Below are 143,099 nucleotides of genomic sequence, written 5' to 3' on the forward strand. Positions count from 1 at the left end.
CCACCACCAGGCACCTTACTGAGACGTGGAGGGCTCTGCGGCCGGAACAAAGCCTCCCTTCTGCGTCGGCCAAGAGGGGAAAACGCGCTTTCCGATCGCTCAAGGTTGCGCGGACATAGTATAATTCTAGCGTCTAGGAAAAGGTTAACCAGGTGCGAGGGCGGCACGCATAGCGTGGGAAGCTAGCCGCCAGAATAACTATCTTAATGACTGCTGCTGACGAGGGCGAAATACCTTCGTGTAATTATAATAACCCTAATAGGACTACTTTCGAAAGAAAAAAAACGAAAAAAAGGAAAAGGCCCAGAAGGCTATACTACGAGAGCTATGACTGATAATTTTCTATATATATATATATATATATATATATATATATATATATTCATCTCATCTATGGGATCGCATGCGCGCGCTGTTGCTTTGTCTCTGCGTGTAATGTTTAAGAGAGCCAGTTTAAGGGCGGAGAAGAAGGAAGGAAAGGAAAGCAAGATTGCAGCGCCGTGGTGTTAAAGCGCACCCGTGGTAGAGAAACGGAATGCGATATAAGCGTGCGTGGCCATGATACGCACACGACAAACTGCCTTAAAATATTTATACTTGAGGGAAAGCTTTGTTAACAAACGATAGCACAGCAAGCAGCACTCGAATATAATTATAACCCAAATAATAATTGTAAATATTCATCTCATCTATGGGATCTAATGCGCGCGCTGTTGCTTTGTCTCTGTGTGTAGTAGTTAAGAGAGCCAGCTTAAGGGCGCAGAAGAAGGAAGGAAAGGAAAGTCTCTGAAGCAAAATTGCAGCGCCGTGGTTTTAAAGCGCAACCGTGGTAGAGAAACGGAAGGCGATATAAGCGTGCGTGGCCATGATACGCGCACGACAAACTCCCTTAAAATATTTAGACTTGAGGGAAAGCTTCGTTAACAAACTATAACACGGCAGTCAGCACTCGAATACGACGAGAGACATTATTGAGACGTGAAAAATTCCCTTGAAATTAATATGGTTTGCGAGACAAATGCTTGTAAGTATTGAACCTCTTAAAAGATGAGGGGGAATATGCGCTCGCCGAGAGGGCATCGTCTGCACGAGACCACCACCAGGCACCACCAGAGTTTAAACAGGAATATAAAAGAACAGCCATTGAAAGAGCCTCTGTGTTACGCTACAATGAAAAAAGAAAAGAAAATGAATTACGAGATAAGCTTAACGTATTGTTGTCGTTAAAATGCACACAGCCAGAAGATTTGTCAACAGAGATAAGGAATATAAAAAATGAGCTTGAAATCATTGATGTCAAGAGATATAGGGGGTCAGTGATACTTGCGCGCTCAGAGCATTTGTGGCTCGGGGAAACGCCCACAAGACGCGCTTTGAGCGAAGAGAAAAGATACGCATGGCAAAATGAAATAAAAGAAATTCAATACGGCAACGTGCGTAGTAGCGACAGTAATACAATACAGCGTGCCTTCTTCGAACACTACAGAGAGTTGTTAAGCTGCAAAGGAGCGGTAGAAGCTGGCTTTGATAGCGAATACTTGCATTTAATGCCGAGGCTAGATGATGACGTCAAGACAGTCCTCGAGGAACCGATAACGTTGAATATCGCAATTGATGAACTCAAACCTGGAAAGGCGCCCGGACCTGATGGCCTAGGCGCAGCTTTCTACAAGGCATTTAAGCATGAACTAGCAGACATTTTACACCGTGTTCTAGCCGAGGCTTATAAAGTAAAATACATGCCGCCTTCTTTCCGAAAAAACCATGCAGTGCTGATCCCGAAATGCGATGACCCTGTAAAGCTGCTCTCAGTACGGTCGTATCACCCCATAACTTTATCCAATGTAGATTATAAGATATTCATGAAGGTGTTAGCAAGAAGGTTGCAATCAGTGATGACATCAATAGTAGGCCCACACCAAACTTGTGGCATAAGAGGCCGGTCGTTGCTTAATAACATACATGTGGCAAGAAGTATTCTGGAGTGTTGCGATGCCTGGGAAGGAAGGGTTGCTATGATGCAACTAGACATGGAGAAGGCCTTCGACCGTGCTATGCACAGTGTGCTCTTTTCTATTCTAGAGCACGTGAATGTTGGGAATATTATATTCGGCTTAAATATTATTATAGGCTTAAAACTGTCTTACGAAGGGTGTAGCACGAACTTATTAGTGAATAAACAACTCTATGGTAATATTAACTTATGTGGAAGGATAAAACAAGGATGCCCGGCTTCGTCACTTCTCTTCGCAATTTACTTGGAGCCTTTTTGCTTAAAATTTATACACAATGAGAAAATACGCGGTTTCCGTTTAATGGGCAGTGAAGTCAAAATTCTCTCGTATGCGGATGATGTAGCCGTCTTTTGTGGGGATAAAGAAAGTGTCCGTGAAACTGTTAAACAAGCTCGAACGTATTTCAATATGTCTGGAAGCGCTGTTAACCGGGAGAAGTGCGCCGGGTTTTAGCATGGCAGCTGGAATGAGAAGCCCAATGTCCTTGAAAATTTACAGTGGACAGTCTCTCCCACAAAATATCTAGGAGCACCTTTAAACTGGTATGATGAGCCTTCAGAATACTGGAGAGAAGAAGCTGAGAAAATGCGCCAGAAAACTACGAAATGGGGCGGAAAAAATTTATCCATATTCACCAGGTAAACTATTTGCAATACTTTCCTTGTTGCGCGAATTTGGTATGTATTGCAGGTGCTCGCTATGTCACGAACTAGTGCGCAGAAATTGCATAGAATTCTTGCATCGTTTGTATGGAATTCAACATGGGCACGCACAAGTCGTCTCAACTTATTTCACTCACTGAAAGCAGGAGGGCTTGGCTTAGCTCATCTTTTTCTGAGGCAGATTGTCTCAAGGTTTGTTTTCTTGCGGGACCAGCATGACCCATTTTTGCGAGCAGTGCTTCAAGTGACACTGCAGAATGTTCTCCCTGAGTTTATTGTGTCATCGTGTGGCGTTACTGGAAGCGGCTTGTGTGGGTATCTACGCGAAGTTGTATGTGCTTTCAAGATTCTTCAAGTACGTTTCTCGTTTGACTATCTCATTATAGTATCAAAGAAACAATTGTACAAGGATCTCCGTGATGTGATGCTTCCAGTATCTTTATATCGAGCCATTTTCCTGCCGGTCCGGGTAAGGATGTTTTAAAGAGAGTTAAAGAAATGCCGGTTCGGTCGTCTGTGAAAACTTTCTTTTTTGAACTCCACAGTGGCACCCTCGCAGTCAAACCCTGGCTGCAGGAAAAGGACTTTTTTCTTCCCTGGTAAGTTGACTGCATTTTATGCCGCAAGCCAGAAACAGTAATACATATATTCCTAGACTGTTTAGATTCAATTTTTCATTGGGACGTCCTCCAGAGAACGCTGAAAAAAGATTTGCCCCTCGCACCATATGGAATTAATTTTCTTGCGGTTAACAATGACGGGGGTGTGCCCTATGACATGTTCATGGTATTAAGCATACATAGCATGTGGAAAACAAGAATGGCTGTCAGACATGCAGATCCTATTGTAAGATCGGTAAGAGAAAACTTCATTGAAAGTATTGCCTATATCCGAGATGTGTACCAATCTCAGGCCGAACAGCCAACATGGTACCCTGTACTTAATGACCTAGTGTCATTAAAACGTTTTTAGCAGTGTCGCGTCAACAAGCTAATGGTTGGCGCTTTTAATTTTTGTGTTGGTTTCTCTGTTTTGTTTTGTCACATTGGAAATAAAAAAAAAAGCAGCAGAGTGGCGCCGCGGAAGCGTGCTGGGCCAATAATCCAGAGGTCCGTGGATCGAAACCACGCTCTGCTACATGTTTCCTTTATTTTATTTTGCTCCCATTTAAGAGGAAGAGCTTATCAGCGCAGTAATTTGGCGTCTTATAGACATAATTGCCGTCCGAGAAGTGCTCTCTTGTGCTGCGCGCTCGTGTTTCTCGCTCTAAAAAAAAAAAAAAAGACTACTCTCGTTAATTACAAATATAAACAAATATACATAACATGCAGGAGCAGCAGAGTGGCGCCGATTCCAGTTCCGGACGCGCTAGCGACAGGTTGTGTCCCCATGAGCTCCGATGGAGCGGATACAGCGGCCCATATGGGTCGTGGAAACAGGTTTTTTGCCGAAGAAAACCAAGGGTATGAAGTCGTTCTGCCACAGTTATCTAAAGGTGCGTGTATTACAAATACTGTTTTTCTACATGGAGATATCAGGGCAAGACCTTATCGTGTGGAGGATGTCCGCGACACGATGGTTCGTCTGGGAATGCTGCCCGAGGTGCTTGCTTTGGGTGCTTTCCAGATGAACCACGTATGGGCGGTGACCTTTAGCACAGCAGAAGGAATGAAGAAGATGCTCGCGGTTGGTGACGTCAAGATAAAGGAGAGGCGATGCGTCGTTATCGACCCAAATAAGCAAGATGTTCGGCTAAAGCTGCATTGGCTTTTGCATTATGTACCGGATGAAGATGTGCGCACCGCGTTTGCGGCCTACGGCAAGGTGACGCAAGTATCGAAGGAGCGATGGCGCGTCCATGGTATCACGGACAAAGGAACTTCGACTCGCACCGTAGCACTGGAACTGAAACCCGGAGTTACTATCGAGGACCTACCACATCAGCTTCGAGTGGGTGGCATGACAACACTTCTGGTTGGGCCAGGCCGAGCGCCACTGTGCCTACGGTGTCGCCGGACGGGGCATATTAGACGTGACTGTCGAATACCGCGGTGCGGTCAGTGCAGACGCTATGGTCATGAAGACAACGAATGCACTCAGACATATGCTAAGGTGGCAGGTACGGTTACAGGCGACCGTGTCTCGGAGAACATCATGGACCAAGTTGACGCAGAGGAAGCAGCCAGCAGCAGAATGGGGGAGCCCGTGTACACGCCCCTTTCTAAATTGTCGACGGAGAAAGAAAAGAATGTGGAACGCGCAGAAGAGGTCGGGCATTCTATTGAGCCAACCAAAGCGCTCAACGATGCTCCAGTGGACGAAAACAACAAAGACGAAGGAAAGAATACCACCGCGTCCAACAGCCAGCCAGAAGACATGGACGTCGTGAGTGCAGACGTAAGTGGCGCATCTCCAAAGCGACCGATTGAAGAGGTCGCTCCTGACGGCGTCCGACTAGGCAAGGGGGCAGGGAGTGAGCCGGCGACGAAGGTGGCCACGGGCAGGCGAATCAGCAGTAAGCCCACACCCAACATCGGAGCGGGCACCCGACCGCCGCGGAAGCCACCCTCGTAGCAACGAGGGTTGTGCTTCAACCAAGGGCCTTAAAACCATAGACGGAAAAGGACACGGCTAGAATGGCTTCAACATCATGTGACGTGTGTGGCGGGTGCACGCCGTGTGCGTGTATACCCGCAAGTCCTTCAACGTTTTGCACCGGCGACGCCAGGCCTATGTGTGAGGTAGGAACCATGCGATCCGTTCCTACTGGCACGCGGACTTCGCAATCTAGAACCGCGTTACGGGTTGCCACATTAAACGTTCGGGGACTACGGTCCAGACGAAGGCAATATCAGGTCAGTCGTCTCTTCCGCGAGTATGACCTTGACTTGATAGCTGTTAAGGAGAGCAAGGTTGAAAGTCAGGAGCAAACGGATCGCATGGTCGAACCTTTCAGGTATTTGTACAACGTTTGCGTATGTCACTCCCTTGGCACCTCTGGAGGCTGTGCCATTTTTTTGCGTAGTTCTTTAGGCCTGGTGGAAGAATATGTTTATTCTAGTGAAGACGGCCGAATTGTATTTTGTGATTTTCTGTTCTTGTTTCAGAAATGGCGCGTCATTTGTGTATATGCACGAAATAGCGTTAAAGGTCGTCTCAGGTTTTTTGCAACTGTTGAACCATATTTAAAATGTGAAAGAAAAGTGATTCTGTTCGGTGATTTTAACTGTGTATGGCTGAAGGAAGATAGGAGTAAGGGATTGCCAGTTCGGGATCAAAGTGCTTTGTTTTTATCTACGATTATGCAGGAGTGTGGACTAGATGATGTTGGAAATGTACTGCAAAATGAAAGTGGCACTGTCCATACACATTTCCAACGTGATTTCCACTCTCGTTTAAACCGAGCGTACGTGGCAGACGTGCTTGTACCACTTTGCAACAGTTATGAGGTTAAGCCGATAGCGTTTACTGACCACAGTGTCGTGAAGTTTTCAATAGGCGTAAAAAAAGTAGGTGAGGTTTTTCGTGGAAGTTGTGGAAACTCAATAACAAATTACTTAACGATAAAGTCTTTGTAGACAATGTGAAAGTACTTATAGAAAAATTGCACTTGTTTGAGTCGGGGAGATTTATTAACGCATGGGAGCGGTTTAAGGAAGCAGTAAAAATTAGCGCTATCGAGAGATCTTCCATTTTACACCAGAATGAAAAAAGAAAAGAAAGGGAACTACAGTGTCAGCTGGAATTCTTGTTGACAGTCGAGAGCGCGCATCCAGGCACTATCAATGAAGAAATAAGAAAAATAAAGAATCAGCTTGAAATAATGGATATAGAAAAATACAGAGGCGCAGTTATACGCGCACGCGCAGAACACCTCTGGCTCGGTGAAACACCGACGAAACGATCCTTGAGCGAGGAGAAGCGGTACGCTTCACGGAAGGAAATAACGCAGATAACGTACGGTGAAGAGATTACAAGAGACAAATTGATGATCCAACAAGCGTTCGTCGAATATTACAAAGGATTGCTGGGATGCAGCGTTAAAAGTGAGGCCTCTTTACACGGTGAATTTTCGACACCAATGCCTACATTAGATTACGAAACCAAAGTATGCCTTCAAATGCCGATTGGCTTAACCGAAATAGAAAGAGCAATAGACGATCTAAGTGAAGGGAAAACGCCGGGTCCAGATGGACATGGTGCTGCTTTTTATAAGGCGTTTAAGCATGACCTCTCGAAGGCTTTTTCGCGGCTCTTCGCTGAGGCGTACGAAATAAAAGATGCACCACCATCCTTTAGAAGGTCGCATATTGTACTGATAACCAAAAGTGATGATCCAGTGAAGGTTTTATCGGTGAGTGCTTATCGTCCTACAAACCTCCCCAATGTAGATTATAAGGAGTTCATGAAGGTGCTAGCCAAAAGACTGCAGACTGTAATACAACTAATCGTAGGACCTCACCAAACGTGCGGCATAAAGGGCAGAACAACAGGAACGAACATTCACACAGCGAGGAGCATCCTAGAATGCTGTGATGCGTGGGACAGGAAAATCGCGATGTTACAATTAGACCTCGAAAAGGCTTTCGATCGTGTAGTGCATGACGTACTTTTTACAGTATTGGAACATGCAAATGTCGGGAATGTTATCTTAGAAGGTGTGAAAATGTCATACAAAAATTGTGAGGCTAACATTGTCATTAACAAAGAAGTCACTGAAAGTATTCATGTTGCCAGGAGCATTCGCCAGGGGTGTCCAATTTCTCCTTTATTGTTTGCTATTTACTTAGAGCCCTTTTGTTTGAGCATAATTCACAATAACAAAGTACGTGTTTTTAAGCTTATGATGGCGGAGGTCAAATTATTTTCTTATGCTGATGACATTGCCGTTTTCTGTGAAAACAGAGAAAGTATTAGCGAAGCTGTGAGAGTAGTCGACAAGTACTGCAAGTGGTCCGGTAGTGCAATAAACTGGGATAAATGTGTAGGTCTGTGGCATGGCACCTGCGAGGCAATGCCAGATTTTTTCGAAAATGTTAAATGGAGGGATGTACCCGCAAAGTATCTCGGGGTGCCACTAGAGGGATATAAAGATCCAGATGAATATTGGAAGGACGAAACAGAAATGCTGAGAGAGAAAGTAAATAAGTGGAGAGGGAAAAACCTCTCGATATTCGCCCGGTCAACAGTCTGCAATATCTTTTTAGCAGCGAAAGTTTGGTACGTGCTTCAGGTGCTGTGCATGAATAGGCTAAACATTCAGAAGATACACAGAATCTTTGCCACTTTTGTTTGGGGATCCCAACGGGAACGCACGAGTCGTACAAATCTTTTTCGATCAGTGAGAGCTGGTGGGCTGCGATTGGCCCATTTGTTTTTAAGACAGATGGTGTCGAGGTTTACTTTTCTACGAGATCAGAGTCATCCATTCCTGCGCACCATGTTACAAGTTAGACTATGCTGTTATTTACCTGAATTCATTGTATCGACTTCTTTTGCAGGGCGAATGGGTATACGTGGTTATCTGCGCGAAGTAGTATCGGCGTTCAGTATATTAAAGGTTCGTTTTTTTCTGCAGTACTTGTGCGAAGTTAAGAAAAAACGGCTGTATAAAGATCTTATCGACGTAATGATGCCAGAACCCTTGTATCGCACCATGTATGCAATCGGGCCCGGAAAAGATGTCTTTAAAAGAATCATACGAATGGTAGTTCGGCCATCAGCCAAGACCTTTTTTTTTCAGCTACATACTGGTACGTTGCCCGTGAAACCATGGCTAGAGGAAAAGGACCTATTTGTTCCGTGCAGTACTAATTGCCTCTTGTGCCGTAAGCCGGAAAGTATTGATAAGATCTTTTTGGAGTGTTGGGATGCCGTATTTCACTGGGACATCCTTCAGCGAACTTTAAAGAAAGACCTCCCTATAACACCATACGGTATTCGTTTTCTGCCGGTTCAGTGTGAAAGTGGCATACCGTAGGATATGTTTATGTTGTTGAGTCTGCACGCAATTTGGAAGACGCGTATGGCGGTGAGGCATGCGGATGTAAACGCACGCCCAGCCAGAGAATACTTTATAGAAAGTATAGCTCACACCAGGGATGTGTATTGCGCCGGCGAAGAACAGCCGGAATGGCTACCCGTTCTGAATGAACTCATGTCATTATAATCATCCCCACGTCAAACAAAGTGCGTTTGACGTTTTTAAACATTTTTCAATGTCATTTTTTTCTGTAAATGCGTTTTGTTCTGTTGTTCTTTGCACGTGATGTACCAATCAGCGAAAAAAAAAAAAAAGCAGCAGAGTGGCGCAGCGGAAGCGTGCTGGGCCCATAACCCAGAGGTCCGTGGGTCGAAACCACACTCTGCTACACGTTTCCTTTATTTTATTTTGCTCCCATTTAACAGGAAGAGCTTATCAGCGCAGTAATTTGTTGTCTTATAGACATAATTGCAGTCCTAGAAGTGCTCTCTTGTGCTGCGCGCTTGTGTTTCTCGCCCTAAAAAATTAGAAAAGACTACTATCGTTAATTACAAATATAAACAAATATACATAGCATGCAGGAGCAGCAGAGTGGCGCAGCGGAAGCGTGCTGGGCCCATAACCCAGAGGTCCGTGGATCGAAACCACGTTCTGCTACATGTTTCCTTTATATTATTTTGCTCTCATTTAACAGGAGGAGCTTATCAGCGCAGTAATTTGGTGTCTTATAGACATAATTGGTCCGAGAAGTGCTCTCTTGTGCAGCGCGCTTGTGTTTCTCGCCCTTAAAAAAAAAAAAAAGACTACTATTGTTAATTACAAATACAAAGAAATTTACATAGCATGCAGGAGCAGCAGAGTGGCGCAGCGGAGGATTTTGCTTCCGGCCACCGAGCGTGACGGACGCATGATGACGGGCTCCGTTGGAGCGGCTTGAGCGGCCTTGTCTGGCCGCGGAAACAGGGCGATGGAACAGGAGGGCACCTACCAGGTTGTTCTGCCAGGTCTGCCAACAGGTCGTTATGTTTTAAATACTGTTTTTTTTTTTTGCACGCTGATATTACGGCGCGACCGTACCGGATTGAAGATTTCCGTGACCCATTGGCAGCGCATTCACTTCTTCCGGATGTTATCGCCCTGGGGGCGTATCGCATGAGCCATGTCTGGGCTATCACTTTCAAGGACGCGGACGCGGTAAAGAAGATCTCGAGCATCGGGTAGCTGCGTGTGAAAATCCGGCGCTGCCTGGTGATTGACCCGGCGAACCAGGACGTTCGACTGAAGCTCCACTGGCTTCTACACAATGTGTCTGATGAGGACGTACGTGTCGCCTTTGCGCCCTATGGAAAAGTTACCGAAGTAGGCCGGGAGTGCTGGCGTGTGCGAGGTATGACAAAGAAGGGCTCAACTACCCGGCTTGTCACCCTCAAGTTGAAAGCGGGCGTGAAGTTGGATGACTTGCCACACCAACTGAGCGTTGGCGGTGAGTTGGCGCTTGTCGTGGTACCAGGCAGACCCCCGCTCTGCCTTCGGTGTCGTGGTACGGGTCACATCCGCAAGGAATATTGAGTCCTGCGTTGCGGGATCTGCCGACGATACGGGCACGAAGAAGACCAGTGTACTCGCACTTACACGAGCACTGCAGGCCCAGGAACCAGCGAGGACTCGTCTGAGTCCTGAGACTTGACAGGACGTATGTATCTCTCGATCTTATGCCGCTGTGCTCTAGTTATGATATTAAACCTGTGCCTTTCAGTGATCATTGCCTCGAGAGTATGACTTTAGGAATGAAGGGCAGGAAATCGCGCTTTAACTGGCACTTATGGAAACTGAACACAAAGCTTTTGGAGGATGAAGGGTTCATTATGCAAGGGAAGACCAAGCTAGACAAACTGCTAGACGCGCAGCCAGCTAGTTTCGCAACTGAATGGGAGGGGTTCAAAGAGTGGGTAAAAATCAAAGCAATGGAAAAGAGCAGCTTGGTTCGTTATAAAGGGAAAGAAAAAGAAAAAGAAATGAATGGGCAACTTGAATGGATGCTGAGCATGGAAAGTAGCGCGCCGTGAAATTTCACGATAGAAATACGGGAAGTGAAATGCCAGCTCGAAAGAATTCACGCCGACAGGTATAGAGCCACCGTCATACGCACAAGGTCTGAAAAATTGTGGGCTGGCGAAACGCCGACAAAAAGAGCGCTATCAGACGAGAAAAGATACGCTTGCCAGAAAGAAATTAGGAGCATCCGATATGGCGGCCGGACTTCGGAAGATGCGAGAGACATTCAGACCACTATAGCCGAACATTTCACGGAACTCCTTAGCAATAAGCTCGAGACCATAGAAGGCTTCCATGTGGTATTTTTGAGGCTGGTACCAACACTAGATGATGAAATTAATGAACGTCTTGAACTGCCTATAACTTTACAGGAGATAGAAAAAGCAATAGACGACCTACCATCTGGGAAAGCTCCTGGGCCAGATGGGCTAACTGCGGCCTTTTATAAAACCTTTAAGCTTTCTGTTGCACAGTGCATGCTCCATGTGATAACTGAGGCTTATGAACGCAAACAGGTTCCATTGTCTTTCAACACGTCTCACATCGTTCTAATTCCGAAGTCTGATGATCCGGAAGAACGACTGTTCGTGGGTTCATATCGACCGATTAGTCTCACCAACGTCGACTACAAAGTATTCATGAAGGTGCTAGCAAAAAGATTGCAGTCTGTGATCACGAAATTGGTAGGGTCTCACCAGACGTGTGGAATTAAAGGTCGTAGCATTGCCACAAATATACATGTCACGCGCAGCGTATTAGAGTGTGTTGATGCAGTTTGCGGTCGGATAGCAATGATACAGCTCGACTTGGCGAAAGCGCTTGACCGCGTCTCCCACGAAATTCTTTTTTCCATCCTGGAACATTCCAAACTAGGCGACGTAATAGTAGAGGGCGTTAAAATGGCATACAAGAACTGTACGACCCGCATTATAGTTAATGGCGACCTCACTGACAAATTTGCTGTACGTTCTTCAGTAAGACAGGGATGCCCGCTATCCCCATTGCTTTTCGCAGTGTATGTAGAGCCACTATGCCTGGCAATTATCAACTCTGACCGAATTTCAGGTTACAGACTGCAGTCATCCCACGTGAAAGTACTCGCGTATGCTGACGATATAGCGGTGTTTTGCGCTGATAGACAGAGCGTCTGTGAAGCCACGAGTGCGGTTGAAAAACTCTGCGCTCAGACTGGAAGTCAGATCAATTGGGAAAAAAGTTCCGCGTTTTGGCATGGCATATGGGACGTAACACCGGGTTGTTTTTCTCGGCTTCGATGGTCCACCTTGCCAACGCGGTATCTAGGAGTGCCCCTGGATTGTTATCGGGATCCCTGCTCGTACTGGAAAGAAGAAACTTTGAGAATGAAAGAGAAAGCGGTGGCGTGGCAAGGACGACAGCTATCAATGCTTTCCCGTGCCTCTATCTGTAATATCGTTTTGGTTTCGAAGCTATGGTATGTCATGAATGTGCTGTGTGCGACACGAACAGCATTCAAAAAATGCATCGTGTTTTTGCTGTTTTTATTTGGTCGTCCACCTGGGAAAGAACCATCCGAACTAACCTGTTTCTTTCAGTTAAAAGAGGAGGGCTTGACCTGGCGCATCTTTTTTTGCGACAAGTGGTCTCGCGATTTATGTTCTTACGTGATCAAAGTGATCCCTTTCTAAGAACTGTTATACAAGTGCGCCTACAGAGACTGCTCCCTAGAAGGCTGGTCTCCTGTGATAACATGCGTGGTGCTGTGACAGGATACTTGCGCGAGGTTGTTCTGTCGTACAAGATGTTGGAAGTATGTTTCAGCCCTGAGTACCTATACAATGTTAATAAGAAAAAGCTGTACAAAGCGCTGGTTGACGTGATGTTGCCGGTACCCATTTATCGGACACCACACTTTGGAGGCCCAGGGCAAGATATTTTTAAAAGAATTAAGAACATGCCCGTTAGACCAGTGGTCAAAACCTTTTTTTTTAAACTGCATTCGGGTACGCTGCCGGTTAAAACCTGGCTGCATGATAAAGGGCTATTCGTGCCATGGACAACAGACTGTTTGTTATGCAGGAAGTCCGAGACAGTGGAACATGTCTTCCTGGAATGCTGGGATCCAATTTTTTACTAGGATGTCCTTCCGAGGACGATTAAAAAGGAACTCCCTTTAAATCCTTACGGCATCCGGTACTTACCAGTTGATAGTGAAGTGCCCTACGATTTAATCATGCTTCTTGGCCTCCACAGTTTGTGGAAAACGCGAATGCAGGTGCAACATGCAGATATAAATACTAGTACCACACGTGAAAACTTCACCGAAAGTGTTCTTTATCTTCGAGAATGTTTCAGGGCACAGATTGATCCACCAGAGTGCATACCACTACTTGATGAATTAGTCCAATTGAAAAGATTTTAGCACCACTCGCGTCAGCCCAAGTGAGGCTGAAGTGTTTTATCATGTTACTTTGTATTATGCGTCCAAAACGGCAATAAAGAGAAAAAAAGAGTGGCGCAGCGGAAGCGTGCTGGGCCCATAACCCAGAGGTCCGTGGATCGAAACCACGCTCTGCTACATGTTTCCTTTTATTATTTTGCTCCCATTTAACGGAAGAGCTTATCAGCGCAGTAATTTGGTGTCTTATAGACATAATTTCAGTCCGAGAAGTGCTCTCTTGTGCTGCGCGCTTGTGTTCCTCGCCCTAAAAAAAAAAAAAAAAAGACTACTATCGTTAATTACAAATATAAAGAAATTTACATAGCATGCAGGAGCAGCAGAGTGGCGCAGCGGAAGCGTGCTGGGCCCATAACCCAGAGGTCCGTGGATCGAAACCATGCTCTGCTACATGTTTCCTTTATTTTATTTTGCCCCATTTAACAGGAAGAGCTTATCAGCGCAGTAATTTGGTGTGTTATAGACATAACTGCAGTCCGAGAAGTGCTCTCTTGTGCTGCGCGCTTGTGTTTCGCGCCCTAAAAAAAAAAGACTACTATCGTTAATTACAAATATAAATAAATTTACATAGCATGCAGGAGCAGCAGAGTGGCGCAGCATTCCACTTCCGGCCACCGAGGGTGACGGACGTGCGCATCATGTGCTCCAACAGAGCGGTATCAGCGGCCCAGCTTGGCCGTGGAAACAGGTTTTCTGGCTCGAGTGACGAGGATTATGAAGTTATTTTGCCGCGGCTACCAACAGGTCGAATTGTTGCAAATACGCTGTTTTTGCACGCCGACGTCAGAGCAAGGCTCTACAAGGTCGAGGATTTTCGCGACGCACTGGTTCGTTTGGCACTGCTCCCCGAGGTAGTCGCCTTGGGGGCGTACCAAATGAATCACATCTGGGCTATCACGTTCAAGAGTCTTGACGGAATGAAGAAGCTTCTTTCAGTCCGCGAAGTGACTGTTAAAGAACGATGGTGCATTGTCATTGATCCCGACGACCAGGACGTGAGGATGAAGATCCACTGGATTTTGAACAACGTGCAAGACGAAGATGTGCGAACAGCCTTTGCACCTTACGGAACGGTGACGGAAGTCGCCAAGGAACGGTGGCGCGTTCAGGGAGTCATGGACAAAGGTTCGTCAACGCGTTGTGTATCCTTGAAGATGAAGCCTGGAGTCACAATTGATGACCTGCCTCGCCAGCTGCGCATTGCTGGAGAGCAGGCCCTCGTTGTGGTTCCTGGAAGAGCCCCGCTTTGCCTAAGGTGCCATACCTCAGGACACGTCCGACGGGAATGCAAAGTTCCCCGTTGCAGTCAGTGCCGTCGCTTCGGCCATGACCAATCGCAGTGCGTCAAAACGTACGCAAATGTTACAGGGCACATGAGAGGAGAAGACGACTCCGAACTTCTCATGGATGCGGACGAATCCGAGGAGGCAGCGAGAACTGCAGAAAAGAATACGCCGCAGGCAGCGCCTAACGCCGTCAAGGGGGGCGTGGCAGTGACACAGACTGAAGACCAGACCACTGCGTCGAAGCAGGCTGTTGTAGCCCCGAAGATTGACGCAGCGGAGCAGTAGATGGAAAACCTCAAGAGGAGGGAGAAGGCACGCACGTCGTCCAAACAAGCATGAGTAGTGCTTCAGCAAAGAGGACACACGGCAAGGCCTGTGTCGAAGAGGTTCAGCATCCGTCTGCGAGTATCGACGAACCACCCCCCAAATCGGGAGGGCAGCGCCGGCCGACGTTTCGCCCGAAGCCCAACATCCCGCCGGACAAAAAGCCAGCGAAAACTACACCGACGTAGTAACCATCGCTCCCTTCTGGCTTGACAAGGGACAGGAGGCGACCCACAACGGGACTACGACGGCCAGCGCACTGAGGCTGCACCAGCCTGCTGCAGAAAGCGAGCACACCTCTTGGGTGGGCTCGAGAACTCTTGAGAAGGGAAAATTGCTGAGCTTCCCTTCTCGGTGTATTAAGGCTGAAGGTGAGCACGAAGCCGTTCGGCCTATTTAATTTGTCGCGCACATCGCAGGCAGAACAGAAGCAGCGCTTAAATTTGTCACCTTTAATGTAAGGGGACGGGAGAGCAGGCAGAATGCAGCGTGCAGAACGGTTGTGGTTTGGCGAGACGCCGACAAAGCGGTCCCTGTGCGACGAAAAACGATATGCAATAAAGAACGATATAAAAGCGATAGAGTACAAGGGCGAAATGGCTCGTGACTCTAATACTATTCAACGTGCGTTTGTTGATTATTACGAAGGACTACTGGGTCACGAGTCACGTGTTGAAGAAGGCCTCGCGCTGGAGTTTTTGGCACTGATGCCTATCTTAGAGGATGACGCCAAGCTTGGGCTCGAGGCATCGATTAGTGCAGCGGAAGTAGAGCGCGCAATCGACGAGTTAAGCTCCGGCAAATCACCTGGTCGCGACGGGCTGGGCGCAGCTTTTTACAAAGCGTTTAAGTCTGACATGGCGCATATTCTACACAGCGTAATTCAAGAAACATACGAGAAGCAGATGATGCCTCCGTCCTTCCGAAGAAGTCACATCGTCCTAGTTCCGAAGAGTGAAGACCCGGTTAAGAGATTGTCAGTCAGAGGGTATCGGACCATAAGTCTCACGAATGTGGACTATGAAATATTCATGATTCTGGGTAGAAGGTTGCAGAATGTAATAAAAGCTATCGTAGGCCAGCACCAAACGTGCGGGATTGAAGAACGTACGATAACGACAAATATTCACGTAGCACGGAGCATATTAGAATGCGGCAATGCTTTTGATAAACGTGTAGCCATGTTGGAACTGGACATGGAAAAGGCCTTCGACCGCGTCAACCACCATGTTCTGTTTTGTATCCTCGAACACGCGAATGTCGGTCGAGTGCTCTTGGAAGGTGTCGAAATAGCATATGCTGGTTGTACGGCAAACGTTATTGTTAATAAGCAGCTGAGTGAAAGTATCACAATTCGTTCTTCCGTGAGGCAAGGGTGCCCATTGTCACCATTGTTGTTTGCACTGTATCTCGAACCTTCTTGCTTGAAAATTATATCAAACGAAAAAGTGCGTGGCTTCACGATGTTGTCCACTGAAGTTAAAGTAATTGCGTATGCGGATGATATCGCCATATTTTGCGAAGATAGAGAAAGTCTAACTGAAGTGTGAAGGACGCGGCTAGGTTTTGCAAAGCCTCCGGAAGTGTGATAAACTGGGAAAAGTGTTTTTGTTTCTGGCACGGAAAATTGGCTTATGCGCCTGAACTGTTTGAGAGCGTTCAGTGGGCAACGTCACCTGTCAAATACTTGGGAGTACCGCTAGACCACTATCAAGAACCTGCAAAATATTGGGAAGCGGAAAATGAGCATACACGCGAATGTACGCACAAATGTGGTGGCTGCGATCTTTCAATTTTTGCTCGGGCCACAGTATGTAACCTCTTTTTGGTGGCCAAGGTATGGTATGTGCTGCAGGCACAGTGTATGTCACGGACCAGCGTCCAGAGATTGCACCGAGTTTTCGCAGTGTTCATTTGGGGGTCGAGTTGGGAGAGGACAAGTCGCACAAATCTATTTCTGTCCGTTGGAAAGGGTGGCCTAGGTATGGCTCATTTGTTTCTTAGCCAACTTGTGTCAAGATTTATGTTCCTCCGAGGCCAAAAAGATGCTTTCCTACGTACGGTAATGCAAATTTGATTGAAAGAGGCGCTGCCTGAATATGTTGTGTCATCCAGCCCTGTGAAACGCGTACGGGTGCGGGGCTTTTTTTGGGAGGTTGTGCGCCCTTTTCAGTGTTTGAAAGTTCGCTTTTCTGCACAGTATCTTGCTGATGTTAGAAGGAAACAACTTTATAAAGACCTTATTGATACTATGTTGCCTATAAATTTGTACCGTTCCATATACTGTGTTGGCTCTGAAGGGAATGTGCTGAAGAGAGTGAAAAAGATGTCGGTGCGGCCCTCAATGAAATCATTCTTCTTTCAGTTGCACACTGGCACACTGCCCGTGAAACCATGGCTACAAGAGAAAGGAATATTTGTCCCATGGTCCACAAACTGTCTAATCTGTAGAAAACCGGAGACTATAGATCGCATGTTCCTTCACTGCACAGACGCTGTATTTCACTGGAAAGTCTTGCAACGAACTTAAAAAAAAAGCAGTTTCCAATATCAAATTACGGCATAAGATTTCTATCGGTAGATAACGGAAGTGCCGTGGGACATGTTTATGCTTATCAGCTTACACAGTATATGGAAAAAATCGAATGGCGTTTAGGCATGCAGATGATAGTATGCTCCCTGTACGAGAGTATTTCATTGAAAATGTGTCTTATGTAAGAGATGTGTTTAAGGCTCAAAAAGAACAGCCGGAATGGCTCCCATTAATGGATGACCTCACCAAACTGAAACTCTTTTAATCCTTTGGTGTGAGCTGGCCAGTGCACCGCTCGCATCTTTTAGTTGTAAAGCGATATTAGTGTTTTGTATGTCTTTCATTGTCATGTACGAAGAAGGTAATAAAGAAAAAGAAAGCAGAGTGGCGCAGCGGAAGCGTGCTCGGCCCATAACCCTGAGGTCCGTGGATCGAAACCACGCTCTGCTACATGTTTCCTTTATTTTATTTTGCCCCATTTAAGTACCTCGCATGGGCTCCTGCTTTTCTCGCTATTTTGTGTGGAACATTGCTTGGAAACAGCGAATTTGGTAACCTCGGATTCCTGAAGTTGCAAGGCATCGTTTGACACCAGCCACGACGCAGTGAGTAGACCTTTACTCGAATAATCGAACCCTGAACATTCTGTGACCGTGCGCTCCAAGATAACCCTAACGCCGGGGCACCCGTGGCACGAGCGGCAGACCAGTGGCTCGCGCCTGCAGGCCCGCGGTGCACGAGCACGGCGCTCTCGCAGTAAAAGTGAATCACGCAGAACCAGCATCTGAGGCGAAGCGCGCCCGCTTTTCTGGAAACAGATGGCGAACGCTTTACAAGAGCCGACAACGGCGCGAATGGAGGTGACCGCGGCTAACTCCGACACCACACCACAGTGGACATATGACGCGAACAGCGGCAAAACGACGGGTAAAGCCCACATCGAGTGGCTACAAGTTTGTCGCAAAGGCAGATCAGCAAAAGAAGACAATAAATCTGCCGAGGAAAGAGCCATAGAAGTCCTGAAACCAGACCCCAAACCTCAAGCACAAGCTCTGCCGCAGCGTCAACGCATGCTGAGGATGCGACCCTTCCCTACTGATGACTTCAAAATCGTCTTCCGCCCTCAAGCAGGACTGGACCTCTCGAAGCACACACTCATCGCAGTGACACATGCCATCGGAAGATCCAGCGGTTTGGTCCAGCAAGACCTTCACGATAACGTCCGTGTACAAGTGCAGAAACTGGAGAACGTGATCATCGCGAGCACGGCAAGTACGGAACGAGCTTCTAAATTGCAGCGCATCAACACCATACAACTCGGCGGAACAGTCTATCAAGTAAATCCCCACATTCGACACCCAGACGATGTGTGCCGCGGAGTTATATACGGCCTCGAACCGGGTACAAGTCCCGCGGAGATTGCTGCCGGCCTTCGAGTGGACTCAAGATACACGGTTCTCGGCGCGCGAATGCTAGGATCTTCAACAGCCGCGGTTATCACCTTCGACGGACAACACGTCCCTTATTACGTAACGTACCAGAGCGGTGACTACAGATGCAAGCCCTACCGAAAATCCGTCCAATACTGCAGAACCTGCGGCGCCATCGGACACCGACAGGATATCTGTCCTCAGCCGAGAGCCAACTTCTGCTACACATGCGGGCGCGATGGAGTCACGGAAGAACATGATTGTCACCCGAAGTGCAAGATTTGCGGCGGAGACCACGAAACGGCAGGCAAGGAATGTAAGAAGAAGCTCCGTAATAACCCGCCTCCCTACCAAGTAAGAAGACAGCAGCTTGACAACGCTCGCGCCCGAGAGAATCACTGGAGCTCGAGCACCGAAGACTTCCCCGCGCTGGTTACCGCCTCGGACAGCTCACGGGGGCCCTCGCCTCGACAAAAACCTGGCCGGAGACGCTCTCGCTCTATCCTAAGATCGGGCTCTACATCCCGCTCTCGGTCACGGTCTCGGTCACGGTCTCGCTCCGTTAGGCGAATCACTTACGTCGCCGCGGCGAACGGAAGCAGCGCCTCGAATTCCTCGCGCAACCCGAGCACTTCGGGCGAGACAGCGACGATACGGACTCTTGAACATAAAGTACAGGATCTACGGAGGACGATACAACAACCGGTAGCCGAGTGCAACACGCCAGAACTCGAGGAAAAAGTAGCGAAGAGAGTAGAAGAAAGCATACTAAAACAGGTAGAAGCTAGAATAATGAAGCGGGTAGACGAACGGCTGCAAGCACATGAAGCGAAGATTCTTGACCTTGTTGAACGACGCCTTCAAGTCTTCGAGGAAACCCTCACTACAAAACTTCTCGCATCAGGAGACAGAACCATACAGACAGTGGTAGCTAAAATCATGGAAAAGGTAGAGCCACTAACCCGTACGGTCACCACACTCGACGCCAAACTGGATGGCTTCATGGCACAACAACACAACTTCATGACATATGCTTACAAGAATTTCGTGACTCATGAACATCTGGCGGAGCAGTTAGGAACCAAGCGCAAAGGACGAAAGACAGCACGAGTGGAATCCGCGGAGGATTCTAGCTCGACAACACCAAACCACCTACTCCAGGTGCAGGACAACCACCAACATGGCGGCTCCCAAACGTAGACATACCGAGCCACTTCCCACCCTCCGCATTTGGCACTGGAATTGCAGATCCTATAGACCCCGCTCGGCCAACCTGCAAGAATATCTCAAAGCAAACAGTCCGGACATAATTGCGCTACAGGAAACCAACACCAAGAAAATAAAGCTTCCCGGCTACAACACTATGGCACACACTGCCCGCACCGCAATTCTTGTCAAGACGACACTAACCGCACAGCCTCACGAAATTGAAGACACTGAAATCGAACACACCATAGTGGAGGTGTTGCCGACTCGCAAGAATCAACAGAGCCTATACCTGGTCAACCTTTACAGCCCGCCGCGGGAGCAGCTACTCCACTACGACCACTTCGTCCGGGACCTTCGCAAGAACTTTAATGGCAACCGGCTTGTTGTGGTAGGGGACTTTAACGCCCCACACGCCGCCTGGGGCTACCCCAATACCACCAAGAAAGGGGCACGGGTTCACGATGCCGCACAGCAGCACGGTCTTACGTTATGGAATGACCTGCTCCAACCCACCCAAGTGGGCAACAGCGTGTCGAGGGACACCAATCCTGATCTCACGTTCACTCGAGACGTGCGAAAGGCCACGTGGACCCGACTTCCGGACACGCTAGGGAGCGATCACCACATAATTCAAATCGAGGTTGAACAATCCCACCGCGCGCCCAAGACAGGAAAGGCACGACTCACCGACTGGAACGCGTATAGGAATGAGCTTGACAACGATTCGGACATCAAAAACATTGAAGCCTGGCTGAACGGTATCGTAGGGGCGGCTGACGGCCACACCAGGACGATTCAACTAGACGAGGACAATCCGGCGGTCGATAATCACCTGCTGCACTTATGGGAGGCTCGGCGATCGCTCCTCAAACGTTGGCGACGCCAAAAGCTCAACCGCAAGCTCCAGCGCCGAATTGCCCTGTTAAGCATGCAGGCACTGGAGTACGCTGAACAGCTAGCGAGTCAGAACTGGCGATCCTTCTGCGACCAACTTCAAGGGACCCTCAGCACAAAGAAGACTTGGCATATTCTTCGAGCCCTGGTCGACGACACCCACACCAAAACCCAACAAAGACATACGATTCACCGACTAATCCACAACTATGGCGGCACAGAGGATCAGCTCCTCCAAGAACTTCAGACGAAGCTATACGGCTCAGCTAACCCACAAACCACTGCCACCAACCTTTCCACCCCCAGGGAGTACCAAGGAGCGCCGAACGAAGAGCTAGATCGGCCTTTCACACAGGCAGAGTTACAGGCGGCCCTTTCTAGGCTAACACGCAATACGAGCCCGGGCAAAGACAGAGTCACCAACAAGCACCTTCGACAGCTACCCCCTCGGGCGCTGACGGCTCTCCTTCGGTACTATAACGACTGCTGGATAAAGGGCGACCTACCAACAGCCTGGAAACACTCGGAGGTAACCATGGTACCCAAGCCAAACAAACCCATCTCCATCGCAAATCTCCGCCCCATCTCACTTACATCCTGCGCAGGGAAACTGCTTGAACACATGGTCAACGAGAGGCTCACCACATATCTCGAGGAAAACGATCGCTATCCGCACACCATGTTCGGCTTCCGCCAGATGCTTTCCACGCAGGACGTCCTCTTCCAGCTAAAGGAAGATATTCTTGACCATTTGAGCAAACACAGCAAGTCTTCCGTTCTAGCTCTAGACGTAAAGGGCGCCTTTGATAACGTGAGCCATGAAGCCATTCTCCGTAACCTAGAAGATATCGGCTGCGGTGCCAAAACATACGCCTACATGAGCGCTTTCCTCACCAACCGTACGGCCACGGTGGGGATTGCCAACCTCCGGAGCAAGGCATTTCACCTACCTAACAGGGGTACGCCACAAGGCTCGGTAGTCTCGCCACTCCTCTTCAACGTGGCCCTCCTCAAACTTCCCCGCCTCCTAGACACCGTCCCAGGGATATTCCATGCTCTATATGCAGATGATATCACACTGTGGACGAGAGGCACGAGCACGGGGGAACAGGAGACCCGTCTTCAGGAGGCGGTCAACATCATCGAACGACACCTCAACACCTGCGGCCTCCACTGTGCCCAGGAGAAATCCGAGCTGATAGTACTCGGGGCACGCACCCGGGGCCGGCCCCCAAGCCACGACGCACCGGACCCACAAGTCCTTCTTCAGGGAGTCCCGATACCGAAGGTCGACTCACTTCGAATTCTCGGAGTCCATATACATAAGGACGGGTCCGGCTCCGCCACACTCCCTAGGCTACACAACACCGTGGCACAGCGTACTCATCTGATACGACGGGTGGCCAATCGCCGCAATGGCCTCAAAGAGCACGAAACTTTGCAAATGGCACAAGCCCTCCTTTACAGCCGCATTACATACGGAACTCCTTACCTCAACCTGAAGACAGCCGAGAAACAAAAGCTAAACCTTCTCATACGAAAGGCCACGAAGCTCGCCCTAGGACTACCGACAACCGCCTCCACTGACCGATTGCTTCGCATGGGAGTTCACAACTCCTGGGAAGAACTCGCGGAAGCGCACCTCATCAACCAGATCGAGAGACTCAAGCTAACAACCACAGGCCGAGCAGTCCTCCGACGCACAGGTTACGTAACCAACCCAGAACACGATGACGAATGCAAGGAAAAGATCACGCCGAAGCTCCGGGAATGTCTACAAGTTCTTCAGATACCTCGAAACATGCATCCAGAACACCATCGAGGCAGACGGCTCGCCAGGGTAAACGCCATCAGACGCAAGCACCGTAACGACCCGCAGGCGCGCTACGTGGACGCAGCCAAGTATCCGGGCCGAAATGCCTTCGCCATCAGCGTCACAGACCACAAGGGTACGACACTGGCGTTGGCGACCATTCTCGCCAAACGCGCCGACACAGCTGAGGAGGCCGCTATAGCACTCGCCACCCACACAAGTGAGCATGCCATAGTGGTCTTCACCGACTCTCAAGCAGCAGCACGTAACTACATGAAGGGCAGGATCTCTATAAAAGCGATCAACATACTGAAACGTGGCGACATTCCTCCCCCCTACACCTGCATCATGTGGGTTCCGGGACATGAGGGACTCAAGGGGAATGAAGCGGCACACGCCACGGCCCGCGCAAGCGTCAACCGGGCCTCCCCGCACGAGAATCTAGGCATGTCCCACCCACCCAAATCAGCGGAGGAAACAGAAACAATACCGCTAACTTATCAAGCACTACTGCAGCACTATCGCTTTGGACGCAGGGTATACCCTCCACCACATCCAAAACTAACGAAAAACGAAGGCACTGACTACAGGCGACTCCAGAGCAATACCTTCACCCATGGAAGCTTACTGCATCATTTCCACCCGACGCTATACAGCTACACCTGTCCACACTGCAACGTGCCAGACAGCCTGGCGCACTTCCTACTGCAATGCAAGAAAACCCGAGAAACCATCACAGCGGCACCACTAGTAGCCCCAGCAGACGCAGACCAAAACTTCCTCGCTGAAACGTGGGAGGCTGCGATCTCCAAGCCTGACCTGGTCGACCAGCGCGAACTAGTCGCCCGGGCCCGGAGGGCGATCCAAGCCAGAGGGTTCCTGGAATAAGGGACCCTCCCACCTCGACTGACAAGTCACTGCTTAAAATAAAGGTTTCATTCTCTCTCTCTCTCCCCCATTTAACAGGAAGAGCTTATCAGCGTAGTAATTTGGTGTCTTATAGACGTAATTGCAGTCCGAGAAGTGCTCTCTTGTGTTGCGCGCTTGTGTTTCTCGCCCTAAAAAAAAAAAAAAAAAAAAAAAAAAAAAAAGACTACTATCGTTAATTCCAAATATAAAGAAATTTACATAGCATGCAGGAGCAGCAGAGTGGCGCAGCGGAAGCGTGCTGGGCCCATAACCCAGAGGTCCGTGGATCGAAACCACGCTCTGCTACGTTTCCTTTATATTATTTTGCTCCCATTTAACAGGAAGAGCTTATCAGCGCAGTAATTTGGTGTCTTATAGACATAATTTCAGTCCGAGAAGTGCTCTCTTGTGCTGCGCGCTTGTGTTTCTCGCCCTAAAAAGAAAAAAAAAAGACTACTATCGTTATTTACAAATATAAAGAAATTTACATAGCATGCAGGAGCAGCAGAGTGGCGCAGCGGAAGCGTGCTGGGCCCATAACCCAGAGGTCCGTGGGTCGAAACCACGCTCTGCTACATGTTTGCTTTACATTATTTCGCTACCATTTAACAAGAAGAGCTTATCAGCGCAGTAATTTGGTGTCTTATAGACATAATTTCAATCCGAGAAGTGCTCTCTTGTGCTGCGGGCTTGTGTTTCTCGCCCTAAAAAAAAAAAAAAAAAGACTAATATCGTTAATTACAAATATAAAGAAATTTACGTAGCATGCAGGAGCAGCAGAGTGGCGCAGCGGAAGCGTGCTGGGCCCATAACCCAGAGGTCCGTGGGTCGAAACCACGCTCTGCTACATGTTTGCTTTACGTTATTTTGCTCCCATTTAACAGGTAGAGCTTATCAGCGCAGTAATTTGGTGTCTTATAGACATAATTTCAGTCCGAGAAGTGCTCTCTTGTGCTGCGCGCTTGTGTTTCTCGCCCTAAAAAAAAAAAAGACTACTATCGTTAATTACAAATATAAAGAAATATACATAGCATGCAGGAGCAGCAGAGTGGCTCCATTCCACTTCCGGCCACCACAGCGAACGGACGTGAAATCATGGGCTCCTATGGAGCGGCTCAGGCGGGCGTGTCCCACGGTAACAGGCTCAACGAGAACGACGACAGCAACTGTCAGATTGTTTTGCCGCAGCTGCCTACGGGTCGTGCCGCGTTGAACACCGTATTTTTACACGGCGACATCCGGGCGAGGCCTTTTAAGGTTGAAGATTTTCGTGAGGCCCAGCGCCCTACCGGATTGCTGCCTGAAGTCGTTGCGCTGGGAGCGTACCAGATAAACCATGTCTGGGCGGTCACCATGTGTGGCGCTGATGCAACAAAGCGTCTGCAGGCCGTCAAGGGGCTTCAGGTGAAGGGGCGGCGCTGCCTCCTCATCAATCCGCAGGACCGGACGGGGAAGTTGCGGCTGCACTGGCTACTCCACGGTGTCGACGACGAGGATGTGAAGACGGCATTTGCGACCTTCGGCAAGGTGCTGGAGGTCAGCCGGGAGCGCTGGCGCGTTCAAGGCGTCAGTGACAAAGGCTCGACGACGAGGACCGTGCTGTTGAACTTCAAGAGCGGTGTCACCGTGGATGACCTGCCCCATCAGATCTGGGTCGCCGGGGAGCTGGCCCTCGTCGTCGCCCCTGAACGGCCAATGCAGTGTTTGCGCTTCAAAGGAAACGGTCACGTACGCCGCGACTGTAAAGTACCCCGATGTTGTCTGTGCCGACGTTTCGGGCATGTTGACGCCAAATGTGAGCGTTCTTACGCTGCAGCGGTAGGTCAGCCTGAAGGTGACAAGACAGCAGAGGAAGCTATGGACCTGGCTGAAGCTGAGGAAGCTGCCAGAGGTACAGGAGACGTGGCCAAACTGCAGGAGACCACCACTACAGTGGCACTTGCTGCAGAGGAGACACACCGGCCCCCTAAACTCGCGAATAAATCTCCGAGGACACCGGCAACGGCAGAGAAAGACGTTGAGAAAGGGGAGCATCTTCCGCAAGTTGTGGTCGGCGCGCTGACCGACTGCAAGGGCCAGGCAGCTGACGGGACCACCAATACATCGGTTGCTGCCGCGGCCGTCAAGCGACCACTGGAAAACGAAGACCTCAAAGGTAGCCATGAAGCAAACAAGACGGATGGACCGCCTGCAAAGGTGCCTCTGGGGAGACGCTCAGGCTACAAGCCAGTGCCGAACGTCGGGGCAGGGAGGCGTGTCGGGGACAATCCGGCGCCGCAACAAAGCGACACCGGGCAACCGGACAAGCACGGTGACGTCTAGCGTTGTGCTAGACGGTAAAGGTAAGCACCATGCTTCGGGTTTCCCTTTAAAAATATTAGTGAATGATGGCTTCCAACCTGTCTTTTAGTTTCGCCACACTTAATGTGCGAGGACTGGCTGCCAAGAAAAAGCAGAGTCAGGTCTATCGACTCTTGGTGGACCAGGAAATTGACGTGTTGGCAGTACAAGAAACAAAAGTTGAAGGGGAGGAGGAAACCGGAGGCATGGTGCTTCCTTTCACGTCTAAGTATTTTGTTTTTGTTAGCCATGCCATGGGAACATCTGCTGGCTGCATCTGCTGGCTGCATCTGCTGGCTGCATCATTTTTGTTAAAAATTGCAGAGCCTCGTGATACAAAATTATTTTTCATGTGTGTCGGTAGGATTGTGTGGTGCGATTTTTCGTTGGGCGAGCGTGACTGGCGGGTCATTTGTATTTATGCACCGAACGCGGATAAAGACCGAACCATTTTCTTTTAGGAGATTAAGAAGCATCTCAATGTCACGAAACAACTGGTTTTGCTAGGGGATTTCAATTGCGTATTGAGTGGGAGGGATAGAGCGACAAAAAAGAGACCGAACGACAAGAGCACCGTATTGTTAAAAGAACTGATAGACGAGCATAATATTGCCGACGTTGCCGAATGTCTAGAAGGGGAACGCAAGGTGCAGTACACGTATTTTCAGGGCTCTAGCCATGCTCGGCTAGACAGGATTTACGTGTCCCTTCAAATCATACCTGCATGTAACACTTACACTGTACTACCCGTCTCTTTCTCGGACCATTGCTTAGTGAAATGCAATGTGGGTGAAAAAAAAAAGATGTAATAGTTTTAACTGGGATCTTTGGAAATTTAACGCAACGCTACTACGTGACGAGCACTTTATCCGTTTTGTGTCAGAAGAAATAAACGAGGTTAAACTGGACGGTAATAAGCAGATAGGTGTTGATTGGGAATTACTAAAACGAAGTTTTAAAATAAAGGCAATCGAAAGAAGCAGCGTCTTGAAATACCGTGAAAAAATGACAGAGAACGCGCTGAAGGAAACATTGCGGAAACTAATTGCGCTGGAAAGCAAAGCGCCAGGCCTTTTTAAAGAAGGCCTACTTAAGACAAAACAACAGCTGGAACAATTCGAGGAGAACCGCTATCGCGGGGCGCTCGTTCGAGCCAGAGCACAATCATGGGCCGTGGGTGAAACGCCCACGAAACGGGCGCTAGGTATCGAGAAGACGCATGCGCGGCGAAACGAGATAGAAGTGATTGAAGAGAATGGCCAAGAACTGAATGACCGGGAGAGCATCGCAGGTGCTTTTCACCGGCATTACGAGCGGCTCTTTGCATACCAGCCAGTCGATATCGAGGCATACAGAGCAAACTATCTTTCTCGTATGCCTGAACTATCAGCGGAAACGAAGTCCCTTCTAGAAGCACCCATTACGCATGCTGAAATAGAAAGTGCTATAGATAACCTGAGTCCTAATAAGTCGCCAGGCCCGGATGGTCTTGGCGCGGCCTTTTATAAAGCGTTCAAGAACGAGTTGGTGCCTTTGTTGAAAGCGTTGTTTGACGAAGTTTTTGCTACCAACAGATTACCACCGTCTTTCTCTGAAGCCCATACTCTCCTTATTCCTAAGACGAACCAAAAAGCAATGCTGAAGCTAGTCACAGCATACAGACCCATCTCATTGACCAACACGGATTACAAAGTTTTAATGAAAGTTCTTGCAAGCCGATTACAGTCAATAATTAAGGATCTTGTAGGACCACACCAGACTTGTGGTATAAAGGGACGCACTATTGCGACAAATGTACACACGATGAGAGGCGTCTTGGAATGCTGTGACGATTTTCAGTGTGCCGTTGCCATCCTGCAGATAGATTTAGAAAAAGCCTTTCATTTAGTCCCACACGAAATTTTGTTATTAGTTCTTGAGTACGTGAATGTAGGATCAATCATCGCTGATGGGGTAGCTCTGGCGTACCGGAACTGCTCAACACAGCTGATTATTAACAAGACACTGGGGGCCCCCATTAAGATAGAGCGTTCCGTGCGCCAGGGGTGTCCTCTCAGCCCGCTTTTGTTTGCCATCTATCTAGAAAGCTTTTGTTTGGCAATTATTCAAAACAGTAGCATAAAGGGCTTCAAACTCATGGAAGCCGAAGTGAAACTCCTGGCATATGCAGACGATGTAGCGGTGTGCTATACAACTAAAGAAAACATTACAGAGGTAACAACCATTGTTAAACATTTCGGAAACACAACAGGGAGCGTTGCAAATTGGAGTAAGTGTCTCGGTTTTTGGCATGGTGAATGGCAGTCAACACCGGAAACGTTCGCCAACATTAGATGGATTAAATCGCCAGCTAAATACTTGGGCGTTCCGCTCGAACATTACCGGCGGAACGAGGACTACTGGCTCGAAGAGGCCAAACGACTCAAGGAAAAAACAATAAATTGGAAAGGTGCTCATCTCTCGATGTTTGCGAGATCCACTGTATGCAAATTGTTTTTAATAAGCAAAATATGGTACGTTATGCAAGTTTTCTCTTGCTCTCGTTTAAATGTGCAAAGGTTCCATAGTTTTTTTGCTGTGTACATTTGGGCATCAGAATGGGAGAGGCGCAGCCGCACGAACTTATTTAGGAGAGTCAAGGACGGGGGCTTAGGCCTGTCACATTTTTTTTTTGTGAAGCAGCTAGTAAACCGGTTTTCTTTCTTTCGAGACGTGCATGACCCCTTTCTGCGCACAATGTGCCAGTTACGACTGAGCAAGCATCTGCCGATGTACGTGGTCTGCAATTTAAGTATTCCTGGTGCTCTTCCAGGGTACCTAAGGGAAGTCGTTGACAGTGTCTGTTTTCTGTCCGTACATTTTTCTAATGATTATCTCTTTTCGGTGTCGCGAAAGAAATTGCACAGGGATGTAGTTGACATGATTATGCCGGTTCCGATGTACAGAGCCATAAACAGTGGAGGACAGGAAAACGACGTGTTAAAGCGTGTTAAGAAAATGCAGGTGCAGCCAAGCACTACATCCTTTTTCTTTAAGTTGCATACCGGAACTTTGCCGGTACGGGCCTTTCTACAAGAGAAGAGTTTTTATTTACTATGGGGAGCAAACTGCCTTATATGTAAACAACAAGAAACAATTGACCACGTTTTTTTTTGCATTGTTGGGCAGGGGTTTTCTTTTGGGACGTTCTTCAAAAAACACCATAGAAAGAATTGCCTTTAAGTCCATTCGGTATTAGATTTTTGACGGTAGAAATTGAGGACAGCATGCTTTTGGACTTAATTATGCTAATGGGCCTCCACTGTTTATGGCGGGCTCGAATGGCCGGTTTCTTTTGTGAGCCTGACAGCCGGCCTGCGCGGCTGCTCTTCCGGGAAGCTATTTCCAAGTTCATTGATGTAATTAAAGAACAAGAATGTCCTCCGGATTGGCTGGCGAGGATTGAGCCCCTCGCAACATTAAAGCAATGTTAAACCTGACATGGCCAGCCACAATGTGACTGACCGCGCAATACACATGCGCACAAACTTGAATGTGTGTTTGTGTATATTTATGTATCGCTTACTTTATTTAAAGAAATGATGTCCTTTGTGTTAGCTTGGTGAAACTTCCGGCAATAAAGAAAAAAAAAAGAGTTGCGCATCGGAAGCGTGCCGGGCCCATATCACAGAGGTCCGTGGATCGAAACGACGCTCTGCTACATGTCTCCTTTTTTTTATTTTGCTCACATTTAACAGGAAGAGCTTATCAGCGCAGTGATTTGGTGTCTTATAGTCATAATTGCAGTCCGAGTAGTGCTCTCTTGCGCTGCGCGCTCGTGTTTCTCACCCTAAAAAAAAAGACAAGACTCCTCTCGATAATAACAAATATAAACAAATTTGACATAAAAATTGTTACAGCGCAATCACATGCAACCACACGTATGAAGGACGGAACACAAGCGCCGACTGTCAACTAAATTTTATTGACGGAAGACGGATACCTTATATAAGTGGAAAGGCAGAAGTGAAGGGGGAAGGGAGTGATACAATCGGGGAATAATGACAATGCGCATCGATGAACGAACGTGCCAGCAGTCAACGGAATCAGGCGCAGAAAAAACAAGAAAACGAAAAAAACTAGAAAAGCACTATCAAAAGGCGAGGGGTACTAAACATACATTGAAATCAGTAAGCAGTCGCTTCCAAAAAATGAAGCTCTGCTGCAAAAAGGGATACAGAAGGGATGCTTACGCACTTGCTACCATATTTGTGTATGTGGAACGCTTCCAAAGAGACGCGCGCCGTCGCGTCGGCACTCTTGCCGAGAATCTTCGTCTCTCCCAAACGAGCCTCGCATCCTGTGCATTCAATTACGTGCGCGACCAAATGTGCGTACTTGTCCTTTAAGTTGCTTAAATTTCGGGCATGTTCCCCCAAGCGTTCATTAATGCAGCGGCCGGTTTGGCCGACATAAGCCCTTCCACACTGCTGGCACGTTCGCTAATCGATGCGCATTGTCATTTTTCCCCGATTGTATCACTCCCTTCGCCCTTCACTTCTGCCTTTCCCCTTATATAAGATATCCGTTATCCGTCAATAAAATTTAGTTGACAGTCAGCGCTTGTGTTCCGTCCTTCATACGTGTGGTTGCATGTGATTGCGCTGTAACAATTTTTATGTCAAGTATGCACCAACTCGCCCAGAAAGAAGTTTTAAAGAAAATTAATAAACAAATTTACATACACTGCAGGAGCAGCAGAGTGGCGCAGTGGAAGCGCGCTGGGCCCATAACCCAGAGGTCCGTGGATCGAAACCACACTCTGCTACATGTTTCCTTTCTTTTTATTTTGCTCCCATTTAACAGGAAGAGCTTATCAGCGCAGTGATTTGGTGTCTTATAGTCATAATTGCAGTCCGAGTAGTGCTCTCTTGTGCTCCGCGCTCGTGTTTCTCGCCCTAAAAGAAAAGAAAGACTCCTCTCGTTAACTAAAAATATAAACAAATTTACATAGAATGCATGAGCAGCAGAGTGGCGCAGCATTCTGCTTCCGGCTCCCGAGCTGAACGGATTGTAGGATTATGGGCTCCAATGGAGCGGCATATGCGGCTGTTAGCCGCGGCAACAGGCTTTCGACGGAAGAAGATAACGATTACCAGATAATTTTGCCTCGGCTACCTACAGGACGTATTGTTTTAAACACAGTTTTTTTGCACGGTGACGCTCGTGTTCGCCCGTTTCGTGTAGAAGATTTTCGAGACGCGCTTCAAGCTGTTGGTATGCTCTCTGGCGTCGTCGCCCTTGGAGCATACCAAATCAACCATGTATGGGCGGGGACGATGAAGACAGCCGAGGCTGCCCAAAAGCTGGCGGCCCTGAAGGAGCTGCAGGTGAAGGGGCGTCGCTGCCTGGTCATCGACCCCAAGGAACAACAGGTGAAGCTTCGTATCCACTGGCTTCTGCATGGGGTGGACGACGAAGACGTCAAGACCGCGCTGGCCTCCTTCGGCAAAGTGACCGAAGTGACCCGGGAGCGCTGGCGAGTGGATGGCGTTTCCGACAAGGGCTCGACGACCCGAGCAGTGCTGCTGCAGCTGAAGGCTGGAATGAAAGTCGACGACCTGCCCCATCAGATCCGCGTCGCCGGCGAGCTTGCGCTGGTGGTAGCCCCAGGACGTCCCATGCAGTGCCTGCGCTGCCGAGGCTCTGGCAACGTTCGTCGTGAATGCAAGGTGCCCCGTTGCTCGCGGTGCAGGCGTTTTGGACACAACGACGCGCACTGTGTGCGTTCATACGCAGTAGTCGCGGGTTCACTGGAGAGCGAGCCGTCGACGTTAGACCATGTGATGGACGTGACCGAGGCGGGAGCTGGAAACGGCAAAGTGGCGGCAGAAACCGGCGTGACGACCAAGCAGGCCGAAGGAGGAAGGAATAATATTCCTCCCCCCAAGGAACCAGCAGCTACAGTCGAGAGCGTGAAGAGGGCCCCGCAAGAAAATGAGAGCCACCAGCCAGCTACGGATGCAACGCGGGCAGAGGCGGACGACAACGCTACCCCTGCTAGCGCCCGCGTCGAATCCGTCTCGGCACCGGTCAAGAGATCCCTGCAGCACGAGGAGAAAGTCGACGGAAGTGTCGTGTGGTTCTTTCTCTGTCTTGTTCATTTTTGCGCAGTTTTTCTTTGTTCTCATGATGTTATACCAACTAGCCCCTCACCGTACGCTTCTAGACGTAGCCGGAAAGGCCGGCAGTGACTCCGAGGCACCGCCCGCTAACACGCTACCGGAAGGCGCTCCACCCTCAAGCCTAAGCCGAGCCTGGAGACCGACGGTAGGCTTACCCCGAAGCCGACCAAAGAGGAACCCGGGCGACGGCCACCGGATGGCCACGGAGGCGTCTAGCGGTCAGCTAGACGTTAAGGTGAGCACCATGCTCCGGGCCTTCTCCCCTGCGGTTTTCATCAATAATGGCTACCAACCCGTCGCTTAGCCTCGGCACGCTAAACGTTCGAGGTCTGGCCGCCAAAAGGAAACAGAGTCAGGTTGATAGACTGCTAGTGGACCACGACCTCGACGTTTTGGCAGTGCGAGAAACCCAGGTAGACGGTGAGGAGGAGACCGGGAGCATGGTGCAAAGGTTCACGTATAACTACTACACGGTAGTGAGCCACGCCTTAGGGACTTCGGCGGGGTGTGTGTTGTCCGTGAGGAAGCTTCCAGGACTGGTTAAAGACGGTTACTTCTCGTGCACTTCCGGTCGACTTGTCGTTTGTGATTTCAGTTATTGCGATGTCCAATGGCGCGTGTTGTTCATTTATGCACCTAATACAGTGCAAGAGAGGGCAAGTTTCTTTTTGAACCTAAAGCATCACTTCTCTGTGCAAAACACTATAGCCTGTATTGGGGATTTCAATTGGGTATTGAACGCCGAGGATAGGTCTGCGCGACGCGTAGTTTATGACAAAAGCAGCGAAATCCTGGCTCAGATAATGCACGAATTCGAATTAGAAGATATCGCTGACTGTTTTAGGGCTGACCGAGACGTCACGTACAGTCACTTTCAGGGCACAAGTCACGCACGATCAGACCGTATCTATCTTTCATACGATTTAGTAGAAAAATGCCAATGCTATACAGTTACCGCGATATCGTATTCTGACCACTGCCTAGTAAAATGCAGGGTGGGCAGCAAGAAAGAATGAAACAAATTCGTCTGGGAACTCTGAAAAATGAATGCAGAACTGCTACGGGATGAAACCTTCAACGAAAAGGTAGTGGCTGCTCTCAATTCTTTTGGAACAGACAGTTCTGTGACGCTTGGTGAGGAATGGTAGTTGCTGAAGCAAAGCATTATAATGAAGGCAATTGAAAGAAGTAGCCTACTCCGATATCAAGAAAAGGCCAGAGAAAAGGATTTAAAATCATTATTGGAAAAATTGGTGAAGCTCGAATGCATGCAAGCGGGCGCCCATCAAGAAGATATGCGCGCCGTTTAGAAGAAGCTCGAGGCGTTCGACGAAGAGCGCTTCCGAGGTGCGCTCGTGCGCGCGAGAGCAGAAAGGCTATAATGCGGGGAAACGCCAACGAAAAGAGCGATGGGACTTGAAAAAAAAAGCACTCGAGACGTAAGAAGATTGAGGCTATCGAATATGAAGGGGTAGTATTAACGGATAATAACAATATAGGGCGTGCTTTCTTTGAGCATTACATAAAACTTTTTGGATACAGGCCTGTCAGCATGCATGATTTCAAGACTTTATTTTTGCAACGAATGCCACAGCTGTCGAACGAAGTTAAAGAAACCTTAGAATGATCACTAACAGAACATGAAGTGATGAAGGCCATCGAAGACCTGAATCCTGGCAAGTCCCCAGGACCTGACGGTCTTTGCGCCGCTTGGTAGAAATCGTTTAAAGGCCACCTAGCACCTATCTTAACAGCCGTTTTCAATGAAGCATACGAACTGAAAATACTTCCACCATCCTTTGGCCAGTCCCATACAGTACTAATACCTAAAACAGAAGAGACCGAGAAGCTCAAGCAACTTTCCTCCTACAGACCCATAGCGCTTACTTACTGCGACTACAAAATACTGATGAAGGTGCTGGCACGGCGTATGCAGTCAGTCATTAACGAAGTAGTCGGCCCACACCAGACGTGTGGCATTCGCGGAAGAACCATCTTTACTAACATTCATAAATTGAAGTGTGTGCTGGAGTGTTGTGATGCCATGTGTGATGCAGTTGCGATCCTCCAGCTAGACTTGGAGAAAGCATTTGATTGTGTTTCTCACGAGATATTGCTTACCATTCTTGAACACGTTAATTTTGTTAACATAATCACTGAGGGGCTGACCATGGCGTACCGGAGTTGCTATACAAGACAATTAATCAGACGTTGGGGGCCCCCATTAACGTGAAGCGCTCCGTTCGCCAGGGTTGTCCACTCAGTCCACTCTTGTTTTGTGTCTACATAGAAACGCTATGTCAGGCCATCATCGAAAATGAAAATATTAAGGGCTTTTGTCTTCAATCAGCAGAGGTGAAGCTATTGGCATATGCTGACGATGTGGCTGTGTGCTGTAAAGGTAAGCAGAGTGCATTGAATACCGTTGGTATCGTCAGAAAGTTTGGTAACGTCACTAACAGCTACGTTAACTGGCAGAAATGTTTGGGGTTTGGTAAGGGAGATGACCGTCCACACCAGACCACTTTTCGAATGTAAACTGGGTCGCGACACCAGTTAAGCACCTTGGCGCACCCCTTGATGCCTACAGGGACAGTAGCGAGTACTGGAAGGAGTGGACAAAAGAACTAAAAGAAAAAGCCGACCGGTGGAACGCCTGTCACTTGTCAATATTCGCGAGAGCTACAGCGTGCAACATGTTTCTCGTGACAAAAATCTGGTACGTAATGCAGGTCCTACAGTGCTCCCGGATTAATGTGCAGAAACTGCCCCGCGTGTTCGCTGTTTTCGTGTGGGCATCGAGCTGGGAGCGATGTAGCCGAGATAATCTCTTCCAGCGCGTGAAGGATGGTGGTCTGGGGTTGGCGAACCTCTTCTTGCGTCAACTGGTGAACAGGCTCTTCTTTTTTCAAGACACAAATGACCCATATCTTGCGCACCGTAATACAAATGAGGCTGTCAAGAGCACTTCCCGAATTTGTAGTAGGTACCGAAATAATGCCAGGATCTGTCCTTGGTTTCTTTCGGGAAACAGCTGATAGTGTTTCTTTTTTTGTGCGTGTTCGTTTTTCAAGTGAATTTTTGTGGAGTGCAAAACGGAAAAAGTTATACCGTGATTTGTGTGATAGTGTTTTGCTTGTACCCATGTACAGAGCCGTGTACAGTGGAGGCCCCGGCCTAGACGTATTGAAAAGAGTGAAGATGATGCCAGTTCAACCAGCCACGAAATCTTTCTTCTTTAATTTACATACCGGTACCTTACCTGTTAAAACCTTCCTTGAACAACATGGGTTCTACATGCCATGGGGAACCCACTGCCTCATTTGTAAAAAACCGGAAAGCATAGATCATGTCTTCATCCACTGTTGGGAGGGGGTTTTCTTCTGGGACGTGTTGCAAAGGACTTTGAAAAAGGAGTTACCGATAGATCTACACGGAATCAGGTTTCTGGCAGTGAATGATGACGAAGGATTCCCGTACGACCTTCTCATGCTTACGGGCCTCCACTGTTTATGGCGCGCAAGAATGGCAGGCTACCATTGTGACCCGGATGCCCGAACGGCGCGTGTATACTTCCGAGAATGTATGCAGCGATATGTAGAAGTGAAGAAGTTGCAACAGCCTGTTTCTGAGTGACTGCCGAGGGTTGAACCCCTGACGGCGCTCAAGTAATTATAGCACGACAATGTCATGCCACAGTAGCAGACGGCAACGAATGTGTACATTACTGTTTCTTGTTCGGTTTTTGTATTCATTATTTATTTTTCTTTCGTTTTTGTGTATATCATTTAAGGAACGTGTGTTGTGGTGACATGTCGAGGACTCGCAATAAAGAAGAAAAAACAGCAGAGCGGCGCAACGGAAACGTGCTGGGCCCATTACCCAGAGGTCCGTGGATCGAAACCACGCTCTGCTACATGTTTCCTTTATTTTATTTTGCTCCCATTTAACAGGAAGAGCTTATCAGTGCAGTAATTTGGTGTCTTATAGACATAATTGCAGTCCGAGTAGTGCTCTCTTGTGCTGCGCGCTCGTGTTTCTCGCCCCCCCCCCCCCCCCCCCAAAAGAAAGACTTCTCTCGTTTATTACAAATATAAACAAATTTACATAGCATGCAGCAGCAGCAGAGTGGCGAATTAGTAAAGTCACCGGAGGGGGGAATACATGAAATGGGCCAGGAATGGGAACTGTGCAAGCAGCAGATCAAAATAAACGGAATTCAAAGGGCGAGCTGCTTACGGTACCAAGAAAAACTAAATGAAACGCAGTTAAAATCTATGCTAGAAAAATTATTAGCTCTGGAGTGCAAGGCGCCGGGATTATATATGGACGACGTTAGGAAAATAAAACAAACTAGAAATTAATGAAGAACGCTATCGTGGAGCGCTTGTTCGCGCTTGTTCGCGCTTGTTCGCGCGAGAGCTGAACATCTAGCCGTGGCGGAGACGCTCACAAAACGGGCGCTAGGGATGGAAAAAGCGCACGCAAGAAGGAACCATGTCACTGAGGTACAATGGGCGTGTCGCACCGCAACAGATAATAGAGAAATCGGGCAAGCTTTCTTTGAGTATTACCAGGCATTGTTCGGTTTGCGTAATGTCGACCTGGACCTGTTTAAAGAATCGTATCTGCGGGCGATGCCACGACTAGACGAGGAACAAAAAGCTAGACTGGACACGGCCATTAGCGAGCAGGAAGTAGAGCGTGCAATAGATAATTTAAACCCTGGTAAATCGCCTGGGCCTGATGGCTTGAGTGCAGCGTTCTACAAAACTTTCAAGCAACGACTAGCTCCATTGCCGAATGCGGTATTCAATGAGGCATATGAAATAAATGTTTTACCTGTGTCGTTTGGAACGTCACATACTGTACTTATTCCAAAAACCGACAAAGCAGATAAACTTAAGCAGGTATCGTCATACAGACCTATCGCTCTGACAAACGTAGACCACAAAATCTACATGAAGGTTCTTGCCAGCAGATTACAGAGTGTTATAGGCGAAATAGTTGGCCCTCATCAAACGTGTGGGATCAAAGGCCGTTCCATCGTTTACAACATTGACAAGGCGAGGTGTGTACTTGAATGCTGTGATGCCAAATATGCACGTGTCGCACTACCACAATTAGATTTGGAAAAGGCCTTTGATTGTGTGCCACATTGTATTTTGTTTTGCATCCTGGACAACATCAATATAGGTACAGTCATCCGGGAGGGAGTGAGCTTGGCGTACCATAACTGCACTACGAGGCTACTTGTTAATAAGTTGCTGGGGGCCACCATAAACGTACAACGTTCGGTGCGCCAATGTTGCCCCCTCAGCCCTCTGTTTGATATATATATTGAAGCACTGGGTCTGAACATAATACAAAGCGATGAAATTCATGGATTTCGACTACAAGCAACCGAAGTGAAATTGCTTGCGTATGCAGACGATGTTGCAGTTCTTTGCAGGGACAAGGAAAGTTTTAGTAAAACAGCTTAAAGAGTGCAGTGCTTCAGTCAGGTAACCAGAAGTCGGTTGAATTGGGGTAAGTGCCTGGGATTTTGGCACGGAGAATGGCCTTCAACCCCAGACACTTTTGCCAACGTGGCATGGGTGACAACGCCTCCGAAGTACTTGGGGGTGCCACTGCAAATTTATACAGACACTGATCCGTACTGGCGAGCGCAGCTGCAAGAGACGCGAGAAAAAGCGGACAAATGGGCAAGCGCTCATCTATCTGTCTTCGCAAGAGCTACGGTGAGCAATCTTTTTTTTATTAGTAAGTTGTGGTCTGCAATGCAAGTGCTACATTGTTCACGAGTAAACGTGGAGAAGCTGCACACTGCATTTGCTGTCTTTGTTTGGGCGTCCACATGGGAGAGGTGCAGCCGCACGAACTTGTTTCGTCAGGTGAAGGCCGGTGGTTTAGGACTGGGACATTTGCTTGTGCGACAGATTGTAAACAGGTTTTTATTTTTCCGTGATGTTAGAGACCCATTCCTGCGCACCGTGTGTCAACAAAGACTCGGGGAAGTTTTGCCTGAGTATGTTGTTACAATGCAATGTATTTCTAGAAGCGTTTAGGGTTTCTTTAGAGAAATTGTTCAAAGTGTCGAATTTTTAAGCGTACGTTTTTCGATGCTGTATTTGAGTAGCGTTAAAAGGAAAACATTGTACAGGGATGTTTGTGACGCGCTGTTTCCAGTACCCTTGTACAGGACCAAACACTCTGGAGGCCCAGGTGGCAATGTTTTAAAAAGAGTTAAAAAAATGCAGGTGTCGCCGGGAGCCAAATCTTTCTTTTTCAAGTTACACACTGGAACTTTAACTGTTAAGTCATTTCTAGAGGAAAGGGGTTTATATCTACCGTGGGGTTCCCACTGCCTTATATGCAAGACGCTTGAGACAATAGAACACGTTTTTCTTCATTGCTGGCAAGGGGTATTCTTCTGGGACGTGCTCCAAAGAACCATTAAAAAAGAATTACCGCTAGACTCTCACGCGATCAGGTACCTACCAACCGATAATGAGGATGGCGTCCATTTTGACCAGATTATGCTGATGGGCCTCCACAGTATATGGCACTCCCGAATGGCTGTCTATTTTTGTGATCCGGACGTGCGACCAACACGTATGTATTTTCGTGAAGGCGTACACAGATTCCTGGAGACTTTGAAAGCACAAACAGATGTTCCTGAGTGGCTGTCAAGGCTGGAGCCTTTGGTAGAGCTTCGGGAATTTTAAAGAGGACAACGCCAGGCCTCAGTGGCAGTTAGGCCACTTGTGCCTTCTGGCGCACTATTTCGTGTACTTTTCTTGTATACTGTGTCGAAGACCGGCAATAAAAAAAAAGCGGCAGAGTGGCTCAGCGGAAGTGCGCTGGGCCCATAACACAGAGGTCCGTGGATCGAAACCACGCTCTGCTACATGTTTCCTTTGTTTTATTTTGCTCCCATTCAACAGGAAGAGCTTATGAGCGCAGTAATTTGGTGTCTTATAGACATAATTGCAGTCCGAGTAGTGCTCTCTTGTGGCGCGCTCATGTTTCTCGCCAGAAAAAAGACTACTCTCGTTAATTACAAATATAAACAAATCTACATAACATGCAGGAGCAGAAGAGTGGCGCGATTCTACTTCCGGCTACCGTTCGCTGCGGACGCAGAATGCCTTGCTCCGTTGGCGCGGTGTTTGCGGCTCAGACGAGCCGCGGTAACAGGAATGCTGCTATGGATAGCCAGGACTACCAAGTTATTTTGCCGCCTCTGCCTACAGGACCATGCGTGGCCAACACGCTCTTTCTTCACGGAGACGTAAAGGCAAGGCCCTACCGAGTCGAAGATTTTCGAGACACGCTGGTTCGTCTGGGTCTGCTTCCCGAGGTTGACGCCTTGGGGGCTTTCTAGATGAACCACGTGTGGGCGGTTACTTTCAGAAGCCCAGATGCTATGAAGAAAATGCTGGCCCTTGGAGACATTACGGTTAAGGAGCGTCGCTGCCTGGTGGTTAACCCAGCCAGCCAGGATGTGCGGCTTAAGCTCTACTGGCTCCTTCACAACGTGCAAGATGACGTCCGCGCCGCGCTCACGCCTTTTGGGAAGCTTACGGAGGTCTTCAAGGAACGCTGGCGTGTGCAAGGCATCACCGATAAAGGTTCGTCAACCCGCATCGTATCGATTAAGCTGAAACCCGGAGTTACCATAGACGACCTCGCGCATCAACTTCGGCTCGCCGGCATCATGACACTGCTGGTTGCGCCTGGGCGTGCCCCGCTCTGCCTGAGGTGTAATCGCACTGGTCACATTAGGCGAGAGTGTCGTGTACCGCGCTGTGCTTTGTGTCGACGCTTCGGGCACGACGAAAGCTCGTGCGTGCGAACGTACGCGAATGTGGCGGGACCATCCAAAAGTGATGAAGTCATCCAGGAGCACACAATGGACGCATTCGATGCTGAAGAGACGGCTGGAAAAGGTGGCGTGGTGCAACGTCCTGATCCAATGGAAGGCACCCGTGAACCAGCGAAGAAAGCGGACACCAAAGAATTAGAGGAGAAGCCCGCTCGAGCTAAAGAAAAAGAACAGCACGCGGAAAATAATGACAAAAACAAGACAAGCAACTAGCCTGCGGAATTGCTCGGACACTCTCCGAGTCCCATGGACACGACGGAGCCCCTTAAAGGAGCGGGCTCGGTAAAACGTCCACTCGAACCTAACGAGAAAAAGGACGGAGGATCAAGTGGATCAAGCCACGAGGAACCACTTGCGAAAACACCGAGTGGCCGTCGGTCGAGCTTCAAGCCGACGCCTAATATCCCACCTGGCAGGAAAGGGCCAGCGTCGGGACCAACGTGAGCCCCCAGCAAGTGTTCGCAGTATGTGTGAGTACTGAGGTGGGGGAGGGGAGGATGTAAAGACTGACGTTGCATTCGAACGAAGTGAGTGTCAGTAGTCTGTTTAAGAAGGACTTCAGGTTCACGCGCCTCCTCACATTACCATGAAAATACGTCTACACACAGCCTTACGATTTGGTACAATCAATGTCCGAGGCCTTGCAGGAAGGCGCAAGCAATATCAGCTTTGTCGCCTGCTCATGAAAAAGAATCTTGACGTAATCGGTGTACAAGAAACAAAAGTCGATAGTGAAGAAGGGACAGATCAAATGTTGCATTCATTTAAATCACGTTTTTACGTGTGCGTTTCGCACGCATGCAGTACGTCAGGTGGTTGTGCGCTTTTTCTGAGAAGCGCTATAGGCTTCTCAGTAGAAACTGTGTTCACAGACTATAGTGGCCGGCTTATTGTTTGCGATTTATGTTTCTGTGATAATAAGTGGCGCGTCATTTGCTTGTATGCGCCTAACAAGGTGAGCGACCGAAAGAATTTCTTTGAAAGTGTTTAAAACCATTTGCAGTGTGATCGAATTAATGTGATGATGGGTGATTTCAATTGCGTCTGTAATGTAAAAGACAGAATGGGAAGCCCACCTATTCATGATACAAGTGTGCAGTCTTTGAACGTAGCGATAGAAAAATACAATTTAGAGGATGTTGGGGATGTGATGTCCAATGCAGAGACGCCACTATTCACCCACTATCAGCGAAATAGTGATGCCAGGTTGGATCGCGCCTACGTTTCAGCGGATATAATACCATTGTCTTTTCTATATGAAGTAAATCATGTTTCCTTTACCGATCACAGCTTAGTCAACTTTGCAGTTTATCCGAAAAAGCCGACCAGTTTTAACTGGGAGTTGTGGGAATTTAACTTTAAGCTCATAGAAGATGAATTATTTTTGATGGGTGTTAATGATAGCTTTCACGGATGGTTCGAGACAGAACGCAAAGGTTATGCAGAAGCGTGGGAGAATTTCAAACAAGACGTTAAAATGTTAGCCATAGAGAGGTCTGGTGCCTTGCGCCGAGAGGAAAAGAAAAAAGAATTAGAAATGCAAAATAATTTAAATTTTTGTTTAAGTGTTGAGAATGTCAGTACCGGAAAGTATACAAAGGAAATAAAAGAAATTAAATCCCAGTTAGAACTAGTCGAAGCTGAAAGATACAAAGGGGCCGTCGTATGCGCACGCGCTGAAAAGTTATGGTGCGGAGAACAGCCGACAAAGCGCTCACTCGAGGACGAACGAGCTTATTCCTCGCGGAACGAGATAACAGCCGTAACATACGGCAGTGAGGTTGTACCAGATAAAGAAACAATAAGACAGGCTTCTTATGAGCATTACTGCGAACTACTAGGGCAAGAACGCATTCGCGATGAAGGATTCGATACTGAATTCCTGTCGCTATTGCCAAGCCTTGAAAGGGAAGGAACGGAAAGGCTCGTAGAACCGATTACTTTAGAAGAAATAAAATGTGCGATCGACTCACTAAGTTCCGGAAAAACGCCAGGGCCAAACGGTCTCAGCGCCGCTTTCTACCAAGCTTTTAAGCAAGACATAGCCACTGCCCTTGATAAAGTAATTGCGGAAGCATATGAGAACTGCGTGCTGCTCCCTTCTTTTCGTCAAAGTCACACAGTGTTGATACCAAAGTCCGAAGACCCTCATGTACTACTGTCGATAGGGGCGTACCGCCCGATAAGTCCCACAAACACAGATTATAAAATATACATGAAGGTTCTTGCACGGAGTCTCCAAAATGTGATACAGCAATTAGTAGGGTCGCACCAGATATGTGGCATAAGAGGACGATCCATTGTCACCAATATACATGTAGCGAGAACAATATTGGAAAGTTGTGACGCCTTCGCCGAAAAGGTAGCACTGTTGCAACTTGATCTTGAAAAAGCGTTTGACAGAGTGTCACATGAAATCCTTTTTCTTGTTTTAAAACATGCCAAAATAGGCTCTGTTCTTTTGCAAGGTGTTAAAATGTGCTACGCTGGCGTATCTACGAAACTAATAGTTAACAGCCTACGGCTATGATAGAAGTTAAGTCAGCACTCCGCCAAGGATGCGCATTATCGTCTCTACTTTTTGCATTGTACGTTGAACCATTTTGCTTAAAGGTTATCAGTAGTAATAACATAAGGGGATTTGCAATTGACTCCAGAGAAATTAAAATCTTGGCGTACGCAGACGATATCGCCATATTCGGTCGAGACAAGCAAAGCATCTCTAATGCAGTAGAAGTGGCGAACAGATTCTGCACGGTCACCGGAAGTGCGATAAACTGGAGTAAGTCATTGGGCATCTGGCATGGTAATTGGAATGATAAAACAGAATTTTTTGAAAATATGCAGTGGACCACGACCCCTGCGCGGTACCTTGGGGTACCTCTGCAATATTATCATGATACAAAAGACTATTGGCAAGAAGAACTAGAGCAAGTTAAAGTTAAAACAACAAAGTTCGGAGGTAGAAATTTATCGATTTTCGCGCGATCAACCGTATGCAATGTTTTCCTTTTTGCAAAAGTCTGGTATATACTGCAAGCACTGTGCATGTCAAGAATGACCATCCAAAAGATACACAGAGCATGCGCTGTTTTTATATGGGGATCCACATGGGAGAGAACGAGCCGCACTAACTTATTTCGGTCGGTGAAGTCAGGAGGCCTTGGTTTGGCGCATTTGTTTTTGAGGCAAGTTGTCTCAACATTTCTTTTTTTGCGAGATCAGAAGGATCCCTTCTTGCGAACAGTGTGCCGACTACGTTTACGAAATGCGTTACCTCAATTTATCGTAACCTCAAGAACGGCAAATAGCGCAAGTCTCCGCGGATTTTTACGGGAGGTACCTTGGTCCGTAGAATTCTTGCATGCTTGCTTTTCATTTGATTATCTTGCTATTGTTGGAGGAAAAAAATTGTATAAGGACCTAGTTGACGTTTGTATGCCTGTTCCTTTGTACCGATCTATGTATTCACCGAGCACAGGAGCAGATGTATTGAAGCGAGTGAAACGGATGCCAGTGCGATCTGGGGTTCAAACTTTTTTCTTGAAAATTGCATACTGGAACTCTTCCCGTCAAACCTTGGCTACAAGAAAAAGGCCTCTTTGTCGCATGGTCGATCAACTGCAGCAGGTGTAGAAAACCAGAGACGATCAAACACATACTTTTGGACTGCTCGGACACACTTTTCTTGTGGGACATTCTGCAACGTACACTAAATAAGGAGTTGCCTATTACACCGTACGGCATCCGTTTCCTTCCAATTGCCAGTGAAGGTGGTGTTCCTTATGATATGCTTATGGCGCTGATTCTACACAGCCTGTGGAAAACACGCATTGACGTCAGACATGAAAGACTGGTTATTCGCCCAGCTAGAGAGCACTTTACTGAAAGTATTTTGTTCTTGCGCGAGGCTTGCAATGCACGGCTAGATAAGCCTGAATGGGCTACCTTGTTAGATGAACTCGTCTGTCTAAAGCGGTTCTAACAATGCACGCCTGCCAAATGACGGCAGGCGGTTATATCAGCAGAGCACTGTATATATAATCCTTACGCCATCTGTATATCTCTTTCAGTTGTCAAAGAATGGCAATAAAGAAAAAAAGCAGCAGAGTGGCGCAGCGGAAGCGTGCTGGGCCCATAACCCAGCGGTCCGTGGATCGGAACCACGCTCTGCTACATGTTTCGTTTATTTTATTTTGGTCCCATTTAACGCAAAGAGCTTATCAGCGTAGTAATTTGGTGTCTTATAGACATAATTGCAGTCCGAGTAGTGCTCTCTTGTGGCGCGCTCATGTTTCTCGCCCTAAAAAAAAAAAAAAAAAAAAAGGACTACTCTCGTTAATTACAAATATACACAAATTTACCTAGCATGCAGGAGCAGCAGAGTGGCGCAGCGGAAGCGTGCTGGGCCCATAACCCAGAGGTCCGTGGATCGAAACCACGCTCTGCTACATGTTTCCTTTATATTATTTTGCTCCCATTTAACAGAAAGAGCTTATCAAAGCAGTAGTGTTTGGTGTCTTATAGTCATAATTGCATTCGCAGAGGCGCTCTCATACGCTTCGCGCATATTTTTCTCGCCTTAAAGAGACTACTCTCGTTTATTGCAATTATATATAAATTTACATAACGGTGGAGGAGCAGCAGAGTGGCGCAGCTCATTCTGCTTCTGGCAGCCGAGCTGAGCGGTCAGCGGAATCATGGGCTCCAGTGGAGCAGCGACAGCGGCCACGTTTGGCCGTGGAAACAGGTTTAGCAACGACGAAGAAACCGACTACCAGATTATTTTGCCGCAGCTGCCAAAAGGACGAATTGTTAATACCACCGTGTTTCTACATGGTGATGTACGAGCGAGGCCGTATAAGGTCGAGGACTTTTGGGATGCTCTAACGCCCACGGGCCTGCTACCGGAAGTTGTGTGCCTTGGGGCGTACCAAATGAATCATGTCTGGGCAGTGACCCTCGGTGATGCTGCTGCAACAAGGCGACTGTTGGCCTTGAAAGAGATTCAGGTTAAGGGACGGCGATGTGTTATCGTCGACCCTCAGGACCAGCAGGTGAAGCTCCGGCTTCACTGGCTGCTACTCGGTGTGGAAGATGAAGATGTGCGGACTGCGTTGGCGGCCTTCGGCAAGGCGGTTGAGGTGAGCCGGGAGAAGTGGCGAGCTCAAGGCGTTGCGGAGAAATGTTCGACCACGAGGACCGTTCTTCTCAAGCTGAAGGGCGGACTGAAAGTGGAAGATATTCCTCACCAGATACGCGTTGCCGGGGAGTTGGCCTTGGTCGTGGTACCCGGTCGTCCGATGCAATGCCTACGCTGCCAAGGCACGGGACATGTCAGGCGGGACTGTAAGGTGCCGCGCTGCTCGCGTCGCAGACGCTTCGGGCACGTCGACGCCGACTGCGTCAAGACTTATGCTACTGCGACTAGCCCTGTCGCGAGCGAAGAGGCAGTAGTACACGTCATGGATGCAGTTGAGACCGAAGACGCTGCTAAGGGAGCCGGAGAACAAGTGCCCCCAGCGAAGACAAGTAACACGACGGTGCCGGAGGTCGCTGACACCAAGGTCCTCCAAGTCGCTGAGCAGGTTACTGGGCCTGCAAGGGTCGATAAGGACAAAGATCCTGCGAAGGCAGGCGCTAGTGAAGCTGAACGAGACGACGACGAGTCAGCGATGCAACAGGGCGAGTCCGCTAAGGATAGGGACCGGGCCGCTGGTCTCGGTGCCACATCCATGCGCCCCCGTGACGAGGCCGGAGACAAGAACAACGCGGCATCCAGCACTAGCGACGAGCCGCCGGCGCAGACGCCTCTAGGGAGGCGGTCGGTCTTCAAGCCTAAGCCAAATGTTCCGTTCGAGAAAAGGCCTGGTGACAAAGTGCAGCAGACGAACACCACCGGGAAGACCGGCGGTCCCGGAGGCGGCTAGCCGAGGGCTGGTCGTGAAGGGTAAGCACCATGCTCCGGGCCTACCTTATACTTTAGTTCAGCATGGCTTCTAATCCGTCACTAGCTATTGCCACACTAAACGTAAGAGGGTTGGCGGCAAGGCGTAGGCAAAGTCATGTCCTACGGCTGGCCACTGACCAAGACCTAGACGTTCTAGCTGTCCAGGAGACAAAGGTTGACGGAGAGGACGAGACCGGGAGCATGGTGCGGCGTTTCACGACTAGATATTATGCGGTCATGAGCCACGCAGTAGGGACGTCCGCCGCTTATGTTCTGTTTGTTAAGAAGTTGTCTGGCCTTGTTGTTAAAAATGTCTTTTCATGTTAATCCGGAAGGATTGTTTTTTGGGATTTTGTTTTTCGTGACCTTGAATTCATAGTCATGTGCATAAATGCGCCGAATGCTGTGAAAGAGCGCGCCTCATTTTTTGCGAACCTTTTCCAGTATGTTAGCTCTGATAAGTGCATGGTTTTGTTGGGGGATTTGAATTGTGTTTTGAGGGCTCGGGATAGAGTCAATAATGCTGGTATTCGCGATAATAGCAGCAGTGTGTTGACAAAGCTAATTAGGGATAATGAACTGGACGATGTCTGCAAGTGCCTGGAGGGGGAGCGGGAAGTCATGTACACGCGATTTCAAGGTAGTAGTCATGCGCGGTTAGACCGCATATACGTATAGCAAGGCATGATTCCAAAGTTTCATAGTTATTCTGTGGCACCAGTATCGTTTACAGATCATTGCTTGGTGAAATATCATATAGGCACGGAGAGGAAAAAAGAAAATTTTAATTGGGACATATGGAAAATGAATGCCGTATCACTAAAAGACGAGCCATTTGTAGAGGCAGTGCATGAGGCCGTCAGGAAAGTAAGTGAGGAAAATAGTGAAACAATAGCAGAGAAATCGGAATGCTTCAAACAAAACGTAAAAATGAAAGCTTTAGAAAGATCGAGCTGCTTAAAGTATGAGAACGAAATGAAAGAAAGGGGCTTGCGAAAGACACTTAAGCAGCTGATAGCGCTTGAGTGCGAAGAGCCAGGGCCGTATAAACAAGATGTGCGAACCATTAAAGAAAAAATCGAGCAGCTTGACAAGGAACGGTATGAAGGAGCGATTGTGCGCGCAAGAGCAAATGCATTAGTAGCTGGGGAGACGCCCACGAAAAGGGCACTTGGACTTGAAAAGCGCATGGTCGAAGGAATCACGTCGATAAGATTCTATGGAACGGCACAATTGCTGAAGGCAGTAAGAGCATAGGCCAAGTGTTTTTAGAGTATTATCAGTCGCTCTGTGCATTTCAAGAAGCAAATGTAGACGAGTTTAAAAAGGTTTTTCTCGGTCGCATGCCGCGATTGAATGACGACACGAAAGAACGAATAGAAGGGAAAATAAGAGAAAGCGAAGTTCAAAAGGCGATTGATGGTTTGAACCAAAGCAAATCGCCTGGACCTGATGGCCTGGGTGCTTGTTTATATAAAGCTTTCAAGAAAGAACTATCGCCGTTGCTAACAAACCTGTTTAATGAGGCGTATGTTAACAAAGCTTTGCCGCCTTCCTTTGGCAAAGCGCATACCGTACTCATCCCTAAGAGTGATCAAGTGGACAAACCTGGCTGGTGACATCTTAGAGGCCGATATCGTTAACCAATATTGATTATAAGGTTTTTATCAAGGTTTTGGCAGCCAGACTTCAAAGCGTCATAAAGGAAATAGTTGCTGGTCATAAAACATGTGGTATCAAGGGAAGGTCGATTTTTTCAAATATTCACACGATGCGGTGCGTGCTCGAGTGCTGTGACGTCACCTCGGGCGGAGTCGCAGTGCTCCAGCTCGACCTTGAGAAAGCCTTTGATTGTGTCTCTCATGATATTTTGTTTGCCATTTTTGATCCAGTTAATGTTGGTTCCAAAATCACTGAGGGAGTGGCGTTGGCGTACCAGAACTGCACACACGCTTAATTGTGAATAAGTCATTGGGGGCCCCCATTAACGTCATGCGTTCTGTGCGTCAGGGCTGTCCCCTCAGTCCTCTTTTGTTTGGGATGTACATAGAAACTATGTGTTTGGCGATAATTCAAAATGATCAAATACGTGGTTGCAGCTTGGCAGACACAGAAGTCAAGCTCTTGGCATATGCAGATGACATCGCAGTATGTTGTACAAGCAAACAAACTGTGACGGAAACGATAAGGGTAGTGAAAAATTTTTGTGGTGCGATGGGCAGTAGAGTGAACTGGGGAAAGTCGCTTGGTTTGTGGCCCGGAGAGTGGTCTTCGGTCCCGGACAATTTTGCCAATGTGAGCTGGATAAGAACCCCGACCAGATATCTAGGTGTTCCCATGGACAATTACAAAAATAGCGATGAATACTGGACGAATCAAGCAAAAGAAACTAGAGAAAAAGCAGAAAGGTGGAACGGCATCAGCCTGTCAATTATTGCAAAGGCAACTGTGCGTAAGATGTTTTTTATTACGAAGTTGTGGTACGTCATGCAGACGTTGTACTGTTCAAGAGTAAACGTGCAAAAGCTGCAGAGAGTGTTCGCCATTTCTATCTGGGGCTCTACCTGGGAGAGGTGTAGCCGAACCAATCTCTTCAGGCACGTGAAGGAAGGGGGGCTGGGCTTGGCGCATCTTTTTGTACGACAGCTCGTTAATTGATTTTTGTTTTTTCTGGATGTGAGTGATTCATTTCTGCGTACGGTATGCCAGCTAAGGTTCAGAGGCGCTTTGCCCGAACTTAACGTTAGTACTGATAGTATGCCGAGAACGCTTCGGGGCTATGTTAAAGAAGTTGTGGATAGTGTGCGCTTTCTTTCTGTTCGGTTTTGTTTTGATTATTTATGTGAAGTTAAAAGGAAAGCCTTAAATAAAGATGTTTGCGACATTGTATTTCCAGTACCATTGTAGAGAGTTCTATACACTGGAAGACCAGGACAGGATGTCCTTAAACGAGTGAAAGAAATGGAGGTGCCTACGGGTGTAAAGACATTCTTTTTTAAACTACACACAGGGACACTCTCGGTGAAGACATTCATGGAAGAACGTGGCTTCCTTGTACCCTGGGGATCGCACTGCTTGATTTGCAAGCAAGCTGAAAAAGTAGACTATGTCTTTTTGTATTGCTGGACCGGGGTGTTCTTCTGGGATGTCCTACAACGAACAATGAAGAAAGAGTTACCGTTAAATCCACATGGAATCAGATATCTGGCGGTAAATAATGAGGACGGCGTTCCCTTCGAGTTAATAATGCTGAATGGCCTTCACAGTTTATGGCGTGCAAGGTTGTCTGGGTACTACTGTGACCCCGACGCTAGGCCTGCGCGTACGTATTTCAGAGAAAGCATCTCTAGATTCATTGAAATAAAGAAAATACAAGATTGTGTACCCGAGTGGCTGTCGAGGATAGAACCTCTGACAGCATTGAAAGAATTTTAATAAGACAGCGCCAGTCCTTACTGAACTGATGGCATGTATATCCTTTCAAAATGTTTGGTATTTGTTAATTCTGTATCGTAATTTTGTTCTGTATTATGTGCTCTGTACAATGTCGAAGAGCGGCAATAAAAAAAAAAAAAAAGCAGAGTGGCGCAGCGGAAGCGTGCTGGGCCCATAACCCAGAAGTCCGTGGACCGAAACCACGCTCTGCTACATGTTTCCTTTATTTTATTTTGCTCACATTTAACAGGAAGAGCTTATCAGCGCAGTAATTTGGTGTGTTATAGTCATAATTGCAGTCCGAGTAGTGCTCTCTTGTGCTGCGCGCTCGTGTTTCTCGCCCTAAAAAAAAAAAAAAAAAAAAGACTACTCTCGCTAATTACAAATATAAGCGAATTTACATAACATGCAGGAGCGGCAGAGTGGCGCAGCGGAAGCGTGCTGGGGCCATAACGCAGAGGTCCGTGGATCGAAACCACGCTCTGCTACATGTTTCCTTTATTTTATTTTGCTCCCATGTAACAGGAAGAGCTTAACAGCGCAGTAATTTGGTGTCTTATAGATATAATTGCACTCCGAGTAGTGCTCTCTTATGCTGCGCGGTCGTGTTTCTCGCCCTAAAAAAAAAAAAAAGACTACTCTCGCTAATTACAAATGTAAACAAATTTACATAGCATGCAGGAGCAGCACAGAGGCGCAGCGGAAGCGTGCTGGGCCCATAACCCAGAGGTCCGTGGATCAAAACCACGCTCTCCTACATGTTTCCTTTATTATATTTTGCTCCCATTGAGCAGGAAGACCTATCAGCGCAGTAATTTCGTGTCTTATAGTCATAATTGCAGTCCGAGTAGTGCTCTCTTGTGCTGCGCGCTCGTGTTTCTCGCCCTAAAAAAAGACTAGTCTCGCTAATTACAAATGTAAACAAATTTACATAGCATGCAGGAGCAGCAGAGTGGCGTAGAGGTAGACTTCCGGCCACCGAGCGTGACGGACTTGCGCATCATGTGCACCAACGGAGCGGTATCAGCCGCCCAGCTTGGCCGTGGAAACAGGTTTGCTGGCTCGAGTGACCAGGATTATGAAGGTATTTTGCCGCGGCTACCAACAGGTCGAATTGTTGTAAATACGCTGTTTTTTCACGCCGACGTCAGAGCATGGCCCTACAAGGTCGAGGATTTTCGCGACGCACTGGTTCGTTTGGCACTGCTCCGCGAGGTTGTCGCCTTGGGAGCGTTCCGAATGAATCACATCAGGGCTGTCACGTTCAAAAGTGTTGAAGGAATGAAGAAGCTGCTTTCAGCCCGTGAAGTGACTGTTAAAGAACGACGGTGCATTGTCATTGATCCCGACGACCAGGACGTGAGGATGAAGATCCACTGGATTTTGTACAACGTGCAAGACGAAGATGTGCGAACAGCCTTTGCACCTTACGGAACGGTGACGGAAGTTGCCAAGGAACGCAGGCGCGTTCAGGGAGTCATGGACAAAGGTTCATCAACGCGTTGTGTGTCCTTGAAGATGAAGTCTGGAGTTACAATTGATGACCTGCCTCACCAGTTACGCATTGCTGGAGAGCAGGCCCTCGTTGTGGTTCCTGGAAGAGCCCCGCTTTGCCTAAGGTGCCATACCTCAGGACTCGTCCGACGTGAATGCAAAGTTCTCCGTTGAAGTCAGTGCCGTCGCTTCGGCCATGACCAATCGCAGTGCGTCAAAACGTACGCAAATGTCACAGGGCACATGAGAGGAGCAGACGACTCCGAACTTTCCATGGATGCGGACGAATCCGAGGAGGCAGCGAGAACAGCAGAAAAGAATACGCCGCAGGCAGCGCCTAACGCCGTCAAGGGGGGCGTGGCAGTGACACAGACTGAAGACCAGACCACTGCGTCGAAGCAGGCTGTTGTAGCCCCGAAGATTGACGCAGCGGAACTAAGCACGAGTGCTGCTACGGAAGCAGTACATGGAAAAACTCAAGAGGAGGGAGAAGGCATGGACGTCGTCCAAACAAGCATGAGTAGTGCTCCAGCAAAGAGGACACACGACAAGGCCTGTGTCGAAGAGGTTAAGCATCCTTCTGCGAGTATCGACGAACCACCCCCCAAATCGGGAGGGCAGTGCCGGCCGACGAATCCCAACATCCCGCTGGACATAAAGCCGGCGAAGACTACACCGACGTAGCAACCATGGCTCCCTTCTGGCTTGACAAGGGACGAGAGGCAACCCACAACGGGACTACGACGACAAGCGCACTGAGGCTGCGCCAGCCTGCTGCAGAAAGCGAGCACGCCTCTTGGGTGGGCTCGAGAACTCTTGAGAAGGGAAAATTGCTGAGCTTCACTTCTCGGTGTATTAAGGCTGAAGGTGAGCACGAAGCCGTTCGGCCTATTTAATTTGTCGCGCACATGGCAGGCAGAACAGAAGCAGCACTTAAATTTGCCACGTTTAATGTGAGGGGACTGGCAGCGAGGCGGCGTCAGTATCAATTAAGTCGCCTCCTGCTTGAGAACGATCTGGACGTAGTGGCAGTGCAAGAGACCAAGGTGGAAAGTGAAGCTCCGACGAACCGCATGGTTGAGCCTTTTAGAAGCCGTTACAATGTATGCGTGTGTCATTCTGCTGGTACGTCGGGAGGATGTGCCATTTTAATTCGAAATTCTTTAGGTGTTATTGAAGAATCTGTTACAGTTTTCAACACCGGGCGTTTTGTGATGTGTGATTTTTCGTATCTTGATTTACAGTGGCGCGTAATGTGTGTGTATGCCCCAAATAAGGAAAATGAGCGCAAAGCTTTCTTCGAAATGATCCAGCCCTGTCTGAAGTCTCCTAGATACTTTATTCTGATGGGTTACTTTTACTGCGTATGCATGCCCGAAGACAGAGTTACTAACGCGACCATTCGAAACCAGAGCTCGTTACTTTTGAATGCAATTGTCCTGGAGCACAATTTGGAAGACGTCGGGAGTGCTCTGTCAGAAGGTGCCCGTCTGCAGTTCACACATTTCCAACAAGCAAGTCATGCAGGACTTGACAGGGTTTATGCGTCTGCTGGCCTGGTCCCTATGTGCAGTGACTACTTGATTAAAAACGTTGCGTTCAGCGATCATTGCATGATAATGGTTACAATGGAAACGAAGACCAAAAGGTCGAAGTTCCACTGGGAACTATGGAAATTTAATGTAAGGCTTCTTGAGGATGAACGTTTTGTGTTTACAGTAAAAGAAAAAATTGACTGTTTGCAAACGGGTGATCAGGGGGACATTATTGGAAAATGGGAACATTGTAAAGAAGAAATAAAAATGATCGCTATAGAAAGAGCGAGTGCGCTGCGCCAAATCGACAAAGCAGAAGAAAAAGAATTTCAGAGCCGCTTAGATTCGCTGCTGAGGTAGGAAAGTGCTCAGCCGGGCCAGTACGAAAAAGAAATAAAAGAAACGAAAAATAGGTTAGAACTGATGGATAAGGAGAAATATAAAGGAGCGGTCATATGCGCACGTGCAGAATGGTTGTGGTTGGCGAGACGCCGAAAAGCGGTCCCTGTGTGACGAATAACGATATGCAGTAAAGAACGAGATAAAAGAGATTGAGTACAAGGGTGAAATGGCTCGTGACTCTAACACTATTCAACGTGCGTTTGTTGATTATTACGAAGGACTGCTGGGTCACGAGTCACGTGTTGAAGAAAGCCTCGCGGAGGAGTTTTTGGCACTGATGCCTATCTTAGAGGACGAAGTCAAGCTGGGGCTCGAGGCATGGATTAGTGCAGCGGAAGGAGAGAGCGCAATCGACGAGTTAAGCTCCGGCAAATCACCTGGTCCCGACGGGCTGGGCGCAGCTTTTTACAAAGCGTTTAAGTCTGACATGGCGCATATTCTACCCAGCGTAATTGAAGAAACATACGAAAAGCAGATGATGCCTCCGTCCTTCCGAAGAAGTCACATAGTCCTAGTTCCGAAGAGTGAAGACCCGGTTAAGAGATTGTCAGTCAGAGGGTATCGGCCCATAAGTCTTACGAATGTGGACTTTAAATATTCATGAATGTTCTGGGCAGAAGGTTGCAGAATGTATTAAAAGCTATCGTAGGCCAGCACCAAACGTGCGGGAATAAAGGACGTACGATAACGACAAATATTCACGTAGCACGGAGCATATTAGAATGCTGCGATGCTTTTGATAAACATGTAGCCATGTTGCAACTGGACATGGAAAAGGCCTTTGACCGCGTCAACCACCATATTCTGTTTTGTATCCTCGAACACGTGAATGTCGGCCGAGTGCTCTTGGAAGGTGTCAAAATGGCATATGCTGGTTGTACGGCAAACCTTATTGTTAATAAGCAGCTGAGTGAAAGTATCACAGTTCGTTCTTCCGTGAGGCAAGGGTGCCTGTCTCCATTGTTGTTTGCACTGTATCTCGAACCTTCTTGCCTGAACATTATATAAACGAAAAAGTGCGTGGCTTCACGATGTTGTCCACTGAAGTTAAAGTACTTGCGTATGCGGATGATATCGCCATATTTTGCGAAGATAGGGAAAGTCTAACTGAAGTGGTGAAGGACGCGGCTAGGTTTTGCAAAGCCTCCGGAAGTGTGATAAACTGGGAAAAGTGTTTTGGTTTCTGGCACGGAAAATGGCATTATGCGCCTGAAATGTTTGAGAGCGTTCAGTGTGCAACGTCACCTGTCAAATACTTGGGAGTACCGCTAGACCACTATCGAGAACCTGTAAAATATTGGGAAGTGGATACTGAGCGCACACGCGAATGTACGCACAAATGGGGTGGCCGCGATCTTTCAATTTTTGCTCGGGCCACAGTATGTAACCTCTTTCTGGTGACCAAGGTATGATATGTGCTGCAGGCACTGTGTATGTCACGGACGAGCGTCCAGAGATTGCACCGAGTTTTCGCACTGTTCATTTGGGGGTCGAGTTGGCAGAGGTCAAGTCGCACAAATCTCTTTCTGTCCGTTGGAAAGGGTGGCCTAGGTTTGGCTCATTTGTTTCTTAGGCAACTTGTGTCAAGATTTATGTTCCTCCGAGGCCAAAAAGATGCTTTCCTGCATACGGTAATGCAAATTTGGTTGAAAGAGGCACTGCCTGAACGTGTTGTATCATCCAGCCCTGTGCAACGCGTACGGGTGCGGGGATTTCTTTGGGAGGTTGTGCGCGCTTTTCAGTGTTTGAAAGTTCGCTTTTCTGCACAGTATCTTGCTGATGTTAGAAGGAAACAACTTTATAAAGACCTTATTGATACTATGTTGCCTATACTTTTGTACCTTTCCATATACTGTGTTGGCTCTGAAGGGAATGTACTGAAGAGAGTGAAAAAGATGTCGGTGCGGCCCTCAATGAAATCATTCTTCTTTCAGCTGCACACTGGCACACTGCCCGTGAAGCCATGGCTAAAAGTGAAAGGAATATTTGTCCCATGGTCCACAAACTGTCTGATCTGTAGAAAACCGGAGACAATAGATCACACGTTCCTTCACTGCACATACGCTGTATTTTACTGGGACGTCTTCCAACAAACTTTGAAAAAGGAGCTTCCAATATCACCTTACGGCATACGATTTCTATCGGTAGATTGCGGTGACGAAGTGCCGTGGGACATGTTTATGCTTATCAGCTTACACAGTGTATGGAAAAATCGAATGGCATTTAGGCATGCAGATGAAAGTATCCTCCCTGTAGGAGAGTATTTCATTGAAAATGTATCTTACGTAAGAGATGTGTTTAAGGCTCAAGAAGAACAGCCGGAATGGCTCCCATTAATGCATGACCTCACCAAACTGAAACGCTTTTAATCCTTTGGTGTGAGCTGGCCAGTGCTATGCTACAAGTTTCGTTTGTTTTATTTTGCTCCCATTTAACAGGAAGAGCTTATCAGCGCAGTAATTTGGTGTCTTATAGACATAATTGCAGTCGGAGAAGTGCTCTCCTGTGCTGCGAGCTCGTGTTTCTCGCCCTAAAAAAAAAAAAGACTACTCTCGTTAATTACAAATATAAACCAATTTACATAGCATGCAGGAGCAGCAGATTGGCGCAGCGAAACATTCTGCTTCCGGCAGCCGAGCTGAGCAGTCAGTAGAATCATGGGCTCCAGTGGAGCAGCGACAGCGGCCACTTTTGGCCGCGGAAACAGGCTAAACGACGATAAAGAGTATGCCTTTATTTTGTTGCAACTGCCTAAAGGACAAGTGGTGATTAACACCGTCTTTTTGCACGGTGATGTTCGCGCCAGACCTTATACGGTGGAAGATTTCCGGGACGTTCTTCTGCCGAGGGGCCTGCTGTCTGAAGTGGTATGCATAGGGGCGTACCAGATCAACCACGTCTGGGCAGTGACCCTCAGCGATGCGACTGCCACAAAAAGGCTTCTGGACCTTAAGGAACTCCAAGTGAAGGGACGACGGTGCGTCATCGTTGACCCGCAGGATCAACAGGTGAAGCTAAGGCTTCACTGGCTGCTGTACGGCGTTGCCGAAGAAGACGTCCGGACGACATTCGCGGCTTTCGGCACGGTGGAGGAGGTGAGCCGGGAGCGGTGGCGCGTCGAAGGCATAGGAGCGAAGACCTCAGCCACCAGGACCGTCATTCTGAAATTGAAAAGCGGCGCGAAAGTGAAGGACTTGCCATCACATCCCCGTCGCGGAGAGTTGGCCTTGGTCGTCGTGCCCGGTCGACCGATGCAGTGCCTGCGCTGCCACGGCACGGGACACGTCCGCCGTGAGTGCAGAGTCCCCCGCTGTTCTTTACGTAGACGTTTCGGCCACGTCGACGCTGACTGCGTAAGATCTTATGCCACCGTAACAGGCCCAGTAAGAAGTGACGTTGCGGCAGAGCACGTCATGGACGTGGCCGAGGCGGAGGACGCTGCTAAAGGAACGCTAGACACGGTCTCGACAGCGACAGCCAGTGGGACGACGCCTTTGGGAGCGGTCAGCAAGGTGGCTGAGCCTAACTTGAAGCCGAGTGGGACAGTGCAGGTCACGACTGCTAGGGCCAGTCTACGTGCAGCGGTAGTGAAGACCCGCCCTTCAACGGCACGACAGCAATGCTGCAGGACGAGGCCGTCTTCGACGGCGACCGGACTGCGACTCTTGGTGCCCCAGTCAAGCGCCCCCATGGCCAGACGAAGGACAGCAACGAGGGTGCGTCCAGCACCAGCGAAGGGCCGCCGACAAAGACCCCTCTTGGAAGGCGGATGGACTTGAAACCGAAGCCGAATGTCCCACCTGATAGAAAGCCAGCGGACAAAGTGCCGCCCACAAACAACGCCGGGAAGCAGGGAGCTCCCGGAGGCGGCTAGCCGTGTGCTAGTCGTGAGCGGTAAGCGCCATGCTCCGGGCCTACTTTTCTCTTTAGCTGAACATGGCTCAAATACCGTTCCTTAATATTGCCACTTTCAACGTGAGAGGGTTGGCGGCTAGTCGTAGGCAATGTCAGGTCCTGCGGACGGTCACTGACCAAGACATAGACGTACTAGCCGTCCAGGAGACGAAGTTTGACGGGGAGGAGGAGACCGCGAGCATGGTGCGCCGTTTCACGACTAGGTATTTTGCGGTGGTAAGCCATGCGTTCGGCACGGCTGGGGGGTGCATTCTTTTTGTGAAGAAAGCGCCTGGACTGCACATTCAAAGTACCTTTTCTTGTCAGTCTGGAAGGATTGTTTTTTGCGATATTGTTTTCTGCGATGTTCAGTTCCGCTTCATATGCGTATATGCGCCCAATTCCGTAGAAGAGCGTGCCCTTTTCTTTTCGAACCTTTCGCAGTATGTTCGATGCGAGAAGCGCGTTATGCTGTTAGGAGACCTTAATTGTGTAATGAGCGCTAGAGACAGAGCCAATAATGCCGGTGTGCGTGACAGAAGAATCGAAGTGTTATCAAAACTAATTAGTGAAATTGAACTCGATGACGGTTTTGAGTGGCTGGAAGGGGGGCGTGACGTGATTTTACACGTTTTCAGGGCAGTAGCCATGCGCGATGGGACCGAATCTACATGTCGCTGGATACAATTCCAAGATGCCACGGTTATTGTGTAGTACCGGTATCGTTCTCAGATCATTGTCTCGTAAAATGTAACGTAGGTATAGAGAAACGGAAACATGCGTTCAATTGGGACATGTGGAAAATGAATGCCTTGTTGCTAAAGGACCAGTTATTTTTAAAAGCGGTAGGGGGTGTAATTAATGAAGCACGCAGTGATGTAGCGGGAACAATTGCAGAGAAGAGGGAACGTTTTAAACAAAAGGTTAAAATGAAAGCCATAGAAATGTAAAGTTGTCTAAAATTTGAAATTGGAATGAAAGAAAGATTTGCGAAGACTGCTTCAAGAGCTGATAACGCTTGAATGCAGACAGCCTGGTCTGTACAAAGACGATGTGCGGAGCGTCAAGGAAATGCTTGAACAGTTCGATAAAGAACGTTATCAAGGTGCCATCGTGCGAGCACGAGCAGATTTATTAGCGGCGGGGGAGACGCCCACAAAAAGGGCGCTTGGACTCGAGAAGGCGCACGGACGACGAAACCATGTCGATCAGATTTTAATGAACGGGGTTGTTGCTGACGACAACGAGAGCATAGGGCGCGCCTTCTTACAGTACTACCAGTCGCTCTTTGCATTTCAGCCAGCGAATGTAGAGACTTTTAGAGCCGATTTTCTTCAGCGGATGCCGAGACAGGGAGATGACGCCAAAGAACGATTGGAAGGCAACATTACCGAGAAGGAAGTCGAAAAGGCAATCGGCGAGTTGAACTCGGGCGAGACGCCTGGGCCTGATCGACTCTGTGCGGGGTTATATAAGACTTTCAAAAGAGAACTGGCCCCATTATTAGCAGACGTATTTAATGACGCGTACGAGAAGAAATCATTGCCCCCTTCCTTTGGAAAAGCGCACACAATACTAATCCCTAAGAGTGATCAAACAGACAAACTCAGATTCGTGTCACCCTATAGACCTATATCACTAACAAACATTGATTACAAGATCTTTATGAAGATTTTAGCTGCGAGACATCAAGGCGTCATTCAGGAAATTGTCGCAGACCACCAAACTTGCGGCATCAAGGGACGGTCCATTTTTTCGAAGATCCATAAGATGCGGTGTCTGCTCGATTGCTGTGACGTCACCAATGGCGGCGTTGCAGTTCTTCAGCTCGATCTGGAGAAAGCGTTCGATTGTGTCGCTCACGTTATTTTGTTTGCCATCTTGGATCATGTTAATGTCGGTTCCATCATCACTGAGGGCGTGGCCTTGGCGTACCAGAATTGCACAACAAGATTAATTGTTAATAAGTCTCTGGGGGCCCCCATTAACATCATGCGTTCAGTGCGCCAAGGCTGTCCCCTCAGTCCTCTGTTACTTGCTATCTATATAGAAGCAATCTGTGTAGTAATTAACGCAAATGACAAAATACGTGGCTTCAGATTAGCAGCGAAAGAGGTGAAGCTACTGGCGTATGCAGATGACATTGTAGTGTGTTGCACAGACACACCAAGTGTAACGGAAAAAGTATCGGTAGTGAAACATTTCTGTGATGTCACGGGTAGTAGAATAAATTGGGGCAAATCCTTAGGCCTGTGGCACGGGGAATGAGTTTCTGCACCGGACATCTTCGCGGACGTCAACTGGGTCAAAACGCCGACGACGTATCTGGGTGTTCCTGTCAATAGCTACAATAGTAGCGATGAATACTGGAGGAGTCAAGTTGATGAAATGAAAGAAAAGGCGGACAGATGGAAGGATGTGAAGCTGTCTATTTTCGCAAGAGCGACAGTCTGTAATGTTTTTTGTCACCAAGTTATATTATGTCATGCAAGCGTTGTATTGCTCGAGAGCAAATGTGCAAAGGCTGCACAGAGTGTTCGCTGTTTTCATCTGGGGGTCAACATGGGAAAGGTGCAGCCGAACAAATTTGTTCAGAAAGTAAAGGACGGGGCTGTGGGTTTGGTGCATCTTTTTGTTAGACAACTTGTAAACCGTTTTTTGTTTTTTTCGCGATGTGCGCGATCCTTTTCTGCGCACCGTACGTCAGCTCAGGTTGAGCGCCGCTTTACAGGCACATGTGGTTAGAACGGCAAGGAGTGACCGGATCACTTCATGGCTACTTTAAGGAAGTGGTCTACAGTGTAAGATTTCTTTCTGTTCGATTTTCAATGGATTACCTTTGTCAAGTGAAAAGGAAAAGATTGTATAAAGATGTCTGCGGCATTGATTTTCCAGTGCCGTTCTACAGAGCCATATACAGTGGAGGGCCAGGACTTGATGTACTTAAACGGGTAAAACGCATGGAGGTGCCACCAGGAGGAAAAACTTTTTTTTTAAGCTTCACACCAGAATGCTCTCCATGAAGACTTTCATGGAAGAACGGGGTTGTATCGTACCATGGGGAACGCATTGCTTGATCTGCAAAAAGCAGGAAGCCATATATCACGTTTTCTAGGAATGTTGGGAGGGCTTTTTCTTCTGGGACGTCTTAAAGCGAACCCTGAAAAAAGAGTTACCGGTGGACCCAAAAGGGATCCGGTACCTGACAATTAAGGATGATGACGCGGTTCCATATGACTTCATTATGCTGAACGCTCCACACTGTATATGGCGGGCTCGTATGGCAGGGTACTATTGTGATCCTGACGCTAGGCCCGCTCGTGTTTATTTCAGAGAATGCATGTCGCGATTTATTGAAATACAGAAAATGCAACAATGTGCTCCGGAATGGCTGTGGAGGCTAGAACCTCTGACAGCCATGAAGGAATTTTAATTTGACAACGTCTTTCCAATAGGGACAGACGGCTTTGTTGTACGGTGCGACGTTTTTTTTTTTTTTGTATTGCATATGTGATACTCTAAGGTGTGGAAACTGCACGTTCTGCCACACACCGGCAATAATTAAAAAAAAAAAAAACAAAGTGGCGCAGCGGAAGCGTGCTGGGCCCATAACTCAGAGGTCCGTGGATAGAAACCACGCTCTGCTACATGTTTTCTTTACTTCATTTTGGTCCCATTTAACGGAAAGAGCTTATCAGCGCAGTAATTTGGTGTCTCATAGTCATAATTTCATTCCGAGAAGCGCTCTCAAATGCTTCGCGCAAATTTTTCGCGCCTCAAAGATACTACTCTCGTTTATTACAATTATAAATAAATTTACATAACGGTGGAGGAGCGGCAGAGTGGCGCAGCGGAAGCGTGCTGGGCCCATAACCCATAGGTCCGTGGATCGAAACCACGCTCTGCTACATTGTTTCCTTTGTTTTGTTTTGGTCCCATTTAACGGAAAGAGCTCATCAGCGCAGTAATTTGGTGTCTTGAAGTCATAATTGCATTCCGAGAAGCGCTCTCATATGCTTCGCGCATTTTTTTCTCGCCCTAAAGAGACTACTCTCGTTTATTACAATTATAAATAAATTTGCATAACGGTGGAGGAGCAGCAGAGTGGCGCAGCGGAAGGGATTCCACTTCCGGCGACCGAGCGTGACGGACGTGTAAATCATGGACTCCGTAGGAGCGGCTTCAGCGGCCCAGACGGGCCGCGGTACCAGGATTTCTGCCTCTGACGACGAGTATCAAGTTGTTTTGCCTAGTCTGCCAACAGGGCGTCTTGTTTTGAATACCGTTTTTCTACACTGTGATATCAGGGCCCGCCCATACCGGGTGGAAGATTTTCGGGATGCGCTCGCTCAGTTATCGCTCCTGCCGGAAGTGGCTGCTCTCGGGGCCTACCGTATGAGCCATGTGTGGGCCGTGACCTTCAAGGACAGCGACGCGGTGAAAAAGATCGTCAGCGTTGGAGAGCTGCAGGTCAAGAAGGGCCGGTGTCTCGTCATCGACCCCGCCAACCAGGACGTACGCCTGAAAGTGCATTGGCTGCTGCCCGGCGTTCCTGACGAGGACGTACGTTTTGCCTTCACGCCGTTTGGAAAGGTCACCGACGTCGTCCGCGAGCGCTGGCGGGTTCACGGCGTGGCCGATAAGAACTCAACAACAAGGCTCGTTACGCTGAAGTTGAAGCCGGGCGTAAAGCTCGACGACCTTCCGCATCAGGTTAGCGTCGCCGGGGAACTGGCTCTCGTGGTTGTGCCGGGCAGAGCTCCTCTCTGCCTACGCTGCCGCGGCACGGGCCACATTCGTCGCGAGTGCCATATTCCACGGTGTGGTGCCTGCCGACGCTTCGGTCATGAGGACAGCCAGTGTGAGCGCACGTACGCTAGCGTCACCGGACCCGTGGGCAACGAGGACAACTCCGCCCTACTCATGGACGAGGCGGACATGGAAGACACGTCGTCCGCGGCGGGTGAAGCAGCTGACGTTGTGGCAAAGCCGGCGGTGCGGCTTGAACAGGAGGAGAAACAAGTCGCTCAGGCTGTTGTCACAGGACACCAACAAGCAACTGCAGAGGGTACCGCGGCCATGCCGAATGCTGAAGAGAAAACCCCACCTGAGGCGGAGGTGACCTCCTGCCTCGTTGAACCTGAAGGCATGGACACGCTTACCGGCCCAACTACCCAACCGACGTGGAAACGGCCCCACAACCAGACCGTTAGCCGGACGGCGAAACAGGACGGCAGCGGCGGAGACGAGCCACCGCCCAAAGCGCCAGGTATAAGGAGGTCGACCTTGAAGCTTCGGCCGAACGTTACGGTCGATCCACGGCAGGCGGGTCAACCGCCTCCGTAATTCCGTGCTGTCTAGTTCGAGTGGGGTTGGGGGGTTGGTGAGTGCAATGGCCGTCATCCTGAGCGCTAGTATTTCAGAACCTTGCCAGGAAGGGGGGCCCAAGTTGCACTTGAGTGCCCTTTCCGGAAGGTCGAGCTGCGTCTCCTTTATAGGCATTCGACGTGGTTACCGGCGCACCTTCACGACCGCTCGTACTTGTGTAATTGTGATGGGCACCATTCTACCGTGTAGTCATGGCGGTTAATGTCGAAGGAAGGCTACATGTAGCTACGTTAAACGTACGAGGGCTCAGTGCAAGAAGACGGCAATGTCAGCTAAGTCGCCTCCTCTTGGATAATGACTTACACGTAGTAGGAATCCAAGAAACGAAAATTGAGAGCCAAGAGCTAACCGACAGAATGGTGTCCAATTTTAGAGCTCACTTTGACGTGTGCGTTTGTCACGCGGTTGGTGGATCACGCGGCTGCGCTATATTCCTAAGAAATAATTTTGGCATCTGTGTGCAGTCAGTGTTTTCGTGTGAAACTGGGCGCCTCTTAGTGGCTGATTTCTGTTTTGTGGATGTGGATTACCGTGCTATTTGTATCTATGCGCCGAATTTTGAAACGGACCGTCGATCCTTCTTTGAGCGTCTTGAAGCGTACGTAAACTGTTCCAAGGTCGTAATACTGCTGGGTGATTTTAACTGTGTTTGCTATGTTGAAGACCGAGCAAAATGTTCACGCATTCGTGATAAGAGTGCCGAATGACCTGGAAGATGTGGGTACTGTTTTTGCCAGCGGTACTCGCCCGCGATTTACCCACTTTCAGCGTGATAGCCACGCTCGATTAGATAGATTATACGTGTCAGCCGAATTAGTGCCCTTATGTTGTGAATATGATGTGCAAGCTGTAGCATACAGTGATCACTGCTTGGTAACTGCCACGTTCGGGAAAGGACAGAGCAAACGGCCCTTTAAATGGGATCTCTGGAAAATGAATGCGCAGTTGTTGAATGACGATCCTTTTGTCGATGCTGTAGTGAAGGAACTAGAAAACCTGACTTCAGCCAAGCCATTAAGCTTTGCCATTCAATGGGAAGAATTTAAACCAAAGTAAAAACAATGGCCATTGAAAGAAGCAGTGTCATTCGACACAACCTGAAACAAGCAGAAACAAAGCTTCGCCAGCAACTGCAATTTTTTATTAGCATGGAAAGTGTCGAGCCTGGTGTGTATGTTAACGAATTAAAGGAAGTGAGAACTGAACTAGAAAGGATAGATACAGAAAAATACAAAGCAGCACTTGTGAGATCAAGGTCTGAGAAGTTGTGGGCGGGAGAAACTCCAACTAAACGAGCTTTATCAGAGGAGAAAAAGTACGCTTGTCGGAAAGAAATCCGCCAGCTAGCTAAAGGCAATCACATTACATCCGACAAAAATGACATCAAGCAAGGGATCGCCGATCACTTTAAAGCAATTTTAGCTTATCCGCGGAATCCTAAATGTAGCTACCAGAGTGAATTTCTCTCGCTGATGCCAAAGCTCGATGAAGAAGTCAGGGCACGGCTGGAACTGCCAATTAGCCTGAGTGAGATAGAGTGCGCAATAGACGAGTTATCCATTGGTAAAGCACCTGGGCCAGATGGCTTGGGGGCCACTTTCTATAAAACCTTCAAGTCTGCATTGGCCCGTGTTCTTCACGAAGTTATCAGCGAAGCGTATGAGCGAAAAAGATTGCCCTTGTCATTCACAACCTCGCATATCGTGCTAATTCCGAAGAATGATGACGTGGAAAAACTTTTGTTGCCAGGGTCATATCGCCCGATAACTCTAGCCAACGTCGACTATAAAATATTCATGAAAGCTTTGGCCAAAGGACTGCAAAGTGTAATTAAAACATTGGTAGGGCCGCACCAGACTTGTGGCATTAAAGGCCGCAGCATTGCAACGAATGTACACACGGCTCGAAGTGTGCTTGAGTGCTGCGATGTGATTGGCGATCACGTTGCGATGATGCAGATCGATTTGGCAAAGGCTTTCGACCTCGTCTCGCACAAGGCTTTGTTCTCCATACTGGAACATGCGAACGTTGGCAAAGTCATAACGGAAAACGCCATGATGGCGTACAGCGAATGCTTAACGCGCATCATTGTTAATGGGGAACTCACCGATAGCTTTCCCGTGCTCTCGTCGGTGCGGCAAGGATGCCCGCTGTCGCCCCTTCTATTTGCTGCTTATCTCGAACCACTCTGTTTGGTGATCAGAAATAACGAGCGCATAGCAGGCTATCGGCTGCAGGCAGCACACGTTAAAATTTTGGCATATGCCGACGATATCGCGATTTTCTGCAACACCAAAGCGAGCATTAAGGAGGCAACGACTGTCGTTGAAAAATTTTGTGATTCAACTGCAGCCCAGATAAACTGGGATAAGAGTTACGGCTTCTGGCATGGTAGTTGGAAAGACACGCCGGAGACCTTTTATCGACTGAAGTGGTCGACGTTACCAACCCAATACTTGGGTGTGCCTCTCGGAAATTACCGTGAACCTGAATCGTACTGGCTAGATCAAGTGTCGAAAGCAAAGGAAAAGGCTGACGGGTGGAGAGGAAAACAATTGTCAATGTTTTCTAGAGCCACTGTTTGCAACCTTTTTTAGTTTCTAAGATATGGTACGTTATGAATGTGTTGTGTGCTGCGAGTGTAAGCGTACAAAAAGTTCACCGTGTTTTCGCCATTTTCATTTGGGCCTCCACCTGGGAGAAGATGAGTCGAATGAACTTGTTCCTCCCGGTCAAGAAAGGTGGGCTTGGTTTAGCTCATTTGTTTCTGCGACAAGTCGTCTCACGCTTTGTGCTTTTACGGGATCAAAACGATCCTTTTCTCCGGACAGTGATACAGGTACGGCTGTGTAGACAACTTCCAGGATTCATGGTTTCGACTGTTCACAATATGCCAGGAGCAGTGACTGGTTACCTACGTGAAGTGGTATGTTCATATAAGATGTTGAACGTACGTTTTTCACAGCAATACCTGTCCACCGTTACCAAGAAAAAACTATACAGAGATCTCGTAGACACGACGTTCCCTCCACCTTTGTACCGTTCTCCGAAACGTGGAGGCCCAGGACAAGACGTTCTAAAGAGAGTGAAAAAAATGCCAATACGGCCGTCAGCTAAAACTTTTTTCTTCAAATTGCACACAAACACACTTCCCGTTAAGACCTGGCTTCATGAGAAGGGTATTTTCATCCCCTGGAGCACCGACTGCTTATTATGTAAAAAACCGGAAACAATAGAACATGCATTCTTAGATTGCTGGGACGCCATCTTTCACTGGGATGTTCTGCAGAGAACATTGAAAAAACAGTTACCCCTGGACCCATATGGAATACGCTTCTTACCGATTGATAACGCCGAGGATGTCCCGTATGAACTTATAATGATCCTGAGCCTCCACGCTATGTGGAAAACTAGATTGCAATTTCAAAACGGAGACATTGTTGTTCGACCGGCTCGGGAAAACTTCATTGATAGTGTTGTGTGTGTAAGAGATGCGTTCAAAGCGCTGCCTGATCCACCACAATGGATCTCCTTATTTGATGAATTAGCGTTGTTAAAAAGATTTTAGTACCGTGTTGGCCAAAGTGTGGTCCAGACGTTTTATCTTTGTAAACCTTGATTGAGTACGTCGAAGTCGGCAATAAAGAAAAAAAAAAAAGAGTGGCGCAGCGGAAGCGTGCTGGGCCCATAACCCAGAGGTCCGTGGATGGAAACCACGCTCTGCTACATGTTTCCTTTATTTTGTTTTGGTCCCATTTAACGGAAAGAGCTTATCAGCGCAGTAATTTGGTGTCTTAAAGTCATAATTGCATTCCGAGAAGCGCTCTCATATGCTTCGCGCATTTTTTTCTCGCCCTAAAGAGACTACTCTCGTTTATTACAATTATAAATAAATTTGCATAGCGGTGGAGGAGCAGCAGAGTGGCGCAGCGGAAGCGTGCTGGGCCCATAACCCAGAGGTCCGTGGATCGAAACCACGCTCGGCTACATGTTTCCTTTATTTTGTTTTGGTCCCATTTAACGGAAAGAGCTTATCAGCGCAGTAATTTGGTGTCTTAAAGTCATAATTGCATTCCGAGAAGCGCTCTCATATGCTTCGCGCATATTTTTCTCGCCTTAAAGAGACTACTGTCGTTTATTACAATTATAAATAAATTTGCATAACGCTGGAGGAGCAGCAGAGTGGCGCAACGGAAGCGTGCTGGGCCCATAACCCAGAGTTCCGTGGATGAAAACCACGCTATGCTACATGTTTCCTTTATTTTGTTTTGGTCCCATTTAACGGAAAGAGCTTATCAGCGCAGCAATTTGGTGTCTTAAAGTCATAATTGCTTTCCGAGAAGCGCTCTCATATGCTTCGCGCATATTTTTCTCGCCTTAAAGAAACCACTCTCGTTTATTACAATTATAAATAAATTTGCATAACGGTGGAGGAGCAGCAGAGTGGCGCAGCGGAAGCGTGCTGGGCCCATAACCCAGATCTCCGTGGGTCGAAACCACGCTCTGCTACATGTTTCCTTTATTTTGTTTTGGTCCCATTTAACGGAAAGAGCTTATCAGCGCAGTAATTTGGTGTCTTAAAGTCCTAATTGCATTCCGAGAAGCGCTCTCATATGCTTCGCGCATATTTTTCTCGCCTTAAAGAGACTACTCTCGTTTATTACAATTATAAATAAATTTGCATAACGGTGGAGGAGCAGCAGAGTGGCGCAGCGGAAGCGTGCTGGGCCCATAACCCATATGTCCGTGGATCGAAACCGCGCTCTGCTACATGTTTCCTCTTTTTTTGTTTTGGTCCCATTTAACGGAAAGAGCTTATCAGCGCAGTAATTTGGTGTCTTAAAGTCATAATTGCATTCCGAGAAGCGCTCTCATATGCTTCGCGCATATTTTTCTCGCCTTAAAGAAACCACTCTCGTTTATTACAATTATAAATAAATTTGCATAACGGTGGAGGAGCAGCAGAGTGGCGCAGCGGAAGCGTGCTGGGCCCATAACCCAGATCTCCGTGGATCGAAACCACGCTCTGCTACATGTTTCCTTTATTTTGTTTTGGTCCCATTTAACGGAAAGAGCTTATCAGCGCAGTAATTTGGTGTCTTAAAGTCATAATTGCATTCCGAGAAGCGCTCTCATATGCTTCGCGCATATTTTTTTCGCCTTAAAGAGACTACTCTCGTTCATTACAATTATAAATAAATTTACATAACGGTGGAGGAGCAGCAGAGTGGCGCAGCGGAAGCGTGCTGGGCCCATAACCCATAGGTCCGTGGATCGAAACCACGCTCTGCTACATGTTTCCTTTGTTTTGTTTTGGTCCCATTTAACGGAAAGAGCTTATCAGCGCAGTAATTTGGTGTCTTGAAGTCATAATTGCATTCCGAGAAGCGCTCTCATATGCTTCGCGCATTTTTTTCTCGCCCTAAAGAGACTACTCTCGTTTATTACAATTATAAATAAATTTGCATAACGGTGGAGGAGCAGCAGAGTGGCGCAGCGGAAGGGATTCCACTTCCGGCCACCGAGCGTGACGGACGTGTAAATCATGGGCTCCGTAGGAGCGGCTTCAGCGGCCCAGACGGGCCGCGGTACCAGGATGTCTGCCTCGGACGACGAGTATCAAGTTGTTTTGTCTAGTCTGCCAACAGGGCGTTTTGTTTTGAATACCGTTTTTCTACACTGTGATATCAGGGCCCGCCCATACCGGGTGGAAGATTTTCGGGATGCGCTCGCTCAGTTATCGCTCCTGCCGGAAGTGGCTGCTCTCGGGGCCTACCGTATGAGCCATGTGTGGGCCGTGACCTTCAAGGACAGCGACGCGGTGAAAAAGATCGTCAGCGTTGGAGAGCTGCAGGTCAAGAAGGGCCGGTGCCTCGTCATCGACCCCGCCAACCAGGACGTACGCCTGAAAGTGCATTGGCTGCTGCCCGGCGTTCCTGACGAGGACGTACGTTTTGCCTTCGCGCCGTTTGGAAAGGTCACCGACGTCGTCCGCGAGCGCTGGCGGGTTCACGGCGTGGCTGATAAGAACTCAACAACAAGGCTCGTTACGCTGAAGTTGAAGCCGGGCGTAAAGCTCGACGACCTTCCGCATCAGGTTAGCGTCGCCGGGGAACTGGCTCTCGTGGTTGTGCCGGGCAGAGCTCCTCTCTGCCTACGCTGCCGCGGCACGGGCCACATTCGTCGCGAGTGCCATATTCCACGGTGTGGTGCCTGCCGACGCTTCGGTCATGAGGACAGCCAGTGTGAGCGCACGTACGCTAGCGTCACCGGACCCGTGGGCAACGAGGACAACTCCGCCCTACTCATGGACGAGGCGGACATGGAAGACACGTCGTCCGCGGCGGGTGAAGCAGCTGACGTCGTGGCAAAGCCGGCGGTGCGGCTTGAACAGGAGGAGAAACAAGTCGCTCAGGCTGTTGTCACAGGACACCAACAAGCAACTGCAGAGGGTACCGCGGCCATGCCGAATGCTGAAGAGAAAACCCCACCTGAGGCGGAGGTGACCTCCTGCCTCGTTGAACCTGAAGGCATGGACACCCTTACCGGCCCAACTACCCAACCGACGGGGAAACGGCCCCACAACCAGACCGTTAGCCGGACGGCGAAGCAGGACGGCAGCGGCGGAGACGAGCCACCGCCCAAAGCGCCAGGTATAAGGAAGTCGACCTTGAAGCTTCGGCCGAACGTTACGGTCGATCCACGGCAGGCGGGTAAACCGCCTCCGTAATTCCGTGCTGTCTAGTTCGAGTGGGGTTGGGGGGTTCGTGAGTGCAATGGCCGTCATCCTGAGCGCTAGTATTTCAGAACCTTGCCAGGAAGGGGGGCCCAAGTTGCACTTGAGTGCCCTTTCCGGAAGGTCGAGCTGCGTCTCCTTTATAGGCATTCGACGTGGTTACCGGCGCACCTTCATGACCGCTCGTACTTGTGTAATTGTGATGGGCACCATTCTACCGTGTAGTCATGGCGGTTAATGTCGAAGGAAGGCTACGTGTAGCTACGTTAAACGTACGAGGGCTCAGTGCAAGAAGACGGCAATGTCAGCTAAGTCGTCTCCTCTTGGATAATGACTTACACATAGTAGGAATCCAAGAAACGAAAATTGAGAGCCAAGAGCTAACCGACAGAATGGTGTCCAATTTTAGAGCTCACTTTGACGTGTGCGTTTGTCACGCGGTTGGTGGATCACGCGGCTGCGCTATATTCCTAAGAAATAATTTTGGCATCTGTGTGCAGTCAGTGTTTTCGTGTGAAACTGGGCGCCTCTTAGTGGCTGATTTCTGTTTTGTGGATGTGGATTACCGTGCTATTTGTATCTATGCGCCGAATTTTGAAACGGACCGTCGATCCTTCTTTGAGCGTCTTGAAGCGTACGTAAACTGTTCCAAGGTCGTAATACTGCTGGGTGATTTTAACTGTGTTTGCTATGTTGAAGACCGAGCAAAATGTTCACGCATTCGTGATAAGAGTGCCGAATTTCTAAACTCAGTGGTGCATGATTATGACCTGGAAGATGTGGGTACTGTTTTTGCCAGCGGTACTCGCCCGCGATTTACCCACTTTCAGCGTGATAGCCACGCTCGATTAGATAGATCATACGTGTCAGCCGAATCAGTGCCCTTATGTTGTGAATATGATGTGCAAGCTGTAGCATACAGTGATCACTGCTTGGTAACTGCCACGTTCGGGAAAGGACAGAGCAAACGGCCCTTTAAATGGGATCTCTGGAAAATGAATGCGCAGTTGTTGAATGACGATCCTTTTGTCGATGCTGTAGCGAAGGAACTAGAAAACCTGACCTCAGCGAAGCCATTAAGCTTTGCCATTCAATGGGAAGAATTTAAACAGAAAGTAAAAACAATGGCCACTGAAAGAAGCAGTGTCATTCGACACATCTTGAAACAAGCCGAAACAAAGCTTCGCCAGCAACTGCAATTTTTTATTAGCATGGAAAGTGTCGAGCCTGGTGTGTATGTTAACGAATTAAAGGAAGTGAGAACTGAACTAGAAAGGATAGATACAGAAAAATACAAAGCAGCACTTGTGAGATCAAGGTCTGAGAAGTTGTGGGCGGGAGAAACTCCAACTAAACGAGCTTTATCAGACGAGAAAAAGTACGCTTGTCGGAAAGAAATCCGCCAGCTAGCTGAAGGCAATCACATTACATCCGACAAAAATGACATCAAGCAAGGGATCGCCGATCACTTTAAAGCAATTTTAGCTCATCCGCGGAATCCTAAATGTAGCTACCAGAGTGAATTTCTCTCGCTGATGCCAAAACTCGATGAAGAAGTCAGGACACGGCTGGAACTGCCAATTAGCCTGAGTGAGATAGAGTGCGCAATAGACGAGTTATCCATTGGTAAAGCACCTGGGCCAGATGGCTTGGGGGCCACTTTCTATAAAACCTTCAAGTCTGCATTGGCCCGTGTTCTTCACGAAGTTACCAGCGAAGCGTATGAGCGAAAAAGATTGCCCTTGTCATTCACAACCTCGCATATCGTGCTAATTCCGAATAGTGATGACGTGGAAAAACTTCTGTTGCCAGGGTCATATCGCCCGATAACTCCAGCCAACGTAGACTATAAAATATTCATGAAAGCTTTGGCCAAACGACTGCAAAGTGTAATTAAAACATTGGTAGGGCCGCACCAGACTTGCGGCATTAAAGGCCGCAGCATTGCAACGAATGTACACACGGCTCGAAGTGTGCTTGAGTGCTACGATGTGATTGGCGATCACGTCGCGATGATGCAGATCGATTTGGCAAAGGCTTTCGACCTCGTCTCGCACAAGGCTTTGTTCTCCATACTGGAACATGCGAACGTTGGCAAAGTCATAACTGAAGGCGCCATGATGGCGTACAGAGAATGCTTAACGCGCATCATTGTTAATGGGGAACTCACCGATAGCTTTCCCGTGCTCTCGTCGGTGCGGCAAGGATGCCCGCTGTCGCCCCTTCTATTTGCTGCTTATCTCGAACCACTCTGTTTGGTGATCAGAAATAACGAGCGCATAGCAGGCTATCTGCTGCAGGCAGCACACGTTAAAATTTTGGCATATGCCGACGATATCGCGATTTTCTGCAACACCAAAGCGAGCATTAAGGAGGCAACGACTGTCGTTGAAAAATTTTGTGATTCAACTGCAGCCCAGATAAACTGGGATAAGAGTTACGGCTTCTGGCATGGTAGTTGGAAAGACACGCCGGAGACCTTTTATCGACTGAAGTGGTCGACGTTACCAACCCAATACTTGGGTATGCCTCTCGGAAATTACCGTGAACCTGAATCGTACTGGCTAGATCAAGTGTCGAAAGCAAAGGAAAAGGCTGACGGGTGGAGAGGAAAACAATTGTCAATGTTTTCTAGAGCCACTGTTTGCAACCTTTTTTAGTTTCTAAGATATGGTACGTTATGAATGTGTTGTGTGCTGCGAGGGTAAGCGTACAAAAAGTTCACCGTGTTTTCGCCATTTTAATTTGGGCCTCCACCTGGGAGAAGATGAGTCGAATGAACTTGTTCCTCCCGGTCAAGAAAGGTGGGCTTGGTTTAGCTCATTTGTTTCTGCGACAAGTCGTCTCACGCTTTGTGTTTTTACGGGATCAAAACGATCCTTTTCTCCGGACAGTGATACAGGCACGGCTGTGTAGACAACTTCCAGGATTCATGGTTTCGACTGTTCACAATATGCCAGGAGCAGTGACTGGTTACCTACGTGAAGTGGTATGTTCATATAAGATGTTGGACGTACGTTTTTCACAGCAATACCTGTCCACCGTTACCAAGAAAAAACTATACAGAGATCTCGTAGACACGACGTTCCCTCCACCTTTGTACCGTTCTCCGAAACGTGGAGGCCCAGGACAAGACGTTCTAAAGAGAGTGAAAAAAATGCCAATATGGCCGTCAGCTAAAACTTTTTTCTTCAAATTGCACACAAACACACTTCCCGTTAAGACCTGGCTTCATGAGAAGGGTATTTTCATCCCCTGGAGCACCGACTGCTTATTATGTAAAAAACCGGAAACAATAGAACATGCATTCTTAGATTGCTGGGACGCCACCTTTCACTGGGATGTTCTGCAGAGAACATTGAAAAAACAGTTACCCCTGGACCCATATGGAATACGCTTCTTACCGATTGATAACGCCGAGGATGTCCCGTATGAACTTATAATGATCCTGAGCCTCCACGCTATGTGGAAAACTAGATTGCAATTTCAAAACGGAGACATTGTTGTTCGACCGGCTCGGGAAAACTTCATTGATAGTGTTGTGTGTGTAAGAGATGCGTTCAAAGCGCTGCCTGATCCACCACAATGGATCTCCTTATTTGATGAATTAGCGTTGTTAAAAAGATTTTAGTACCGTGTTGGCCAAAGTGTGGTCCAGACGTTTTATCTTTGTAAACCTTGATTGAGTACGTCGAAGTCGGCAATAAAGAAAAAAGAGTGGCGCAGCGGAAGCGTGCTGGGCCCATAACCCAGAGGTCCGTGGATCGAAACCACGCTCTGCTACATGTTTCCTTTATTTTGTTTTGGTCCCATTTAACGCAAAGAGCTTATCAGCGCAGTAATTTGGTGTCTTAAAGTCATAATTGCATTCCGAGAAGCGCTCTCATATGCTTCACGCATATTTTTCTCGGCTTAAAAAGACTACTCTCGTTTATCACAATTATAAATAAATTTGCATAACTGTGGAGGAGCAGCAGAGTGGCGCAGCGGAAGCGTGCTGGGCCCATAACCCAGAGGTCCGTGGATCGAAACCACGCTCTCCTACATGTTTCCTTTATTTTGTTTTGGTCCCATTTAACGGAAAGAGCTTATCAGCGCAGTAATTTGGTGTCTTAAATTCATAATTGCATTCCGAGAAGCGCTCTCATATGCTTCGCGCATTTTTTTATCGCCTTAAAGAGACTACTCTCGTTTATCACAATTATAAATAAATTTGCATAACTGTGGAGGAGCAGCAGAGTGGCGCAGCGGAAGCGTGCTGGGCCCATAACCCAGAGGTCCGTGGATCGAAACCACGCTCTGCTACATGTTTCCTTTATTTTGTTTTGGTCCCATTTAACGGAAAGAGCTTATCAGCGCAGTAATTTGGTGTCTTAAATTCATAATTGCATTCCGAGAAGCGCTCTCATATGCTTTCCGCATTTTTTTATCGCCTTAAAGAGACTACTCTCGTTTATTAGAATTTTAAATAAATTTGCATAACTGTGGAGGAGCAGCAGAGTGGCGCAGCGGAAGCGTGCTGGGCCCATAACCCAGAGGTCCGTGGATCGAAACCACGCTCTGCTACATGTTTCCTTTATTTTGTTTTGGTCCCATTTAACGGGAAGAGCTTATCAGCGCAGTAATTTGGTGTCTTAAATTCATAATTGCATTCCGAGAAGCGCTCTCATATGCTTCGCGCATTTTTTTATCGCCTTAAAGAGACTACTCTCGTTTATTAGAATTTTAAATAAATTTGCATAACTGTGGAGGAGCAGCAGAGTGGCGCAGCGGAAGCGTGCTGGGCCCATAACCCAGAGGTCCGTGGATCGAAACCACGCTCTGCTACATGTTTCCTTTATTTTGTTTTGGTCCCATTTAACGGAAAGAGCTTATCAGCGCAGTAAGTTGGTGTCTTAAATTCATAATTGCATTCCGAGAAGCGCTCTCATATGCTTCGCGCATTTTTTTATCGCCTTAAAGAGACTACTCTCGTTTATTAGAATTTTAAATAAATTTGCATAAATAACTGTGGAGGAGCAGCAGAGTGGCGCAGCGGAAGCGTGCTGGGCCCATAACCCAGAGGTCCGTGGATCGAAACCACGCTCTGCTACATGTTTCCTTTATTTTGTTTTGGTCCCATTTAACGGAAAGAGCTTATCAGCGCAGTAATTTGGTGTCTTAAATTCATAATTGCATTCCGAGAAGCGCTCTCATATGCTTCGCGCATTTTTTTATCGCCTTAAAGAGACTACTCTCGTTTATTAGAATTTTAAATAAATTTGCATAACGGTGGGGGAGCAGCAGAGTGGCGCTGGGGAAGCCTGCTGGGCCCATAACCCAGAGGTCCGTGGATCGAAACCACGCTCTGCTACATGTTTCCTTTATTTTGTTTTGGTCCCATTTAACGCAAAGAGCTTATCAGCGCAGTAATTTGGTGTCTTAAAGTCATAATTGCATTCCGAGAAGCGCTCTCATATGCTTCACGCATATTTTTCTCGGCTTAAAAAGACTACTCTCGTTTATCACAATTATAAATAAATTTGCATAACTGTGGAGGAGCAGCAGAGTGGCGCAGCGGAAGCGTGCTGGGCCCATAACCCAGAGGTCCGTGGATCGAAACCACGCTCTGCTAAATGTTTCCTTTATTTTGTTTTGGTCCCATTTAACGGAAAGAGCTTATCAGCGCAGTAATTTGGTGTCTTAAATTCATAATTGCATTCCGAGAAGCGCTCTCATATGCTTCGCGCATTTTTTTATCGCCTTAAAGAGACTACTCTCGTTTATTAGAATTTTAAATAAATTTGCATAACGGTGGGGGAGCAGCAGAGTGGCGCTGGGGAAGCCTGCTGGGCCCATAACCCAGAGGTCCGTGGATCGAAACCACGCTCTGCTACATGTTTCCTTTATTTTGTTTTGGTCCCATTTAACGGAAAGAGCTTATCAGCGCAGTAATTTGGTGTCTTAAATTCATAATTGCATTCCGAGAAGCGCTCTCATATGCTTCGCGCATTTTTTTATCGCCTTAAAGAGACTACTCTCGTTTATTAGAATTTTAAATAAATTTGCATAACGGTGGGGGAGCAGCAGAGTGGCGCTGGGGAAGCCTGCTGGGCCCATAACCCAGAGGTCCGTGGATCGAAACCACGCTCTGCTACATGTTTCCTTTATTTTGTTTTGGTCCCATTTAACGGAAAGAGCTTATCAGCGCAGTAATTTGGTGTCTTAAATTCATAATTGCATTCCGAGAAGCGCTCTCATATGCTTCGCGCATTTTTTTCTCGGCTTAAAAAGACTACTCTCGTTTATCAATATTATAAATAAATTTGCATAACTGTGGAGGAGCAGCAGAGTGGCGCAGCGGAAGCGTGCTGGGCCCATAACCCAGAGGTCCGTGGATCGAAACCACGCTCTGCTACATGTTTCCTTTATTTTGTTTTGGTCCCATTTAACGGAAAGAGCTTATCAGCGCAGTAATTTGGTGTCTTAAATTCATAATTGCATTCCGAGAAGCGCTCTCATATGCTTCGCGCATTTTTTTCTCGGCTTAAAAAGACTACTCTCGTTTATCACAATTATAAATAAATTTGCATAACTGTGGAGGAGCAGCAGAGTGGCGCAGCGGAAGCGTGCTGGGCCCATAACCCAGAGGTCCGTGGATCGAAACCACGCTCTGCTACATGTTTCCTTTATTTCGTTTGGTCCCATTTAACGGAAAGAGCTTATCAGCGCCGTAATTTGGTGTCTTAAAGTAATAATTGCATTCCGAGAAGCGCTCTCATATGCTTCGCGCGTATTTTTCTCGCCTTGAAGAGACTACTCTCGTTTATCACAATTATAAATAAATTTGCATAACTGTGGAGGAGCAGCAGAGTGGCGCAGCGGAAGCGTGCTGGGCCCATAACCCAGAGGTCCGTGGATCGAAACCACGCTCTGCTACATGTTTCCTTTATTTTGTTTTGGTCCCATTTAACGGAAAGAGCTTATCAGCGCAGTATTTGGTGTCTTAGAGACATAATTGCATTCCGTGAAGCGCTCTCTTGTGCTGCGCGCTCGTGTTTCCCGCCTTAAAATAAAAGGCTACTACTCGTTTATTACAAATATAAACAAATTTACATAGCATGCAGGAGCAGCAGAGTGGCGCATTTATTCTGCTTCCGGCTCCCGAGCTAAACGGATCGCGGGATCATGGGCTCCAATGGAGCGGCATATGCGGCTGTTAGCCGCGGCAACAGGCTTTCGACGGAAGAAGATAAGGATTACCAGATAATTTTGCCTCGGCTACCTACAGGACGTGTTGTTTTAAACACTGTTTTTTTGCACGGCGACGCTCGTGTTCGCCCGTTCCGTGTGGGAGATTTTCGAGACGCGCTTCAAGCTGTTGGTATGCTCTCTGGCGTCGTCGCCCTTGGAGCATACCAAATCAACCATGTATGGGCGGTGACGATGAAGACAGCCGAGGCTGCCGAAAAGCTGGCGGCCCTGAAGGAGCTGCAGGTGAAGGGGCGTCGCTGCCTGGTCATCGACCCCAAGGAACAACAGGTGAAGCTTCGTATCCACTGGCTTATGCATGGGGTGGACGACAAAGACGTCAAGACCGCGCTGGCCTCCTTCGGCAAAGTGACGGAAGTGACCCGGGAGCGCTGGCGAGTGGATGGCGTTTCCGGCAAGGGCTCGACGACCCGAGCAGTGCTGCTGCAGCTGAAGGCAGGAATGAAAGTCGACGACCTGCCCCACCAGATCCGCGTCGCCGGCGAGCTTGCGCTGGTGGTAGCCCCAGGACGTCCCATGCAGTGCCTGCGCTGCCGGGGCTCTGGCCACGTTCGTCGTGAATGCAAGGTTCCCCGTTGCTCGCGGTGCAGGCTTTTTGGACACAACGACGCGGACTGTGTGCGTTCATACGCAGTAGCCGCGGGTTCGGCGGAGAGCGAGCCCTCGACGTTAGACCATGTAATGGACGTGACCGAGGCGGAGGAAGCGGCCACGGGAGCTGGAAACGGCAAAGTGGCGGCAGAAACCGGCGCGACCACCAAGCAAGCCGAAGGAGGAAGGAATAACCCTCCCCCCAAAGAATCAGCAGCTACAGTCGAGAGCGTGAAGACGGCCCCGCAAGAAAATGAGAGCCACCAGCCAGCTACGGATGCAACCCAGGCAGAGACGGACGACAACGCGCCGCCTGCTAGCGCCCGCGTCGAATCCGTCTCCGCACCGGTCAAGAGATCCCTGCAGCACGAGGAGAAAGTCGACGAAAAGGCCGGCGGTGACTCCGAGGCACCACCCGCTAAGACGCTACCTGGAAGGCGCTCCACCCTCAAGCCTAAGCCGAACCTGGAGACTGACCGTAGGCTTACCCCGAAGCCGACCAAAGAGGAACCCGGGCGACGGCCACCGGATGGCCACGGAGGCGTCTAGCGGTCAGCTAGACGTTAAGGTGAGCACCATGCTCCGGGCCTTCTCCCCTCCGGTTTTCACCAATAATGGCTACCAACCCGTCGCTTAGCCTCGGCACGCTAAACGTTCGAGGTCTGGCCGCCAAAAGGAAACAGAGTCAGGTTTACAGACTACTAGCTGACCACGACCTCGACGTTTTAGCCGTGCAAGAAACCAAGGTAGACGGCGAGGAGGAGACCGGGAACATGGTGCAAAGGTTCACGTATAACTACTATACGGTAGTGAGCCACGCCTTAGGGACTTCGGCAGGGTGTGTGCTGTTCGTGAGGAAGCTCCCTGGTCTTGTTATAGATGGTTACTTCTCCTGTACTTCTGGTCGACTTGTCTTTTGTGACTTCAGCTATTGTAATGTTCAGTGGCGCGTGTTTTGCATTTATGCGCCTAATACTGTGCAAGAGAGGGCAAATTTCTTTTTGAGCTTAAAGCATCATTTACATGTGCAAAAAATGATAGCCTGTGTAGGCGACTTCAACTGCGTATTGAAAGCTGAGGATAGGTCTACGCGTCGCGTGGTTTGTGACAAAAGTAGCGATATCCTGGCGCAGATTACAGACGAATTCGAATTAGAAGATATCGCAGAATGTTTTCGCGGTCACGGAGACGTAAGCTACACTCACTTTCAGGGCACAAGTCACGCACGCTTAGACCGTATCTATCTTTCATACGATTTAGTAGAAAAATGCCAATGCTACACAGTTACGGCCATATCATATTCTGACCACTGCCTGGTAAAATGCACGGTGGGCAGGAAGAAAGAACGAAACAAGTTCGTCTGAGAACTGTGGAAATTGAATGCAGAGCTGTTACGGGATGAAACTTTTAACGAAAATGTAGAGGCTGCTTTGAATTCTTTTGGAACAGACAGTTCTACGAAATTTGGTGAGGAATGGGAGTTGCTGAAGCAAAACATTAAATTGAAGGCAATCGAAAGAAGTAGCGTACTGCGATATGAACAAAAGGCCAGAGAAAAGGATTTAACAACATTGCTAGAAAAATTTGCGAAGCTTGAATGCATGCAACCTGGCGCCTATCAACAAGATATGCGCGCCGTTAAGAAGAAGCTCGAGGTATTCGACGAAGATCGCTTCCGAGGTGCGCTAGTGCGCGCCAGAGCAGAAAGGCTATCATGCGGGGAAACGCCAACGAAAAGAGCACTGGGGCTAGAAAAAAAGCACTCGAGACGTAAGCAGATTGAGGCTATCGAATATGAAGGGGTGGTATTAACGGATAACAATAATATAGGGCGTGCTTTCTTTGAGCATTACAAAGAACTTTTTGCATTCAGGCCTGTCAACATGCACGATTTCAAGAAATTATTTTTGCAACGAATCCCACAGCTGTCGAGTGAGGTTAAAGAAACCTTAGAACGACCATTAACAGAACATGAAGTGATGAAAGCCATCGAAGACCTGAATCCTGGGAAGTCGCTAGGTCCAGACGGTCTTTGTGCCGCTTGGTACAAATCGTTCAAAAGCCACCTAGCTCCTATCTTAACAGCAGTTTTCAATTAAGCATATGAACTGAAAATACTTCCGCCATCCTTTGGCCAGTCCCATACAGTACTAATACCGAAAACAGAAGAGACCGAAAAGCTCAAGCAACTTTCCTCCTACAGACCCATAGCGCTTACTAACTGCGACTACAAAATATTGATGAAGGTGTTGGCACGACGGGTCCAGTCAGTTATTCAGGAAGTAGTCGGCCCACACCAGACGTGTGGTACCCGTGGAAGAACCATTTTCACTAACATCCATAAAATGAAGTGTGTGCTGGAGTGTTGTGACGCCATGTGCGATGCAGTAGCCATCCTCCAGCTAGACTTGGAGAAGGCGTTTGATTGCGTTTCTCACGACATATTGCTTACCATCCTTGAACACGTTAATTTTGGCCACATAATCGCTGAAGGGGTGACCATGGCGTACCGGAGCTGCTATACCAGACTTATAATTAATCAGATGTTGGGGGCCCCCATTAACGTGAAGCGCTCCGTTCGCCAGGGTTGTCCACTCAGTCCACTCCTGTTTTGTGTCTACATAGAAACGCTATGTCTGGCCATCATCGAAAATGAATGTATTAAGGGGTTTAGTCTTCAATCAGCAGAAGTGAAGCTACTGGCATACGCTGATGATGTGGCTGTGTGCTGTAAAGACAAACAAAGTGTATTGAATACTGTTAATATCGTCAAAAAGTTTGGTAACGTCACTAACAGCTACGTCAACTGGCAGAAATGTTTGGGGTTTTGGCATGGAAGATGGGCGTCTACACCAGACCACTTTTCGAACGTAAACTGGGTCACGACGCCAGTTAAGTACCTTGGAGCACCCCTTGATGCCTACAAGGACAGTAGCGAGTACTGGAAGGAGCGGACAAAAGAACTAAAAGAAAAAGCCGACCGATGGAACGCCTGTCACTTGTCAATGTTCGCGAGAGCTACAGCGTGCAACATGTTTCTCGTGTCAAAGATCTGGTACGTAATGCAGGTCCTACAGTGCTCTCGTATTAATGTGCAGAAACTGCACCGCGTGTTCGCTGTATTCGTGTTGGCATCGAGCTGGGAGCGATGCAGCCGAGATAATCTCTTCCGACGTGTGAAGGATGGTGGTCTGGGGTTGGCGCCCCTTTTCTTGCGTCAACTGGTGAATAGATTCTCCTTCTTTCGAGATACAAACGACCCATTTCTGCGCACGGTGATCCAAATGAGGCTGTCAAGATCACTTCCCGAATTCGTTGTAGGTACGGAAATAATGCCAGGACCAGTCCGTGGTTTCTTTCGGGAAATAGTTCAGAGTGTTTCTTTTTTGCGTGTTCGTTTTTCAAGTGCATATTTGTGGAGTGTAAAACGGAAAAAGTTATATCGTGATTTATGTGACAGTGTTTTGCTGGTACCTATGTACAGAGCCCCGTACAGTGGAGGCCCAGGCCTAGATGTATTGAAAAGGGTGAAGAAGATGCCAGTTCAACCAGCTACTAAATCGTTCTTTTTTAAATTACACACCGGTACTCTACCTGTTAAAATCTTCCTTGAACAACGTGGGTTCTACATGCCATGGGGAACCCACTGCCTTATATGTAAAAAAACAGAAAGCATAGATCACGTCTTCATCCACTGTTGGGAAGGGGTCTTTTTCTGGGACGTGTTACAAAGGACTCTAAAAAAGGAGCTACCTATAGATCCCCACGGAATCAGGTTTCTGCCAGTATATGACGAGGAAGGTTTCCCGTACGACCTGATCATGCTTACGGGCCTCCACTGTTTATGGCGCGCAAGAATGGCGGGTTACCATTGTGACCCGGATGCCCGACCGGCGCGTCTGTACTTTTGTGAATCCATGCAACGGTATGTGGAAGTGATCAAGTTGCAACAGCCTGTTCCTGAGTGGCTGTCGAGGGTTGAACCCCTTACAGCACTAAAGGAATTTTAATCCGACAACGTCGTGCCACAGTAGCGGACGGCAGCGAATGTAAATATTACTGTTCTTTGTTCCGTTTGTGTATTCATCCCTTTTTGCTTCTTTGGTCTTTGTTTATATCATTTAGGAATTTGTGTTGAGATATGTCGAGGACTGGCAATAAAGAAAAAAAAAAAGAGTGGCGCAGCGGAAGCGTGCTGGGCCCATAACCCAGAGGTCCGTGGATCGAAACCACGCTCTGCTACATGTTTCCTTTATTTTGTTTTGGTCCCATTTAACGGAAAGAGCTTATCAGCGCCGTAATTTGGTGTCCTAAAGTCATAATTGCATTCCGAGAAGCGCTCTCACATGCTTCACGCATATTTTTCTCGCCTTAAAGAGGCTACTCTCGTTTATTACAATTATAAATAAATTTACATAACGGTGGAGGAGCAGCAGAGTGGCGAAGAAGAAGAAGAGGCTTGTTGGAACAGCCACGTTTGCGATGAGCTCGGCTGGAAACAGCGCATCGGCCCTCTTCCGAGGATCACACCCACCGTCAACTACTGATTCCGGTGATTATAAAGTCGTTCTCCCTCGTCTACCGACTGGCAACACCGTTCTCAATTCAGTTTTCCTGCATGCTGACCTGGCAGGGCGGCCGTATCGGGCCCCGGACTTTCGCGATGCTCTCCTTTCAGTGCTAAATGCAACTGATATCCTTGGCGCTGGACAATACCAGATGAGCCATTTGTGGTTAGTCACATGTGTTAACAGCATCGCGAAACAGAAACTTGTCGACAAAGGCTAGTTGCTGGTGAAAGGCCTCAAGTGCCTTTTTATAGACCCGGAATGCAAAAATATCAAGATGAAGCTTCTTTGGCTTCCCCCACACCTCGAACAGAGACGGATTGTTGAAGCGCTAGAGCCATATGGCACAGTGCAGTCCATCACGAGAGAAATGTGGCGGTGTGACGGCATGGAGGGCTGGCAAATAACTAATCGAGACGTCGCGTTCACATTGAAAGATGGGGTTTCTGCCAGTAATCTGCCACATCTATTGAGCATATATGGCCACCAGTGCCTTATCTTGATTCCTGGCCGACCACCACTTTGCCTCCGGTGCAACAGAGTTGGGCATATCCGGCGACACTGTAGAACACCGCGCTGCAGTAACTGTCACCGCTATGGTCACCCTGCAGATGCATGCATCGGAACCTACGCTGACAAACTTCGTGCAAATAGACCAGCTGAGGATGATGCCATCACCGATCATCTAATGGACGTGAGCGAAGTTGTGGACGCAACTGGCGAAACACTCCCTGAGACTCATCGACAAGAACAGATTAAGCCGTCATCGGCTGACATTAGCGTTAGCCAGAAGCCTGCGAGCGAGGATGACACTAAGGCACCTGACCACGAACCAACTGTGTCTTGGGCAGAATCTCCACCAGTTCAAGATCGCCCACCGTCAGTGGAATCTGGATCGATGTGCGAGGCCGCCAAGCAGCGTCCAGCGCCATCCGACAATCCATCGCCCTCGGCAAAGGAGGCTCGCGTTCCCAAGGTGTCAAAGTTGACAAAACCGCTCCGGGGAACACCTACACCTGCTGATGTACCTTGTGTTAACGTGCCCCTAAAAGTCTATAGTGCATCACCTCATCAAGAAGGGAGCGGTGCACCTCTGGAGCAGCGTTTAGACGCTGCACCTACATAGGTAATCATGGCGGGCGCTCTTCCCTTCCATTTTGGCACTTTAAATGTCCGTGGCTTACGAAGTAAGCGACAGCAAGTACAGCTTTTTCATTTGTTACGCAATCGAAAATTACATATTGCTGCTATCCAAGAAACAAAGATTGAATCCGACGAAAACACAGAAATAGCTCTATCTCCATTCATATCTGACTATAATGTTTGTGTCAGCCATGCAGTAGGCGTTTCCGCAGGCTGTATGTTATTTGTTAGCAAACATTTACAATGTGATTTGCTACATTTGTTTACAGATAGGGAAGGGCGCCTAATCTGCTGCGATATTGATATCAGTGGCACGAGCTTTAGATTTCTGTGTGTTTATGCCCCGAACAAGTTACGTGAACGCGAGTGTTTCTTCTTATCTCTAGAACATCATTTCTGTACTGATCGTGCATTGGTCCTCTTTGGAGACTTTAATTCTGTATGTAACGTGCAAGATCGTACATCATTGAAGCTGAGACATGATCCAAGTAGTGATGCGTTGCAACGCCTAATATGTGATTATCAGCTTGTGGACACTGGCGAAAATGAAAAGGCGGGATGTCGATATACGCACTTCCAGGGTACCTCGCATGCAAGGCTTGACCGAATTTACGTTTCACTTAGCGCGCTACCTCTTGTTCATGGTTACACTGTGCATCCCATATTCTTTAGTGACCATTGCCTAGTCTCAGCATCTTTTGGCAGCCGTCGGTACCACAGTCGGCGTATGTGCTAGGAGCTGTGGAAGTTTAATAACCAGTTACTTTCGCGTGAGTGTTTCTTAAATCGTATTACTGAGCTTATAGCTCATTTGTCTTGCCGCAAGGATTTGCCACTCTTTGCTTTGTGGGAATTATTCAAACAGGAAGCTAAAATGATAGCTATCGAAGAATCATCAATAATAGCCTTTGAAAAAAAGAATAATTACAAAGCATTGTGTAGACTTTTGAGTGAATTGCATGAGCTTGAATGCATACATCCGGGTCAATATTGATGATATTCATAAGGCCAAGGCACAGTTACAAACTTTGAACGCAGAAAAATACAGAGGTGCACTAGTGCGGGCGCGAGAGCAGCGTTTCCTGGAAGAACAGCCTTGCAGTAGGGCCCTTGGTGATGAGCGCCGACACGCGCTGTCTAAACAAATACTAGAGATAGAGTATGGTGGAATGATTGTTAACGAGCCTACTATAATAACTAGAGCATTTTTTGCACATTATCAAAAACTATTCCGAGACCATATGCCATTGGATACAGGTGCTGCCAAAAAAATTGTATCGTTGCTGCCCCAGTTAAATCAGGATGAGTACGATTATACAAACGAAAACATTGATATCAAGTGAGGTAACTTCATGCATCGATTCGTTAGCGAAAGGCAAAACGCCCGGCCCGGATGGCCTTACTGCCGAATTTTATCAGTGTTTTCGTTCCCTCTTATCGCCATTATTACTTCAGGTGTACCGAGAGGCCTTGGAAGTAGGGTACCTAACCGCCACAATGTACGAAGGACACACCGTCCTTATAGCCAAAAGCGATGATGAAGAGAAATTGCAAAAAGTTGACGGATATCGGCCTATCTCCTTATGCAATGTGGATTATAAAATCTTTGCTAAGGTATTAGCTAACCGTTTGCAAGTTGTAGTAAGATCTGTGGTCGGTGATCATCAAACATGTGGCATCAGGGGGCGGTCCATTCAGACGAATATTCATGCTGCGAGATCGGTGCTAGAGTGTGTAGCTGAGGGGATTGGACAGGTGGCAATGGTACAGCTAGATCTGGCTAAGGCGTTCGACAGGGTGAATCACTCATTCCTGTTTACTTTACTAGAGCATATAAATATCGGATCTCTGCTCCTTAGAGGTGTCAGGATATGTTATGCTAATGGCTCAACGCGGCTTATAGTGAATGGCTCTCTCTCCGATCCGATTAGGCTTTTATCATCAGTACGACAAGGATGCCCCTTGTCACCGCTTCTGTTCTGCTTGTATTTAGAGCCACTTTGTATGGGCATCCTTAAAGAACAAAATTTCCAAGGGTTTAAATTACTGACTAATGAGGCTCGGGTTCTTGCGTATGCAGACGACGTGGCCTTTTTCTGTACCGATAAAAAGAGCGTAAAGACTGCTCTTGCAATTACAGAAGAATTTTGTGCTGCTTCTGGTGCAAGCGTTAACTTTGAAAAAAGTTCAGGTTTTTGGTTTGGATTATGAGTCACAATGCCATCACATTACGCAGGAATTCAATGGAAAGAAGATCTGCGTTATTTAGGTGTGCCTCTCTCACAGTATAGAAATAGCAACGCTCATTGGTCGGGGGAAGTTGGCAAAATTCAACGTAAAGTGAATTCATGGCGAGGGCGGAATTTGTCAGTGTTCTTTCGTGCTGAAGTGTGTAACGTTTTCTTAGCTTCCCGTCTTATGTATGTGCTCCAACTACTGCACTGCTCAAGACTTCGCCTTCAGGCACTGCATCGCGTATTTGCGACATTCATTTGGAGTTCGAGCTGTGAATGGATGCGGCGCGACAATCTGTTTCTCCCCCTTGAACGTGGTGGTCTAGGATTAGTACACCTCTTCGTCAGGCAAATTGTTTCTCGCCTGTTTTTCTTTCGAGACAGTGACCATCCGTTCTTGCGTGAAATGTTGCAACTGCGTTTAGTTCATTATGTTCCTAACATAGTAGTGTCATCAAATGTCAAAGATGTCCCACAGGCTCCTTGGGGCTTTCTCAAGGAGGTTGTTGACACATTTCTTTTCTTGAAAGTTAGATTCAGCCTTGAGTACGTGTTCACAGCGAGTCGAAAAGCAATTTCTGCGGCACTGGTTGACTCTATTTTCCCAGATCCTTTGTATCGTGCACCTTATTTAAACCGACCTTATCAGGATGTACTTAAACGCGTCCGAAAAATGTGTGTGCCTCCTGGAGTGAAAACATTTTTCTTTAAATTACATTCGGAAACACTCCCTGTTAAAACTTGGTTGAATTAGAGGGGTTGCTTTGTGCCGCGGTCAACAAACTGTCGGGTCTGTCCGCGTGCCGAAACCATAGATCACTGTTTCATATACTGTAGGGACGCTGTATTTTTTTGGGACATTCTCCAACGGACGCTTAAAAAGGACATTGACATGACTCCATACTCAATTAGGTTTCTACCGTTTAAGGTTACAGGTGGTCCTCCCTATGACATGTTCATTGTACTTGGTTTATACAGCCTGTGGAGAAGTAGACTCTGTGATCGCCATGCCGAAAGCCCGCGAACTACAAAATCCTCCGTTCGCGAAAGTGCTGCGTATGTAAGAAGTGTGTACGCTGTGCAGGAACCTCCGCCAGACTGGATGCACTTGTTGGATGCATGTGTGTGTTTGCCTGAGTTTTAAGTGTGTAGTTGTGTTCGCTTTGTTATACACATTCAGTTTTCTTTTCCATGTAATAAAGAAAAAAAAAAAAGCAGAGTGGCGCAGCGGAAGCGTGCTGGGCCCATAACCCAGAGGTCCGTGGATCGAAACCAGGCTCTGCTACATGTTTCCTTTATTTTGTTTTGGTCCCATTTAACGGAAAGAGCTTATCAGCGCCGTAATTTGGTGTCTTAAAGTCATAATTGCATTCCGAGAAGCGCTCTCATATGCTTCGCGCGCATTTTTCTCGCCTTAAAGAGACTACTCTCGTTTATTACAATCATAAATAAATTTGCATAATGGTGGAGGAGCAGCAGAGTGGCGCAGCGGAAGCGTGCTGGGCCCATAACCCAGAGGTCCGTGGATCGAAACCACGCTCTGCTACATGTTTCCTTTATTTTGTTTTGGTCCCATTTAACGGAAAGAGCTTATCAGCGCAGTAATTTGGTGTCTTAAAGTCATAATTGCATTCCGAGAAGCGCTCTCATATGCTTCACGCATATTTTTCTCGCCTTAAAGAGACTACTCTCATTTATTACAATTATAAATAAATTTACATAACGGTGGAGGAGCAGCAGAGTGGCGCAGCGGTCATTCCACTTCCGGGCACCGTTGTGTGCGGACGTGAGTAACATGGGCTCCCAAGGAGCGGATTCAGCGGCCCTTTCAAGCCGCGGAAACAGGTCTTTTGCTTCAGTCGACCAGGACTACCAAGTTGTATTGCCTCCACTGCCAACAGGTCAGGTTGTTACGGATACTATTTTTCTTCATGCGGATTTACGAACGCGCCCATACCGAGTGGAAGATTTTCGCGATGCCTTGGAAAATCTGGGAGCACTTCCGGACGTTATCGCTTTGGGGGCGTACAGGATGAATCACGTTTGGGCCGTGACATTCAAGAGCGCAGAAGCAACGAAGAAAATGTTGTCAAAAGGGGGATTCCGAGTGAAGAGTCGCCGGTGCCTGGTAGTTAACCCCAACGACCAATGCTTACGAATGAAACTGCACTGGCTTCTTTGCGGGGTCAGCGACGGTGAAGTACGTGCGGCCCTGGCTCCGTATGGAAAGGTTACGGAAGTAACGAAGGAAAAATGGCGCGTACGTGGTATCACGGAAAGAGCATCGACCACCCGCCTATTGGCCATGAAACTTGGAGCCGGAGTCACTATCGACGACCTACCCCACCAGTTGCGTGTAGGAAGCGAACTCGCCCTAGTTGTTGTGCCCAACCGAGCACCATTATGCCTCCGTTGCAGCACCACCGGCCACATTCGACGTGACTGCCGTGTGCCTCGCTGTTCCCAGTGTAGGCGCTTCGGCCACACGGACCTAGACTGCGTGACCACATATGCGAGCATCACCGGAAAAGCAACGAAGGACGCGGATGCAGAGCTCATGGTGGATGAAGCAGACGCCGAAGAAGCCGCTGATGGGCGAAAGCAGGCCGACACAAAGAGCGCAAATCAAAAAGTTGCCCCTACCAGTGGCGTAGCCAGAAATTTCGTTCGGGGGGGGCTCACGTTGCAGGTGGACCTCCTCCTTAAGAGGAAACATCAGGTCGGATGCTCCTATCTAAATACATGTATGAGGAGAATTCGTTTTTCTCGGCAACCACTGCTCCGAATTTGACGAGGTTTGTTGCATTTAAAAGAAAAACTTAAATTCTAGTGACTGCTTGTTTCGAATTTTCGATTTAGGTCGTCAATATTTTATTGAAAAGTGGCAAATATCGAAAATTTTCAGAAAACGAAACAAGTATACAAGTCTGTAAATCAGCAATGATTATTGATATCACAATTCTGTGAATTGCACATAATAGTACACCTACAGCGGGCAAAATTGATATGTTACACATGAGTCTCAAAAAAATTAAGTATTATGGAAATATGGCTTTTGCAGAACCCTTGTACATAACATAACCAATTCACGTAAGATACACATTGACATATCGAATTTGTCCGCTTTGAATGGTATACATAACATAACCAATTCACGTAAGATACACATTTACATATCGAATTTGTCCGCTTTGAATGGTGTAATTGATGCCGCTTACAGAAACGCGATATCTGTTCTTGATGCATAGCTATTATTATTTAAACTTCGTGCTTCTATTTTTTTCGCACTTTCGAATTTTTCTAAATATTTTAAACAGAGTTCAGGCCCTAAATCAAAATTCCGCTTCCAACAGACACTAGAATTTAACATACTCTCTCAAATGCAACAAATTTAATTAAAAGCGATTTAGGAGTTATCTCAGACAACCGTTTCTGCGTTTTACATGTATCTGAATAGGCCACGTCGGAGTTAGGCCCGAGCTAAAGCTTCCTCTTAAACAATTTGCCTAGGGATCAAATACACGAATAATAACTGCATTGCCATTGCCAAAGATGCTGCAAACGAATTGTTGAACGCTACGCACTGTCAATACAAGTAAAATATGTATTTTTTTATAAAAGAATATACTCGTATGTGCCGAAAATTGTGCCCAACATAACTGATGTCAATGCTTCCATGTATTTTGTCTATTTAATAGGTAAAGATAATATCACACGAACTTTAGAACTACATCAGTTCGAAGCCAGCAAAGCAGTGCATGCCGCTGATATGAAAAATGTAAAGGCCATAAAATGAACAAGTTGAGGACAAATATGTTAATGACACTTTGTCATTCAAGATCCTTGTTTACATTCTTGTACATATGCAACAGCCAGTGAAAAACGCTTCCATTTGTTCCAGTGTATTACGCAGCAGCAGCTGTCACCGGTCGTGTATCGTGAGTAATTGCACCGAAATTATAGTCGCAACAGAGACCACGTATAAAAAGCATGAGTTCTGCAGAATATACAAGGGCGAGTCAAATGAAAGTGAGCTAATGCGAATATATAACAAACGGGGTACTTAAATTAAAAGTAGCCCCCATGAGCATTTAGACATTTGTCCCGATGACTAAAGAGTCGCGCAATTCCCGTCTCATAAAGCTCCTTGGGTCGCTCCTTCAAAACGTCTGCAACTGACTTTCACGACATCGTCCGAGACGAATCTGGTTCCCTTGAGCTGTTTTTTCGGTTGCCCCAAAATGTGGAAGTCGCAAGGCGACAGGTCTGAGCTGTGTGGCGGATGTTGCAGCGTATCCCGCTTGAACTTTGCCAGTTTTGTATTAACCACATCGGCGACGTGGGAACGGGCATTGTCGTGGAACAAGATGACCCCATTCGTCAATTTTCCACGTAGTTTGTTTTTGATTGCGACATGCAGCCGATCCGGCGTTTCACAATATCGGAAACAATTGATAGTCTCTCAAGATTTAGCAAATACTATCAGTAATGGCCCCCGACGATCGAAAAATAAAAGTCAACAACACCTTACTGGTGGAAATGACGGCCTTTGCTTTCTTTGGGGAAGGTGAATTTGAATGTTTCCATTGTAAGCTTTGCTGTCGTGTTTCAGGGTCTTAGTAGTGGCATGATGGTTCGTCTCCGATCACAATTGCAGACCAGAAATCATCACCTTTATTGTGATACCGGATCAGATGAGTAAACACAGCACTGATCTTCTCCGTATTCTGGCGGTGGTTCAGAATCTTGTGCATCCATTGCGCACACAAGAACCGATAACCGAGATGCTCATGAATTATGGCGTGAACCAAACCGTGACTGATGTTCACACGCTCTGCCAGTTCATCGATGCTTATCCTCCGTTCTTGTCTCATCAGCTCATCAACTTGTGCAATTTTGTTAGGGGTGATTGCACGATGGCTTTGGCCCGGTCTGGGGTCGTCTTTACAAATTTCACGTCCTTCTTTGAACCGTTTGTTCCAACGCTTCACAGTGGCCAATGAAATGCAATGTTCCATGTACACGGCAGCCATACGGTGACTAATTTCTTTTTGGGAAACAGCTTCAGCTGTCAAAACCTGACGGCACCACGCTGCTCAACTTCTGGAGAGTCCATTACGGCACGCAATTATCTTCAACCCAGTGTATGAGAGCATTAAAGAACATTTATCCTCACACCTGCGTGTCACTTTTGTAAATGAGAGATGCCTGTGTGCTACGTGCAGGCCTTGCAGATAATGAACAGAACCATAATTGCGCAGGGTGGGTAGGCTCACTTTCATTTTACTCGCCCTGGTACATTAGAAATGCGAAGAAGCAATGGAATATACAAATGCGAAGCTACTGCTTGATAAAGGGCAAAAAGTGCCACTGGAAACGAAGTTCACTGCACGTATCCACAAAACCTCGCAACAAGATATTTAAACATACGTATAAGTAAGTCTACAATAAATCTACGTATCTAAGAAAAAGTCACGGTATATAATGCGTCAAATAAGGCAAATAAACATGTTGCGCAATCACAGATTCACACAATCCTAGATCCTGCCCCCATTCCATCCACTCCCCCCGATGTATCGCGCGCGACGGAAGGCGGCGCGCTTGCTCCTCACTTTTCTCCCTTGCGCACACAAGACTGAGCCACTATCGTCGGCTCACCCATTTCCCCCCCACCCCCCACACGCTTTCACTCGCACATACAGCTTGCGGCGCGGGGTTACGATGTTATCGCACTTAGACTTTATGCGGAACATGATGGCGACGGCAGGAATGCGCCTAGAGTGTCCATATAATTGCTATCGCAATAATATAATAAGAGTATCGGGCAGCTTAAGCGTCCCATGGCCCATTAATTTCCGCAAAAGAAATAACAAAATAGCACTTTCACCATACGACAATTCGCTGCACCGCAACAACGCTTCTTTTTCGTTTTGTGGTGCGGGGGCACCGTAATGAAAAACAAAACGCAAAGTATGTTGGTCACAATAGAATGCCTACTTTGGGCAACTGATATGGCTATTAAAGGAATATCGAAGAAAACACGAGAGGCTTGGTCCACCAAGAACCAGGCGCATACTGCTCGGCATCCTACACCGGCGAGACAAGACTTTCTGGAGAGGTTGCGCTCAAGCGAACGCGGTGCAATCCGTCGAGTCCCCACAGTGATGGCGGCTAGCGACCATTGTTTCTTTTTATCGTCTGCTAGCTATAAAGCGTCCAAAGCTCTGCCAGGCGAAAATACACTCGGCCAGAGAAAACCGAACGCGCACCGAAGTGCGCCGCGTGCTGGTCGGGGCAACACGAGAAAAACGCGTGCGCTCTGGCTGGCTCTGGCAGCGCGCGGGTAGGGGAGCGAGAACAAAAAATAAAATGAAGAGGCTCAATGTGTCTTCGCGATTAAAAGTCAAAGTAGAAAAAACTAAATAAGAACGTAGTTGCCTTGGCTGGCTTTAGTGTCTTCACTGGATGCTTTGGCACAGGTGAAAAAAAAATATTTGTTTATGTGACATGACGGCACGAATGAACCCCCACAACACTTCGTCTCATTGGGCCTCGCTACGGGCTTTGTCAACTTGTCTGATAGCGTGTTGATTTGGCTTGTCTCGTTGTATGGCCCGATGTGCGACTTTGGAAAAGTCAATGCACCTTTGGCGTCAAATATTTATGGGAGCATTAAACTTACAAAGTTCCGCAATTGAAAATCTAAAGCACACGTTTGGAAATGTCAATGTACCTTTCCCATTAGATGTTTATGAGAACTTTATACCCATAAAGTTTCAGAACTGATATCCACGCGCTCCATAAATTCCATGATAGGGTGCAAATTCCGCGGCCTCCGCGAAATGCCGCGGCGAGCCCGTTTGCCATGAAAACACCCTTGAAACTTTGTGCTCTGATGGGGCTGCTTGCGCTATGTGACTTCCAGTGCATGGGCGTTCCCGCAAAATTCAGCCTGAGTTCGCAATTTTCGCGGTGAAATGGCTCTTCGAGCGTGAAAAAGACGCTCTAGACAAAAACCAGAATGATTTCCGGCGCCGGGGGTTGCTTTTGTCGGCGGTGCATGGACAGCACGAAAAAATTTCGGGGGGGGCTGAAGCCCCATAAGCCCCCCCCCCCCCCCCCTGGCTACGCCCCTGGCCCCTACCGACGCGTGGAAAGGTGTTTTTGCTGATAACACCACGCCCCAGACAAACGGAGCCCCTGTGACGGGGGAAACACAAGAGGCGGACAAAGTCAAACCCGTAGAAGCAGCGTTGGGTGCGGAAGCAGAAGCGGACGCACAGCCAATGGAACTTGAGCCAGGTGCTTCTGCCAAGAGACCGCGCGACGATGCAGGCAGCGAAATGGGCAAGCCCAGTGCAAGTAGCGGAAAAGAACCGCCCACCAAGACAGTCGTGAAGACCGGCCTTCAATTGGGCAGACGACCCAGCTTCAAACCGAAAGCCAGCCTCCCTCCTGACCGGAAAACTGAGGGAAATAAGCCCTCGTAACAACGAGGGTCAACGCATAAAGCAGCAATTCCACCACTTACGAACACCGAGCACCTACCATGGCATCAAGTCCCCTAGCAACAGAGCCACAGCGGCATCGACCCGAGAACTGCTGGCTGGATGCGACGTTGCCCGTCGCCGGAAAGAATCGACCGAGTGGCAACATAAAAGATCGAGGTAAACTCCATGCGGTCCACCTGTTTCAGATTAACCATGACACTTAACCTTAAGAAGCCCCTTCGTCTAGGCACTTTAAACGTTCGCGGTTTGGCGAGCAGGAGACGCCAGTACCAATTAAGCCGGCTTTTTCAAGAAAATGATTTAGATATTGTCGCCGTGCAAGAGACAAAGGTGGAAGGCCAGGAACAGACGGACCGCATCGTGCAACCATTTAGAGCAATGTATAACGTCTGCGTGTGTCATGCGGTTGGAACTTCTGGAGGATGCGCACTCTTTATCCGTAACAGTGCTGGTATTGTAGAGGAACAAGTTATTATATGTGGAACTGGCCGATTTGTCATACTTGATTGTTCTTTTTCTGGCTTTAAGTGGCGCATTTTGTGCGTGTATGCTCCAAATGATGAATGTGCACGTAGAATTTTTTTTCAACAGCTAGAAGAATACCTGAAGTGCGAGCGATACCTTATATTGATGGGGGATTTCAACTGTGTGTGCAGAGCACAAGACCGAGCTAATCAAATGAAACGAAGGGATACGAGCGCACAGTTTTTAAACATACTTGTGAATGATTATGAATTAGAAGATGTCGGTATTCTGTTATCGACAGGCAAAGCTTCCGTTTATACGCACTATCAAGGTGAAAGTCATGCGCGATTAGACCGAGCTTATATTGCAATGCAGCTCGTGCCATCGTGTCAAAGTTACGAGATTAAACATGTATCCTTTTCTGATCATAGTCTAGTGACGTTTGATTTAGGGCAAAAACGAAAAGAAACGAAATTTAATTGGGATCTTTGGAAGTTTAATACCAAACTGCTAGATGATGAAAGCTTTATTAGAGATATAAGTGAAATGATTAATTCCTCTATGACAGCGCAAACTAATCACTGTATTGAAACATGGGAAACTCTCAAAACTGATGTTAAGAGAAAAGCGATAGAAAAAGCTACTGCGCTGCGCCGCAAGGAAAAACAAGAAGAAAAAGAATTAACAAGCGAACTAGAATTGCTCTTCTCTACAGAATGTCAGAGCGCTGGATCTTGCATGAAGCAGATAAAGGAAACAAAAAGTAAGCTGGAACTTATCGACCAAGAACGATACAAGGGAGCCATGGTACGAGCGCGAGCGGAACGATTGTGGAATGGGGAAACGCCTACTAAACGGGCGCTAAGTGACGAGAAGAGATATGCGACAAAAAATGAAATACAAGCAATAATATATCAAAACGAGGAAACTTCCGAACCCACAATGATAGAGCGAGCATTCGTAGATTATTATCGTGAACTGCTTGGGAACAAGAAAAAAATAATAGAAGGGTTTGAGCGAGATTTCCTTCATATTATGCCACGCTTAGAATATGACAACAAAGCAAGCCGGGAATTTCCCATCACATTGCGAGAAATCGAAGACGCTATAGATGGACTTGGTGCAGGAAATGCTCCCGGGCCTGATGGTTTAGGTGCGCCCTTTTACAAGGCTTTCAAATGTCAGCTCAGCCAATTATTGCATAATGTCTTCAAGGAAATGTATGCAACACAGCGAATGCCGCCATCGTTCCGAACGGCTCATACAGTGCTAATCCCTAAGTGCGAGGATCCGGTTAAAATGATGTCAGTAAAGTCTTATCGACCAATAAGCCTCACGAACTGTGATTACAAAATATTCACGAAAGTGTTAGCAAAGAGACTTCAAAGTGTTGTAACGCGACTAGTGGGACCGCATCAAACATGTGGAATCAAGGGCAGGACAATTTCCACCAATACACATGTAGCTCGCTGTGTTCTTGAGTGCTGTGATGCTCTCTCATGTCGGGTTGCAGTGTTGCAACTAGATTTGGAGAAAGCGTTTGACAATGTGTCACATGAAGTACTATTTTCAATATTAGAATATGTTAGTGTCGGCGGACTGATATTAGAAGGAGTAAAAATGGCCTACTCAGAGTGCAGCACACGCATCATTATAAACAAGAAGTTAAGTGAACCAATCCAGCTTCTCTCCAGTGTGAGGCAGGGATGTGCAATTTCCTCATTACTTTTTGATATTTACTTGGAACCTTTCTGCTTGAGTTTAATTAATAGTCAAAGTGTACGCGGTTTTATGCTTGAAACGGCGGAAGTCAAGGTCCTTGCATACGCTGATGACATTGCTGTCTTTTGCAAAGATGCCGAAAGTATCAAAGAGGTGGTTAGGTTGACTTGCGAGTTTTGCAAGGAATCTGGCTGCAAGATAAATTGGGAGAAGACCATAGGGTTCTGGCATGGAGAGTGGAGCGAGAAGCCTGAATTATGTGCTGGCATCCAATGGACAGCAATACCAACAGCGTACTTAGGTGTCCCATTACAATGTTATGAAGACACCGAACTGTATTGGAACGAGGAAACAGAACGCTTGAAAGAGAAGACGCAGGGATGGCAAGGTCGAAATTTGTCAATGTTTGCCCGTGCAACTACTTGCAATCTATTCTTAGTTGCCAAGTTATGGTATGTTATGCAAGTATTGTTTATGTCGCGTACTAACTTACAAAAAATTAATAGAGTCTTTGCAGTGTTTATTTGGGGAGGAAGTTGGGAACGAACGAGTCGAACTAACCTGTTTTTGTCCGTCAGAAAAGGTGGTCTTGGTCTGTCGCACCTGTTTATCAGACAGATTGTGTCGCGTTTTATGTTTTTAAGAGATCAGTGTGACCCATTTCTGCATACAGTTATGCAAGTTTGTTTACACAATGCACTACCTGAATTCATCGTCTCTACTAACAAGACTGCGATGCACCGTATAAAAGGTTATTGGCGCGAGGTTGTTGTAGCCTTTCGCATGCTTAAAGTAAGGTTTTCCATAGAATACTTGAGTACAGTAAAAAAGAAAAAGCTCTACAAGGATTTGCTGGATGTTATGTTACCTCTGCCAGTGTACAGAAGCATATACAATGGAGGCTGTGGACAAGACGTCTTAAAACGGGTTAAAGGAATGCCGATACGACCGCATTTAAAATCCTTTTTCTTCAAGCTCCATACAAACACTCTACCTGTAAAAACGTGGCTACAAGATAAAGGAATGGTTGTACCGTGGACAGTCAACTGCATACTGTGCCAAAAACCAGAGACAATAGAACATGTATTTATTGAATGCTGGGATCCTATATTTCACTGGGACATCCTTCAGCGAACTATCAAAAAGGACTTACCTATTACACCACATGGAATCCGATACTTACCACTTGAGAATCACGGCGACATTCCCTACGACATGATAATGATACTCAGCCTCCCGATGATGATAGTATATGGAAAACCCGAATGTCGGTATGACATGCCGACACTAACGCTCGGCCTGTAAAGGAAAATTTTATTGAACATGTAGCGTATATGCGGGAGCTGTACCGAGCCCAGCCAGAAACACCTGATTGGGTTACACTGTTTGATGAGTTGATCAATTTCAAAAGTTTTTGAGATCCTTTTGTTGTTTCTGTATGATGTAAACAGGCAATAAAGAAAAAAAAAAAGGAGCAGCAGAGTGGCGCAGCGGAAGCGTGCTGGGCCCATAACCCAGAGGTCCGTGGATCGAAACCAAGCTCTGCTACATGTTTCCTTTATTTTGTTTTGGTCCCATTTAACGGAAAGAGCTTATCAGCGCCGTAATTTGGTGTCTTAAAGTCATAATTGCATTCCGAGAAGCGCTCTCATATGCTTCACGCATATTTTTCTCGCCCTAAAGAGACTACTCTCGTTTATTACAATTATAAATAAATTTGCATAACGGTGGAGGAGCAGCAGAGTGGCGCAGCGTCATTCTGCTTCCGGCTCCCGAGCTAAACGGATCGCGGGATCATGGGCTCCAATGGAGCGGCATATGCGGCTGTTAGCCGCGGCAACAGGCTTTCGACGGAAGAAGATAAGGATTACCAGATAATTTTGCCTCGGCTACCTACAGGACGTATTGTTTTAAACACAGTTTTTTTGCACGGCGACGCTCGTGTTCGCCCGTTTTGTGTAGAAGATTTTCGAGACGCGCCTCAAGCTGTTGGTATGCTCTCTGGCGTCGTCGCCCTTGGAGCATACCAAATCAACCATGTATGGGCGGTGACGATGAAGACAGCCGAAGCTGCCGAAAAGCTGGCGGCCCAGAAGGAGCTGCAGGTGAAGGGGCGTCGCTGCCTGGTCATCGACCCCAAGGAACAACAGGTGAAGCTTCGTATCCACTGGCTTCTGCATGGGGTGGACGACGAAGACGTCAAGACCGCGCTGGCTTCCTTCGGCAAGGTGACGGAAGTGACCCGGGAGCGCTGACGAGTGGATGGCGTTTCCGACAAGGGCTCGACGACCCGAGCAGTGCTGCTGCAGCTGAAGGCTGGAATGAAAGTCGACGACCTGCCCCACCAGATCCGCGTCGCCGGCGAGCTTGCGCTGGTGGTAGCCCCAGGACGTCCCATGCAGTGCCTGCGCTGCCGGGGCTCTGGCCACGTTCGTCGTGAATGCAAGGTTCCCCGTTGCTCGCGGTGCATGCTTTTTGGACACAACGACGCGGACTGTGTGCGTTCATACGCAGTAGCCGCGGGTTCGGCGGAGAGCGAGCCGTCGACGTTAGACCATGTGATGGACGTGACCGAGGCGGAGGAAGCGGCCACGGGAGCTGGAAACGGCAAAGTGGCGGCAGAAACCGGCCCGACGACCAAGCAAGCCGAAGGAGGAAGGAATAATATCCCTCCCCCCAAGGAACCAGCAGCTACAGTCGAGAGCGTGAAGACGGCCCCGCAAGAAAATGAGAGCCACCAGCCAGCTACGGATGCAACCCAGGCAGAGACGGACGACAACGCGCCGCCTGCTAGCGCCCGCGTCGAATCCGTCTCCGCACCGGTCAAGAGATCCCTGCAGCACGAGGAGAAAGTCGACGAAAAGGCCGGCGGTGACTCCGAGGCACCACCCGCTAAGACGCTACCTGGAAGGCGCTCCACCCTCAAGCCTAAGCCGAACCTGGAGACTGACCGTAGGCTTACCCCGAAGCCGACCAAAGAGGAACCCGGGCGACGGCCACCGGATGGCCACGGAGGCGTCTAGCGGTCAGCTAGACGTTAAGGTGAGCACCATGCTCCGGGCCTTCTCCCCTCCGGTTTTCACCAATAATGGCTACCAACCCGTCGCTTAGCCTCGGCACGCTAAACGTTCGAGGTCTGGCCGCCAAAAGGAAACAGAGTCAGGTTTACAGACTACTAGTGGACCACGACCTCGACGTTTTAGCCGTGCAAGAAACCAAGGTAGACGGCGAGGAGGAGACCGGGAGCATGGTGCAAAGGTTCACGCATAACCACTATACGGTAGTGAGCCACGCCTTAGGGACTTCGGCAGGGTGTGTGCTGTTCGTGAGGAAGCTCCCTGGTCTTGTTATAGATGGTTACTTCTCCTGTACTTCTGGTCGACTTGTCTTTTGTGACTTCAGCTATTGTAATGTCCAATGGCGCGTGTTTTGCATTTATGCGCCTAATACTGTGCAAGAGAGGGCAAATTTCTTTTTGAGTTTAAAGCATCATTTACATGTGCAAAAAATGATAGCCTGTGTAGGCGACTTCAACTGCGTATTGAAAGCTGAGGATAGGTCTACGCGTCGCGTGGTTTGTGACAAAAGTAGTGATATCCTGGCGCAGATTACACACGAATTCGAATTAGAAGATATCGCAGAATGTTTTCGCGGTCACGGAGACGTAAGCTACACTCACTTTCAGGGCACAAGTCACGCACGCTTAGACCGTATCTATCTTTCATATGATCTAATTGAAAAATGCCAGTGCTACACAGTTACGGCCATATCATATTCTGACCAGTGCCTGGTAAAATGCACGGTGGGCAGGAAGAAAGAACGAAACAAGTTCGACTGGGAACTGTGGAAATTGAATGCAGAGCTGTTACGGGATGAAACTTTTAACGAAAATGTAGTGGCTGCTCTGAATTCTTTTGGAACAGACAGTTCTACAAAATTTGGTGAGGAATGGGAGTTGCTGAAGCAAAGCATTAAATTGAAGGCAATCGAAAGAAGTAGCGTACTGCGATATGAACAAAAGGCCAGAGAAAAGGATTTAACAACATTGCTAGAAAAATTTGCGAAGCTTGAATGCATGCAACCTGGCGCCTATCAACAAGATATGCGCGCCGTTAAGAAGAAGCTCGATGTATTCGACGAAGATCGCTTCCGAGGTGCGCTAGTGCGCGCCAGAGCAGAAAGGCTATCATGCGGGGACACGCCAACGAAAAGAGCACTGGGGCTAGAAAAAAAGCACTCGAGACGTAAGCAGATTGAGGCTATCGAATATGAAGGGGTGGTATTAACGGATAACAATAATATAGGGCGTGCTTTCTTTGAGCATTACAAAGAACGTTTTGCATTCAGGCCTGTCAACATGCACGATTTCAACAAATTATTTTTGCAACGAATCCCACAGCTGTCGAGTGAGGTTAAAGAAACCTTAGAACGACCATTAACAGAACATGAAGTGATGAAAGCCATCGAAGACCTGAATCCTGGGAAGTCGCCAGGTCCAGACGGTCTTTGTGCCGCTTGGTACAAATCGTTCAAAAGCCACCTAGCTCATATCTTAACAGCAGTTTTCAATGAAGCATATGAACTGAAAATACTTCCACCATCCTTTGGCCAGTCCCATACAGTACTAATACCGAAAACAGAAGAGACCGAAAAGCTCAAGCAACTTTCCTCCTACAGACCCATAGCGCTTACTAACTGCGACTACAAAATATTAATGAAGGTGTTGGCACGACGGGTCCAGTCAGTTATTCAGGAAGTAGTCGGTCCACACCAGACGTGTGGTATTCGTGGAAGAACCATTTTCACTAACATCCATAAAATGAAGTGTGTGCTGGAGTGTTGTGACGCCATGTGCGATGCAGTAGCCATCCTGCAGCTAGACTTGGAGAAGGCGTTTGATTGTGTTTCTCACGACATATTGCTTACCATCCTTGAACACGTTAATTTTGGCCACATAATCGCTGAAGGGGTGACCATGGCGTACCGGAGCTGCTATACCAGACTTATAATTAATCAGATGTTGGGGGCCCCCATTAACGTAAAGCGCTCCGTTCGCCAGGGTTGTCCACTCAGTCCACTCCTGTTTTGTGTCTACATAGAAACGCTATGTCTGGCCATCATCGAAAATGAATGTATTAAGGGGTTTAGTCTTCAATCAGCAGAAGTGAAGCTACTGGCATACGCTGACGATGTGGCTGTGTGCTGTAAAGACAAAGTGTATTGAATACTGTTAATATCGTCAAAAAGTTTGGTAACATCACTAACAGCTACGTTAACTGGCAGAAATGTTTGGGGTTTTGGCATGGAAGATGGGCGCCTACACCAGACTACTTTTCGAACGTAAACTGGGTCACGACGCCAGTTAAGTACCTTGGAGCACCCCTTGATGCCTACAAGGACAGTAGCGAGTACTGGAAGGAGCGGACAAAAGAACTAAAAGAAAAAGCCGACCGATGGAACGCCTGTCACTTGTCAATGTTCGCGAGAGCTACAGCGTGCAACATGTTTCTCGTATCAAAGATCTGGTACGTAATGCAGGTCCTACAGTGCTCTCGTATTAATGTGCAGAAACTGCACCACGTGTTCGCTGTATTCGTGTGGGCATCGAGCTGGGAGCGATGCAGCCGAGATAATCTCTTCCGACGTGTGAAGGATGGTGGTCTGGGGTTGGCGCACCTTTTCTTGCATCAACTGGTGAATAGATTCTCCTTCTTTCGAGATACAAACGACCCATTTCTGCGCACGGTGATCCAAATGAGGCTGTCAAGATCACTTCCCGAATTCGTTGTAGGTACGGAAATAATGCCAGGACCAGTCCGTGGTTTCTTTCGAGAAATAGTCCAGAGTATTTCTTTTTTGCGTGTTCGTTTTTCAAGTGCATATTTGTGGAGTGTAAAACGGAAAAAGTTATATCGTGATTTATGTGACAGTGTTTTGCTGGTACCTATGTACAGAGCCCCGTACAGTGGAGGCCCAGGCCTAGATGTATTGAAAAGGGTGAAGAAGATGCCAGTTCAACCAGCCACTAAATCGTTCTTTTTTAAATTACACACCGGTACTCTACCTGTTAAAATCTTCCTTGAACAACGTGGGTTCTACATGCCATGGGAAACCCACTGCCTTATATGTAAAAAATACAGAAAGCATACATCACGTCTTCATCCACTGTTGGGAAGGGGTCTTTTTCTGGGACGTGTTACAAAGGACTCTAAAAAAGGAGCTACCTATAGATCCCCACGGAATCAGGTTTCTGCCAGTATATGACGACGAAGGTTTCCCGTACGACCTGATCATGCTTACGGGCCTCCACTGTTTATGGCGCGCAAGAATGGCCGGTTACCATTGTGACCCGGATGCCCGACCGGCGCGTCTGTACTTTTGTGAATCCATGCAACGGTATGTGGAAGTGATCAAGTTGCAACAGCCTGTTCCTGAGTGGCTGACGAGGGTTGAACCCCTTGCAGCACTAAAGGAATTTTTATCCGACAACGTCGTGCCACACTAGCGGACGGCAGCGAATGTAAATATTACTGTTCTTTGTTCCGTTTGTGTATTCATCCCTTTTTGCTTCTTTGGTCTTTGTTTATATCATTTAGGAATTTGTGTTGTGATATGTCGAGGACTGGCAATAAAGAAAAAAAAAGAAAAAGCAGAGTGGCGCAGCGGAAGCGTGCTGGGCCCATAACCCAGAGGTCCGTGGATCGAAACCACGCTCTGCTACATGTTTCTTTTATTTTGTTTTGGTCCCATTTAACGGAAAGAGCTTATCAGCGCAGTAATTTGGTGTCTTAAAGTCATAATTGCATTCCCAGAAGCGCTCTCATATGCTTCGCGCATATTTTTCTCGCCTTAGAGAGACTACTCTCGTTTATTACAATTATATATAAATTTGCATAACGGTGGAGGAGCAGAAGAGTGGCGCAGCGGAAGCGTGCTGGGCCCATAACCCAGAGGTCCGTGGATCGAAACCACGCTCTGCTACATGTTTCTTTTATTTTGTTTTGGTCCCATTTAACGGAAAGAGCTTATCAGCGCAGTAATTTGGTGTCTTAAAGTCATAATTGCATTCCCAGAAGCGCTCTCATATGCTTCGCGCATATTTTTCTCGCCTTAAAGAGACTACTCTCGTTTATTACAATTATAAATAAATTTGCATAACGGTGGAGGAGCAGCAGAGTGGCGCAGCGGAAGCGTGCTGGGCCCATAACCCAGAGGTCCGTGGATCGAAACCACGCTCTGCTACATGTTTCCTTTATTTTGTTTTGGTCCCATTTAACGGAAAGAGCTTATCAGCGCAGTAATTTGGTGTCTTAAAGTCATAATTGCATTCGCAGAAGCGCTCTCATATGCTTCGCGCATATTTTTCTCGCCTTAAAGAGACTACTCTCGTTTATTACAATTATAAATAAATTTGCATAACGGTGGAGGAGCAGCAGAGTGGCGCAGCGGAAGCGTGCTGGGCCCGTAACCCAGAGGTCCGTGGATCGAAACCACGCTCTGCTGCATGTTTCCTTTATTTTGTTTTGGTCCCATTTAACGGAAAGAGCTTATCAGCGCAGTAATTTGGTGTCTTAAAGTCATAATTGCATTCCCAGAAGCGCTCTCATATGCTTCGCGCATATTTTTCTCGCCTTAAAGAGACTACTCTCGTTTATTACAATTATAAATAAATTTGCATAACGGTGGAGGAGCAGCAGAGTGGCGCAGCGGAAGCGTGCTGGGCCCATAACCCAGAGGTCCGTGGATCGAAACCACGCTCTGCTACATGTTTCCTTTATTTTGTTTTGGTCCCATTTAACGGAAAGAGCTTATCAGCGCCGTAATTTGGTGTCTTAAAGTCATAATTGCATTCCGAGAAGCGCTCTCATATGCTTCACGCATATTTTTTTCGCCTTAAAGAGACTACTCTCGTTTATTACATTTATAAATAAATTTGCATAACGGTGGAGGAGCAGCAGAGTGGCGCAGCGGAAGCGTGCTGGGCCCATAACCCAGAGGTCCGTGGATCGAAACCACGCTCTGCTACATGTTTCCTTTATTTTGTTTTGGTCCCATTTAACGGAAAGAGCTTATCAGCGCAGTAATTTGGTGTCTTAAAGTCATAATTGCATTCCGAGAAGCGCTCTCATATGCTTCGCGCATATTTTTCTCGCCTCGAAGAGACTACTCTCGTTTATTACAATTATAAATAAATTTGCATAACGGGGGAGGAGCAGCAGAGTGGCGCAGCGGAAGCGTGCTGGGCCCATAACCCAGAGGTCCGTGGATCGAAACCACGCTCTGCTACATGTTTCCTTTATTTTGTTTTGGTCCCATTTAACGGAAAGAGCTTATCAGCGCAGTAATTTGGTGTCTTAAAGTCATAATTGCATTCCGAAAAGCGCTCTCATATGCTTCGCGCATATTTTTCTCGCGTTGAAGAGACTACTCTCGTTTATTACAATTATAAATAAATTTACATAACGGTGGAGGAGCAGCAGAGTGGCGCAGCGGAAGCGTGCTGGGCCCATAACCCAGAGGTCCGTGGATCGAAACCAGGCTCTGCTACATGTTTCCTTTATTTTGTTTTGGTCCCATTTAACGGAAAGAGCTTATCAGCGCAGTAATTTGGTGTCTTAAAATCATAATTGCATTCCGAGAAGCGCTCTCATATGCTTCCCGCATATTTTTCTCGCCTTAAAGAGACTACTCTCGTTTATTACAATTATAAATAAATTTGCATAACGGTGGAGGAGCAGCAGAGTGGCGCAGCGGAAGCGTGCTGGGCCCATAACCCAGAGGTCCGTGGATCGAAGCCACGCTCTGCTACATGTTTCCTTTATTTTGTTTTGGTCCCATTTAACGGAAAGAGCTTATCAGCGCAGTAATTTGGCGTCTTAAAGTCATAATTGCATTCCGAAAAGCGCTCTCATATGCTTCGCGCATATTTTTCTCGCCTTAAAGAGACTACTCTCGTTTATTACAATTAGAAATAAATTTACATAACGGTGGAAGAGCCACGGAGTGGCGCAGCGGAAGCGTGCTGGGCCCATAACCCAGAGGTCCGTGGATCGAAACCACGCTCTGCTACATGTTTCCTTTATTTTGTTTTGGTCCCATTTAACGGAAAGAGCTTATCAGCGCAGTAATTTGGTGTCTTAAAGTCATAATTGCATTCCGAAAAGCGCTCTCATATGCTTCGCGCATATTTTTCTCGCGTTGAAGAGACTACTCTCGTTTATTACAATTATAAATAAATTTACATAACGGTGGAGGAGCAGCAGAGTGGCGCCGCGGAAGCGTGCTTGGCCCATAACCCAGAGGTCCGTGGATCGAAACCAGGCTCTGGTACATGTTTCCTTTATTTTGTTTTGGTCCCATTTAACGGAAAGAGCTTATCAGCGCAGTAATTTGGTGTCTTAAAATCATAATTGCATTCCGAGAAGCGCTCTCATATGCTTCCCGCATATTTTTCTCGCCTTAAAGAGACTACTCTCGTTTATTACAATTATAAATAAATTTGCATAACGGTGGAGGAGCAGCAGAGTGGCGCAGCGGACATTCTGCTTCCGGCTCCCGAGCTAAACGGATCGTAGGATCATGGGCTCCAATGGAGCGGCATATGCGGCTGTTAGCCGCGGCAACAGGCTTTCGACGGAGGAAGATAAGGATTTCCAGATTATTTTGCCTCGGCTACCTACAGGACGCATTGTTTTAAATACAGTTTTTTTGCACGGCGACGCTCGTGTTCGCCCGTTCCGTGTGGAAGATTTCCGGGACGCGCTTCAAGCTGTTGGTATGCTCTCTGGCGTCGTCGCCCTTGGAGCATACCAAATCAACCATGTATGGGCGGTGACGATGAAGACAGCCGAGGCTGCCGAAAAGCTGGCTGCCCTGAAGGAGCTACAGGTGAAGGGGCGTCGCTGCCTGGTCATCGACCCCAAGGAACAACAGGTGAAGCTTCGTATCCACTGGCTTCTGCATGGGGTGGACGACGAAGACGTCAAGACCGCGCTGGCCTCCTTCGGCAAAGTGACGGAAGTGACCCGGGAGCGCTGGCGAGTGGATGGCGTGTCCGACAAGGGCTCGACGACCCGAGCAGTGCTGCTGCAGCTGAAAGCCGGAATGAAAGTTGACGACCTGCCCCACCAGATCCGCGTCGCCGGCGAGCTTGCGCTGGTGGTAGCCCCAGGTCGCCCCATGCAGTGCCTACGCTGCCGGGGCTCTGGCCACGTTCGACGAGAATGCAAGGTTCCCCGTTGTTCCCGGTGCAGGCTTTTTGGACACAACGACGCGGACTGTGTACGCTCTTACGCAGTAGCCGCGGGCTCGGCGCAGAGCGAGCCGTCGGCATCAGAACATATGATGGACGTGACCGAGGCGGAGGAAGCGGCCAAGGGTGCTGGAAACAGCAACGTGGCGGCAGAAACGAGCGCGACGACCAAGCAGGCCGAAGCAGGAAGGAATAATATCCCTCCCCCTAAGGAACCAGCAGCTACAGTCGAGAGCGTGCAGACGGCCCCGCAAGAAAATGAGAGCCACCAGCGAGCTACGGATGCAACGCAGGCAGAGGCGGACGACAACGCGACCCATGCTAGCGCCCGCGTCGAATCCGTCTCGGCACCGGTCAAGAGATCCCTGCAGCACGAGGAGAAAGTCGACGGAAAGGCCGGCGGTGACTCCGAGCCACCACCCGCTAAGACGCTACCCGGAAGGCGCTCCACCATCAAGCCTAAGCCGAACTTGGAGGCTGACCGCAGGCTCACCCCGAAGCTGACCAAAGACGAACTCGGACGACGGCCACCGGATGGCCACGGAGGCGTCTAGCGGTCAGCTAGACGTTAAGGTGAGCACCATGCTCCGGGCCTTCTCCCCTCCCGTTTAAATCAGTAATGGCTACCAACCCGTCGCTTAGCCTCGGCACGCTAAACGTTCGAGGTCTGGCCGCCAAAAAGAAACAGAGTCAGGTTTACAGACTACTAGTGGACCACGACCTCGACGTTTTAGCCGTGCAAGAAACCAAGGTAGACGGCGAGGAGGAGACCGGGAGCATGGTGCAAAGGTTCACGTACAACTACTATACGGTAGTGAGCCACGCCTTAGGGACTTCGGCGGGATGTGTGTTGTTCGTGAGGAAGCTTCCAGGACTGGTTATTGACGGTTACTTCTCGTGCACTTCCGGTCGACTTGTCGTTTGTGATTTCAGTTATTGCGATGTCAAATGGCGCGTGTTGTGCATTTATGCACCTAATACAGTGCAAGAGAGGGCAACTTTCTTTTTGAACCTAAAGCATCACTTCTCTGTGCAAAAAACAATAGCCTGTGTAGGGGATTTCAACTGCGTATTGAATGCTGAGGATAGGTCTACGCGACGCGTAGTTTATGACAAAAGCAGCGATATCCTCGCACAAATTATACATGAGTTCGAATTAGAAGATGTCGCTGAGTGTTTTCGGGCTGACCGAGACGTGATGTACACTCACTTTCAGGGCACAAGTCACGCACGATTAGACCGGATCTATCTATCATACGATTTGGTAGAAAAATGCCAGTGCTATGCAGTTACGGCCATATCATTCTCGGATCACTGCCTGGTAAAATGCAGGGTAGGCAGCAAGAAAGAACGAAATAAATTCGTTTGGGAACTGTGGAAAATGAATTCTGAGCTGCTACGAGATGAAACTTTTAATGAAAAGGTAGTGGCCGCTCTGAATTCTTTTGCAACGGATAGTTCTATAAAGTTTGGCGAGGAATGGGAGTTGTTGAAGCAAACCATCAAAATGAAAGCAATTGAAAGAAGTAGCGTACTGCGTTATGAAGAAAAGGCCAGTGAAAAGGATTTAAAAACATTGCTGGCAAAATTGGCGACGCTGGAATGCAAGCAACCGGGCGCTTATCAAGACGATATGCGCGCTGTTAAGAAAAAGCTCGAAGTGTTCGACGAAGAACGCTATCGAGGCGCACTCGTGCGTGCTAGAGCAGAAAGACTAACATGCGGGGAAACGCCAACGAAAAGAGCGATGGGACTAGAAAAAAAAACATTCCAGACGTAAGCAGATTGAGGCCATTGAATATGAAGGGGTGGTATTAACCGATAACAATAACATAGGGCATGCGTTCCTTGAGCATTACAAAAAACTTTTTGCATTCAGGCCTGTCAACATGCACGATTTCAATAATTTATTTTTGCAACGAATGCCACAGCTGTCGTCTGAAGTTAAAGAAACCTTAGAACGACCATTAACAGAACATGAAGTGATGAAGGCCATCGAAGACCTGAATCCTGGCAAGTCGCCAGGTCCAGACGGTCTTTGTGCCGCCTGGTACAAATCTTTTAAAGGCCACCTAGCTCATATCTTAACCGCCGTTTACAACGAAGCATACGAACTGAAAATACTTCCACCATCCTTTGGCCAGTCCCATACCGTACTAATACCGAAAACAGAAGACACCGAAAAGCTCAAGCAACTTTCATCATACAGACCCATTGCGCTTACTAATTGCGACTACAAAATATTGATGAAGGTGTTGGCACGGCGTATGCAGTCAGTCATTAAGGATGTAGTCGGCCCACACCAGACGTGTGGAATTCGCGGAAGAACCATCTTTACTAACATTCATAAGTTGAAGTGTGTGCTGGAGTGTTGTGATGCCATGTGTGAGGCAGTTGCGATCCTCCAGCTAGACTTGGAGAAAGCATTTGACTGTGTTTCTCACGAGATATTGCTCACCATCCTTCAACATGTTAATTTTGGCCACATAATCACTGAGGGGGTGACCATGGCGTACCGGAGTTGCTATACGAGACTTATAATTAATCAAATGCTGGGGGCCCCCATTAACGTGAAGCGCTCCGTTCGCCAGGGTTGTCCACTCAGCCCACTCCTGTTTTGTGTTTACATAGAAACGCTATGTCAGGCCATCATTGAAAATGAATACATTAAGGGATTTTGCCTCCAAGCAGCAGAGGTGAAGTTATTGGCATATGCTGACGATGTGGCTGTATGTTGTAAAGATACGCAAAGTGTATTGAACGCAGTGAGTATCGTCAGACAGTTTGGTAATGCCACTAATAGCTTCGTGAACTGGCAGAAATGTTTGGGGTTTTGGCACGGGGAATGGGCGTCCACACCAGACCACTTTTCCAACGTAACCTGGGTCACGACGCCAGTTAAGTACCTTGGCGCACCCCTTGATGCCTACAAGGACAGTAGCGAATACTGGAAGGAGCGAACAAAAGAAGTAAAAGAAAAAGCCGACCGATGGAACGCCGTTCACTTGTCCATGTTCGCGCGAGCTACAGCGTGCAACACGTTTCTCGTGACAAAGATCTGGTACGTGATGCAGGTCCTACAGTGCTCTCGGATTAATGTGCAGAAACTGCACCGCGTGTTCGCTGTATTCGTGTGGGCATCGAGCTGGGAGCGATGCAGCCGAGATAATCTCTTCCGACGCGTGAAGGATGGTGGTCTGGGGTTGGCGCACCTTTTCTTGCGTCAACTGGTGAATAGATTCTTCTTCTTTCGAGATACAAACGACCCATTTCTGCGCACGGTGATCCAAATGAGGCTTTCAAGATCACTTCCCGAGTTTGTAGTAGGTACCGAAATAATGCCAGGATCTGTCCGTGGGTTCTTTCGGGAAATAGTTGATAGTGTTTCTTTTTTGCGTGTTCGTTTTTCAAGTGAATATTTGTGGAATGCAAAACGGAAAAAGTTATACCGTGATTTGTGTGATAGTGTATTGCTTGTACCCATGTACAGAGCCGTGTACAGTGGAGGCCCAGGCCTAGACGTCTTGAAAAGGGTGAAGATGATGCCAGTCCAACCAGCCACGAAATCTTTCTTCTTTAAATTACATACCGGTACCTTATCTGTTAAAATTTTCCTGGAACAACGTGGGTTCTACATGCCGTGGGGAACCCACTGCCTCATTTGTAAAAAACCGGAAAGCATAGATCATGTCTTCATCCACTGTTGGGAGGGGGTTTTCTTCTGGGACGTGTTGCAAAGGACTTTGAAAAAGGAGTTACCGATAGATCCACACGGAATCAGGTTTCTGGCAGTTAATGATGACGAAGGATTCCCGTACGACCTTATCATGCTAACAGGCCTCCACTGTTTATGGCGCGCAAGAATGGCGGGCTACCATTGTGACCCGGATGCCCGACCGGCGCGTTTATACTTTCGAGAATGTATGCAAAAATATGTAGAAGTGCCTGTTTCTGAGTGGCTGCCGAGGGTTGAACCCCTGACAGCGCTCAAGGAATTTTAATACGACAATGTCATGCCACAGTAGCGGACGGCAACGAATGTGTATATTACTGTTTCTTGTTCCGTTTTTGTATTCATTATTTCCTTTTTGTCTTTTTCTTTCGTTTCTGTGTATATCATTTAAGGAATGTGTGTTGTGGTGACATGTCGAGGATTGGCAATAAAAAAAAAAAAAAAAAAAAAAAAAAAGAGTGGCGCAGCGGAAGCGTGCTGGGCCCATAACCCAGAGGTCCGTGGATCGAAACCACGCTCTGCTACATGTTTCCTTTATTTTGTTTTGGTCCCATTTAACGGAAAGAGCTTCTCAGCGCAGTAATTTGGTGTCTTAAAGTCATAATTGCATTCCGAAAAGCGCTCTCATATGCTTCGCGCATATTTTTCTCGCCTGAAAGAGACTACTCTCGTTTATTACAATTATAAATAAATTTACATAACGGTGGAGGAGCAGCGGAGTGGCGCAGCGGAAGCGTGCTGGGCCCATAACCCAGAGGTCCGTGGATCGAAACCAGGCTCTGCTACATGTTTCCTTTATTTTGTTTTGGTCCCATTTAACGGAAAGAGCTTATCAGCGCAGTAATTTGGTGTCTTAAAGTCATAATTGCATTCCGAAAAGCGCTCTCATATGCTTCGCGCATATTTTTCTCGCCTTAAAGAGACTACTCTCGTTTATTACAATTATAAATAAATTTACATAACGGTGGAGGAGCAGCGGAGTGGCGCAGCGGAAGCGTGCTGGGCCCATAACCCAGAGGTCCGTGGATCGAAACCAGGCTCTGCTACATGTTTCCTTTATTTTGTTTTGGTCCCATTTAACGGAAAGAGCTTATCAGCGCAGTAATTTGGTGTCTTAAAGTCATAATTGCATTCCGAAAAGCGCTCTCATATGCTTCGCGCATATTTTTCTCGCCTTAAAGAGACTACTCTCGTTTATTACAATTATAAATAAATTTGCATAACGGTGGAGGAGCAGCGGAGTGGCGCAGCGGAAGCGTGCTGGGCCCATAACCCAGAGGTCCGTGGATCGAAACCAGGCTCTGCTACATGTTTCCTTTATTTTGTTTTGGTCCCATTTAACGGAAAGAGCTTATCAGCGCAGTAATTTGGTGTCTTAAAGTCATAATTGCATTCCGAAAAGCGCTCTCATATGCTTCGCGCATATTTTTCTCGCCTTAAAGAGACTACTCTCGTTTATTACAATTATAAATAAATTTACATAACGGTGGAGGAGCAGCGGAGTGGCGCAGCGGAAGCGTGCTGGGCCCATAACCCAGAGGTCCGTGGAACGAAACCACGCTCTGCTACATGTTTCCTTTATTTTGTTTTGGTCCCATTTAACGGAAAGAGCTTATCAGCGCAGTAATTTGGTGTCTTAAAATCATAATTGCATTCCGAGAAGCGCTCTCATATGCTTCCCGCATATTTTTCTCGCTTTAAAGAGACTACTCTCGTTTATTACAATTATAAATAAATTTGCATAACGGTGGAGGAGCAGCAGAGTGGCGCAGCGGAAGCGTGCTGGGCCCATAACCCAGAGGTCCGTGGATCGAAACCAGGCTCTGCTACATGTTTCCTTTATTTTGTTTTGGTCCCATTTAACGGAAAGAGCTTATCAGCGCAGTAATTTGGTGTCTTAAAGTCATAATTGCATTCCGAAAAGCGCTCTCATATGCTTCCCGCATATTTTTCTCGCCTTAAAGAGACTACTCTCGTTTATTACAATTATAAATAAATTTGCATAACGGTGGAGGAGCAGCAGAGTGGCGCAGCGGAAGCGTGCTGGGCCCATAACCCAGAGGTCCGTGGATCGAAACCACGCTCTGCTACATGTTTCCTTTATTTTGTTTTGGTCCCATTTAACGGAAAGAGCTTATCAGCGCAGTAATTTGGTGTCTTAAAGTCATAATTGCATTCCGAAAAGCGCTCTCATATGCTTCGCGCATATTTTTCTCGCCTTAAAGAGACTACTCTCGTTTATTACAATTAGAAATAAATTTACATAACGGTGGAGGAGCCACGGAGTGGCGCAGCGGAAGCGTGCTGGGCCCATAACCCAGAGGTCCGTGGATCGAAACCACGCTCTGCTACATGTTTCCTTTATTTTGTTTTGGTCCCATTTAACGGAAAGAGCTTATCAGCGCAGTAATTTGGTGTCTTAAAGTCATAATTGCATTCCGAAAAGCGCTCTCATATGCTTCGCGCATATTTTTCTCGCGTTGAAGAGACTACTCTCGTTTATTACAATTATAAATAAATTTACATAACGGTAGAGGAGCAGCAGAGTGGCGCAGCGGAAGCGTGCTTGGCCCATAACCCAGAGGTCCGTGGATCGAAACCAGGCTCTGGTGCATGTTTCCTTTATTTTGTTTTGGTCCCATTTAACGGAAAGAGCTTATCAGCGCAGTAATTTGGTGTCTTAAAATCATAATTGCATTCCGAGAAGCGCTCTCATATGCTTCCCGCATATTTTTCTCGCCTTAAAGAGACTACTCTCGTTTATTACAATTATAAATAAATTTGCATAACGGTGGAGGAGCAGCAGAGTGGCGCAGCGGAAGCGTGCTGGGCCCATAACCCAGAGGTCCGTGGATCGAAACCACGCTCTGCTACATGTTTCCTTTATTTTGTTTTGGTCCCATTTAACGGAAAGAGCTTCTCAGCGCAGTAATTTGGTGTCTTAAAGTCATAATTGCATTCCGAAAAGCGCTCTCATATGCTTCGCGCATATTTTTCTCGCCTGAAAGAGACTACTCTCGTTTATTACAATTATAAATAAATTTACATAACGGTGGAGGAGCAGCGGAGTGGCGCAGCGGAAGCGTGCTGGGCCCATAACCCAGAGGTCCGTGGATCGAAACCAGGCTCTGCTACATGTTTCCTTTATTTTGTTTTGGTCCCATTTAACGGAAAGAGCTTATCAGCGCAGTAATTTGGTGTCTTAAAGTCATAATTGCATTCCGAAAAGCGCTCTCATATGCTTCGCGCATATTTTTCTCGCCTTAAAGAGACTACTCTCGTTTATTACAATTATAAATAAATTTACATAACGGTGGAGGAGCAGCGGAGTGGCGCAGCGGAAGAGTGCTGGGCCCATAACCCAGAGGTCCGTGGATCGAAACCAGGCTCTGCTACATGTTTCCTTTATTTTGTTTTGGTCCCATTTAACGGAAAGAGCTTATCAGCGCAGTAATTTGGTGTCTTAAAGTCATAATTGCATTCCGAAAAGCGCTCTCATATGCTTCGCGCATATTTTTCTCGCCTTAAAGAGACTACTCTCGTTTATTACAATTATAAATAAATTTGCATAACGGTGGAGGAGCAGCGGAGTGGCGCAGCTCATTCTGCTTCCGGCAGCCGAGCTGAGCGGTCAGCAGAGTCATGGGCTCCAGTGGAGCAGCGACAGCGGCCACTTTAGGCCGCGGAAACAGGCTAAACGACGACAAGGATTATGCCTTTATTTTGCCGCAACTGCCCAAAGGTCAATTGGTGATTAATACCGTCTTTTTGCACGGTGATGTACGTGCGAGACCGTACAAGGTGGAAGATTTCCGGGACGCCCTTCTGCCGACGGGCTTGCTGCCTGATGTGGTATGCATAGGGGCGTACCAGATCAACCACGTCTGGGCAGTGACCTTGAGTGATGCGAGTGCCACAAAAAGGCTTCTGGACCTCAAGGAACTCCAAGTGAAGGGACGACGGTGCGTCATCGTTGACCCCCAGGATCAACAGGTGAAGCTAAGGCTTCACTGGCTGCTGTACGGTGTTGCTGACGAGGACGTCCGGACGGCATTCGCGGCTTTCGGCAAGGTGGAGGAGGTGAGCCGGGAGCGGTGGCGCGTCGAAGGCATGGGAGCGAAGACCTCAACCACCAGGACCGTCATATTGAAATTGAAAAGCGGCATGAAAGTGGAGGATCTGCCCCATCAGATCCGCGTCGGCGGAGAGTTGGCCTTGGTCGTCGTGCCCGGTCGACCAATGCAGTGCCTGCGCTGCCACGGCACGGGACACGTCCGCCGTGAGTGCAGAGTCCCCCGCTGTTCTCTATGCAGACGTTTCGGCCACGTCGACGCTGACTGCGTAAGATCTTATGCCACCGTAACAGGCCCAGTAACTTGTGACGTTGCGGCAGAGCACGTCATGGACGTGGCCGAGGCGGAGGACGCTGCTAAAGGAACTCTAGACACGGTCCCGACAGCGACAGCCAGTGGAACGACGAGTTTGGCCGTAGACAGCAGGGTGGCTGAGACTACCGTGAAGCCGAGTGAGACGGTGCAAGGCGCGACCGCTGAGGGCCAGCCTACGCGGAGCAGTAGCGAGGACCCGCCCGACAACGATGCGACGGCAATGCAGCAGGAGGAGGCCGTCCTCGACGGCGACCGGACTTCGACTCTTGGTGCGCCAGTCAAGCGCCCCCATGACCAGACTAAGGACCGCAACGACGGCGCGACCAGCACCAGCGAAGGGCCGCCGACAAAGACACCTCTTGGGAGGCGCACGAGCTTAAAACCAAAGCCGAATGTCCCACCTGAGAGAAAGCCTGCGGACAAAGGGCCGCCCACAAACAACGCCGGGAAACCGGGAGGTCCCGGAGGCGGCTAGCCGAGGGCTAGTCGTGAACGGTAAGCACCATGCTCCGGGCCTACTTTTCTCTTTAGCTCAACATATCTCAGATACCGTCCCTTAATATTGCCACTTTAAACGTGAGAGGGTTGGCGGCTAGTCGTAGGCAAAGTCAAGTCCTACGGTTGGTCACTGACCACGACGTCGACGTACTAGCCGTCCAGGAAACCAAGGTTGACGGGGAGGAGGAGACCGGGAGCATGGTGCGCCGTTTCACGTCTAGGTATTTTGCGGTGGTAAGCCATGCGTTAGGCACGGCTGGGGGGTGCATTCTTTTTGTGAAGAAACTGCCTGAACTGCAGATTCAAAGTACCTTTTCTTGTCCATCTGGAAGGATTGTTTTTTGCGATATTGTTTTGTGCGAGTTTCAGTACCGTGTCATATGCGTATATGCGCCCAATTCAGTAGAAGAGCGTGCCCGTTTCTTTTCGAACCTTTCGCAGTATGTTCGATGCGATAAGCGCGTTATGCTCTTAGGAGACTTCAATTGTGTAATGAGCGCTAGTGACAGAGCCAATAATGCCGGTGTGCGTGACAGAAGCAGTGAAGTCTTGTCAAAACTAATTAATGAAAATGAACTAGATGACGTGTTTGATTGTCTGGAAGGGGGGCGTGACGTGACATTTACACGTTTTCAGGGCAGTAGCCATGCGCGGTTGGACCGAATCTACATTTCGCTGGATACAATTCCAAGATGCCACGGTTATTCTGTAGTACCCGTATCGTTCTCAGATCATTGTCTCGTAATATGTAATGTCGGTATAGGGAAACGGAAACATGCGTTTAATTGGGAGATGTGGAAAATGAATGCCTCATTATTAAATGATGAATCTTTTGTAAAGGCAGTACGGAATGCCATTAATGAAATACGCAAAGATGAAGCTGAAACAATAGCTGAAAAGTGGGAATGTTTCAAACAAAAAGTTAAAATGAAAGCCTTAGAAAGGTCAAGCTGCCTAAAATTTGAGAGGGAATATAAAGAAAACGGTTTGCGAACACTACTTCAGCAGCTGATAACGCTGGAGTGCAGAGAGCCTGGTCAGTACAAAGACGATGTGCGGAGCGTCAAGGAAAAGCTTGAACAGTTCGATAAAGAACGGTATCAAGGTGCCATCGTGCGTGCACGAGCAGATGTATTAGCGGCGGGGGAGACGCCCACAAAAAGGGCGCCTGGACTCGAGAAGGCGCACGGACGGCGAAACCATGTGGATAAGATTTTAATGAACGGGGTTCTTGTTGACGACAACGAAAGCATAGGACGCGCCTTCTGTCAGTACTACCAGTCGCTCTTTGCATTTCAGGCAGCGAATGTAGAGAGTTTCAAAGCAGATTTTCTTCAACGGATGCCGAGACTGGGAGATGACGTTAAAGAAAGATTGGAAGGCAACATTACCGAGAATGAAGTTGAAAAGGCAATCGGCGATTTGAACTCGGGCAAGTCGCCTGGGCCTGATGGACTCTGTGCGGGGTTATATAAGGCTTTCAAAAGAGAACTGGCCCCATTGTTAGCAGACGTATTCAATGACGCGTACGAGAAGAAATTATTGCCCCCATCTTTTGGAAAAGCGCACACAATACTAATCCCGAAGAGTGATCAAACAGACAAACTCAGATCCGTGTCATCCTATAGACCGGTATCACTAACAAACATTGATTACAAGATCTTTATGAAGATTTTAGCTGCGAGACTTCAAGGCGTCATCAAGGAAATTGTCGGAGACCACCAAACTTGCGGCATCAAGGGGCGGTCCATTTTTTCGAACATCCATCAGATGCGGAGCGTGCTCGAGTGCTGTGACGTCACCGATGGTGGCGTTGCAGTTCTTCAGCTCGATTTGGAGAAAGCGTTCGATTGTGTTGCTCACGTTATTTTGTTTGCCATCTTGGATCATGTTAATGTCGGTTCCATCATCAGGGAGGGCGTGGCCTTGGCGTACCAGAATTGCACAACAAGATTAATTGTCAATAAGACTCTGGGGGCCCCCATTAACATCATGCGTTCAGTACGCCAAGGCTGTCCCCTCAGTCCGCTGTTATTTGTCATATACATAGAAGCAATGTGTGTAGTAATTAACGGAAATGACAAAATACGTGGTTTCAGATTAGCAGCGACAGAGGTGAAGCTGCTCGCATATGCAGATGACATTGCAGTGTGTTGCACAGACAAACCAAGTGTAACGGAAACAGTATCGGCAGTGAAACATTTCTGTGATGTCACGGGTAGTAGAATAAATTGGGGCAAATCCCTAGGCCTGTGGCACGGGAAATGGGAGTCTGCACCGGACAACTTCGCGAACCTCAACTGGGTAAAAACGCCGACGAGGTATCTGGGCGTTCCTCTCAATAGCTACAATAGTAGCGATGAATATTGCAGGAGCCAAGCCAATGAAATGAAAGAAAAGGCGGACAGATGGAAGGATGTGAAGCTGTCAATTTTTGCAAGGGCGACAGTCTGTAATATGTTTTTTGTCACGAAGTTATATTATGTCATGCAAGCGTTGTATTGCTCGAGAGCAAATGTGCAAAGGCTGCACAGAGTGTTTGCTGTTTTCATCTGGCGGTCAACATGGGAAAGGTGCAGCCGAACCAATTTGTTTAGAAAAGTGAAAGACGGCGGTGTGGGTTTGGTTCATCTTTTTGTTAGACAACTAGTCAACCGATTCTTGTTTTTTCGCGATGTGCGCCATCCTTTTCTGCGCACAGTATGCCAGCTCAGGTTGAGCGGTGCTTTGCCGGCACATGTCGTTAGTACGGCATGCGTTACCGGATCACTTCGTGGCTTCTTTAAGGAAGTGGCCGAAAGCGTAAGATTTCTTTCTGTTCGATTTTCAATGGATTACCTTTGCGATGTTAAAAGGAAAAGATTGTATAAAGATGTGTGCGACATTGTTTTCCCAGTGCCGTTATACAGAGCCATTTACAGTGGAGGGCCAGGACTTGATGTACTTAAACGCGTAAAACGCATGGAGGTGCCACCAGGGGTAAAAACGTTTTTTTTTAAGCTTCACACCGGTACGCTCTCAGTGAAGACTTTCATGGAAGAGCGAGGTTGTATCGTACCATGGGGAACGCATTGCTTGATCTGCAAAAAGCAGGAAACCATAGATCACGTTTTCTTGGAATGTTGGGAGGGCTTCTTTTTCTGGGACGTCTTAAAGCGAACCCTGAAAAAAGAGTTACCGGTGGACCCCCAAGGGATAAGGTATCTGACAATTAAGGATGATGACGGGGTTCCATATGATTTCATTATGTTAAACGCTCTCCACAGTATATGGCGGGCTCGGATGGCAGGGTACTATTGTTATCCTGACGCTAGGCCCGCTCGCGTTTATTTCAGAGAATGTATGTCGCGATTCATAGAAATACAGAAAATGCAACAATGTGTTCCGGAATGGCTGTGGAGGCTAGAACCTCTGACAGCCATGAAGGAATTTTAAGTTGACAACGCCTGTCCAATAGGGACAGACGGCTTTGTTGTATGGTGTGACTCTTTTCTTTCCTTTTTGTTTGTATTGCAATTGTGATACTGTAATGTGTGGAAACTGCACGTTCTGCGAAAAAACCGGTAATAAATAAAAAAAAAAAAAAAAAAAAAAGCGGAGTGGCGCAGCGGAAGCGTGCTGGGCCCATAACCCAGAGGTCCGTGGATCGAAACCAGGCTCTGCTACATGTTTCCTTTATTTTGTTTTGGTCCCATTTAACGGAAAGAGCTTATCAGCGCAGTAATTTGGTGTCTTAAAGTCATAATTGCATTCCGAAAAGCGCTCTCATATGCTTCGCGCATATTTTTCTCGCCTTAAAGAGACTACTCTCGTTTATTACAATTATAAATAAATTTACATAACGGTGGAGGAGCAGCGGAGTGGCGCAGCGGAAGCGTGCTGGGCCCATAACCCAGAGGTCCGTGGAACGAAACCACGCTCTGCTACATGTTTCCTTTATTTTGTTTTGGTCCCATTTAACGGAAAGAGCTTATCAGCGCAGTAATTTGGTGTCTTAAAATCATAATTGCATTCCGAGAAGCGCTCTCATATGCTTCCCGCATATTTTTCTCGCCTTAAAGAGACTACTCTCGTTTATTACAATTATAAATAAATTTGCATAACGGTGGAGGAGCAGCAGAGTGGCGCAGCGCCATTCTGCTTCCGGCTCCCGAGCTAAACGGATCGTAGGATCATGGGCTCCAATGGAGCGGCATATGCGGCTGTTAGCCGCGGCAACAGGCTTTCGACGGAGGAAGATAAGGATTTCCAGATTATTTTGCCTCGGCTACCTACAGGACGCATTGTTTTAAATACAGTTTTTTTGCACGGCGACGCTCGTGTTCGCCCGTTCCGTGTGGAAGATTTCCGGGACGCGCTTCAAGCTGTTGGTATGCTCTCTGGCGTCGTCGCCCTTGGAGCATACCAAATCAACCATGTATGGGCGGTGACGATGAAGACAGCCGAGGCTGCCGAAAAGCTGGCTGCCCTGAAGGAGCTACAGGTGAAGGGGCGTCGCTGCCTGGTCATCGACCCCAAGGAACAACAGGTGAAGCTTCGTATCCACTGGCTTCTGCATGGGGTGGACGACGAAGACGTCAAGACCGCGCTGGCCTCCTTCGGCAAAGTGACGGAAGTGACCCGGGAGCGCTGGCGAGTGGATGGCGTGTCCGACAAGGGCTCGACGACCCGAGCAGTGCTGCTGCAGCTGAAAGCCGGAATGAAAGTTGACGACCTGCCCCACCAGATCCGCGTCGCCGGCGAGCTTGCGCTGGTGGTAGCCCCAGGTCGCCCCATGCAGTGCCTACGCTGCCGGGGCTCTGGCCACGTTCGACGAGAATGCAAGGTTCCCCGTTGTTCCCGGTGCAGGCTTTTTGGACACAACGACGCGGACTGTGTACGCTCTTACGCAGTAGCCGCGGGCTCGGCGCAGAGCGAGCCGTCGGCATCAGAACATATGATGGACGTGACCGAGGCGGAGGAAGCGGCCAAGGGTGCTGGAAACAGCAACGTGGCGGCAGAAACGAGCGCGACGACCAAGCAGGCCGAAGCAGGAAGGAATAATATCCCTCCCCCTAAGGAACCAGCAGCTACAGTCGAGAGCGTGCAGACGGCCCCGCAAGAAAATGAGAGCCACCAGCGAGCTACGGATGCAACGCAGGCAGAGGCGGACGACAACGCGACCCATGCTAGCGCCCGCGTCGAATCCGTCTCGGCACCGGTCAAGAGATCCCTGCAGCACGAGGAGAAAGTCGACGGAAAGGCCGGCGGTGACTCCGAGCCACCACCCGCTAAGACGCTACCCGGAAGGCGCTCCACCATCAAGCCTAAGCCGAACTTGGAGGCTGACCGCAGGCTCACCCCGAAGCCGACCAAAGACGAACTCGGACGACGGCCACCGGATGGCCACGGAGGCGTCTAGCGGTCAGCTAGACGTTAAGGTGAGCACCATGCTCCGGGCCTTCTCCCCTCCCGTTTAAATCAGTAATGGCTACCAACCCGTCGCTTAGCCTCGGCACGCTAAACGTTCGAGGTCTGGCCGCCAAAAAGAAACAGAGTCAGGTTTACAGACTACTAGTGGACCACGACCTCGACGTTTTAGCCGTGCAAGAAACCAAGGTAGACGGCGAGGAGGAGACCGGGAGCATGGTGCAAAGGTTCACGTACAACTACTATACGGTAGTGAGCCACGCCTTAGGGACTTCGGCGGGATGTGTGTTGTTCGTGAGGAAGCTTCCAGGACTGGTTATTGACGGTTACTTCTCGTGCACTTCCGGTCGACTTGTCGTTTGTGATTTCAGTTATTGCGATGTCAAATGGCGCGTGTTGTGCATTTATGCACCTAATACAGTGCAAGAGAGGGCAACTTTCTTTTTGAACCTAAAGCATCACTTCTCTGTGCAAAAAACAATAGCCTGTGTAGGGGATTTCAACTGCGTATTGAATGCTGAGGATAGGTCTACGCGACGCGTAGTTTATGACAAAAGCAGCGATATCCTCGCACAAATTATACATGAGTTCGAATTAGAAGATGTCGCTGAGTGTTTTCGGGCTGACCGAGACGTGATGTACACTCACTTTCAGGGCACAAGTCACGCACGATTAGACCGGATCTATCTATCATACGATTTGGTAGAAAAATGCCAGTGCTATGCAGTTACGGCCATATCATTCTCGGATCACTGCCTGGTAAAATGCAGGGTAGGCAGCAAGAAAGAACGAAACAAATTCGTTTGGGAACTGTGGAAAATGAATTCTGAGCTGCTACGAGATGAAACTTTTAATGAAAAGGTAGTGGCTGCTCTGAATTCTTTTGCAACGGATAGTTCTATAAAGTTTGGCGAGGAATGGGAGTTGTTGAAGCAAACCATCAAAATGAAAGCAATTGAAAGAAGTAGCGTACTGCGTTATGAAGAAAAGGCCAGTGAAAAGGATTTAAAAACATTGCTGGCAAAATTGGCGACGCTGGAATGCAAGCAACCGGGCGCTTATCAAGACGATATGCGCGCTGTTAAGAAAAAGCTCGAAGTGTTCGACGAAGAACGCTATCGAGGCGCACTCGTGCGTGCTAGAGCAGAAAGACTAACATGCGGGGAAACGCCAACGAAAAGAGCGATGGGACTAGAAAAAAAACATTCCAGACGTAAGCAGATTGAGGCCATTGAATATGAAGGGGTGGTATTAACCGATAACAATAACATAGGGCATGCGTTCCTTGAGCATTACAAAAAACTTTTTGCATTCAGGCCTGTCAACATGCACGATTTCAATAATTTATTTTTGCAACGAATGCCACAGCTGTCGTCTGAAGTTAAAGAAACCTTAGAACGACCATTAACAGAACATGAAGTGATGAAGGCCATCGAAGACCTGAATCCTGGCAAGTCGCCAGGTCCAGACGGTCTTTGTGCCGCCTGGTACAAATCTTTTAAAGGCCACCTAGCTCATATCTTAACCGCCGTTTACAACGAAGCATACGAACTGAAAATACTTCCACCATCCTTTGGCCAGTCCCATACCGTACTAATACCGAAAACAGAAGACACCGAAAAGCTCAAGCAACTTTCATCATACAGACCCATTGCGCTTACTAATTGCGACTACAAAATATTGATGAAGGTGTTGGCACGGCGTATGCAGTCAGTCATTAAGGATGTAGTCGGCCCACACCAGACGTGTGGAATTCGCGGAAGAACCATCTTTACTAACATTCATAAGTTGAAGTGTGTGCTGGAGTGTTGTGATGCCATGTGTGAGGCAGTTGCGATCCTCCAGCTAGACTTGGAGAAAGCATTTGACTGTGTTTCTCACGAGATATTGCTCACCATCCTTCAACATGTTAATTTTGGCCACATAATCACTGAGGGGGTGACCATGGCGTACCGGAGTTGCTATACGAGACTTATAATTAATCAAATGCTGGGGGCCCCCATTAACGTGAAGCGCTCCGTTCGCCAGGGTTGTCCACTCAGCCCACTCCTGTTTTGTGTTTACATAGAAACGCTATGTCAGGCCATCATTGAAAATGAATACATTAAGGGATTTTGCCTCCAAGCAGCAGAGGTGAAGTTATTGGCATATGCTGACGATGTGGCTGTATGTTGTAAAGATACGCAAAGTGTATTGAACGCAGTGAGTATCGTCAGACAGTTTGGTAATGCCACTAATAGCTTCGTGAACTGGCAGAAATGTTTGGGGTTTTGGCACGGGGAATGGGCGTCCACACCAGACCACTTTTCCAACGTAACCTGGGTCACGACGCCAGTTAAGTACCTTGGCGCACCCCTTGATGCCTACAGGGACAGTAGCGAATACTGGAAGGAGCGAACAAAAGAAGTAAAAGAAAAAGCCGACCGATGGAACGCCGTTCACTTGTCCATGTTCGCGCGAGCTACAGCGTGCAACACGTTTCTCGTGACAAAGATCTGGTACGTGATGCAGGTCCTACAGTGCTCTCGGATTAATGTGCAGAAACTGCACCGCGTGTTCGCTGTATTCGTGTGGGCATCGAGCTGGGAGCGATGCAGCCGAGATAATCTCTTCCGACGCGTGAAGGATGGTGGTCTGGGGTTGGCGCACCTTTTCTTGCGTCAACTGGTGAATAGATTCTTCTTCTTTCGAGATACAAACGACCCATTTCTGCGCACGGTGATCCAAATGAGGCTTTCAAGATCACTTCCCGAGTTTGTAGTAGGTACCGAAATAATGCCAGGATCTGTCCGTGGGTTCTTTCGGGAAATAGTTGATAGTGTTTCTTTTTTGCGTGTTCGTTTTTCAAGTGAATATTTGTGGAATGCAAAACGGAAAAAGTTATACCGTGATTTGTGTGATAGTGTATTGCTTGTACCCATGTACAGAGCCGTGTACAGTGGAGGCCCAGGCCTAGACGTCTTGAAAAGGGTGAAGATGATGCCAGTTCAACCAGCCACGAAATCTTTCTTCTTTAAATTACATACCGGTACCTTATCTGTTAAAATTTTCCTGGAACAACGTGGGTTCTACATGCCGTGGGGAACCCACTGCCTCATTTGTAAAAAACCGGAAAGCATAGATCATGTCTTCATCCACTGTTGGGAGGGGGTTTTCTTCTGGGACGTGTTGCAAAGGACTTTGAAAAAGGAGTTACCGATAGATCCACACGGAATCAGGTTTCTGGCAGTTAATGATGACGAAGGATTCCCGTACGACCTTATCATGCTAACAGGCCTCCACTGTTTATGGCGCGCAAGAATGGCGGGCTACCATTGTGACCCGGATGCCCGACCGGCGCGTTTATACTTTCGAGAATGTATGCAAAAATATGTAGAAGTGCAGAAGTTGCAACAGCCTGTTCCTGAGTGGCTGCCGAGGGTTGAACCCCTGACAGCGCTCAAGGAATTTTAATACGACAATGTCATGCCACAGTAGCGGACGGCAACGAATGTGTATATTACTGTTTCTTGTTCCGTTTTTGTATTCATTATTTCCTTTTTGTCTTTTTCTTTCGTTTCTGTGTATATCATTTAAGGAATGTGTGTTGTGGTGACATGTCGAGGATTGGCAATAAAGAAAAAAAAAAAAAAAAAAAAAAAAAAGCAGAGTGGCGCAGCGGAAGCGTGCTGGGCCCATAACCCAGAGGTCCGTGGATCGAAACCAGGCTCTGCTACATGTTTCCTTTATTTTGTTTTGGTCCCATTTAACGGAAAGAGCTTATCAGCGCAGTAATTTGGTGTGTTAAAGTCATAATTGCATTCCGAAAAGCGCTCTCATATGCTTCGCGCATATTTTTCTCGCCTTAAAGAGACTACTCTCGTTTATTACAATTATAAATAAATTTGCATAACGGTGGAGGAGCAGCGGAGTGGCGCAGCGGAAGCGTGCTGGGCCCATAACCCAGAGGTCCGTGGATCGAAACCAGGCTCTGCTACATGTTTCCTTTATTTTGTTTTGGTCCCATTTAACGGAAAGAGCTTATCAGCGCAGTAATTTGGTGTCTTAAAGTCATAATTGCATTCCGAAAAGCGCTCTCATATGCTTCGCGCATATTTTTCTCGCCTTAAAGAGACTACTCTCGTTTATTACAATTATAAATAAATTTACATAACGGTGGAGGAGCAGCGGAGTGGCGCAGCGGAAGCGTGCTGGGCCCATAACCCAGAGGTCCGTGGAACGAAACCACGCTCTGCTACATGTTTCCTTTATTTTGTTTTGGTCCCATTTAACGGAAAGAGCTTATCAGCGCCGTAATTTGGTGTCTTAAAGTCATAATTGCATATGAGAAGCGCTCTCATATGCTTCACGCATATTTTTCTCGCCTTAAAGGGACTACTCTCGTTTATTACAATTATAAATAAATTTGCATAACGGTGGAGGAGCAGCAGAGTGGCGCAGCGGAAGCGTGCTGGGCCCATAACCCAGAGGTCCGTGGATCGAAACCAGGCTCTGCTACATGTTTCCTTTATTTTGTTTTGGTCCCATTTAACGGAAAGAGCTTATCAGCGCCGTAATTTGGTGTCTTAAAGTCATAATTGCATTCCGAGAAGCGCTCTCATGTGCTTCACGCATATTTTTCTCGCCTTAGACTACTGTCGTTTATTACAATTATAAATAAATTTATATAACGGTGGAGGAGCAACAGAGTGGCGCAGCGGAAGCGTGCTGGGCCCATAACCCAGAGGTCCGTGGATCGAAACCACGCTCTGCTACATGTTTCTTTTATTTTGATTTGGTCCCGTTTAACGGAAAGAGCTTATCAGCGCAGTAATTTGGTGTCTTAAAGTCATAGTTGCATTCCGAGAAGCGCTCTCATATGCTTCGCGCGTATTTTTCTCGCCTTAAAGAGACTACTCTCGTTTATTACAATTATAAATAAATTTGCATAACGGTGGAGGAGCAGCAGAGTGGCGCAGCGGAAGCGTGCTGGGTCCATAACCTAGAGGTCCGTGGATCGAATCCACGTTCTGCTACATGTTTCTTTTATTTTGTTTTGGTCCCATTTAACGGAAAGAGCTTATCAGCGCAGTAATTTGGTGTCTTAAAGTCATAATTGCATTCCGAGAAGCGCTCTCATATGCTTCACGCATATTTTTCTCGCCTTAAAGAGACTACTCTCGTATATTACAATTATAAATAAATTTACATAACGGTGGAAGAGCAGCAGAGTGGCGCAGTAATTCCACTTCCATCTGTCGAAGAGAGCGGACGTGGTTATCATGTGCTCCGATGGGGTGGTGTTTGCGGCAATGAATAGCCGCGATAACAGGAATGCGACGCCTGCTGAACGTGAAGATTACGAGGTCATCTTGCCTACATTGCCTACAGGTCGTACAGTTTTGAATAGCATATTTTTACATGCCGATATTCGGACCAGGCCTTATCGAGTTGAAGACTTCAGGGATACGTTGGACCGTCTGGCATTGCTCCCTGATTTGCTAGCCTTGGGGGCGTACCAGATGAGTCACGTATGGGCCGTGACCTTCAAGAATGCGGAAGGCGTGAAGAAGGCTCTGACCATCGGTGAAATGAAGGTGAAGTGTCGCCGCTGTGTTGTAATTGACCCGGTGAACCAAGCCCTGCGCCTGAAGTTGCACTGGCTGCTTTTCAATGTTCCCGATGAAGATGTACGTGCTGCACTAGCCATGTTCGGGACGGTAACAGATGTCGTGAAAGAAAAGTGGCGTGTGAATGGCATCCACGAGAAAAGTACGACGACGCGGACGGTGAGCATTTTCCAAAAGGACTTCTTCTTGGGCAAGTTGGTGCTTAGATTTGCTAGGTATACTCTGTGGCGCAAAATACATTTCTGGAAAAGGGACAGAAGAAAGGGAGACAGTGAAGCGCCAAACTACCAACTGTTTAATGACAGCCTGAACAAACGTATAGAAGAAAATACAACTTCCGCTCATGCGCAGGGAGCCAAGGTGTGACAGAACAACGTGGTCATGATAACATACTTTGTATGAAGCACATTTCTGCGGAATATAATACGATAGATGTATCGCTGACACAATCAGACCCTTTCTTTTTAATATAAAACGCTTCCAACAACTCCCTTGCAGTTTGGTCCCTACTTCTGCCAAGAATCAATACTCGTTCAAAGCATGGGCTACAACGACAGGCTTTACAGTGCGCAGGAAGATGCGCGTTCTCACTCTTGCCGATGCTATTAGCGTGCTCCCTCAGTCTGTCATTAATGCAACGTCCCGTTTGTCCGACGTATGACTTGCCGCAATCTAGGGGTATTTCGTAGACCACCCCTTCAAGGCAGTCCCTGAAATGTTTGGCGTGCTGCTTCTGGCAGCCCCGCGGCCCCTCGCGTGTGATCCGAGGGCACAATTGAGCTAACTTGTTGGGAGCGGAAAAGACAACCGGAATGCCATATCTGGTAGCAACCTTCTTGAGGTTATGGCTCACACGGTGCACATAAGGTACTACTTCTGGCTTTACTCGCTCCCTTTCCTTCGAGTGCGTTTTCCCACTCGCAGCAGTAGTTTTCAGCTTCTGTAGGAGGGACTCGACCACGGCATTTAAGACAGACTGAGGGTAGCCTGCTTTTTGAAGTCTGTCAAGTTGATGGAAAAAACTCGCCTGCATTACATGCACACATGACTTGCGCAGAGCCGATTCCAGGCAAAGTAAGGCGATTCCACGCTTCACAGTTTTAGAGTGCGCTGAGTCATATTGTAGCAATTCTTTTTTACCTCGAGGGAGGTACGCACAGCAAATGTGATCACTCTTAAGTGTTAGGTTAAGGTCTAAAAACTGCAACGAACTGTCCTTCGGAAGCTCGTTAGTAAAAGTAAGTCCTTTTGCGTTTGCTCTAAAAACATCCAAAAGCTGCTCAACCATTTCATGGCATGGCAAGGGGCATCTATTGTCAATAACAACTAAAAAATCGTCAACGTATCTAAAAACTTTAAGAACATTAGGATGAGATGAAGTGAAAACACATTGTAGTGCGTGGTCAAAGTAGGATAAAAAGATGTCACATAAAATGGGTGCTACACGTGATCCAATGCAGATGCCCTCTTTCTGCAAAAATATGCCATGTTCAAAAGTTACAAAGGTGCGGTTGAGATAAGCTTCCAAGAGGGAAACAAAATTCGAAGCCGACATCTCCATTTTAGACACAAAATTAGCTTCACCACTTTCGTGAATGCACTGTTTAACGGCTTTTAGAAGTTCAGTATGCGGAACCGAGTAAAAAAGGTCATTTACATCAACGGAGAACACATAGCCTATTTCTTGGCTGTCACGGAAATATTCAAAAACTTCATCCGAGTTTCTAGTCAAGAAAGGGTCATTGAGTTGAAGAAGCCGCAGGGATTTTAACAAAAAACTGCTGACTTGATATTGCCACGTATCCCGTTCACTAATAATCGTTCGAAACGGGACATCAACCTTATGGGTCTTGGCACTGAAGAAAGCTCGAAGAGAATCTTTTTTACTCTTTCTGATCTGTTTAACTAATCTTTCACAGCCAATTTCTTCACAGAACGAAGTCATGGTTTTCTTAACTTTTGATAAGCTGACTTTGACAGGCTTAAAATTCTTTTTGATTGCCTCTAATGCTTTTTCGTTAAAGGTTTGCCTAGGAAGAGCTACAAAAGCACCTTCCTTATCCGACTGCATTAGACAGAGTTCATTGTCTTTGAAAAAAGGCACCACACGTTGCAGCATTCGCACCTGTCGACCAGTTCCGGCCTTGGGGGCAGCTCTCTGTAGGCTCTCTACACCATCTAGTAGGCAACGCTCGCGCTGTTCCTGGGGTGCTTTTCTTGCGACTTGCCGATTCCATGCCAGAAGCTCTTGCGCTGGAACCTGGGGCTCAAGTCCGTATTTCGGTCCCTTGTTAAGAAGGTTGACTATATCGTTTGGTATATTGGTTTCACCAATAACCACCAGTCTCTCTGTCCGCCTCTTCTTTGTGGTTGCCGCGTTCACACTCCTGAGTAGGCAAGATAGCATGCTGTTCCATGTGGTTTCTATGGCAGTACTTACCACGTTCCGGTAGTCTCTCAGTTTTCTTGCAGCAACCCACGCAGGGAAGTTGGTGTAGCACATGCATCTTAGAAGATCGTTGAAAAGCCGGATCTGACGGCCCAGCTCCGAACGTAGAATCCTGCATATTCTTTTGATGTGGCCCCAGGACGGAAACACAGAACCGAAGATAGCGGTGACTTCACGTGGTGGCAGTCCTTTTCTTATGCAGAAGCCTAGATAGCGCGCTTGGCATGTTGCTGCCACGATGTTCCGTGTCACCTTGTTCACATCGGGAAGCCTTGACGAAGAATTGCCGGGGAAGAGAGACCCGGAGCCCACTGTACGAGAAAGATGTTCCAAAAGGACTTCTTCTTGGGCAAGTTGGTGCTTAGATTTCCTAGGTATACTCTGTGGCGCAAAATACATTTCTGGAAAAGGGACAGAAGAAAGGGAGACAGTGAAGCGCCAAACTACCAACTGTTTAATGACAGCCTGAACAAACGTATAGAATAAAATACAACTTCCGCTCATGCGCAGGGAGCCAAGGTGTGACAGAACAACGTGGTCAAGATAACATACTACAAGGAGACTGCGGGATTCTGGGAAGACGAAACAAAGAAAGTGCAAGAAAAAACAGTTAAATGGGGTGGCCGTAGTCTTTCAATGTTTGCCCGCGCGACGGTCTGTAATTTATTCGCCGTTGCCAAAGTGTGCTATGTATTGCAAGCATTGTCTATGACTAGATTGCACGTGCAGCGTTTGCACAGGGTACTGGCAGTGTACGTATGGGGGTCAAAGTGGGAGCGAACCAGTCGAACAAATTTATTTCGATCCGTCAAAACAGGAGGGCTTGGACTGCCACATCTGTTCTTGAAACAGATAGTATTTCGTTTTGCGTTTCTTAGAGACCAAAAAGACCCTTTCCTCATTAATGTGATGCAATTGAGACTAGGTACGGCTCTTCCTGAATTCATTATATCTAGTTGTGTAGCTAACAGTGGCTCTATGAGCTCATTTCTGAAAGAAGTGATATGGGCATTTCGGTTTCTGAAGGTACGCTTTTCAATGGAATACCTCAGTCACGTTCCTAAAAAACGTCTGTATAAAGATTTAATTGATGTAGTACTGCCAGTACCGCTGTACAGATCGATGTTCAGTTTAGGTACTGAAAGAAATGTGCTGAAAAGGGTAAAACGTATACCTGTCAGGCCATCGGCAAAGTCTTTCTTTTTTCAACTACATTCCAATACACTACTAGTAAAACCGTAGCTTCAGGAACGAGCTAATTTTATTCCCTGGTCTTTAGACTGTTTACTATGCCATAAGCAAGAAACAATTGAACACATATTCATAGACTGCTGGGACGCCTTATTTCACTGGGACGTCCTGCAGCGAACTTTAGAGAAAGACTTGCCGATAACACCCTATGGTATCCGTTTTCTCCCAACGGAAAACGAAGGAGGAGTGCCTTACGACATGTTTATGTTATTATTGTTGCACAGCCTGTGGCGCACGCGCATGGCCGTTAGACATGCGGATATACATGCTCGAAGTACTCGTGAATATTTTATTGAAAGTGTCTGTTACACAAAGGAAGTCTACGATGCTCAAAATGAAAAACCAGAATGGATTAGATTATTGAACGAGCTTGCTAAACTTGGGCGTTTTTAAAGCCACGTGCACACCAAAGACTGGTGGCACTTTTACCATTTGTAAAGTTTGCATATTTTGTATGTACTATGAAAACGGTAATAAAGAAAAAGAAAGACAAAGTGGCGCAGCGGAAGCGTGCTGGGCCCATAACCCAGAGGTCCGTGGATCGAAACCACGCTCTGCCAGATGTTTCCTTTATTTTATTTTGGTCCCATTTAACAGAAAGAGCTTATCAGCGCAGTAATTTGGTGTCTTATAGTCATAATTGCATTCCGAGAAGCGCTCTCATATGCTACGCGCATGTTTATCGCCTTAAATAGACTACTCTCGTCTATTACAAATATATTATAAATAAATTTATAAAGCGGTGGAGGAGCTGCAGAGTGGCCGGTAGGTACCCGGTGGCCGCACTGGTCTGTCCCGGGATCACACGCCGTGTTTACAGGATTAGAACAGTAAGCTCCCTTAGCATATCACGTTTTCTAGCGTATCACGAGTAATGCGATGCGCCAGTATTTACGTGCAGCGCATCACCCCTGTTGCGATGGTGGCGGCACATGGTGTCGCCTATGGAGGCAAAGCAGCGCTTTCAGACGCTTCCGGCGTCACGCCACGCCGCAGCTCGGCGATCGCAGCAGATCCACTGCAAATTCCATTTCCCAGAATTCCTAATGCAATGCGATCGCGTTTACGTGCACTGCGATAGTCTACTTAGTCGTACGAATCCACCCATAATGGCAGCGAGCTTTCCCAGCGCATTAGCCGCGTTTACACGGATGCGATGCGCTAGGAAGCTGATGTGATGCAATGCGATGGTCCAGTTGTCGTGTTCATGTAAGCGCGGCTACGGAGACCTTCGCAAATACCTATGGGGGCTCTTTCGATATGGCGATGCTTATAAACAATCGAGTGGTAGGTCGTGGTACATCTCTACTCGATAGAAAATACCGGCGGGTTTCCGGCGTCACCAGGATGCGAAGCTTCTACTTCCCGCATACGAGATGGATGCTCCCCTACAATTTTACTACCGCTTTTGATTTTATCATATTACGACGTCAACCGTAGCAGAACTTGGAGCTCTTCTAGGTTAACCAATTACGTGATCTAGAAGCAGCCTAATCGTTGGGCTATGATCTGCGATTTGAAAGCGGCGCTGAAAACTCTGCCCTTAGCACTACCTCATTGTTTACGAGAACATCTATTGTACACTCTAAAACTAGTGAGAGTATAGCAGGAGGAAAGGGGCCGATTTACTCTTCAAAACATTGTCCTACTCTCTCAGGATGTTTAGCAGAGTGAAACGCATTGTTCACTCCGACAGCAAGGAGCGAGTGAAATTTTCTTTCCACTCTGTCGTTCTGAGAACGAGTAGAATGCCCGTTCTACACTTGCGGCAATAGAAAGCAAAACGTAGCGTACGCCCCTCCTTCAACTGTAGGAGGCTGGCCTCGAACATGGCGATGTATCACTCGCGCACGCTGAGCAAAGAGTACACTGTTTTGCTTCTAGGAGAACAGGCAGCCACAGTGCATAGGAAAGCGGAGCCAGCACTCTACTTTTCCACTCGGAGTAGCTCCACCGCGCGCGTGCTCAACAACGCGGAACAGCACAGCACCGGAGAAAGGCGATTCATCCAGTGGGCGGGAACGAAGGCCATTCAAGGGAGACCGTGTTTCAGCCACCTCGCGTCGCCGTGAAAACAGGACGGTCCTTCGTCATTCGTTAGATATAACAAATCCTTCATGGTACGTGAATTCTAGCTTACGTGCACATTTTACGTATATGACATGTTATCGCCAGGAAGTCGTAGCGGCGTTTAGCTGACGCGATTGACAATGGACTAGGCAAGCACGCTGCGTATCTCGATGACAATCGAAAAAGTCAGTCATCGCGATAACTGCATCTGATTTTATCACTTGCCGTTATCCGTAAGAGCTTTGAAAATAGCAAACGCTGCCACAGCCATGGTATGTTCAATGAGACCTGAGGCGAGGGGACGCAGAGAATAGTTTGTTTACCAGCCCGTGATTCCGAGCCTATGCGGAGCGTGCTTAGCGTGCGTTTTGTGTGTTTGAATTTGTTCAGTTTGGCAGCCAACTGTGTACGGAACGCTTTTGAAATAAGGAGTCACATAAGAGAAGGCGTCATTTTGCTGGCGACATGCTTTCGTTATAATCAGCCGGGCTCTTGACGATGTCTTTCGCCCATGGGCAATGTGCGACCACTGAAGTTACGTGCAGCGCCAGTGCTAGTTAGAAACTTTGTCGCATGCATTCGGCTGCATGCTGCAAGGGGTCAGTTGGGCGCCTTATTTTGAACTTAATGAAAACGTATGAAGAATCCTTATTTCAGGATTAATAAGACTGAGCTGTTTTTGCTAGTGTATTGAAATGGCGTGATTATATGTCTGATTTTATGTGTCGTTGCGGTTTTCGAGCACAGTGCGAATGTGAAAGGGTGCTTATGTGTACGGACTCGGTGAATTGTCAAGCGGCGATTTATTCATCGGAATGGAATATAACGGCGACTGTGTGGAAGTACAGTTGCGGTGGCGTTTTGCATACGCTTACTGTTTTCTTTGATTATATGTCTGATCTTATGTGTCGTGTTGCGGTTTTCGAGCACTGTGCGAATATGAAAGGGTGCATATGTGTACGAGCTCGGTGAATTGTGAAGCGCATTTGCTGTGCATTTGCTAATATGAGTTGGCGCTTCAGAGCATATCCAGCTTTTCTGGACACGTGCCACCTAGCGCGCCAAGCGGCCCCGGCACGAAGCTAGCGCGTTTTCAGTGGTACGAGCGGGTTTTCCGCGAATAACAAAAGCTGCAGTTCGATTATTGAAAAAGGCAGGTGACAGACATGTTCTCGAAGACAATCCACAGGAGCCAAATGCTGTGATCACGCTGTGGTAAGCAAGAATTCTGTTCCCAGAGCGGTTAAAGGTTGAGCAATGGAAGCCTATGGAAACGACGAAAATTTGGACTGGATTTTCGAGACGAAAATGGTAGCTGCATGTGATAAAACTACAGCGTCTATCGTAAAAGTCGCTGCAGCGTATGTAGTCCGGAGACTCAGCTTTCGATGGAAGCCTGTATCCGCACTCTGCACATAGCGTAACACTGTTCCCAAAAACAATTTTTGACAAAGTCGTGAAAGTTCACGTGGTATGTATAAAAACCCAAGCGTATCGCTTGCGGTAACGTTGGGAGCCATGGCCGAGTCGTTTAATCGCTCGAACCTCTCGTTCCGCGCCATCGTGGCAACTGGTTCGATGCCACGTAGATCTGAGTTCGACAGTCTTCAACCAGATGTCAGAGAGACAAAACTCAGGATTTAGTGTCAGTTTTGTTTTCTTCGGGAGGGCTGTTCAAATATTAAATGTTGAATTTTTACTTCCTAAAACGTTGGAATGGGTTGCTTATTTGTCAAGTCATCCCTTTTGTTATCAGATTTTATTCCTTGGACAACATAACAGCAAACATGCGCATATCTTTGTGTTGCGTTAAAAAATACTATCGTGCCTCGTAGCGTGGACATACTCCGGAACTCTGGGCAACGCACCTTCACCATCCTGTGGAACTTCACGGAAATGCACATGCGCAACTGAATGGGCAAAATTTTGAACAATTATAATAGCCGAGCATCAAATAGTTTCAACTGTCTGCGCCAAGACGGCAGTCTTTTGTAACAACCTATGCATTTAAGGCATTTAGTGGGAACATTGGCAGTGTGTTAAAGCAGTGTTTTGGTCTAGCATGGGCGGATATGTCACACGACAGGAGCAAATTGTCTTGCACCCTCTCAGCACATGCCACATTGACTTGAAGAAGCGCGAAATTTAAACCGTAAAGCGATTTATTACAGCTGGAGTTTTGAACGGTAATTGTAGAGCGAGTGTTATTCAGTCTGTTCGAACGCGCATGTTCTTGTGAGGCAACAGGGAAGGAGAGGGAGTGTATACGGCTGTGCACACCTTGCGCGTGCGTGCGTGTGTACTTGCATTTGTGTGAGCGTGCGTGTTTGTGTCTCAGTATATGAATATGCATGTGCACAAGTGCGTGTATGCATGTGCGAGCATACGCGTGTTTGTCTATGCGTGTGTGCGTACATTTTTGTGCGTGTGTGCATGTGGGCACGTGTAAATGTGAATGCGGGCGAGCATGTGTCGTATCGCGGTGTCTGTGCGTTTGTGTGAGTGCGCGCGAACGTGCATACGCGCGCGCGCGTTTGTGTGTATGTGTGTGTGTGTGTACGTGCGTACGTGTGTGTGTGCGTGCGTGCGTGCGTGTGCGTGTGTGTGTGTGTGTGTGAGCAAGCCAGCGAGCTAGCCAGCATTTCCCCGCTTACACCTACTCTTGCGGATGATTGGGATATAGAGTTTATTTAAAGCCATGTTTAAATCTACGAGACAAGAATGAATTACATTGCATTCATAGCATTATCTCTTTCTGAAAGCGAAATCAACGTTAAAAGCTCAGTGCCCTTCCACTCTGTGAAGAAGGATGACCAGCGATGCTGTGTATGTGGGGCCATTAATAGCCAACTGCACCTCCGCTGCGGGTCGGGTCGGTATTGCACTATCTTCGGGATTTTGTTCTACTCGCGGACAGGATAGTGGAGAAAGTAGCCCTTAAGAAGAAGCTTTAGCTCGGGTGATAATATCAAAATATATGTAAAAGGAAAATCAGTTTTTCTCTGCAACCACTGCACCAAATTTGACAAGGTTTGTTGCAGTTTAAAGAATAACGTAAAATATAGTGACTGTTGGTTTCGAATTTCTGATTTAGGTCATCACTGGTTTATTGAATATTGGCGAAATTGCAAATTTTCAGAAAACGAACCCATCAAGTTTACAACTCTGTCTTTCGGTAATAAGAAATGATATCACAATTTTGTGCATTGCATCGCACAGCTCATCTAAAGCGGACGAAAAGGACATGTTACACATGAATCACAAAAAATTTAGTAATATTGAAATAAAGCTTTTGCAGAACCCTTGTACACAATGTAACGAATTCACGTAAGACATAAATCGAATATATCGAATTTGTCCGCTTTGAACGATCTAATGGATGCCCTTTACAGAACCGCGATATCTGTTCTTGATGCGGAGCTATTACTTTGTAATGTTCACGCTTGTATCTTTTTTTCACTTTCTAATTTTAAAAATTCATTAAACAACATTTAGGCCCTAAATAGAAATTGCGCTTACAAAAGTAAACAGAATTCACCTTTCTCTTTCTAATCGAGCAATTTTCACTAAAACTGGTCGAGGCGATTCGGCGTTTTAGATCTATTTGAATAGGCCGCGTCGGGGTTGGGCCCGAGTTAAAACTTCCTCTTAACGGCTTCGCTATAAAAAAAAAGCAAAAGCAAAAAAAACGCCTCAGCCGGCAATACCGCCGCCCCAGATTTCGTAACGATGACACCGTCACCATCGGCACGGCTCCGTGAGCAGCTACCAAGCTGTTCACTTTTGCTAGTTTCCTTTTCTAGGCGGCAGCGCATTGTGTTGATGCCAGCGACGCAAAATATCTGTACAATCATTGCGTCATGAATCGCTTCTGCGACCAAGCAAGCTTTTGGCGTCACACGTTCGCTGCTATATTGAAAATAAGAAGTTAAACTGCTTGCCTACTAAAAAACAGCGTGAATAAAATCGAAAGCGGACTGGCCGGCCACAAGGAATATGCTCAAGGGGCCGTACTATTGATGACAGCATCACAAAAGGCTAGGTGCGGTCAGGTTTTTACAGGTTTGCAAGGAATGACTGACGGCCTAGTTGCTTCATTATCACAGAAAGAACAGCGCTTCAAGTTGTTAGCGCAGTTTGTGCGTGGTTCCTCCTTTGTGTCCCGTCTTGAAGTGCTGTTCTGTGACATTACAGATGTTCTTTTTCTGCGCCAGTTACGCCTTCCAAGAGCGTTTACTTAGAAGATTTTTGTTTAACCATGCTTAATCGACATTTCTTCGCTCGGCTGCCTAATCTCGAGGACGGGCTCCAAGCTGCTCATTTTCTTTAGCCATGTAGGATCAATTACTGAAAAGTTAATTAACGTAGCTTTGTTAGTTACGCACACAATTTCTCAACTTACTCCGCATCCAAAGGTTACCAATCTGAACACACGAATGATAGAATGGTATCACCAATGTTTGTATTGTATGCTGGCCTCGCGGATCGCACTTGACGGGATCAAAGCGTCCGCTGTCCAGCTAGATAACGGGTCGAACGCCGTTGAACATTTAAAACAAACTTTAATTGCACTAAGAAGGTCAAGAAAGCAAGCCAAAAATACACAAAACGTTCAGTTTTAGCCCGTAAAAAAGTGGTCCGGTCTCTAGGGCCGGTGGGGCAAGTCTGCCCGTCCCGCGCTTTTCCAACCGCGGTTTCCATCCCCGTCGCCGCCCCCAGACCCGGGATACATCACCCGACAACGCGAAGCGTCGTCACTGGGTCACTTCCAGGAACCGAAAGGAGGGGCGGGGCCTTTCTCTCGCGCACAGCTCGGAGTCCGCGGGGGATCAGTGACAGAGAAAGCAATGAAAGTAAGGAAGGCTCGCTTCCCTCTTGAAAGCAAAGTCTGGCCATGCATTCGCCATGCGCACAGAACATATTGGTTTGATAGTTTTGTTTGGTGCAGCTAAAAGCAGCCGGCATATTGGTGGTGCGGTAGGCTTCTGATAAAGTATGAAAGCTTGCACAGGTTATCTCGGCGCAAATCAATTTTACGAGCTTTAGCTCGAGCTCAACTTCGACGCGGCCTATTCATATACATGTAAAACGCATTTATGAGATAAACCCTGGACCAATTTTAACGAAATTTGTTGCATTTGAGAGAGTAAGCTAAAATTCTAGCGACTGTTGGAAGCGGAATCTCGACTTAGAGAATGAATTTTGTGAAAAGAATTTTCAAAAGTTCGGAACTTCGCAAAACATAGACGCACGAAGTCTATAAATTAATAGCTCTGCATAAAGAACAGATATCGCGGTTCTGTAAACAGCATCCATTAGATCACTCAAAGCGGAAAAATTCTTTTTGTCAATTTATGTCTTTTGCTAGTTTGTTACGTTGTGTATAAGGGCTCTGCAAGAGCTATATTTCCATATTACTAAATTTTTTTTAGATTCATGTGTAACATATCAATTTTGTCTGCTTTATATGTACTATTCGATGCAATCCACAAAATTGTGATATCATTTTTCATTGCAGAGTTACGGAGTTGTAAATTGATAGCTTTGTTTCCTGAAAATTCTCGGTATTTGCCAATATTTAATAAAAAATTGACCACCTGATTAAAAAATTCAGAACCAACGGTCGCTAGATATTAAGTCTTTCTTTTAAATGCAACAGACTTCATCAAATTTGGTGCAGTGGTTGATGAGAAAAACAAATTCTGCTTTTACGTGTATTTAGATTGGAGCACTAGAACTGAAGCTTCCTCTTAAGCACATGTGCCCAACCATGCACTTCTGCCTTTACAATGGACTATTCTCAGCGCTACTGTACATCACACAGGGTGTGCGAGAACATTGTCCACGCTCCGGCTTAGATTTCCGAGCGCTGGTGGCATCAGGCTCGGTTTTGTGCCATCATCAGGAACAAAAACAGCTGCCTGGGGGAAAGCATTGGAAACATTTTCACTACTTTGTAACATATGGATCAGTCGGAAACAAAGTGGAAAGTGCGCCGCGGTTCCGCTAACTGTTCGCACTCCCACCTCGCTACCGCTAAGAATCGGCAGCTGATTGTGTGTCACCGGCCGCTAGCGATGATACGAGTTCATATCAGCGCGCGCAGCCACATCCAATGACCCGTCAGGCTACGTAACTCTGAGGGATTGGCCGTGACGCAGCCTGCCGTGATACACAGGATTTCCTCGCACCTAGGTGGTGTTGACTTAGCATTGATACGCCTGTGTTACCTTTTCTTTTGTGGAATATGCTTGTAAAGTAGACCACGGCTGTCCGTGCCTAGCAGTCATATGTATTTCAGCGCCTAACGATGTCGCGAGTGCATTTGCATAAGCGTGAGGAAGTCGTCTAATTCTCAAAAACGGTTACACGCAACGCAACATTGCAGCCTTGACAGGCTGCCAGTTGAAGACGGTCAACAGGACATTCTAAGAATACCGATATGAAGGACGCATTAAGTATGCGCCGCACAAGAGGCGACCTCGCACCACGCCGATGGACCAATACGTACAAATTGTTGCTGCAGTCCCTGAGAAGCCATTTCAAATTGCAAAGGGCGTGCGCAGTACTATCGACTTGGCAAATGTGAGCGACAGCACGGTACGGCGAAGGTTAAGGGAAGCCGCAGTCCGAAGTCGCATCGCCGCTCAGAAGCCTCTTCTCACAGCTGCCAACACAACTGCTCGCCTGAAGTTCGCTGTCGATCACCGCAGCATGGAAGGTGGCGGATTGGAAATATGTAATCTTCTCCGACGAATATACTTTCTCGAGCCGCTGGGACCAGCTGGAAAGAGTGTGGCGCATGAAGAACACACGCTTCTGTCCGCAGAACGTCAAGGTGGCTGCAAGCGGACGCACGTCAGTAAACGTGTGGGCGGCTACTTCGCCAGACATATCTTTTGGCGCAATTTAACACACAGAAAAGGAAGACACATGTAGACAACTGGTTTAATTTTGGCTGTGACCCATAAATATATATAAACATACACGCATGCGCTGCCTGTTCACAAATCTACGTTACCTAGCGGTCAAACATAAAGGTTTAACGGATAACGGTTTGACCGCTGGGTAACGTAGATTTGTGAACAGGCAGCGCATGCGTGTACGTGTATATATTGTTACGTGTGGAAAGACACAGACGAGAGATGCTATTTACACGCTATTTACACTGGAGCCAGGCAGCCAGGCTAACACTCGCTCGTCCCGAGGGCACCGACCAACTTCTTCGTCGTTCTCGCGGCGGCTCGTCTCTCGCGGAATCATATCGTAATATTACCCCCCGGCGGCAAAAGCACCGTCACGGTGCTGTTAAATATCCAAGGGGCATGGAGAGTTGTAGGGCTTGAGTCGGGCAACGTGGACAATGTCACTGGTTGTCACAGCGGAGGACGTCGTGGGCGTGGCTAGAACGATTTCATAGGTGACATCGGTCACTTTGCGTATCACGCGATATGGGCCTGTGTAACAGAAAAGCAGTTTTTCACAAAGGCCGACTTTACGCGATGGTGACCAAAGCAACACGAGGGCTCCGGGCACAAAATGGACATCACGGTGACGGAGGTCGTAGCGTTGTTTCTGCTTGTCTTGAGACACTTGTAGACGAGCGCGCGCAAGTTGGCGAGCATGGTCAGCATGGGCGATTGCATCACGGGCATAATCGCTAGTTGAAGCTGTGGCGGACGGAAGCACAGTGTCCAGTGGTAGCGTCGGTTCGCGGCCATACAAGAGGTAAAACGGGGAAAAGCCAGAAGTTTCGAGACGGGAAGAGTTATATGCAAAGGTAATGTAAGGCAGAGCCAGGTCCCAGTCACGGTGGTCGTCTGAAACGTATTTGGATAGCATGTCTGTAAGGGTGCGGTTCAAACGCTCAGTGAGGCCGTTCGTTTGGGGGTGGTAGGAGGTGGTAAATTTATGCTGTATTGAGCAGGCACGCATCATGTCGTCAATGACTTTGGCCAAAAAGGTGCGGCCGCGGTCTGTAAGCAATTGACGCGGAGCACCATGCATCAATATAATATCATGTAGCAGGAAGTCCGCAACATCAGTTGCACAACTGGTCGGAAGAGCGCAGGTTACGCCGTAGCGGGTCGCGTAGTCCACCGCGACTGCAACCCACTTGTTTCCTGATGTAGATTCCGGATATGGGCCTAGAAGGTCCAAGCCGACACGATGGAAGGGCTCGGCAGGGATGTCGAGCGGCTGCAGGTAACCAGCGGGGAGCTGGGAAGGCTTCTTGCGTCGTTGGCAAAGTTCACAAGCGGCGACGTAACGTCGTACGGAACGGGCAAGGCCCGGCCAGAAAAAACGGCGACGTACACGGTCATAGGTTCGAGATACGCCGAGGTGTCCTGCCGTTGGTGCGTCGTGAAGCTTTTCTAGAACGGTGGAGCGGAGGTGTTTAGGTACTACAAGCAGGAACTCAGAGCCGTCTGGATGAAGGTTACGACGGTACACAGTACCGTCGCGGAGGACGAAGAGGCGTAGAGTAGCATCGGCCGGAGAGTGTCGAACGTTGGCGAGAAGACGATGACGTCGTCGAGGTAGCAGAGGCATGTGGACCATTTGAAACCTTGGAGCAAGGAGTCCATCATACGCTCAAAGGCGGCAGGGGCGTTGCATAATCCAAACGGCATTACTTTAAATTGGTATAGGCCATCAGGTGTGATGAACGCGCTTTTTCTTTGTCCATATCGTCAACAGCAATCTGCCAATATCCCGAACGAAGATCAATAGACGAGAAATATCTGGAACCGTGCAGCAATCAAGGGCGTCGTCTATACGTGGGAGCGGGTAGACGTCCTTTTTTGTAATGCTGTTCAGGTGACGGTAATCAACACAGAAGCGCCACGTGCCGTTCTTCTTCTTAACCAACACTACAGGTGACGCCCAGGGACTCGATGAAGGCTCAATGATGTTTTTATCGAGCATTTTGTTCACTTCATCTTGAATTACTCGGCGTTCCGACACAGAAACTCGATACGGTCGTCGGTGAATAGGCACAGCATCGCCAGTAAGAATGCGATGCTTGACCGCGAGCGTCTGGCCTAATGGGCGATCGTCAAAGTCGAAAATATCGCGGTAGGACGATAATACTTCGCAAAGGTCTTCAGCCTGCGTAGAGGACAGGTCCGTCGCAACCATTTTCTTTATGTTGGGATCGACGCCCGAGGCTGGCGCGATGGGCATGCTAAGGTCGCGAGAACCATCGGTCGATAACGCTGCCACGTATTGGTCGCCGAGACAATCAATGGTGGCAAGGCAAATACCTTGCGGTAGAATTTGCTTTGCCAATCCAAAGTTACTGACAGGCATGCGAGTGTGGTTCGCAGTAATAGTAACTATACTGTGAGGCACGGTGACGTCATACTGTATTGGGATGTCGGGCAGAGGAGTGACGAGGTACTCGCCATCAGGAACTGGTGGGAAAGACAACAGTTCAATGTAGGCTATGGACTTTGGCGGCAGGCGAAGAAAGCCGGTGGAGCGTAAGCCGCAGTGGGGTGCGTCAGAAGGTTCTGCGAGCATCGGGAACTCGAGGCGAAGGGTACTGGAAGAGCAGTCAATTAGGGCAGAATGGGCGGAGAGAAAATCGAGGCCGAGAATAAGGTCGTGGGGGCAATGAGCAATTACAGTAAAGAGTACAGGAGTGTGGCGGCCGGCGATGCTGACACGTGCCGTACACATGCGATGATAGGCACAGTACCGCCATCCATAACGCGGACGACGCGTGCCGACGCTGGGGTGAGGAGCTTGTCCAGTCGTCGTCGGAAGGCAGCACTCATAATAGAAAGATGTGCTCCTGTATCGATGAGTGCCGTGACAGGATAGCCCTCAACGTCAACGTCAAGAAGGTTTCGGTTAGTAGGTAACGTGAGCAGAGGATTTGAGGGCAGGGTCGACAACGCAGCTTCACCTCCAGAAGCTGCAGTGCCTAGTTTTCCGGCTGGGTGCGGGAGGCGATAGGCGGCGAAGAAAAGCGGCGGGGTTGGGGCGAACGAGACTGGTGGCGTCGAGGTGAGGGCGAGCGGCTGTAGCGAAGGTTCGGAGCAGGGACATCAGCAGTAGTAGGTTCATGGCGGGTGGCATAGGGTACAGAAGGTCCAAAGGTGCGGGAATAAGTGGGGGCGTAAGTCCGAGGAGGTGGTGGCCATCGGTTGCGGCAGTGACGGGCGACGTGGCCGATGCGACAGCAGTGGAAGCAGATCGGCCTGTCATCAGGTGTACGCCATTCGGACGGGCTGCGGCGAGATGTGGCAGAAAAGGACTGCCGGGGACGAGGAGGGCCGCTAGATAAGTGGGGAACGCTGGGTCGAGACGTGGAACACACGGTGTTCAGACCCATGTTTTCAAATTCCTGTCTGAGGACAGCCTGAATCATCGCAATGGTGGTTGCTGGCGGATCGGGATGCGGCGTGGAGAAGGCTGGCAAAGAGGCGGCCTCGAGTTCGCGGCGAACAATGCGGGTGACGTCGTCACAGGTGGTGGTCTGACGTGGTCGACCCTCACATGTCGACGTAGCAGCAGTGTTGGGTAGGCGCGCAATGTGGTTTGAGATACGGCGGCTCTTAGCCTGTTCAAGGCGACGGCATTCTTTTATAATGGCATCGATAGTCGACACGTTGCCGAAAACAAGCAAATTGAAAGCGTCGTCGGCGATGCCTTTTAGCACATGTGCCACTTTATCTCCTTCGGACATATGATCGTCAGCTTTAAGGCATAGAGCCAAGACGTCGAGGATGTAGCAAACGTATGGCTCTGTAGGTGACTGAACACGAGATGCAAGAGCCTTTCTCGCGGCAGCCTTGCGCGAAATGGGGTCGCCGAACAGTTCCCGCAGTTTTTCTTTGAAACTGTCCCAACTGGTTAGTTCGTCATCATGTGTTTAGTGCCACACGCGTGGGGTGCCGCCGAGATAAAAGATGACATTGGCGAGCATAATCGTTGGGTCCCACCTGTTATTAGCGCTGGCATGTTCATAGAGCTTGATCCAGTCGTCGACATCCTGTCCCTCCAGGCCAGAGAACACACCTGGGTCACGATGTGGGGCAACCGTGACGACTGGAGCAGTCGGACAAGCCGAAGCCGTTGCGGAGGCGGGTTCGTCACCGGGAGGCATGGCGACAAGCTCGGTGTGCCGACCACTTCGGAGTTCCGTGGTGAGGACGGGGATCGCTGACCTCCACCAGAAATGTTACGTGTGGAAAGACACAGACGAGAGATGCTATTTACACGCTATTTACACTGGAGCCAGGCAGCCGGGCTGACACTCGCTCGTGCCGAGGGCACCGACCAACTTCTTCGTCGTTCTCGCGGCTGCTCGTCTCTCGCGGAATCATATCGTAATAATATATTCATGGGTCACAGCCCAAATTAAACCAGTTGGAAGTGCCACCCGTGTTGTCTGTATGTGTGTTCTTTTTGTATGTGTTAAATTGCGGCAAAAACATGTCGTTTATTTATTTTTTTTATTTATTTATTTACAAATACTGCAGGCCCTATTCGGGCCCAAGCAGGAGTGGTTACATCAATAGTAACAAAACAAGGCTGGAAATAATAAAAAAAATAGAATACAGAACAATAATAAAGATATATAAAATATATTATACAGGAACATCAGCCTTTGAAATTTAGACTTATCAACATAAATACGATATAGGAACAACAGTTGTAGTTTGCAACTCAACAACAAGTACTGACAAACCATGTACACACAACAGGTCACTCAATTCAGCATTTTCACCTAATTTTATTACAAAACACAGACAATGATTAATTAATTGCTTTCCCTATGTGCACGCTATTAATCAAAAGAAAAACCATTCACAAGATGAACGAATGATTGTGTGGTATTAGCGCTAACTATTTCTTGTGGTAATTTATTCCACAATGAAATAGCATGAGGAAACAGGGAATATTGATGCATGCGAAGGTGACTAAATGGTTGCATAACTGTTTTGTTGTGTTGTGTACGGGCAAAGCGTATTGACGGCTCGGTTATGTGACGTTCACGCTGTATGTTAAAGTGACCATGGTAAAGCTGATAGATAAATTTTAATCTGGATACCATTCTGCGATGATCGAGTTTTTTCACCTTCGCTTTATCGCGAAGAACTGATACGCTCGAGAAGCGCGAATAGGTAGAATAGATGAACCTCAAGGCCATGTTCTGCACCCTTTCTATTTTTTTAATTAAGTATTGCTGATACGGACTCCAGATTAGGTCCGCATATTCTAATTTTGGCCTAATGAGAGCTTTGTATGCTGTTAACTTTACAGCAGGTGACGCATGACGTAGTTTTCGTTTTAAAAATGCCAGCTTTTTCAGTGCGTTACTGCAAACATTATCTATATGGGGTTCCCAACTCAAATTACTTGTGAGTGTAACACCTAAATACTTCACCTGGTTAGTTTGTTTAATATAAGCATTTTTAATGATGTAAGCAAATTGTAAAGGTTCTTTTTTGTTACTAAATGTTATGCTTGCCGTTTTCGAAGTATTGAGTTTCAAGCCCCATTTATCACACCATGCACTGATTGAATGCAATGCATCATTTAGTCTGACTTGATCAGCGTGTTGATTTATGCTGGAATAAACGACACAATCGTCCGCAAACAGTCGGATCTTTACAGGAGGTTGCACTGAAAAATAGATATCGTTGATATAGACCAGAAACAACAATGGAGCGAGCACCGACCCTTGTGGTACTCCTGAGTGTACATCTAGTGTATCAGAGATGCAGTCGTTAACGGCCACGTATTGTTTCCTTGAAGCTAAGTAACATGCTATCCAGCGAACAATGTTGTCTTCAATACCAATAGCATGCAGTTTAGTTACTAAATCATCATGTGGAACAACGTCGAACGCTTTTGAAAAATCTAAAAACACTGCGTCAATCTGACCCTTCAAATTTAGGGAATTTACGAAATCATCGGTTATCTCGGCTAGCTGAGTTGCAGTGGACAGACCGGACCTAAAGCCATGTTGATTGTCATGAAGCAGTTGGTTATTTTCTAGATGTATCATAATCGCCTTAAATATAATATGTTCTAACATCTTACAAATTGTGGATGTTAGGGAAACTGGTCTGTAGTTGTTTAATTCTAATGGTGATCCAGTCTTGTAAATTGGGACTATCCTTGCGGAGCGCCAGTCATCGGGTATCACACAAGATTCTAACG

At 47.7% G+C, this 143,099-nt stretch overlaps 1 protein-coding gene, 20 non-coding genes and 2 pseudogenes across 21 annotated transcripts; all 23 read left to right on the plus strand.

Moving 5' to 3' along the window:
* Positions 1-12,816: 12,816 nt before the first annotated feature.
* On the plus strand, positions 12,817-14,723 carry LOC140212855 (uncharacterized). The gene has a single exon (XM_072284000.1). The coding sequence runs from the start codon at positions 13,725-13,727 to the stop codon at positions 14,721-14,723; it is 999 nt and encodes a 332-aa protein (XP_072140101.1). The 5' UTR covers positions 12,817-13,724.
* Positions 14,724-23,784: 9,061 nt separating this feature from the next.
* TRNAM-CAU (transfer RNA methionine (anticodon CAU)) lies at positions 23,785-23,856 on the plus strand. The gene has a single exon. It is a non-coding gene; the product is annotated as a tRNA-Met (tRNA).
* A 6,769-nt stretch (positions 23,857-30,625) lies between these two features.
* Positions 30,626-30,697, plus strand: TRNAM-CAU (transfer RNA methionine (anticodon CAU)). The gene has a single exon. It is a non-coding gene; the product is annotated as a tRNA-Met (tRNA).
* Positions 30,698-44,321: 13,624 nt separating this feature from the next.
* TRNAM-CAU (transfer RNA methionine (anticodon CAU)) lies at positions 44,322-44,393 on the plus strand. The gene has a single exon. It is a non-coding gene; the product is annotated as a tRNA-Met (tRNA).
* A 28,616-nt stretch (positions 44,394-73,009) lies between these two features.
* TRNAM-CAU (transfer RNA methionine (anticodon CAU)) lies at positions 73,010-73,081 on the plus strand. Its single transcript has one exon. It is a non-coding gene; the product is annotated as a tRNA-Met (tRNA).
* A 189-nt stretch (positions 73,082-73,270) lies between these two features.
* TRNAM-CAU (transfer RNA methionine (anticodon CAU)) lies at positions 73,271-73,342 on the plus strand. The gene has a single exon. It is a non-coding gene; the product is annotated as a tRNA-Met (tRNA).
* A 189-nt stretch (positions 73,343-73,531) lies between these two features.
* Positions 73,532-73,603, plus strand: TRNAM-CAU (transfer RNA methionine (anticodon CAU)). Its single transcript has one exon. It is a non-coding gene; the product is annotated as a tRNA-Met (tRNA).
* A 193-nt stretch (positions 73,604-73,796) lies between these two features.
* TRNAM-CAU (transfer RNA methionine (anticodon CAU)) lies at positions 73,797-73,868 on the plus strand. Its single transcript has one exon. It is a non-coding gene; the product is annotated as a tRNA-Met (tRNA).
* A 450-nt stretch (positions 73,869-74,318) lies between these two features.
* Positions 74,319-74,390, plus strand: TRNAM-CAU (transfer RNA methionine (anticodon CAU)). Its single transcript has one exon. It is a non-coding gene; the product is annotated as a tRNA-Met (tRNA).
* Positions 74,391-75,101: 711 nt separating this feature from the next.
* On the plus strand, positions 75,102-75,173 carry TRNAM-CAU (transfer RNA methionine (anticodon CAU)). The gene has a single exon. It is a non-coding gene; the product is annotated as a tRNA-Met (tRNA).
* Positions 75,174-75,362: 189 nt separating this feature from the next.
* On the plus strand, positions 75,363-75,434 carry TRNAM-CAU (transfer RNA methionine (anticodon CAU)). The gene has a single exon. It is a non-coding gene; the product is annotated as a tRNA-Met (tRNA).
* Positions 75,435-75,622: 188 nt separating this feature from the next.
* TRNAM-CAU (transfer RNA methionine (anticodon CAU)) lies at positions 75,623-75,694 on the plus strand. The gene has a single exon. It is a non-coding gene; the product is annotated as a tRNA-Met (tRNA).
* A 5,643-nt stretch (positions 75,695-81,337) lies between these two features.
* LOC126518535 (uncharacterized) lies at positions 81,338-82,312 on the plus strand (annotated as a pseudogene).
* A 2,237-nt stretch (positions 82,313-84,549) lies between these two features.
* LOC126518695 (uncharacterized) lies at positions 84,550-85,714 on the plus strand (annotated as a pseudogene).
* A 323-nt stretch (positions 85,715-86,037) lies between these two features.
* Positions 86,038-86,109, plus strand: TRNAM-CAU (transfer RNA methionine (anticodon CAU)). Its single transcript has one exon. It is a non-coding gene; the product is annotated as a tRNA-Met (tRNA).
* A 14,800-nt stretch (positions 86,110-100,909) lies between these two features.
* On the plus strand, positions 100,910-100,981 carry TRNAM-CAU (transfer RNA methionine (anticodon CAU)). The gene has a single exon. It is a non-coding gene; the product is annotated as a tRNA-Met (tRNA).
* A 450-nt stretch (positions 100,982-101,431) lies between these two features.
* On the plus strand, positions 101,432-101,503 carry TRNAM-CAU (transfer RNA methionine (anticodon CAU)). The gene has a single exon. It is a non-coding gene; the product is annotated as a tRNA-Met (tRNA).
* A 189-nt stretch (positions 101,504-101,692) lies between these two features.
* On the plus strand, positions 101,693-101,764 carry TRNAT-CGU (transfer RNA threonine (anticodon CGU)). Its single transcript has one exon. It is a non-coding gene; the product is annotated as a tRNA-Thr (tRNA).
* A 189-nt stretch (positions 101,765-101,953) lies between these two features.
* TRNAM-CAU (transfer RNA methionine (anticodon CAU)) lies at positions 101,954-102,025 on the plus strand. Its single transcript has one exon. It is a non-coding gene; the product is annotated as a tRNA-Met (tRNA).
* Positions 102,026-102,214: 189 nt separating this feature from the next.
* On the plus strand, positions 102,215-102,286 carry TRNAM-CAU (transfer RNA methionine (anticodon CAU)). Its single transcript has one exon. It is a non-coding gene; the product is annotated as a tRNA-Met (tRNA).
* A 189-nt stretch (positions 102,287-102,475) lies between these two features.
* Positions 102,476-102,547, plus strand: TRNAM-CAU (transfer RNA methionine (anticodon CAU)). Its single transcript has one exon. It is a non-coding gene; the product is annotated as a tRNA-Met (tRNA).
* A 7,717-nt stretch (positions 102,548-110,264) lies between these two features.
* On the plus strand, positions 110,265-110,336 carry TRNAM-CAU (transfer RNA methionine (anticodon CAU)). The gene has a single exon. It is a non-coding gene; the product is annotated as a tRNA-Met (tRNA).
* A 711-nt stretch (positions 110,337-111,047) lies between these two features.
* Positions 111,048-111,119, plus strand: TRNAM-CAU (transfer RNA methionine (anticodon CAU)). Its single transcript has one exon. It is a non-coding gene; the product is annotated as a tRNA-Met (tRNA).
* The last annotated feature ends 31,980 nt before the right edge of the window (positions 111,120-143,099 follow it).

The sequence above is a fragment of the Dermacentor andersoni genome, chromosome 1 (genome assembly GCF_023375885.2).
Source record: "Dermacentor andersoni chromosome 1, qqDerAnde1_hic_scaffold, whole genome shotgun sequence".
NCBI lineage: Eukaryota > Metazoa > Arthropoda > Arachnida > Ixodida > Ixodidae > Dermacentor > Dermacentor andersoni.

Bases quoted from the DNA above. Each gene is read 5' to 3' on its own strand.
- LOC140212855 (XM_072284000.1), top strand. From the start codon at position 13,725: ATGCAGGAGCAGCAGAGTGGCGCAGCATTCCACTTCCGGCCACCGAGG.